This window comes from Periophthalmus magnuspinnatus, chromosome 8, assembly GCF_009829125.3.
Source record: "Periophthalmus magnuspinnatus isolate fPerMag1 chromosome 8, fPerMag1.2.pri, whole genome shotgun sequence".
NCBI classification, from domain to species: Eukaryota; Metazoa; Chordata; class Actinopteri; order Gobiiformes; family Gobiidae; genus Periophthalmus; species Periophthalmus magnuspinnatus.
In genome coordinates this window covers 18,468,009-18,612,187 of record NC_047133.1, presented here as the reverse complement: position 1 = coordinate 18,612,187, position 144,179 = coordinate 18,468,009, and the positions used below count along the sequence as shown (strand labels likewise).

The 144,179-nt window shown below is 40.3% G+C and overlaps 2 protein-coding genes across 4 annotated transcripts; one reads left to right on the top strand and one right to left on the bottom strand.

Moving 5' to 3' along the window:
* Nucleotides 1-69,630: 69,630 nt before the first annotated feature.
* Nucleotides 69,631-106,689, bottom strand: kcnj19a (potassium inwardly rectifying channel subfamily J member 19a). Its single transcript, XM_033970938.2, has 3 exons — nucleotides 106,021-106,689; nucleotides 81,903-82,119; nucleotides 69,631-70,518 (listed from the first exon to the last, which is right to left on the bottom strand). Exons 1-3 carry the CDS (start codon nucleotides 106,687-106,689, stop codon nucleotides 69,854-69,856), a joined length of 1,551 nt encoding a protein of 516 aa, XP_033826829.1. The 3' UTR covers nucleotides 69,631-69,853.
* Nucleotides 106,690-122,615: 15,926 nt separating this feature from the next.
* Nucleotides 122,616-141,113, top strand: znf281a (zinc finger protein 281a). 3 transcript variants are annotated; one of them, XM_055223905.1, is made up of 8 exons: nucleotides 122,616-122,771; nucleotides 125,942-126,206; nucleotides 127,502-127,690; nucleotides 135,627-135,725; nucleotides 136,534-136,657; nucleotides 138,192-138,275; nucleotides 138,356-138,474; nucleotides 138,636-141,113. In XM_055223905.1, the coding sequence occupies exons 2-8, from the start codon at nucleotides 125,991-125,993 to the stop codon at nucleotides 140,130-140,132; spliced, it is 2,328 nt and encodes a 775-aa protein (XP_055079880.1). In that variant the 5' UTR covers nucleotides 122,616-122,771; nucleotides 125,942-125,990; the 3' UTR covers nucleotides 140,133-141,113. The 3 variants fall into 3 exon arrangements, with proteins under 3 accessions (XP_055079880.1, XP_033826660.1, XP_033826661.1); XM_033970769.2 differs by having other exon boundaries at nucleotides 122,617-122,771; nucleotides 136,531-136,657; XM_033970770.2 differs by lacking the exon at nucleotides 122,616-122,771 and adding an exon at nucleotides 123,342-123,458 and having other exon boundaries at nucleotides 136,531-136,657.
* The last annotated feature ends 3,066 nt before the right edge of the window (nucleotides 141,114-144,179 follow it).

Genomic DNA, 144,179 nt, shown 5'->3' with positions numbered 1-144,179 from the left:
ATCACCACACTACACCGTCACTACACCATCACTGCACCATCACTACACCATCACTATATCATCACTACACCATCACTACATCATCACTGCACCATCACCACACTATACCATCACTACACCATCACCACACTACACCATCACTGCACCATCACTGCACCATCACTACACCATCACTGCACCATCACTGCACCATCACTACACCATCACTATATCATCACTACATCATCACTACACCATCACTATATCATCACTACACCATCACTACATCATCACTACACCATCACTACACCATCACTGCACCATCACTGCACCATCACTGCACCATCACTACACCATCACTGCACCATCACTGCACCATCACTACACCATCACTGCACCATCACTACACCATCACTATATCATCACTATATCATCACTACATCATCACTACACCATCACTATATCATCACTATATCATCACTACATCATCACTACACCATCACTATATCATCACTATATCATCACTACATCATCACTACACCATCACTATATCATCACTACACCATCACTACACCATCACTACACCATCACTACATCATCACTACACCATTACTACACTACACCATCACTACACCATCACTACACCATCACTACATCATCATGTCATGCTTCTGAGGAAGATAAGAAAATAGCCAAAACTAGTAAACCAGGTAAACAAACACTCCTGCCTGACACGAAGAATCACTAATGCTAAGTAAGTAATATATTTTCAACACTGAATGATATTAGCTATACATAAAAGGCATTTTGTTAGGTAAAAACCATAAGTATTAGGAACAGATGATTTGTGAAGAAGTGGTTGAATAAGAAGCATGTGGAAAGAACGGCCTGTCTGTGACTATCCCAGGGAGTCATTTGTCTGTCTCAACATCAGAGAAGGAACTAAGTGGGCGGGGCTAACAGTTCATTCAAACAAGTTCTTCAAACACTTCAAAATTGGGAGGACAGGGTCTGCAATACAACCCAAATAGTACATACTGACTTTGTGTCCTTGGGCAAGACACTTCCACCAACCAAACTGCCCACTCCAATCACAGTGTATAGCCAATTGCCAGCGTAAAGAAATATGGCAAATCACTGCTTGACTGGTTCACTGTCAACCCTGAGGGGAAAAATGTAATTGAAGCAAGAAAAGGAAAAATGGTATTTCACATAGTAATTTTTTTATTGTTATTTTACGGTAATTCACTGTCTTACTCTTTCACTATATCTCTTTATGATGTACATTCTCTTTGAGCGCGTAATCAAATAGATGGTCCATGTGCTGTTCATGTGTCTATTCTTGGAGCTAGAACAAAGGTTGTGTTTACTTCTTTATATGCAGCCTACATGTATTGACTCTAGCATCCTTGGGGCTTTCTTTTTCCACTGTTTGGTCGGTTTCATGTCGGAAGCAGAAGGTGTAAATGTTTAGCTGTAATGAGCCTTGCAGAGTGCTGGTGCTTAACACTTCAAAGCCTGGCACAGACAGAGACGAGCAGGTGACAGCAGGAAGCTCAGAGCCACTTCAGAAATGTGGGAGCAGCACACTCAAAGCATGAGAACACAAAGAGATGGACCGCTCGAAATTCACAGGTTTTACTGGGTTTTATAGGCACCATCTTCAGGACCTTTGACCATTTTGTTTTGAATTATAACATCTATTGCAACAGGAGTGAGAAGGGTTTGTCCACTGACCCACAGGTTGGTGGTGCAAGTCCACCTCCCACAGACGAATGCTGTCGCTGTGGCCGTGGGCAAGACACTTAGTCCACCTCGCCCCCAGTGTCTGTGTACACTGGTGTATGAATGTGTGAGTGGTTCCTTGACGTAAAGCACTTTGAGTGCCATAAAATGTGACCATAACCATGTCCAAGTCCATAATATGGTAATAGTGGCTGTCACCTGCTTGTTGCCATGGCAAGGTTATTGTTTTGCCTTAAAGACATATTATGTTTTTTCTAATACAGTGGTTACGTTCTAAGAATAACCCACAATAGGCGAAATCCGTGAAGTAGTCAGCTTTATTTTTTACAAATATTCTATATGTTTTGCAGCTGTAAAACCCCTCACCACACACTTTATACACTTTTCTCACTCAGGCATTAACATTTTTCTACATTTCTCTCTTGTTTAAACTCTCTCAAAGCTCAAACCTTCGTAGGCGTCTTTGTCGGTGCTGAACGTTTCATCGACATTGTGCAAACTTGCAAACATACAGCACTTCAGAGTCACACTGCGATCCAACGTTTATGTAAATTTGTCTGAACACATTCTGTACTGTACAGGAGACACGGCACAGAGGAGACTGATGGACAATGGTCTACAGTCCCTCAGCCAATCAGGACGCAGAACACAATGCACGATCATACACTGGAAAAAAACAACAACCCAAAAAAGTTGCACAAAAAAAAAATTATGAAACAGCGAGGCCACGAAAGGTGAACCGCGATATAGTGAGGGACAACTGTATTTTGTTTTAAACACACATGATAGTCCAATAAGATTCATCTGGTTTTCTGATAATTTATTTGAATAGGTTGTTTTTTCAGACCAAGGTTTAGTTTGTTTTCATCCCTGACAGTTTGGACTGCTCACTAGCGTTCTTCCTCAAAGTGGTCACGTGATGTAGCTGTGACGTGTCCAGTCAGCCGATTTAAACACATTATGGACTGGGACGGAGCAAATATTATTGGGACAGAGGACAACAAACAACATCGCTGGTTCAAGGAGCCAGTCAAAATAAGGAAACATGCCCATGGGACTTTAAACCGGGACGAGGGGACCTTTATACTCTCACACACCTGGGATACTGTCCTGAAGAAGATGGACTGCAGATGAGCACCAAAACCTGTTTAAATCAGCTGACCGGACACGTCACAACAACATCACGTGACCACTCTGAGGCGCTAGTGAACATTCCAAACTGTCAAACTAAACCTTGGCCTGAAAAAAGAACATATTAAAGTAAATATATTCCACATGTTGACCTTCATTTTGTTAATTGTAGACCACAGTATTGATCTAAACGGCTTAATGGCACAAACTGGCCCATTGCCTTCCTGTTAATAACTGCAGAAGGTCATAGTTTTATTGTTGAAACATTTCTGTGCGACCTTTCTATTAATCCAAACAAAATACAGGGCGGTGGGTGGAGACAGGGGGTAGGTGAAAACAGCACTCAAGCCTCAAATGCAGGAAAATCTCATGAGTCAATCGAAAAACAACTCGAGCAAACTAATGATGTGGAAAAAGAGCACGTTACAAGTTCATAAGAGTTCATTTTACATGTCCAGTTCCGACATGGTTTGTAATTTAACCCAGTCTAATTAACACATCTGTAATTACCCTTCATATATGTATATTCATGCGTGTCATCTGTTCCCTTTTTCAGATCAGCGTCCATGCTCCTCATACCGCTGCACCCAACCCTCTGACGTGTGAAGGCTTCATAAATCATCATAATAGCAGGTCAGGTTTCCGTTGTTAATTACAGCCCATAACATAAGCCTGCAGTTGAATGTAATTGAGTTAATTAGCTGTTCACATGCCTCCCACTCCAATGGAAAAGGTTGAGAGGTCAGAACTCCTACACTGCCACAGTGCCCTCCCCTGAGAGAGACGCTTAAGAACGCATTTACATACACGTATCTGCACATTAAATGCCATTATCTTCTAATCTGAGGCTGATTCAGTGGCCCCATGTAAAAATTCTAACCTCTTATAGGGCGGTCTATGTGAATTTTAATTGGAAACCAGTTTAGATGTAACGACTATTGAGTAACATTTTATGAGGCTTCTTCTTTATAATCAACCCCCTTTTAACGACACGATTTCTGTGTGTTGCATAAGCTCTATAAAACACGTGTGAAATATGAATATTTTAACGTTGGTCCTCACAGTATTAGCGCTGCACGATTGAGCTTTGGGCAGTAAATGAAAGGATAAGATGGCGGATATGAGTTAAATGAGTTTCCTCTGCAGGATGGCTGGGCGCTCAATTAGAGATAGGAGCTCAGTCACACAGGAGAAGCTCGGAGTAGAGACGCTGTTCCTCCACGTGGAGAGGAGCCAGTTGAGGTGACTCGGGCATCTGTTCCTGGACGTCTCCCTGGGGAGGTGTTCCGGGCATGTCTCACCGGGAGGAGGCCCCAGGAAGACCCAGGACACGCCAGGGGGACTATGGCTCTCAGCTGGCCTTGGGGTCCCAATGGAAGAGCTGGATTAATTATGTGTGGGTCTCCCTGCTCAGACTGCCGCCTCCACAACACGACCCCTGATGAAGTGCAAGAAAATGGATAGCTGGATGGATTTTGAAAAAAAAAAGAAAAAGAATTGAATTGAGATTAGATTTGCAGTTAAAAAAATTGAATTCTGTTCAGCGTCGTCACCATAAAGTGCCCCAGGAGATTTAATATTTGAGAACAGACTGAAATATGAGCTGATAAACTGATACAAGAATCAAAGGCATTCCAAAACACATTTGTATAGGTCTCAACTACAAGTTCAAGATTTTTTTTACAAAAAGGATATTTTGTTTTCTACAGAGGATCAAAATAAGTGTGATTCAAAGGCGACATATTGCACAGGCCTAGTGTATCTTTATTATCTTCCTGAAGATGTGAGACAGGCCTCCACTTTGACGATGTTTAAATCCAGGCTCCAAACACTGTAAAAACCTGCACATAATTGATTTTTTAAAGTGATATGGACTGTGGGAAACATAATGTACTGGACATGAGGACATTTTTTGTATTTTACTGCTAGTGACAATGATGAACTGTTAGTTTTATAATATAATTGTATTGAAATGTGTGTTTTAATGTGTGTTCACTGCTCAGGGACTGCACATGGAAAGCAGCAGTAGCTAAATCTGGTACAAATCATCATTTCCTTAGTAAGATTAATGGCCCCTGACAAATAAAGAATAAATAAATAAATAAATAAATAAAACTGTTCTCATTAGCTGAGACTGAAAAGGTTTTGTTCTGCATTCTTCTCCTTTTATGTCCATTTTATGATGATTATTTATGATTATTTATATTTTAATTTCTTTGTATAGTGATTTGAATGTCTTTCTTATTCTGTAAAGCACTTTGAATTACTTTTTGTACCAACTATACTGTACAAATAAACTTGCTGTGCCAATCCCTCCCCTGCTGTTCATGTCCAAATCAACTCAGTCCTCTGTGACCTTTTCTCCTACTTTTTAAAAAACAATGTACCTATACAACGTAATGATCTTATAAATCCAAATGCGTGTGATGCTATGGCATATTCATAAGGTGTAACATGTAATTTTTCTGAAGGATGTGCCACCTGTTTGTCCATAGATATCAATGCTTTGTCTGGAAAGGCTCTACAATCTGGCATTAAACTTATTTATGTTGTTTTATTTGTGTTATTACTAGTGTTTTTATTTCTCAAAAATACACATGCATTCTTCCTGCGAGTGGGTTCACCTCTCCACAGATCTGAACTTTGGAACATTCTTGGCAAAGCAATAAAATCTCCATGGAAATTAGCAGGAAGCGGGAAGCGGGAAGCAGTCTCTCCACAATAAAAGTGGCTTAGTGCACCTTTAACTTGATATTTCATTCTGAGACAAAGTTAATAACAGTTCTATACCTTATACCTTTCCCATTACACTTGTGAGCTGTTCCCTTCCCAGCTCACTGTCTCCTCTCCCAGGACCCGCCGCGCTCCCGGATTAGATTAGCCATCATTTATAGTGGGCCTGCGAGGCTGTGAGGAGCAGACTCAATCAGATGGAGAGATAATGGTGCTTTATGATAGGCCCTAGCTAATGAAATGCCACTGTCTGTAATGAGATCAGTGAAAAGTGAGCTTTTGACCTGCTGCAGAGGGCAGGCAGCGTGGCAGGCAGGCGGCATGGCGGGCAGGCGGCAGGGGACTTTCCGATGACATCCTCCGACCCCAATCTGCAAAAAGTTAAAGGTAGAAATGAAGTGCTTCAAATGTCATTTTAAAGTTCATTTTATTCTCAATATTTTAACAAGATATCAGGTATTGAAAGAGAGAAAGTGAACCTCTGAAAAGCGTTTTATAAGAGTGTTTGGAAATACGTTTTTACTGCTAACTGTATTGACAAAATGATGCTAACAGATACATGCTTTGTGGTGGAGGCTGTATAAGCTAATATCATGTGTTTAAATTGATGATTTTTGTTGCACTGTAGAAAAAGTCTCAATATGTGAACTTCATGCATTATTATTGGGACACTGCATTAGGTCGATCCTTAAACTTACCTCTAAAGAAACTGTGTGTCTCAAGTGAAAGATGAAAACCTCCAGAATTCACTCGGGGGGCTGCATTAGCACTGATTCATGATTGTCTGCAGGTGCTGGAGTTTAGGTAGTGATGATTCAGTTCAGAGAGAGTCATCTTAGGCTTAAACCAAGTAGAATTGTTATCAGTAAAAGTTATATTTCACCTAAACATGTATCGTTTCTGGGGACACAGATAGATCAAGTTTATGAGAAATGGTCATGTTTTTATATAGCACTTTTCCACCATTCACAGACCAGAGTACGCACACATTGGGGGCGAAGTGTCTTGGCCAAGGACACAACGACAGTATTCGTCTGTGGGAGCTGGAATCGCACCGCCAACCTGTGGGTCAGTGGATCTAGGACCCTGCTCCAGATCTGTTCATCGTCAGGGCCTGTATTTGCTGGATAAGCCTCTGTGAGCATGTTTAGGTCGTTAGGGGGTGACCTCAAACACAGAATTATACCCTTTGTTTACCTCGCACGCAGCATTCCAGCCTCGAATCCGGTCCAATTCCTGGATATTGAATCTAATTGAGATATTCCCTGGCCACACACTCGACCTGAAGCGCTGTACAAATCTCAAATTCAAACAAGCGCAAACAGAGGAAATGCCAAAATGCTAATGCTAACATTTACCGGCGGCGATGAGGTGAGGCCGCTCAAACAACGGGAGGGGTGAAAGGTCAACAACTGGATTAGTCATTCAGCTCTAGCTCTACCACTGTGTGAAAACCACAATTCAACCAGGAAATAGTCCAAACCACATGGCTCTTATGTAATACTGCTAAAGAGAGAAACAAAAAAAAACAAGATCCCGCCCAGTTTGAGGGTCAGACCTGCAGGGATCTCTGGCTAAAATAATTCTCAAATATGCCACAAAGATTAATCCTATTTCTTTTCAAATTTTGTTGAAAGGTGCAAAGTAGAGATCGCATTTGGTTTGACACAAAATAAGCAAAAGTTTCTCAGTCGTTTTGACAACCTCCATATTTCCAAAATGTATACAAATATTAAAGCTAACATTTCTAGTAAGTTAAGTATTTTCTGTACAGACTGCAGCTTTTTCGCATTTTGAAATACCTGACATTGAAATAATAGTTGCATAATTGAAGTAGTCATGAAAAACAAACGGGTCTCCAGACTGCGGCCATTTTGTGCCCTAATTGCAGATCATAAAATCTGCACGAAATACTTTTGCCTTTTACTCTTTAAGTACATTTTTAAACAGGAGATAGATGAGGAGGAGGTAGAGGTAGATTTTTTCTTGTGACACTTTTACATTTGAGTATTTTGTTGCTCCGGTATTTTGTTAAGTAACAAAATTGCATTCTTCTTCGACCATGGCGATATGATGCTTGTGATGGTCTTGGCCTGTCTGACAATGAAATAATGGCTGCATAATTCTTTGCATTGAAGTCGTCATGGATAACAAACAGGGCTCTAGCCTCCAAGGTCCTGGCGTCTGCATGTGGGTGACACATTTTGGGTTGTCTAGGCCACAATACAATTTTTTTTTCTCTACAAGGTCCCGGTGTCCACATATGAGGTCAATAACTGTCCATTAAAGGTGACAGAAGAGTTTAACACATTATAGTTTAGATTCAAAAGGTTTTTGTTAAAGGCATGTGTCTTCCTGCACCTGTCAACAGCACTTCAAATGAGCCACATTGTAACAAGAGGCACAATTGTTTCTCATTTTGTTTTTATACTCAGGAAAAATATTGCCGTGTTCAGGCATTTAATAAATATTTTTTGAAAATCATTATTCAAATCTGGTCTTATTTTGTTCTATCAAAATCATTAAAATGTAGAATGAATGTCTTCACACGTGGACATAATTTTTCTCATAATGTAAAAAGATAATTCTTTGTTTTTACACTCATCAAATCCCAATCAGCCCAAATAACAAAGATAAATTAATAATGCATGCCATGCAAGAGCTTGGGTCTTAGGAGGCTAGAGTGGGGCCATTTTGGGAGCGCCTGTGTGTAAAGTTTTGCCACATGTGACAAAAAATTTTCCTTGGGCGCCTTGGTGAATCTGCCAGATCTTCATCACATCCTCCTCCTGTCTGTGTAATCCCTCAGTCGTCCAGGTCTGATCCATAGTAAAAAAAAACAACAACAACAACAAAAATAGAATCTTTAACTGGACAAAAAATTGTAGGAGTGAAGATGTTTCGCTGCTCATCTGAGCCGCTTCTTCAATTCTGGTGCTAGCCAGTATGCTAATAACTGTGAGCTCACCCACTAAGGGCCTGAACGATTACACAAAATATGACTCATTAGACCTCATCTACAAATAGCAACTATAAACAAATGGATGTGTTAGCTTCAGTGTAGATAGCTCCTCCCTTCAGACAGATATAAGGCAGTGTCCAGAACTGAAGAAGTGGCTTGGACAAGCAGCCAAACATCTTCACTCCTACAACTTTTAGTCCATTTGACAGATTTGAATGTTTCTTTTCTATCCTTCTCCTGTATCCTCTCTGTGCATCATAAGCACAGATTAAATCATACAGTATAGCACACATTTAAATGATTGTTTTAACTGACAACTAAAAGAAAAAACGTGTTTCATTCCCTGGCTCTGCCCTCACCTCTGACCAGACGCTGAAGTTAAAGCCCGTCTGAGCGGCTGAAGCCAATGTGCCGAGGTCAAGCTCTGCTGCACACAGCTTAATGCAGTTTGGCTTTTTCATCTATTTGTGAGACACTGTTTACGTTTAAAGAACAGCTTCCAGCCTGCAGATCCTCCACACTGTGTTTGGTCACTGAAACGAGGCTGCCGACACGCCAGGTGAAAAACAAAATAAAACTAGACGGCAAAGATTAACTATTGAAATTGAAAGAGTTCTCACTCTGCACTTACCAAAGTGAACTGTAACGATCCTTAAAAACACACACGTCTCACTCTGAATAGTTTTTATGCCAATATTTATTTAATAGCTTATTATTTATTTTAACTTAAAGGTGCACTGTGTAACTTTTCTGGAGGAGGGTGCGCCAGCTGTTTGTCTCCACAGTGATGTTATTGCTTATGCCTGGATGTTCCACAGTATGACATTAAACAAATATATCTTGTATTTATTCAGTTAAGGTACAGGTGTTTTTATTTTGCAAAACCACCACAAAACATGTGGTATAACTGTGAGCGGGTTCACTTCTCCACAGATCTGACCTGTAACTTGGCCCGGTGATGTGGCCTGCTTGTCTCCAGATAGTTACATTCTATTACTATTACTACTGCTGCTACTTCTATTTCTACTGCTATAACGCCACTACTACTACAACTACTACTACTATTTCTTTTTTACTGCTACTACTGTTACTACAACTAACACCACTACTACTACAACTACTACTGCTACTACCGCTGCTACTGCTACTGCTACTAGAACTACTGCAACTTCTACTGCTACTACCGCTGCTACTGCTACTATTACTACTGCTACTAGAACTACTGCAACTACTACTACAACTACTACCACTACAACTACTACTAGAACTACAACTACAACTACAACTACTACTGCTACTACTACTACTACTACTACTCCTATAGTTAAATTCTGTAAAATATACTGTAAAAAATTCCAGGAAAAAACAACATGGACCAAAGCAGGTGGTGGACCCCCTACCAGAAAAGTTACACAGTGCACCTTTAAGGAAATTCAATTGTTTGTATTATTCAATCATATAAACTTAAAAAAATAATAATAAAGTCACGTTCTGGTTTAGCAAAATTCTTCAACATACAACTGCATTCAGCTCAGCCCATCTTCCCCCGGAGACGGGAAGGTACGTCAGGGCCTGTATTGTATTTTTAACACCGCCTATAGACTCCGCCCCCCCATCCTCCAACTTGTTAACGCACAGGAAGCCGCTCTCCTGTCACCGGCGCGTTCTCGTTCCTTTGATTGCCTCCTCTCATGACGCATTTTCCCCTCCCCATGAGCCAAAGACAGTTCTTCATCTCCCCCGCTCATTAAGGCTCTGAAGAGGGGTCAAAGGTCAAGCGAAGTCATCTATAGTTAAGGGAGAAGCCCACTTGTTTTTGATGGACAACTTTCCATTTACACCTGTCTGGTCGGTTCTCCGCGGCTCAGGTTTGAGATTCTCAGAGCGTCTCGGGGGAGTAGCGAGAAGCTTCTGACAGTATGTGCTTTTCATCTCCCCTGGACACAATAGGTGTGATGAGTATTGTGTGAATTAACCAGGAGCTGTGTGTCCCCTGTGGCTATTACAATCTGTCACTGTTATACTTCTGTTATGGAAAAGCGGCGGCGGTGTCTCATATGGACAGGTACAGCACGAAGGAAAAGGCAAAGGTAAAAGTACGCTGTGTGTGAGGTACTAAAGACGTGGTATTATAAGTGAAAGGATCCGAAATATTTTATACAAATGATTGAATACTACTGCTGCTGCTGCTACTACTACAACTGCTACTACTACTGCTGCTACTGCTACCGCTACAACAACAACTACTACTACTGCTACAACAACTAATACTACTACCGCTACAACAACAACAACTACTACTACTGCTACAACAACTACTACAACAACAATTACAACTACAACTACTACTACTTCTACTACCGCTACAATGACGACGACTATGACTACGACTACTACTACTACACCTGCTACTACTACTACTACTACTACACCTGTTACTACTACTACTACTACACCTGCTCCTACTACTAGTACTACTACGTCAGATTTATATAATTCTTTACACAGCATTATTCATTCACTCAATACTCTGTGGTGAAGTTACTATTGTAGCCACAGCTGCCCTGGGACAGACTGACAGAAGTGAGGCTGGCAATTTGCACCATCAGCCCCTCTGACCACCACCGAGACTCACACACACACACATCACTTTCATACGAGGCAATGTGGGTGAAGTGTCTTGCCTAAGGACACAACATCAGCTTTTTCCTCTGGCGCCCCCCTGTGGCACCTGGTGTTCCCAGCGGTCTCCCAGCCAAGCACTAGATCAGGCTTTGACGTGCTTCTATGGCCAAATGTGAAACTGAAATAAAAAACTCTGTGTCAACTTGAATACTAGCTAATTATTCATGAACAAACAAAACACCTCCAGGTCTGTTTGTGATGAGAACCTCGATTTTTTTGCATCACATAAACTTTTATATGTTGATTATAATAATGACAGTACAGAGCTTTTCTGATTGGTGTTTTCTGACGTGGCTGTAGCTGAGCTGGAGGAGGGGTCTTGAGTGTTGCTTAGCGATCAGTGACAGGTTTCCTTTGCAGCTTTAAAATATCTCTATGGAAACAATCAGGCCAGCGGGAATAACTCAATACTACTGACTCTGCTCGCCTGTTTCGACTTACTCTGCTGCAAAAACTGAATATATTGATACTTTGCAGCTGCGTCATCGACATTCCGACATTGGGCGTCTGATGCTAACTGTAGGGACTGCTCTGTCTGAAGCTGTGGTAGTCAAGTTAAGCTTTAATCTGAGCTTTATGTAAACAGAATCTGACCAGACAGAACTGATTTAGCTAGAGCTACAACAGGTGAGCTGATTTGTGTTGTTAAACATGTTAATTTTAGAGGCACGAGCTGGCTACCATTAGCCGTCAGTTTTTCCGTTAGCAGCTCTCATTTTTTTGTTGAAAATCAAACTCCAAACAGGACCATGGACATTCGGATTGATCACAGGCTCATGAAAATGTGTTTAAGTCAAATTTTTGTGTGCATTGTGTCACCATGGTAACTGCTGAATATTCCACCTTCTGCATTCATGTACAACACTCCTGCAAAGTAATTGCCTTGGTTAAACTGACTAGAATTTAAAATATTAATCAGGACTTTGAGTAGTTTTGGATTGGATTTTACTTATCCTAAAAAATAAAGCAAACATTTCAGATTTTTTCCTAGCGATGAGCTCAAGGAGTGACGAGCCTAACATCTGGTCTGAAAATAGGTAAATAACATGTGATACATACAGAAAAAATAGTTGAATAATATTGGTTCATCAAGTAAATAAAGCTTTGTCAATACTACTGAAATGAAGTACGAAGTTTGTTTGTTTTTTTACTCCAAATTAGTTAATCCTTTTACACCAACTTTTTTTTTTTTTACAGTGTATGAACGCACATTGTGTTCTGTGTCCTGATTGGCTGAGGGACTGTAGACCATTGTCCATCAGTCTCCTCTGTGCCGTTTCTCCTGTACAGTACAGAATGTGTCGAGACAAATTTACATAAATGTTGGATCGCAGTGTGACTCTGAAGTGCTGTATGTTTGCAAGTTTTCTCCCCGACAAAACCCACAATGTCGATGAAACGTTCTGCACCGACAAAGGCGCCTACGAAGGTTTGAACTTTGAGAGAGTTTAAACAAGAGAGAAATGTGAGAAAATGTTAATGTCTGTGTGAGAAAAGTGTATAAAGTGTGTGGTGAGGAGTTTTACAGCTGCAAAACATATAGAATAATTGTAAAAAATAAAGCTGACTACTTAGCCGATTTCACCTATTGCGGGTTATTTTTAGAACGTAACCCCCATGATAAACGAGGGACCATTGTACTCAACCAGCAGAGGGCAGTCGCGCGTGTAACTCAGTTTGAGAAACATTGGTCTAGTCTAGAAAATATTTATTTTGCACTAAGAAAGAGGCACACTAAATCAAAACAGGATTATAATATGGGCTCGAAACACAGTGATTGGTAGAAATGGGACGAGACAGGAGATTGGATCATGAGAACAAAATGACAAAATGCGATTTTTACATCATTTTTTAAACATAAATAGTGTGGTTTCGTTCCAAAAGTTGGCTTCAGAATTTGTATTTACTTAATTTCATAGTTTTGTTTTCACTCCATCGTTGCTTTTTGGAACTACAGCTTCTCAAATGATGCAACTCACCAGCACTTAACGCGTTTTTGTCCAAACCAAATGGAGAAAAAAATCTCAAAAGATCATTTTTCTTATGTTCGCACAATCTCGTAGCACTTTTGTCTCGCGAGATCTTGCGGAACGAGATCTTGTCCCATCCCTGTGGTCGGTGATGGTGACTCAACGAAAGGAAATTGATTGTGTGTCTTTCGTGCTTCCTCTGCCTGCAGCTTTTGGCTCAGACCTGATGGAGCTGGGCCATGTCAGCAGCATCCTGGAGACTCCACAGTGTTTTGCATTTTCTTATCTGCGAAACCGGACGGTCCCGCCGCTTTGAAGACCACATGAAACAAGAAACACTGATAAGGATTGTGAAATTGGCAGTTTTGCTTTTTAGTTTGTTTTTGCTGGAAAAAAAATCACTCTTTCAAATGTCAAGAAGGAGCTGACATTTGCTGGTTCGGTAACGGGTTTGTCACGGGCAGTGCTGGGAAGTAACTGAATATATAAATGTACCGGGAATACGTGTTTGGAGTAACTGTAATCTGGTACAGTTGCTTTTTCAGTTGGTGGTATTCAGGATACAGTTACTTTACTAAAATCGGAAGAATACGTTGATTTAGTCTTCAAACTGAGCAGAAACAATGAGAAAAATGTTGCGTTTATTGGTGGTTTTTAGATTCTACAATATAATGATGACATTCTGCCAGATGGGGGCACAAGAGCCAGATTTCCACCTTGATTACATTATAGAAAATGCACAAATGTTGAACCTGATCATTTCGAGTTGTGACTAGACCAAGAAATGAGAATTTTAACACTTTTGTTTTTAATCTACCTCAAGCTGTTCTCAGTCCTATGTTGCATCTTTACACTATATTTAAATACAACTCTGTGTGAAAGTATTTAAAGTATTAGAAAACAGTACTCTGATTGGACCAGTTACCAGAAAATGCTCCATTTGAATGCATGTATTCAGTATTCTGCAGCTAAATACTCTTTCAAAGTGTTCTTCCCATCACTGGTCATGGCTGAAAATCCTCCCAAGAGCTTGAAACGGCTGATTTGATTTGGAATGGGGAAATGGACCAGTGGTGTGGAGGTTTGTGCAATGAATTAGACACAACGTTATGAGTGAATTACATTATCATCAAGGAAATATGGTGGGCTGGGTTACTGGATACAGAGGCAGTTAACATTTCGTCTTCAAAGCCGATGAGCAGGAAAAAGTCGCAAAACTCACTGGAAGAGGTCAAGTTTTTCCACAGATTGTAACGCCAAACAACTGGGTCATACATAAGTACCCGCACGGTGCAGTTCTCGTGTGGCATTTCCCTTCTGCAGTGACAAACCAATAGTAAATAGTTACACATGATTTAAAGCTGCAGTGTGTAACGTTTTCGCTTGACTCCATGGAATTTGCTTTGAATGTTCCATAAATTTGCATCAAACTTGTCTAGTTTGCATTTTTCAATTACATGAATAGCATGAATTTCTGCATGAATAATTTTAATTCTACACTGCGGAACATTCCAGGCAAAGTGATAAAATTTGCTCATCTGTTCCTGTTTCATTGTTGCTTAAATCAGTTATGGTTTTCAGCCCTAAGAGGCGACTGCTGTTGTGATTTTGGGCTTTATGAAACAAAATTAAATTGAATTGAATAAAATCTCCATGGAAACAAGCAGTTGGCAGATCCACCATGAAAAAGGTTACATAGTATAGTGTACCGGGCTTTGCAGTTCTCAAAAAACAAAACAAAAGAGAAATATGAAATTATATTATTATTCAGGGTGACAGTGGTCCAGTAGGTAGAACGTTTGTCCACTGATCCGAAGATTGGCGGTTCAAATCTCTCTCTAGAGATAAACATCATTGGTAGAGTGGTCAGATCCGTTGACCCACAGGTGCGATTCCAGCTCCCACAGATTAAAGCTGTTGTGTCCTTGGGCAAGACACTTCACCCACCTCTGCCCCAGTGTCTGTGTACACTGGTGTATGAATGTGTGTGTGAATGAGTGAGTGGATCCTTGACGCAAAGAGCTTAGAGTGTCTTGAAGATGGAAAAGCTGTGTATAAAAATGTGACCGTTTACTGTATTATTTATTTTTGTGGAGATTAAACCAACTTCCTTTTGTAAATTTGCTGTTTGTTGTTTGAAGTATGACTTGGCATAACAGTTCTTTCCATCTATTTGTTTTGGGACTCAAACCAAGAGCCTGTGGCTGGAGTCATTTTAATGTCAGTGTGTTGGCTCACTCTTCTCAACCTTTAAGCCTGAGTCTAACAGCCCGTTTAACACCTTCGGAAACGCATAACATGGTATTTAACTCTTCCAATTTCATGCTCCCTCCAGCTGTGTTCTCTCTGTGGCTTTGCTCCACCTGTGCATTTTAGCTTTATAAATCCAGAATATTGCTTTATAGTACAAATTAGTTGTGTAATTTCACTAAAACACGGTTAATGTTGTAGTGATGTGAAGTGCTGCAGTGAGTCCGAGTTCCTGAGGGGTTGTGGGAGTGAGTTCCAGAGGGCGGGGGCGGCGGCAGTAAAGGCTCATTTTCCAAGGTTCAGTGCTTTGTCCTGATGAGGGGAGTGAGGAGGTTGGTGTCTGCTGATCTGAGGCGTTGAGTGGGATGGTGCTGATGGGGGAGGTGAGACAGGGAGGAAGATGAAGAGGGAGATTGTCTGAGCAGAGGGGAGGAGAGCTTTGGGTCCAGTGATAAGGAGTTGAGTTTGAAGAACAAAGACATTGTGGTCCATCCAGGCTTTAATGTCAGGCCGTTTGTGACGGTGGAAAGAATGACTGGGGTGATGGATTCGGCGGAGGTGAGTATCGTCTGCGGAGTAGTGAAAATTAAGTCCATGGTGACGGACGATGTGGCTGAAGGAAAGCATCTAGATGAAGAAGAAAAGGGGGCCGAGCACTGAACCTTGGGGAACACCACTTGTAACAAGAGAGGTATGCGATTTGGAGTTATTTATGAACACATAGTGGTGATCATCGGAGATCGAGATGCGCAGGTTGACTTCTGACCTGCGGGTAACACCTGCATTGGGTTGGAGCGGGCTGGAAAAAAAATTATTTATTGTAGAACAGGTCGGAGCGGGTAATTTTTTTTACAGTTGTTGCACCTGTCGCCCAGTCAAGTGTGCAGAGTCTACGCAGAAACAAGTAAAAATTTTTTCACAGAAGAAAAATATGTAGTCTATTATTAGTCTATAAAAAATGTAGAACAAACTAATATTCATCTGTATTGGCCTATGTTTGATAATAAAGTTAACGTAAGCACGTAACCGCCACAATTAACCTATAAGCTGACGCCTTTGTGAGTCACTATGCGCCACATCATTTTTTTTTCACAGTGTATTCAATGATTATGGGTGCGGGTCGGGGAGGTTATATAAAATTATTCAGCTCAGGCCATGGTGGGCCTGGGCGGGACATACATTATCAGAAATGCAGGGCCCACGGGACAGAAAAAAGCCTGACTCGCACATGTATAGTCAGAGAGGCAGGACCAGGATAGTGACGTGACGGAGATGCCAATGAACTGCAGACGGTGGACGAAGATGGTGTAGTCTATGGTGTTTGTTATTATTATTAGATTAGATTAGATTTTACAAAAATTGTGCCAAGTTTTTATAATTAACTCCATAGCTGTTACCTAGCAACCATAGAGTTAACAAGGCCCAAAACATGTCTAAATTGAACAATGGTTATGATTAGACAAAAACATTATGAGAAGACCTTTATTTTGTTAAATGAGGGTTTAAACTGCCAGGAAATTGCCTTCCCCGTGCATGTGTTATATATAGAGCCTGTATTTTCCATAGAATTATCTGTTGATGACGTAGATAGAGGTATTCCCTTTTACAAGTCATCATTACAATTTTTTTTCTTCACAAACTATCACTTAACTGATGTAAAACTATGATAAATATTTATGACAAATATTATGACACTAAACCACTTAGCAATTACAAAAAAAATGAATAAAAACCTGTCATAATCAGTCTAAATTTCGACTCTTTCCAGATCACTGGTGTGGGGGTGCAGACTTGGACAGTGGATGGTGGCTTGGCTGTCTTTGCTGGCAGAAGTATCGTGCTGGTGAAATCCTTGGCAGCAGGCGCCTGGGGTCCGGCTGACAGGGCTAAAATGTTCCGCGTTGACCTTTAGCTTCTCGTTAATGAGTGTTTGGTGTGGACAGATGTGGCGCCCAGGGTCGATGTGTTACCGCGGAGACAGCTCTGTTCTAAAGCCGTAGTACAGTGTATTTAACTGTAGACATGCTTCGAACTGGAGTTTCAACTGCTTATTTTTTATGTGTGGATTGCAAATTTTGTTTTTATCTTTTCCAAAGTTTGAAAATGCCACACTATAATGCAGAATTATGCAGAAAGAAAAACAAACCAACCACAGCTCAAGATCAGTTCTTTAAAAACTGAGATTTGCTGCTGGAGAGCTGTAACTACCATGGCATCAGAAAGTCAAAGATATAAATAAAATTTGCTATTCTTTTTGTCAGACAGGGGCATTTGTTTACATGTTTCAGTTACTTCCTGCATCTTCCTCAGAAGCGTCATGTGATGGTGTAGTGCTGTGTTTTACTTAGTTTTGTCAGACAGTAGGGGAAGCTTACGCCCCCTACTGTCTGACGTCTTCTCCAGGACTGCCTCCCTTGTGTGTGATAAGGTGTATGCTCCCTTGTCACGATTCATGCTTCTTGGACCTCATTTGTGGACCTTGATGGCCTCTCTTGACTCTGGCATTGTTCTAGTCCATGATGTGTTTTGTCTCTTGCAGGGGTCGTTTGGCTGATTTTAGATTTACCTGTTCTGCTTCTTCTTTTAATACTCATTTTGTGTGTTGGCTGTTTCTTTTTGATGTTCTTTTTTCCTTGTTTCCAGTGCTCTTCCTGTTCTACATATGTTTGTTGCACGATAGACATGGTATCACATGGTGAGTTTTGTGTGAGGTTCGGCTGATGTATTGATGTTGTGTTTCCTCATGGCTCTCATGTGCATTTTGTAAACCTAAGTCTAAAACTGAAGACAGAATGAACCTTTACCAGAGATTGTCAAAAAAAATAAAAAAAATAAAAAAAAAATGAAAGAGCTATGGAACACACCCATTATTGAAGAAGACATATGAAGAGTTAATTTGCAAAAACAGGTAAGTGACATTTTAAAAAGAGATCAGAGGCTTGCAGTCTACTTTTCATATGTCTGTGTAATCCCTCCGTCATCCAGGTCTGATCCATAATAAAAGCCAAAGTTAAATCTGTCAACTGTACAAAATGTTGTAGGAGTGAAGACGTTTCGCTGCTAAATGGCTTGGATGAGCAGCAAAATGTCTTCACTCCTATAACAATTTAACTTTGGCTTTTACTACTCTTCATATATAAATGTTTTCAAAAGCCAAATGTATTTTACTGCAATCTAAGTGTTACTCCACCTCTTGATAAAATCCATTTCACATTTTTATATATTGCCATTTATAATATCTGTAGAACATGATCACAAAAAGAAAAAACACTTTTTCGCAATTTTTCAATACTGTCATGATGCCTGCATTTCCTGTCCTCCTGTGCTCTCTCCCCCTCCCCTACCTGTCTGCCTGGAGCTGGGCGGAGTTCCTGACTCCTCCCGCACGCACCTGGAGCGCATCAGCACAATTACCTCCACCTGCTGCCGAGTATATGAGGGCTCGGCAGAAGACACTCAGAGCCAGACCGTCCGGGTGTCAACGTGAATGCGCCAGCTTAGTTTTTGCATCTTTGTTGCCTGTCTGCCTGTTACTCATTGGACTTTTTTGCCACCTTCCAGATTCCTGCTCTCGCTCGTTCCTGCTCCTGCCTCTGCGCTCCAGCTCCGATACAGTCACCCCTCTGCCTTGCCTCCTGTTCCGTCTTGGTCTCCAGCTTGCTTCTCGCCTCCTGCCCTGGCTTCCGCTCTCTGGACTACTCCGGCTTGGCCTGCCCCAGTCTCGTCCCGATCCTGTCCTCGCTCTGGTCCCGGCTTTCCCGTCCCCGCTCTGCACTACGCCCGTCTGGTCTGCCTCCCGCTCCCTGGCTCCCCTTGTGTGTTAAATGAACTATTAAAAAACTGAAATTCACCATTTTGTAAATAAACACTGTCAACTTGCCCCGAGTCTGCACTCCTTGGTCCGCACCCGCACTAGCCGTTACAACAAAAATGGAAATATCTGTATTTGCAGTTGACCTCTTCATATTGCACTTTCATCTGTTATAACCTTAATAAAAGAAACAAGAATGCTGACTTCAAGGTTGGAAAATAGTCGGGCCCAATGGGAACCAACGTCACTGTTATCATTAGCACAACAAAGTACACCTCTGCCGGACCATGCTCTGCAGATCACGCAGCGAGCAGAGAAAATGACTGTGCCGCTCTGCTAAATCCTATATGTGCATGGTGTTTACGAGAGCGGGATTCAAACTGCCAACTTTCGGATCAGGGGACAAATTCTCTATGAAATGTGCTAGTGCTATATGAATAAACTTGAATTATTATTATTATTATTTTATTTTTTTTATTTCTCATTGAGGCACGTTGACAGGTTTTTTAATTTGTGCCAAAAATACTGTGGCACTCCGCTAACTCCTGTGCATGAATAACTCTAAATACTATAAGTGGATGAATGAGAAAGGAAAACAATTCAAAGCTCTGGTAGATTTTGCATAATAGGCCTCTTTTATTTTTTTATTTTATTTATGAAAAAAAAAAAACAGTACAGTACAAAACATAACAGGACTTGACAAGAGATTGAAACATGCAAAGGAGACAAAGAAACAGATAAGAAAATGATAAATCTGGTACAAAGCAAAGGACAAGAAACAGAAATAAAAGAATGATCAGAGCCTGGGGTGGGTGGACGGAGTGGGCTGGGGGCTGGGGGCTTACAGTGACATAATATTTTATTATTGAGCAGGTAAAATGAATGAATGAGTGAGTATAGTTATGAAATTAAAACTAGTTTTGACACTCAGTTTCAGGGGTGTCTTTTATTTATTTTTTCCTTTTCCCTTCTTCCCTTTTTTCCTTTCTTTCCTTTTTTCCCCCTTTTAACGGGAAATAGACCTCTTTTAACTGCTGCATAATTTCTGGTCAATGAGCATGAATGTCATTGTTCCCTTGAGCAAGACACTTAACCCACCTCACCCCAGTGCCTGTGTGCACTGGTGTATGAATGTGTGTGTGAATGTGTAAGTGGTTCTTTAATGTAAAGTGCTTAGTGAATTGAAGGTGAAAATTTTGACCATTTAAATACAGTTTGGTCTTAGAGATAAGATAAGAATACTCAATTAAAGGCACAGCCCAAAAATATTACAAGTTTTTAATGCAACTCATGCCCGCTGCTGTATGAAGCTGTAACAAAACCATTGCCATGTTGGAGGGTGGGTAAGTACAGGTCCTCAGGCTTCAGTCCGTCCTTGGGGCTCAGATAAGAGGACATGTGCTGATATAGTCCCATTGATTACAGACAGGTTTGCACTCAGGGTCACTCTGAACAGCCTGCGTTTGTCTGAGTCGTGAATTGAAAAGTAAAACCATTTCTCGCCTGACGCCACACTATGTCTGTCACAAGTGTCCAGGGGAGATGATGCCTGCAAGGTGGGATAAAAGTAATAATACAAAAACTAATCCTATGTTGACTTAAGGGAAGACACTGCAGGTGAATAATGAGATTTTATCCTTGTTTTTATTTAGAGGCTGTGTACCTGGATTTTACAGTCTGAAAAAACAAACAAAACCTATTTCATATTAAACCGTTTGCAGAGGTCCAAAGTTATTCCTTACATACTAATGATTGTCACATTTTTATATAGCGCTTTTCCACCTTCAAGACACCCAAAGCGCTTTACATCCCATTCACACACACATTCATACACCAGTGTATGCAACTCCCACAGTATTCATCTGTGGGAGCTGGAATCACACCACCAACCTGTGCATCACTGGATCTGACCCCTCAGCCAATGATTTTGACGTCAAAAGCGAGATTTAGTTTGCTTTAGTCCTGGTTGGGTCCTGGTTTAGTCCTGGTTCAGTCCTGGTTCAGTCCTGGTTCAGTCCTGGTTTAGTCCTGGTTTAGACCTTGTTTAGTCCTGATTTAGACCTTGTTTAGTCCTGATTTAGTCCTAGTTTAGTCTTGGTTTAGTCCTGGTTCAGTCCTCGTTCAGTCCTGGTTTAGTCCTGATTTAGTCCTGGTTTAGACCTTATTTAGTCCTGATTTAGTCCTAGTTTAGTCTTGATTTAGTCTTGGTTTAGTCCTGGTTTAGACCTGGTTAAGTCCTGGTTTTGACTTGCTTTAGTCCTGCTTGTAGTCCTGGCTTAATCCTGGCTTAATCCTGGTTTAGGCCATGTTTAGTCCTGGTTTAGTCCTGGTTTAGACCTGGTTGAGTCCTGACTCTGGGCACCAGCAGGAGGTGGGTCCCTGAAGTCAAAGTGTGAGATGGTTCATATGGCACTAACATGTCAGTATGTGCTATATAAATATAAACTTGAATTTTATTGATTTTTTTTTTTTTTTTTTTTTTTGCAAGTATATTTTATAAACAACTTAATAACGTGTTTTTTTTAATTTTTTTATTTCTCACTGAGGCACACTGACAACTCTGAATTCATTTTTGGCACCAAGGCCACTGAATGTCACCCCTCCACTAACAGAGTAAAAATACCATGTGACCCGGGGTGTGTGTGCTGTGACTGTGATTAGTCAAAGCTTCTTATCATATTGTGTTGCTCTGTTCGTTGGCTCTCCAAAAGGTGTCGGGGGAGATATTGCATTGAAGTGTCCGGACATGTTTTACAAAACTGTGAGCTGCAGAGTGAACAGATGATGGCTCAGCGTGTGATGTGAAGGACACCAGAGGAGGCATCAGAGGCAGGGGCGTCCTGGGGGTTATTAATGTTACTAATCTGAGAAAAATAAACCAAGGCTTATTCCCTACAGGGGGCACTATTTAGGGGTCATGTCGTTTTTAGTGCTGTGACCCTTAACCTCACCTGCTTGTTTATCATTGATACTGGAACATTTAATACCAGATCACATGACTGCATGAGGCTAAGGACGAGCTGCACCAAAATTGAGATGAAAAAGAGGGATTTTAACTGTTTTGCTTCACAAAAATGGAACACACTCCAGGGAAAAGCAAAACTGGATATTTTGGTGACACAATCGCAATTTAATAATCTTGAAATTAACTTTTATACCCACACCTGCTCCTGTTTTTAATGTTTTATATGAACTTGTATACTTGTTTTTCTGTTTGTATTGTATTTTACAAGGTGCCTATAAAAAAGAGAGTCTCAAGTGCACTCATTAGGTTCATCCATATAAATAAAGAGAAAGAAGAAAGAAATACTGAATGTCCATCAGTGAAAAAGTACTGCAAAATTTTCCACATTGCACCTTGAAAAGTAGTGGGCATCTGTGGTCACTAGATCGATCAATATAGACCACAATGCATTGCGAGGGTCGGAAAAACAACAGCACCAACACCAACACAACATGACTGTATGAAGCAGGTTGCAGGCTGGTTTATCTCACTGTTGATCCTGATTATGAATAAAACACTCAAATATACCGTTTCTGTGTAAAATTGCTAATGTTAGCTGCTTACATTAGCTTGAGCTGTTAAAGGAGCGATCATTTCCATATCTCAGACAAAAAAGAAAAAAAAATCTAGTCAGTTTACGTGAAATCCAGTTTGACAAAAACTTGTATGATTATAGTTGTTCCATAAAGACTTGAGCCAGTCCAGTCAGATCAGTATTTATGACAGAAATCAACTTTTTATCAGAGTTTAGCCTTTAGATTTTTTAAAATGAATCACTATAGCGTCCACTAAAGAGTGCAGGGCTGTGGAATGAGGGGTCAGGGGTTGGGGAGACATTCGGTCACAGCTCAAGTGTCAAACTGAAGATGATTAAAGCCATAGTGAGTACATTTGTTTCCCAAAAATAAAATTAAAAAGCGTTTTGAGTTCATTTTGGTTGCATTTATTGCACTAGAAAACATGTGTCCTCACTCTGAGCAGGTTTGCATCTCCACACACCTGACTTATTTTACAAAGCAGAATGGATTCCTCATACTTGTATCCATGGAAATGTTCCTTTGGCTAGAATATTCCACAATAGACATGAAAAACATCTATCTCCATGGAGAACGTTCCGAAGTTCCGAAGTATGGGTTTAACTATCTACTTCCATGGAATTGTATAGTTGATATCACATCCCACCTCCATGCTTTCTGTGATTAGTTGTAGATTAAATGAGTTTTCACATTGGCATCTGCCATATGAATACATTTTTTTGAAAGACTCTTTGAAATGAACCGATAAAACCAGATAAAAAGTCAAAACAAAACACCCTATAGACATAGCTCACCAAACTTGTAGCTGGACCAAAGTTACCTTAAAACTTAAAATAGCAGTGCCTTACTCATAGGTGCTCTCTGTATACATAAATTTTCCCTTTGGAGTGCACCTGTCGACCATCTGCCTGTTTGGACTGTTATCACTGTAATCCTTTTAGGCTCAAGTTCAGGCAGAAAATCCCCATAGCCCAGGATCCTGTTACCAAAGCTGTCTATATCTGTCTATACATCATAATGAACACACGAGTAACTAAAGGAAGTTATACTGTACGTGCTGCCAGCAACACACCACTCCACTGTTTACCATATGGCATTATAGCAAGAGTATGTAAAATGTTTAAATGTTTAAATCAAATGCTTTAACTTTAAGCAAAGAAGGGGCCCCAAGGCTCAATTTTTGGCCCGTTACTTTTTACATATTTATTAATTCTCTTGGTCAATTTAAGACCAATTTAAGGTCATCTTCACATACATTTATGCAAGTGCTCCTCCTGCTGATCAGGCAATTTTAAAACTGCAGCATGATTTTAATGAAATCTAAAATTCCCTCAAAAATCTTAAATGCAAAAAAGTAGCTTGCTATCTCTAACTGTCAGAAAAGAACAACACTGTATAAAATGTATTTATAAGAGATTCCTTGATAGACTGCTTGAATAACTCACTTGTTTGTTGAACTTTGATACGGGAACTTTTTATACAAGACGTTATGATTGCCTACGTCTAAAAACTTGCCGTACTGGAACTGAAATGGGAAAAAAGCTTTTGATTATTTTGCTTCAAAAAAACTAAATACATTTCAAGGACATGCAAAACTGGATAGATCTGTGCCACTAATGCACTTTAATGATCTGGTGATAAACATTTATACTCACACCTGATCCTGTTTTTAATGTTTTAAATGGACCTATGCAGTTATGTGTTTTGTTTGTTTTGTTTGTTTTTATTGTTCTGTATTCTAACACTCTGGTACTCTCCCTGCATAAAAATCCTGGCCCTTTGAATATAAGTCTGTGAAAATGATAGGCCCAAAGGTTTTGGATCCATACAATACTAATTTCAGGGAGCAATCATTTTTGGTGTAATTATGCCCCATTTTATTAAGAAGATCTAATTACCTAATTGGATTGATTGCTCTTGGGTAATATGGCATACAGTTAGAAGAGCTATGATAATACAGCTACTTCAAAGTAAGATACTCAAGTTGGAAAAGTACAGTTATTTCTAAATATTTTTGACAGAAACATTTTTTTAAATTCCAAAAGTTTATTATAAATTCGATCATTTGCAACATTTCATCATCATAAAACCCATTGATATGCCTTATTTCACATATGCAAACTATACCCCCCCCCCCCCCCCCCCCCCCACACACACACATATATATATATATATATATATATATATATATATATATATATATATATATATATATATATATATATATATATATATATATCACTCAGGAATGTCTTTGAAAGCTCATATTCAGGGACAAATACCTAATCACCGGTGTAGCTTGTGATTCCACTCACTCAACAATACAATCTGTATGTCAGTGCATCAGCTGCTTTTGTTACAGCGCCGTGTCACCTGCCCCTGTCTGCTCCTGTCTGCCCTTTAGGTCTCACCCATGGGTGCTCTCCTCTTCACTATAGCTGAAGGGGATGGGCGCTCTGGTATTATTAGCGCACAGGTCAGCGGGGGGCAGTGTTGCGGATGGATAGGACGGTTTGTACCAGATGGCTGTCTGTAAGTCTGACAGGAAGTGTGAAGGAGAGACTGAGACAAAGACCAGGGTGTTAATGGCATATGTCCAAGAACTGACCAAGCAAAAACTAACTAACCAAAAACTGACCGACTGAGAACTACCCAACTGAGAACTGACCAAGAACTGACCAACTGAGAACTACCCAACTGAAAAATGACCAAGAACTGACTGACCAAGAACTAACCACCAAGAACTAATCACCAAGAACTGACCAACCAAGAACTGACCAAGAACTAACCACCAAGAACTAACCAACCAGGAACTGATCGAACATGAACTGACCAGACCGACCACGAACTGACGACCAAGAATTGCCCAGTGCATTTAAAGACACTAAAGAATGTCACTCCCTGTATTTATTTATAGTCATTTTAATTCATTTGAGCACCTGTCTTTTACCATTTCAGCTAAAGATCCTGTGTTTGTTTGAGTTACCACATAGATCTCCTGAACCTAACACTGTTTTAATCCAAGAATGTTCTGAACTTTTGTCCCAGTGCCTGGCCCTGCACAACATGGGTTTAACTGTAGGTGATATTAATATTCATGCATGCTTCATCCTCAAACCTCATCCTCTATCTTCCAATTGTTTTGTATTCTGCAAATCGATAGCGGTTTCCTTCTCATTTACCCTCTGAAGTTGTTTCTGTACTGATTTGTGCATGTTTGCGTAATCTTTATAGTCCTGTATTTAAGATGTCATTGCTCCAATTGCATTTATTAATCGATGATACTCAAAGGATTTAGCAGTGTAGTGTAGTCATTTTGATGCAAGTGGAAAAAAAAATCTCGTTAGTGTGCTATGCAGCTAGCCATAGGAGGAGCCGATAACTCTGCGGTTTGTTGTTGTGATGACATCTACGCCAACATCAGCTCCTGTTGGGCAAAGCAGTTTTCTGACATGAACGTCTGCGGAATTGTTCTTTTTTAGATGAATAATGTAATTTTAAAATATCTAAAATATAACATAATGATCCACAGGTGTCACCCCTTTGATGATAGTGAGGTTCAGAGCTTAGCCAGAGAAAAGAAATGGTTTGAGAGGGGAGTTAAAGAAAAGTTTTTGTTAGGAAAGACAATCCTTCCTTGAACAGGAAACGGGGCCTGAGACATATCTGACAAATCTCCATCCATCCTCAGACCAAAAGCAAACAAAAGAAACAAAAGAGAACAATAGGAAGGCCATTAAAGGTTGAATAGGGCCATTAAAGGCTGAAACCGGAGACAATAGCCGTTTACAGTTTCAGTGTAGTTAGCTCCTCTCTTCAGACAGATATAAGGCAGTGTCCACCAGTAATCTGACCAGAACTGAAGAAGCAGCTTGGAAATATCAGCGGAAAATCTTCACTCCTCCAACGATTTGTCCAGTTGACAAATTTAAACTTTGTCTTTTGCTATCTGATGTCTTAGATTATAACTACACAAGCACAATGTGTCTCCTTTTTTTGCAGTGTATATAGTAAATATCATGACGATGTTCAGGTCAACTCACTCGCTTTAACAAAAATGTGCACATTTGTTGCAACTTTGTCTTATGTTTTTTTCATGAACAAACCTTAAAATGCAGAAAACATACCTTTGTTTCTTTATACTGATAGAGAAAACATTGAGCTGTCCGGTTTTGGTTTTCATCTGCATAGGTCAGCAATTAGAGATATTAATCATAAACCAGGGAAAAAATGTGTGCAATCTGACAGGTACTCTGCAGATTCCAATTGAGAATCCTCACCTGTCTCCAGCTCAAGTCATATTTGTACAAGTCGATGTAGAGACGCTCAACTTTTCAAAACATCAACACTAATCCAACCGTGCAGTCCAGGCGCAGACCACAAGTTCCCCATCTCCATTTTGTTTTTGTTCATGTTTTGATCGACGGCACGCAGAGATGGGTTTGGACACAGCGTACCTCCACTCGTCTCCGGGGCCTTTCTTCTTCTTGAATCTGCTGCCTTACTCACCTCGGCACGTAGCAAACGGCGCCTCCACAGACAAAATGACAAGTATTACACACATAGGACTGTCCCAATTGCATTTTTATCACATTGTCGCAGTCTGGCAGTGACATTCGAAATAAGATTCTCTGACACCTTCCTGTTTACGGCTTCACTCAGATATTCACTGGAGAATTCACACTCTCATAGTCTCCCCGTCTCTCCCGGTCTGTTGAGTCCCATACAGCTGTTAATAAAGAGTACAGGTTTAATGTGTTGTGGGGATAACGTGCTGCAGAAACTGTACTTTTGCGACTTTTGTTTCATCAAGAAAAAAAGAAAACCTGATGTATTGTCTTTAATTAGGAAAGTGTTTGGGGACCAGAATTTCATCGTTCCAAGACCCGGACAGAGGTGTGTGTTCTTCAAGTGCCTCCATCACTCGAAATAAAATTAAATCAATATAAAACAAAACTGTGCTGTTTTCAATCAGATACTATTGTTTTGCGTGGAATGTTCCGCAGTATGGCATTAAACTTTCTCTAAGCACGTCTCAGTACCAGGCCATGTTACAGATCAGTGGAGTCGAGCCCAGGTCACGATATGAAGGCATGTTTTTTGAGGTATTTTTTGTAGGAATTAAAATATCTCTCTTGCTTATACTCGATTATAGGCAAGTTTAATGCCATTCTGTGGAATATTTGCAATGCAGATGGTGAACACCGAATCAGAAACTTGCACCATTACATTATGTCACCTTTTACCATGAGATAAATATATTCATTTAATGCATTTGAAGTTACTAAGATACAGATATTGTTATGGATGGACACGTCATAATTAATGGAAAAAGATTAGCTTGTTTTGACCCAACTCAGCCAGGGTTAAGTAACAAAAAATATGATGTTAAAGTTGCATAAATAAAGAAGTATTTTAATGAACAGTATTGTAAAAGGTAAAGTAACAAAAGTTGTCTAAAATATTTACGTAAATGCATAGACAAAAGAACCTAAAATTAAGAAACCAAAAAGAGCAGAGTCAACACATCGCAAGTTTTGTGCCTCGAAAAAACTGGTCATTTAGGCCTATTAAAAATAAATGACAAAATAACAGACATAACACAATATCAGACCACAAGTGTCTCAAAACAAACACGAGTCACATAAATCTGCAAACAGAAGTGAGGGACAAAACAACAAGAGACACAAAATCAGAACTAAACTAGTGTCACTCAGACAAACAAGTGGCAAACAACTAAATGAAACACAGACAAAATGGCATAGGGGATAGGGGAGGCGGCTGCAGGTGAGATACAGGATTGGCCAGGCGGGAAAACAGTCCTCCAGTCGCCAGCGAGCCAGGATTTCATGGGTGAAAAGGGACAAATTCAATCACACACTAAACATAACAGATACTAACAAATGAAAAACCTTAAGGCCTGGGGCTGCAGATGATACACAACTGTACGACTCACGAACAACTGAAAATACTACTGCCCAACTCCTCCAAAGCACTGCAGATGTTAAGCTGGGAGTCCTAAAATGTCTTCAAGTAAATGAAAACGAAACAGAAATCTTTCAAATTCCCCCCATCCCCCGTCACAGCGGCAGTTAGGAGGCCTGGATACAATAAAGGGATCTGCATGAAACCCGGGAGAGATCCTGGACTCAGAGCTCTCCTTTCAGGTTACTCCATCTTGTTTTCCCCATAAGGCTGGTGACAAAATGAAACCGTTTCTCTACAAACTGATGTAGAAAACATTATGCACTGTTTCATTTCCTCAAGGATGGATTATGGCAATGGTGTTTACTCAGGGATCTACTCAAAATACATTTATCGCTTTCAGTTCATTCACATACAAATCCTAACAAACACAACAAGATTTCAGTCCATCACTCCAGTACTGGCCTCAGTACTTGAGTGTTTTAAATATGCTTTTTATACAACACATTTAAACCAACTTCTGCTGCTAAAAGTGCTTTACATAAAATTAAACAAAACAAATATACAGATAAGATGATACATAGGAAAAGAACATTAAAAGACAAAGACATCCTGTGTAACTAGTGTTAAATACCAGGGAGAAGAGGTGGGTTTTCAGTCCAGTCTTAAACCGCGTTAAAGACTGAAAGGATCTGACAGGCAGAGGGCAGTTCCATAGTCAGAAAACGCTCTGTTTAATGATGATTATTGTAATTGTTAATGTCTTTTTATTGCTTCTTGGTCGGTTTAAAAATTTACATTATTATTATTTTTATTTTTATTTTTTTGCAAGATTTGAAAAGTGCTATACAAATAAATGTATTATTATTGTTATTATTTATTTATTTATTTACTAGGCTCAGTGGTTAAAAAGTAGTATCAGCATTTGTTTGTATATATTTTTACATTTATTTTGTTCTTTACTCAAGGGGTCTCTTAATATTCTGAGCCTTACCCCGGACTCTATATTAACAACAGGCTCATTTATTCAGCTTGATTTGTTTGGGCTGTGTCTGTCTCTCCTGAAGTGTGGGCGGTGTTCTATTGTATTCTACATTATTATGCATAACTTACCCTGTGTTTACACTGCAGCAGTTACAACGCCACAAGAACACTTCCACATGGCTTCAAGTATAGGGAACATTACATGCGTCAGTCTCTTATGTGTGAGAGGTGAAAGCTGAGTGTGGAATTATGCAAAGACACATGGCACAATATGGATGTTCCTTATTCAATTTGAGCCGTGCTGGAAGAAGTACTCAGTTTAGTTAAGTAAAAGTGCAGATACGGAACAAAAAAAAAACCTTAGGTAGAAGTAAAAGAATCACATGGGGAAATCTGTACCCGTTTAAAAAAGTCCTGAAAGGGTAAAAAGTAAAAGTATTTTGCTGTTTTTGGTCACATTTTTATATAGCACTTTTCCACCTTCAAAGCACTGCATCAAGGAACCACCCACCCATTCACACACACATTCACACACCAGTGTACGCAGACAGTGGGAGGGAGGCGAGTTGAGTTTCTTGCCCAAGGATACAACAATAGCATTCATCTGTGGGAGCTAGCATCGCACTGCCAACCTGTGAGTAAACTGATCTGACTGCTCTACCAATGAGGTTTATGTCGAGAACAAGATTTGAACTGTCAAACTTTGGATCAGTGGGCAAACACTCTACCAACTGAGCCACTGTCCCATCTTTTATTTGTATATTTTTGTTTGTTCCAACTATGAACGTGTTAAGATAAACCCTCAGCTTTTTCAGCAGGTCTCAGACAATAATAAAAAATACTTTTACTTTTCCGTCCTATTCATAAATGTAGTGGAGTAGAAAGTACAGATTCTGCTCTAAAAAAATATTCACTAAAATGTATACTTAAGTAAAGTAATAGATTTGACACAGTGAAACTCCATACTGCAAATATAACCTAAAGTGAACCCTTTCTCAACCCTATAGCCTTTCTCTTTGCCTTAGACCACGTCAGTCAAGGTAAAAAAACATCTCATATTGTCTGAGGATAAAAAGCAAAGTAACTCTTTCTCTGTCTGGCATTTGTCCGTCTGGCAGCACTCAGCTCAGCATTCATCTGCATTCGCTTGTCTTTATGGAGATGTTATTCTTTGCTTGGGATGCTTCACATTATGGCATTAAACATATCCAGTGAAACACATGCATTCTTACTGCGGGTGGGTTTGCCTTTACTTAGATCTGACCCATAAGCCTAGCGTCATCACCTGCTCAGTCAAACAGGGTATACCAGTGAGATTTCTCTACTTTGTCTGAGTAAAGGGTTGGTAGTGTCTTGCCTAAGGACACAACGACAGTATGCATGCTAGTTGTTGTTAGCTTTATCATCACCGCACAGCAAAACCATTTAAAATGTACTAGTTCTGTTTGCCACATGTATAAGACTTGAATCTGCCAGTGGAGAGAGGTCAACACAGGAGAACTATACTCTAATGTCTGTGATCCCTCAGTCGTCCAGGTCTGATCCATAGAAAAGCCAAAAGTAAAATCTGTCAACTGGACAAAAAGTTGTAGGAGTGAGAACGTTTGGCTGCTCATCCAAGCTGCTTCTTCAGTTCTGTTCAGATTATTGCTGGACACTGACTTATATCTGTCTGAAGGGAGGAGCTAACAGCTTTTGTTTACAGTTACTGTGTTTACAGATAGTGAGGTCCAGATCTTAGCCAGAGAAAAGAAATGGTTTGAGAGGGGAGTTAAAGACGCAATTCTTGTTAGGAAAGACAATCCTTCCTTGAGCAGGAATGCGGGCCTTAGACTTCATCTCTCCCCATCTATAACTCCATCTTGAGACCCAAAGCAAACAAAGGAAACAAAGAGAACAAACGAGTCAGGATGCCAATAGGTGTGAAAGCATCCATTAAGAGTTGAATCAATATGCTATGTCTCAGAAACAGTGCACACACAGGCTAGCTCAATAGACCTAGCCTACAAACAGAAACTGAAAACAATAGGTGTTTTTAGTTTCAGTGTGGTTAACTCCTCTCTTTAGACAGATATAAGGCAGTGTCCAGCAGTAATCTGACCAGAACTGAAGAAGCGGCTTGGATGAGCAGCCAGACGTCTTCACTGCGACAGCTTTTTGTCCAGTTGACGGATTTTATTTTTGGCTTTTGTTATACATATGCAATATAATATAATGCAACTCAGTGCATAAGTATTCCAAGTACTCTGATTGGCCCATGTATTGGAATACTTTTAATTTGGGTATTCAGTATTCTATAACTAAATACATTTTCAAAGTTTTCTTGCCTTCCCTGCTGGTATCGTGTAGTGTTTTGTGAGTTGCCTTTCTGTAATAAGTGTGCTTATTGCCGTGTTCTCGTGGCAGAGAGCTGAGGCACTATCAGGATCTGTCTCCACTTCAAACACACAAAATGACACAGGGCTGAACCCGCGGCGGCCCCCGTGCAGCGGCTTTGATCTGGGGCCGTAACACGTCTATCGCCGTGACAACGCTCTGATTGGATCCGCGCGTCGTACCTCATGACATCTTCACAGAGCTTTCATCTGACACGCCTGCCTCGAGCTTGTGGGAGGGGAAGGTGAAGGTGTCTCTTTGGAACCTCTTTGGTTTGGTTTAGTTTTTTCTTATTTTTTTCATTCATTTTATTAATATTTTATTGAATTTTCAAGAGTCAACATTTCTATTGCCATTGTCATTAAAACAACAGAATTACGTTTAGAGCAGGGGTGTGGAGTTTTCGCCTCGATGGGCCAAAATGAATGTGCATTATTAAAACCTAATGACGGTTTGCACATTAAAATTGAAGATTAAATTGACATAAAATATTAAGAAATAGACAGGATTTGCCTCCTTTCCATCCCTTGACAGTCTTTTCAATAAAAAACTGAATCAAAATAGATTTTTCTCAAAATCTCAGAGCCTCGTCATGGACCAAATTTGATCCGCCGGAGGGTCAAGATTAGTACGGGGGCCCCACTTTGGGCACTTCTTATTTAGAGCAGCAAAGACATTAATATTAAATAGTGAGCAAACCACATGTAAACCTGCTGTAGTGTGCAGAATAAAGATACTATTAGACTAATTTCCCCTCTGTCCGCCCACAGTAGTATGTTCTGAAGCTAATGATCTGTGGACTCTCATCTGGAGCTGTCAGACCTAATGGATGTGACCATGAATGTTTCATGATGAACAGAAACCTGCACGGTACTTTTCACATTTGAAGAAATCCTGATTAATTACACATCATTACTGAAATGTCTCTGTAGACCACTATTATGAAGGATTCCAAGTAGCTCCTCCTCCACATTCCAACTGACTTGTTAAAGCTCCACAGCGTAACTTTTTTAGGGGGATGTTTGCCACATGCTTGTTTCATGGGGATGATAATGCTTTGCCTGTCAGACTCCAGGCGACAGTACGGTATTGTTGTTACCGGCCTTGAATTTATTCAATTTTTATTGCTCAAAAACACTATTAAAACATAAATTCCTACTGTCAGCTGGTAGCCTCTCCACAGATATGTCCTGTAACTTGAACTGCATAGAGGTGGCATATCTGCATAGAGGTGTCAGACTCTCCGCCCAGAAAATTACATATTGCAACATTAAAATAACAAACATTTGATTATAATACTGTCCACTGTCAATTACACCATCTTCCTTATGTTTGTGTAGAATTGACAATTTACTCATGACAAAGAAAGGCTAGACAAGAACTAAAAAAGAAAATAAAGCAGGATTAAACTGGACTGTGAGAGTGGACGAAGGGGTCTGTTGTCCCGAGGTTTAGGGGCCAATGGTGCATGTTTTGACTTTAGTTTTGTACCACAGTAAGTTCTTTGACGCGTAGAAGTTACTAAACAATTGACAGAACACATTACATAAACATATTTAACTCCAGAGAGCGTTGGTATTTCATCATTTTAATTGCTCTTTGCTGTGTACAGTACTCACGCTGACAAAGTAAACAAACATGTATTGTTACCCAGCGGGGGGAGGTGTCCGGACCCCCTGAGCTCATACCTCTGATGGAGCGAGACCACCATAGACCACAGCTGTCAACAACACTTTGAAAAACACTTGTTTCCTTTGGGACCCTTTGTCAGACCCTCAAATGCTGCATTAGACTATGGATCCCAAAGGAAGTATTCTGCAAATAACATCTCCCCTGGACTATAGGTAAGGCAGGTTTATTTGTACAGCACAATTCATACACAAAGTAATCCAAAGTAATCTACAGAATAAGAAAGACATTAAAATCACATTACAAAAAAACCTAAACATAAATAATCATCATAAAATTTACATTAAAAGAGAAGAGTGCAGAATAAAACCTTTCAGTCATGCACAGCTAAACAGAACCGTTTTAAAATGCCGACTCTGGCACCAGCAGGAGGCCGGTCCCTGAGGTCCTCAGAGTACGAGATGATTCATATGTCACTAACATGTCAGAGATGTTTTTGTCAGGACCCGAGCAGCAGTGTTCTGGATGTACTGCAGCTAAGGCTCATTTGGAAAGGCCAGTGAGCAGGACGTTACAGTAGTCTTACCTACTGGAGACAAATGCATGGGTAAGTCTAGCATTAACTGGCCTAATGGCAACATGTAGAGATTGAACAAAAGGGGTCCCAGGATTGACCCCTAGGGTATCCTACAGGTCAGGGCCATGGGATTGGAGACACAGTATTCACTTTCAACAAAGTACACAATGTCTTCTAGATAGGACTTGAACCTGTTCAGTGCAGTACCAATGATGTTTGGATTTTTCATAATAAAACTACTAAAATCTTCAAATATGACATTTATAATTTGGTTTTGACTAAAGTTTTTTTCAAACTGCCTGTTCATATGACTCAGTGTTGTTAAGGAAACAAATACATTCTTACACTAATGTACGCAGACACTGGGGGCAAGCTGGATTCGAACTGCCAATCGTCAGATCAGTGGACAAACTCTCTACCAAGTGAGCCCTGTCAGGTGGTTTATTGTCTATGTGTCTATAATCTTATAACATTATGTCACTGTATCCATGTATCTAACGTAAACGTGTTAATATGATGTTTTGGGAATGAACATTGTAATATAGTTGATAATTAGCTTGACTACCTGCAGACTTATGCAGAGTCGTGGCTGCTGAAGATAGACCAGGAAATGCATTACGTGACGGCCCTCAGACCGGGGACATGTGCTCCAATCAGCCGTGAGGGTCCTCCAAAAGCCCCCTCAGCTCACCTCCCTCACCCCCTGTAAACACATAGCTCCAGTGGGACGTGATGAGGAGAGCTACAATCACCACTGAATGTAAAAATATACTCTGAACATAATGATGATTTGAAACGTTTTTATTTGCATAGCATTTGGATAATTTTGGCTTGTGTCCATTTTAGAGCAGCGCGATTCAAATTCATCCTCATAACTGCGGTAGAACGCTTGCTTCTCACAGAAAGAAGGTTGCGATTTAAATTCCCGGACTGTGTGGACCTTGCTTCTCCTTGATATTCTCAAGATATTGGCTCAGGATTTGGGGTTTTGTCAAAGAGCATATTTCCCATTGGTGACAGTAATGTTTTTTGGAATCCAGAACACATACTTCAGTACTTTACAAAGATGTGAGTCCCCGTTTTCAAATGGACATGATTGACAGATGGATTATCCAATCAGCGAAAGGCATGGTCCATCGATATTGGAAAAAATAAAGGAAAAAAAAGATCATAGGGGGCGGAAAAATACGGCAAATTTCTGCAAAATCAATGAACAAAGCAATGAACTGTTAATCTGAGGTGAGAGTAATGTGATTTTATTTGTAAATCATAGGTGACCAATGAGCTCCTTTGTTTTACTGAAAAATGGATCTGATTGTACGATCACGTTTGATGAAACAGAGGATGAGGAGACCAGACTGATATCAGTCTGTATAAAAAATAGAGAGAGATCAGTCTGGATTTACCAGGTAAGCAATGTCTACCTTTAAAGGTGCAAAATTCTCTTGCATGAGCCTTAAATCATGTTATATTGGCTCTCCCTCATCATTCGTTCACTCAGTTTTATTTAAATTGATCCATGCGTATTTGAGTAATGCTGTATTGTCCTGCATTTGACACTTGAGTGCTAAAAACACTATACCCCTATCCCGCCCACTGCTCAGTACTTGCGATTATCTGCAAAAACTTCAACTTCAAATTTTAAGCTCTAAAACTGCTCCCAGCATAGCACAAATCTCTTTTTGATTATGATGTTTTGCTAATGATGACTTAATATTAAATAAGAAGGCAAATTGTTAGTTAGAATTAAGCTGGAATGGATCCAGATTTACTTTGGTTATGTAAAAACAATACCTGGTTTACGCTACGTGTATCCGTTTCCAGTACACATCCGCTGCATTAGCTATTATTTAGAACAGCGGAGCCCAAACATTTCACATCAAGCACCGTCAAACAAAAGATTTAGCTTTCCGAGTGCAACCAGAGCTAAACCAGGTCTATTATCCAAAGGAGGACAAATATTCAGTGTTGGGGTTGGCGTACTTGCATTTTCCCCCTCTGTATTTAGACATAAGTTAATGCATGGCAAACAGGCCGACAGAAATACACCGTTTGTAATACTCACCGTCTTGCACTGACCCACTCTACTGCTCTAGGCAAGGCAAGTTTATTTGTACAGCACAATTCATACACAAAGTAATTCAAAGTGCTTTACAGAATAAGAAAGACATTAAAATAACAATACAACAAATCAAAACATGAATAACCATCATAAAAAGAACATTAAAAGAGAAAAGTGCAGAATAAAACCCTTTCAGTCATATGCACAGATAACCAGAACCGTTGGAGTCTGGATTTAAACATTGTCAAAGTAGAGGCCTGTCTCACATCTTCAGGAAGACTGTTCCAGGTTTTAACTGCACAAAACTCAAACACTGATTCTCCGGTTTAGTCCTGGTTTAGTCCTAGGTTAGGCCTTTTTTACTCCAAGTTTAGTTATGGTTTAGTCCTGGTTTAGTCCTGGTTCAGTCCTGGTTCAGTCCTGGTTCAGTCCTGGTTCAGTCCTAGTTTAGTCCTGGTTTAGTCCTGGTTTAGTCCTGGTTTAGTCCTGGTTTAGTCCTGGTTTAGTCCTGGTTTAGTCCTGGTTTAGTCCTAGTTTAGTCCTAGTTTAGTTCTGGTTTAGTCCTGGTTCAGTCCTGGTTCAGTCCTGGTTTAGTCCTAGTTTAGTTATGATTTAGTCCTGGTTCAGTCATAATTTAGTCCTGGTTTAGTCCTGGTTCAGTCCTGGTTTAGTCCTGGTTTAGTTATGATTTAGTCCTGGTTTAGTCCTGGTTCAGTCCTGGTTCAGTCATGATTTAGTCCTGGTTTAGTCCTGGTTCAGTCATAATTTAGTCCTGGTTTAGTCCTGGTTTAGTCCTGGTTTAGTCCTCAGAGTGTGAGATGGTTCTTGTGGCTCTAACATGTGGGAGATGTTCTTTGGTGCTGGTCCATGGAGAGACTTGTCTCAAGCAGAGCTGCTTTAAAGTCTATTCTCTGAGCCACAGGAGCCAGAGACCTGAGCACAGGACACATGTGTGAAGTACTTCCTGGTTCTAGTCAGGACCCGAGCAGCAGTGTTCTGGATGTACTGCAGCTGTCTTAAGGCTCCTTTGGAGAGGCCAGTGAGCAGGACGTTACAGTAGTTTAACCTACTGGAGACAAATGCATGGATAAGTATCTCCAAGTCTGGTTTTGACAGTATAACTTTGTTTTTTACAATGTTTTTTTAGATGGTAAAAAGCTGCAGATGTAGCCTCAGCTCTAAATGTCATATAGTTGTTATTTGTGACAATGATAATAAATCCTTAAACCTGAATCTGAACCTAGAACCATAAAAAGTGATTATAAATTAAATAAAACATTAATTCCGTTCAGTAAAACCATGCAGAAGTCTGGTGCTAAACCTGCAAAGGGCTTTAAAATGCTGGTTCCAAACCAACCTGGCATCAAAATGCGAAACAAATCATTTTGACAAGGCCAGTTTTTAATTTTTTTTTCTATACCAGAGACCTTTTTTCAATATCACATTTTTATTTAACATTACTTCACTATATTTCACCAAAGCCAATCAAACACTGAAACATTTCTTCTTCCAAAATGGCTGTTATCCATCGCATACTTAAACAGGACCATGTGATCAAACCAAACATCATGTGACTATATTAACATAAATCACCAGCCTATTTTGTTTTGGGGGATTTTCGGCTAATTGCTCACCTAATTGTCCATTGATTTCCTCCTTCTGCTAAGCTGCACCACTTATGCAAAAACGGCTTCTGTTTGTCTACCATCTCGTTGGCTTTCCACGACTAATCCCGCTACTTCGTCTTTTAAGATGAGCCAAGATGTGTTAGAAGGAAACAGAGCATATGTTCAGTAATACAATACCAAATGCAAAGTCTTCCAAGTGGAAATTAGTCATAGATTATAATTGCTACTTTTAATAACCATATGCTGTTATCCATCTTCAAACCGTGTGGATTACCGTTTGAATCCAGAACAAGATAAGAAACCACACTGGTAGAATGTTTAATGACATCCAGGGCATCTGACAAATGAAGGATCTCTAGTCTTATTGCAGTGCTGTTGGTTGGCGCTTTGTAAAAGTCCTATTCCATCTCTACAAATTCTCCAGAAAGCCAACAGTGCTTCATAAGACTAAGACTAAAAGTGTCTTCAAATCACACCAAAACAAAAATGTAGTGGTTAAAATGTTGTGTTTCTTTTTCTTCTTTTGTTTTTATAATTACAGTGATGTTGCAGTCTTAAATCAAACCTGTTCTGCAAAGTCAACTTTTCAGAGCTTTTAACCATGTTAGAGTTGTTTCCTTTCAGCATTTACTCATCTGAAGTTGTTTTTGGAGTGATTCAGTTTATTCAGGTGTCAGCTGACCTCATTCTTTGAGCACATCCTGTTGCTGAACCGAGACCTGACTCGTACCTATAGGCTCGTACCTATTTACTTAGTTACATCCAGGCGGTGACTTTTTTTTGGCGAGGTAGTGTATATAGCAGATATAAGCGCAATAGGTCTTCTGTAAAGGTACACTATGTAACTTTTCTGGTGGTGGGTCCACAGCTTGCATGCATGGCACTATGGCATTAAATTAGTCTTGCATTCATTTATCTCTAACAAAATACCTTGAAAAAAACCAACATGCATTAACTGTGAATGGGCCGTCTTCACAGATCTGACCTGTAACGTTGCCTGGTGAATTGGTGAAGTTTAATACCATACTGTGGAATATTCCAGCCAATATAATCACATCATTTATGGAGACAAGCAGTTGGAGCAAAGTGAGTGTGCCTTGTACGCTGTGGTAATGCTGGTTTTAATTGTGTATTACCTTTTGTGATTTCAGCATCAAAACAGATTCCACTTCCAGATTGGAACAGTGGCTGGGGTCATTATTATTATTATCTTTTTAAAAATATATTTATTATGGAAAATTGAATCTCATGAGGTTTAAGCCATGTTAGGATTGTACATGGAGTTGTGTTTTGTTTGATTCACACATGTTTGAGTAACACTTTATTATTAGTTACATCTCCAAATCTCAAAATGCTCCATTTCACATTGTGATGTCATGAAGTGGTAGTTTTTAAGTTAACAGCAACTCTTTAATTTCAGTTCACTAGAGATGGGCAATTCCAGGACTGTGTGAATGAAACAAAGCACAACTCCAGGTCTCTTCTAACATAGATCAGAAAACAGCGTAATATGGGCCCTTTGATATGCTAAACAGCTAAATCATCTCATTTCTTTCTGATCATGGTCCCTCCGATGACTCACATCAGGTTCTGTTGTTTGCATCATCTTACAAATCAGATAATAATCAGATTTGGATGTGCACGTAGACGCAGCCGCTGATAAAGACAGACCCGCCCCTCTGTGTTTACTCCCAAGTCAGTTTGGATCTGATTTGTTCAAGCGTAGACGAAGTTGGTTTTGTTAAGGTGCAACTTTCCAATCTCCAAAAACGTCAAATGAAATGGGACGGAATGCGTGAGGAGGTGTTTTCGACAACTGAAACGTTTTCTGTTAGATCTCATTCAAGCTCTGCATCAGTTTAGAGAAAGTATTTACCCTGTTCCCAAAGCAGTTTCACAAATGACCCTAAATCCATCTGGTCTGTTGATACACAAACAGCAGGAGGCTCTGGCACACTGCAGGGACACTGGTATTATTCATAGATTTTTATATACAGTTCTAATATGTACTCTTTGTGTGTCTCACTGTGGCATTTTCTCTTATTGGTGAACAGTGGGAGAGTCTGGCATTTAAATAATACAATTACAATGAATTAAAGATCATTACTTTCGATTGTTTCTACTAATATGAATTCATTTAAACAGGATTTCCCACAGATTGTGTAAAGACGTGGACTAAGTAAGTGTGACATCACCCACAGAGTTCGGCTCCGGTCAAATTAATCTCATCGAGGCTAGAGCAGTTACAGTGAATTTGGAGCCGCGTTCTGACCGCAAGTATCATAGCAACCAAAGAGCCAATCTGGAATCAGACTGTTCAAACACCACTTCCTGTTCACACCACTGGTTTAGCAGTGAGCGGGCACTTAGCAAAGCTGTCAATTAAAACTGTCGCTAACCCCTAACAGGAGTGACCTCGGGGGAAAGGGCACCTGATTTGTCTGTTATTAATGTTCATATCTTGACTTATGGAGACAATTGTTAAAACCGAGCTCGTATAGAGTCAGGAAAGTAACAAAAAAACACAATGGAAAAATGGTAAAGTAATTAGTAATTTAATGAACAAGGCTGTAAAAGGGTAAACTACACTCACAGAGTCACTTCCACATGAAGTGACATGACAAAACAGACACATACAAAAACGTCAGACTGGCCACCAAGACCAGCAGCACAGGACACAGCACACAGCCAGGATTTCAAGTAGAAAGGGGACAGATTCAATCACACACACGAAACGTAATAGAAAAACACTAACAATAAAAATAAGACACTAGGATCACATAGAGTGGGTTAATACAGGCATTTCAAGACCAAAATGACAAGCCTGACAGCAGCAGTTACAGAGAGAGAGGTCACAGTTATTCAACAGAAAGTGACTTGGAGCTAGAGTCCATGGAGTGGGAAGTGCGCCCATGCTCACTTCCTTCCCAGTTAGCCATACCTATTTCTATATACGGTCTATGTTGAGTCGTTACATTGTGATTTCAGATAGCCTACAAAATATGTGTAGTTGTAGTTTGCTTTTAAAAATTTTTAGATTCAGATTAATTTATTTATCCCCAAGAACTTTTCAATACCTCCACCGCCGTCCGTCCAGTCTTCAGAGTGGTCATGACCGTGGTGTGGTTTAGGTGGAGGTGTGGTTGTTTTTCTGGCTGCTGAGCCGTGGGGCAGTCTGGCACACAGCAGTGATTCAGCTGCATCTCCATCTGTCCATCCACAGGAACAAGTATTACCCAGCAGCCACACAGCCATGGGAAGAATACCTCAAAATTTACTTACAGAATACTGAACACATGCATTAAAGTGTATCTTGGAAAGTGTTCCGATCAGAGTACTGCATTCTGAATACTTGGGATACTTTTACGTCAAGTTGCATTTAATTATAGTGTAAAGACGCAACATAGGATTAAAAAGCTGCTCCAAACACGGGAAAGAGGAATTTTTGTTGTTTTGCTTCACAAAAATGGAATACACTCCAAGGAAAAACAAAACTGCATACTATGGTAACACAATCACAATTTAATAATCTGGTAAACACACACCTGCTCCTGTTTTTAATGCTTTATATGGACTTATATACTTTACTTTACGTTTTTTCTGGTTGTATTGTATTTTAAACAGGGCACCCATGAAATAGAGAAGCCAAGTGCTCTCATTGGGTTCCTCTGTGTAATTACAGAGAAAGAAAGATGTTTGTTTCGTTGTTTGTTCTGCTTTTCCTGTCACTCATTGGAGAAGTAAACCACCACTATTTTTCTCTCTGATTTGGTGCAGTTTGACGCCTAAATTACATGATCAAATCCCACAATTCGTTTGATTTTAATGCTCAGAGCACTGAAGCAAAGTGTTGTTTCTAATTTGCCTTTTTTGTTAGCCAAATCAAAAAAGCTAACTGTTAATTTAGTAAAGCAATGCTGTCATGACGTTATTATAACAGAGCAACAGCAACGCTACCTTATGTTCAGCTGTTGTTAATATTTTTAAGATTTTTAATGTAAACTAAAATAGCCCTATGTTTAATAATCATGAGTCTTAAGCTATAGTGTTCGCAAAATTCGATGAGGGAGCACGATTTGACAGAACACCAGAATACAGTTACTCAAAACTAGTATTCCGAATATGTATTGCTGTGGAAAAATTACAATTCTAGGTGAAAAGTAATCCATTTGCGAAGCCCAGTGAGTTTTGAAATACAAAAAAGGTTTATTCATTGTTATAGCAGATACAGACAGGACAGGGCCCAGGAAAAATCTCTTCCCCTGGTTCTTAGTCCCCTGAGCATCTGAGCTCTGAGTGTTTATACCAGAATGACAAAGCTACATACATTTCAAAGCAGAGTGACTTTAGTTTCACATCCATGAGATAATGAACTTTTACACCTGAGGACAGATAAGACAGTAAAGGTTTTCTTGGAGGATGGAGACAGAGCCTTCACATGTGTTAATGTCTGGTCTGGGTCTGACACAGATCAAATGCTTTTAAAGACATGATGAAAATATTTTCTTCACAACATGAATATAGTTACATTTCTATCACAGTATTCTTGGTACATGTATTCAGTTACTTCTCAACACTGCAACCGTGACATCACACATTCAAAAAAACCCTTCTCTCTTTGATAATAGGTTGCGTTCACGTGGCATCACAACATTTTTGAGTCTATAGTTTAAACTGAGCTGGAGGACAGGTCAGGACTCTATGGTGTTCATGTTTCCCACCTCTTATCACTGGGCAAAGTTCAGCGTCTTCTCTGTCAGAGCAAATAAACAAAAGTGAAATCATTTTTTTTCTCAATATCTTCAGAGAGTGTATCACCATAGACGTGTTTGTACCAAAACCAATGGAAAAAGACTTTTTGTACTTAAAACAAGAAACAAAAAACGTATTTCAGAATTTTATTTCTCAAGTCAAATATTCTTAAAGGGCCCACGTTACGTTGTTTTCTGATCTATGTTATAATGTGTGAATGAAGCAAAACACAACTCCAGGTCTGTTTGTGATGAGGAAACAGCATGTTTAATTCTGTTCCACCTTGTGATGTCATGTCGTTAAACAGGAAGTGCTCCACTGTGTTTTTAAACTTCATATGTCTTCACCTTTCACCTAAGTCATTTGGATCATTTCAGCCCTGGAGCTGCCAATCTCTACAGAACTAAAGGTAAAGGAAGCTGTTAACTTGAAAATGATCACTTCATGACATCACAAGCTGGAACAGAGCATTTTGAGCTTTAGAGATGTTACTCAAGAGTTACTCAAACATGTGTGAATGAAACAAAACACAACTACTGGTATGTTTTTGATGAGCTAACAGCATTATAACATGGCTTAAAGCTCACAAAAGTCTAACTGAAGCTATTTAATGCACTTTTTGCTGTGTAGAACGCATCTGAACACAACCTATTCTTTTCCATTTGGCTTTGTAGCTTTTGGCATCATAATTCAATCAAAGTTTTTTTTTTTTTCAATTAGGACACTGCCGTATTTACTTCCTCATTTAAATCATACACCACCAGGAACCTCTGCACTTCCTTCTAATCCTTATTTACACTGGAGGTAGATTTCATTTTCGCCCGATGATTAATCTCCTCAGATTTATGCATCTCATGAATTAAACAAAAAGCAAAACATGTCATTTGGAAAAAAGGATCAAATATTGGCTTGGATGGCTTGTTTCTATCCCGATTGAAATGTGAGGTAACAGTGCTATTGAAAAATCTGACTGGGAACCGAACAGTGACATTTATTTTATTGTATCGTGACGTTAATGCCAGCAGCTTCGCCATTTTTTCTGTATCCACCACTGGGACCTACCATCCCCATGGAACGCCGACTGGGGTCCGGCAGCAGAGTCTCCACCGTGGTGCCGATTCTTCACCACCACTAGTCCTTTCATCCCTCTAACCATGTCTAACATTTATGACTCTGTTGCTACTTCTACTGGTCATTGGGGACCTCTGGGGAAAAAAACATCGCTGCTGTACCTGCCCAGAAGACGTATCATCAACCTAGGTGACTCCCGGAGGCTTTGCATGTGCTGCGTATTCACAATTGAAAACCTGCCCGAATGCATAGGAACTAGGAACCAGCTCAAAAAAACAAAAAAAAAAAAAAAAAAAAAAGCCGAGAAAGAGAGGCAGATGAGGGGGTGTCAGGCAAAGACTACGGAGTTGAGACAACGGACCACCTCTTCCTTCAATTATCTTAAGTAATGTAAGATCACTGCACTGTAAAATTAATGATCTTAGACTACACAGGAAATTCTGACACTAATACAGGGAGTCGAGTTCATAGCCTTGACAGAAACATGGCTGTGTCAGGACATCCCAGAGTCCGCCGTACAGTTGGAGGGTTTTTCGACCACTTGTGCAGACAGGAACAAGGCCTCACTAAAAACAACTGGTGTAAACAATTCATTGTTAGGTCACGCCTTCTCTTCATCTCTTTCAGCAATATGTCAGGGCTTCTACTAGAGATAACACCCTAGATGAATGGTTTGTGAACATAAAGAAGGTTTACAGATCTAAAATCCTACCCCCAATCGGCAACTCTAATCATAGAACTGTGAACCTCTTCCGAACATATAAGTCTGCTTTGAAATAACAACAAAGCTTCAGAGACTCTACTTTCTCAGAAGGGTGAGGTTTTTGGTGTGCGGCCAGAGCTCAGAACCATATTTTTTCAATGCAGTTCTAGGCAGCATAATGAGATATGGAATGACATCTTCGTATGGCTCCCTTACAGCCCAGTGCAAAAACCAAACTGCTCAGATTGGTAACTACAGCTCCAAAGTTGACACAGAAACTTGTCCAAAAGCTTCCATAATCCCTATATGACGAGGCTGTGGTCAGTCAGGCCAATAAGATTTTGAGTGACTCATCTCATGTTCTATTTTCAGAATATGAACTGTTACTCTCTGAAAGGAGAGCCAGCAGACGCAAGTGTAATCGCTTCAAACTATCCTTCATTCCCACTTCAATCTGAAACCCCAGTCTGATCCCTTGCCCCTTCACTTCCCTCCCTGCATAGTTTACCCTAGATCAGAGGCCACCCACACAGTGCCCACGGGCACCAGGTTGCCCCCAAGGACCACATGAGGCGCCCGCAGGCAGGTTTTAAAAATAGCACAACTCACTTATGAGCTTAATCTAAAATTAAATTTTATTCTATTGCTATTTTAAATAACCCTTGCATTTATATGGATTTAAAAATGGCTATTTTAAAAAATATGTTCATAATATGTGATGTTTGGATAAGTTAAGGTGAACTCTGACCTACTCTGTTCAAAGGTTAGTATTGTGCGCGTGACAAAACCAGTGCTCAACTCGTGAGTGGTGTGAAGTTCCGCGCTGAATGCAGTTTTACATCTATAAAAGAAACCTGCAAGTGTCTCATTTGCGGAGCGACAGTGGCGATGGCAAAGTGGCACAATGTGGAGGGACACTTCACTATGCATCGCAAAAGCTCCACATGAACTACCAGGGCCAGCCCTAAGCTGAGTTTACTCTAGGAGCCCTCACCACTTCAGTGCCACATATTCATATTTGACAACATTAAGACATCATCACAACCACTTATAAAAAGACTGAACATTCTCACAACAGCAATAATCACAAGTATAACAGTATAAAAACATGTAAGGAAGGCCGTCTGCATAAGACATTTTTAAATCCTGAACATTTTTTTCTTGGTTTCTAGTGCATTTTAATGTGTTCCAGTTGACTAAAGTGGGCTTACATTTATCAGTTCTTTATGTCATTAAATACATAGAGTAGCCAAACAATGTACTTAAGCAAGAGTAGTCTTACTTCAAAATCTACAAAAAGTACAAAGTAACGGTCCAAGAGAAACAGCCTGGACATAACATCTGATTCATAATCATCAGATCATTTGGACTAAACATTAAATAAGAGGATTTTAGGATCACATTATTTTTAGGTTTGTTGTCAGGCTTTGGATGCAGAGATTTCACGTAAATGCAAATATTAATGGGTAGGATACACAGATACTGATACCAGTATCGGATGCCAGTACTTGTACTCGTCAATGAGCTACCAAGAGCCGATACCACTGTAGCTGTGCTGCCTCTTGTTTAACTCTCACAGTTCATCTCTCAGCTGAGCAGAGCATAAAGCTGCACATTCACTGTTCTGTACATTAAACAGCTGTAATCACATGTCACATGAAATATACAAATATTTAGGGCTCTAAAGGTTTTATAGTAGGATACTATATAGTATAGTATATAGTAGAGTTTATCAGCACAGTGCTTGTGTTTACAATAGGAGCATGCTAACATTGCTAAGTGGCGCTGGTGATTATTTGGTTGTGCTGCACTGTTACTTATTATAATTGACAAACATATTTATCGACTGAAGAGAGCAAGTTTGGAGCTTTTAAAAGACATATAACATGCCCATATCGGACAAAGTGTGACATGGTAAAAGTAACACAACAATCACTGTTATGTTAACAGTGGCTGGTTAGCAGTTAGCTCGTTAGCAGTTAGCTCGTAGCTAGCAGTCTGCAAAGAGGACGCGGTAAATATTAAAGCCAGATGCTCATCTAAATAAATTACCACAAAAGAACAAGCCACAACTAAAAACAGCCAGTGTAATAAACAGACTCACTTACTGTCCTGTGTTGCTCTGAGGCGTGTCTTGTTTGTCCTCTGTCCCTCTGACGCGTGTCCTGTCTGTCCTTTGTCCCTCTGAGGAGTGTCCTGTCTGCAGAATTATACTCGTCCAGCTTCACTGTTTTATCTCTAGCTCCACTGGTGTAAAATAGGACATATTTTGAGTCCTCTCTGAAGTCCCTCTTTCCTCAAAACAATCTTCCTCTGGGCTCTTCATACATTGTCCCGAACTTTAGATAAACTGCACTTAACTAACTTTTCGTCTTTTAGTTTGTAAAACACACATTCACATGTCCCTCTGTTGCCTCAGTCCTCCCAGAGTGCACCTGGAGGGGAGGGGTCTTTCACACCGGTGTAAACATGTACCTGTCCACACCACTGCTACTGGAAATAAAACACATCTAATTGTTTAAGAGGGATATTTAGACTAGTATAAACACCTGAGCGAGATTTAATTTTCAGAAAAAACTTTACAATCATTACTTTCAATGTAAATGTATGGGCTCTTGGGGGCCCTCTGGTGGCCTCGGGGCCCTAAGCAGCTGCTTAGTCTGTTTATAGGCTGAGCTGGCCCTGACGACACCAGCGAAAAAGTCACAAAAAGCAACCGAGATTTATTTAAAAATATGTAAGTTGAGTCTTCTTTAACATTACATAATTGATAACTTTTTGAAACATGGTGCAACATAGTTTATGTTTTGTTAAAAAGGTTTGTCAGTGGCTCGTGAAAATGGGAAACTTTTCTTCTGAGATGTAGTGATGTAAGTGATCATTTGAGAATTTAACAATTACTAAGATTAATCAAGTTAAAGTGCTGAATTATCATTAATCATTACTAATAATGTATAACTAAATGCAAACTGAGCAAATTTGTTATTTCAGAAGAGCGTCTCAAACTGGTAGCCCTTCATATGACTCATTGCCCATGAACTAGCTGCTCGCCCCACCCACCCATTCCCCACCCAGCCCCTTCAGACCAACACTCTCCCTATAGTATGCTCCATGTGCATCTGCCCTCACACACAGACCTATCATCGATGCTACTAACTGATTATGAATTCATGAATTTTATGAACAGCTGCAATGCATTAATTTCTATTTTATTCTGTTATCTGTGCTGTATCTGTCTATTTGATGTCTATGCCTTACACTTCATGCCCAAGACAAATTTCCTCTGGTGGGATAGTAAAGCTTATCTTATCTGTTAGTTAAGTTTAACCATCTACAAAGCCATAACATTTCCATGGAGATCAGGAATAGCGCCCCTTTAAAGCAAAACAAACACATTTTGCCTTTGTGCCATTTCAAACTAAGTGGATAAAGATCTGAAAGTGAATGCACAGTAGTGGCCCACCGTTTAGATCCAAACTGAAGTGAAGTCAGACTCATGGCGTGTGTTTACTTGGACAGATAAGATGCTGTGGACATTTTTGCCATGTTTTCTCAGTGCGAGGTTGGCCACAGCTGAGTCATAAATGTGTTCCTGACTGTCAGCTAACATCATAACATAAGAAATGCACTGACACTGTATATATCATCTATCAAACAGCTAAGTGTGATATTCAAATGCAAAGAATCTTATGAAACCTGCCTGTTTTATCAATCATGAAATATCACATTTTGCAGAGGAACCTTAGTATTCATTCTGAAATCTGGGTTAGATTTAACTAAGGAAATATGCAATAATTCCAACTATTTTGACATGGACTTAAACTGACCTACCACCCACTAGAATAGGCTCTGTGCACAACAGCGCCCCCAACCTCACTGTTTGTGTCACTACTTCCTGTCCAGTTGTATCTCTATGAGGTTTTTGGTGAGTCACGCTAAAATGAATTAATATTTAAAGATCAGTCAGTGGACAGAGAGCTGCAGGTGGGTTATGGGTCAGGGGTCAGAGGTTAGGGTCAGACAGTGGACAGGGAGCTGCAGGTGGATGTCACTGACAACGTGTTAAAAAAGGAAACTACTGTGTTTAGAAAAAGATATGGTTGTGTCTCAGTGTTAACGCTAATGCTAATTTTGAGGCAGAATAAATATTAAAACAGCACCACAAACTGAACAATTCTACATATAAAATAATTGGGTAGTATTCATTTTAATTAATTTGAATTTTAATAGGTTGTTTATTCTATCTCATCTGATTTTCATAAAAGTAAAAAATGTATAAAATAGGAGATGGGTCCCTGGCCAGTCCTGATAAGCTGTCCCACTGAAGGATGGGTCAAATGCAGACTACAGGTTTTTCCTACAGGGACATTAACGCACACCTTAGTCTGCATTACTAGGCTTGTAATTAGATGCAGACAGGTCTCATTTTGACACTAAAAGCTGATTTTACAGTATAGGCCTATCTGCACTGGCAATATCCATTTTACTTTACTCCATCAGTTACAGCTCCTTTAAAAATACACTGCTACACTTAATTCCTCCACTTTATCAAGTCAGACAGGACAATGCAGTATTATTTTCATTGAAGAAACTCACAAAATATAGCCTGACCTTTCCTTGTATAATATGCATAATGGGCTATTCATATAACTGGCTGATTTTATAGTTTTTATATTGTATGATAAAAACTCCTTTGTATTTGTAATGACGGTGCAGATCTCCACTGTTGCATTCTTAGTGGTGAGGAGCAGATGTTGGGCTGGTTTTTATGGTGTGAGGGCAGACAATAGAAGTGGGCCATTTTACATTTCAAAGCCTGTGGCCCGAGCGCCGGGAAACAGGAAGTCACTGGGTTTGTTTACATAGTGATAAAAGAGCAGACTGAGAGGACAGATGTATTGAACGAGTGATAATTGAGACACTTTATCTCCAAGATCCAAAGGCCCAAGGGGGACCCATAGACCCAAAGAGGCACATGGGATCTGCTGACCATCATCTAAAACCTGTTACTAGCTGCCCTATATTTAATTTAACCTCTATTACATATTTTGTATTTGTCAATTCAAATGGGCATTATATCAGAATTATGGTAAATGGCACATGTTTTGCCTTTACATAAAGCTGAGACAACTATAGTTTCCGGCTAAATAATGTTGTTTTGCAAAAGTTTTTGAAAAATTTAGCATTTATTTAAATTGTAAGTTGATTTGCTCCAGTTTGAAGTCTTATCAATTGGGTTTCAGAAAAGGGCTCAGTACTGTCACTGCAACCACAAAAGTGTTAAATAAGATTTTCACAGTCCTTGATAACAAACAAGATTGTGTAGCCCTGTTTGTTGATTTAACTAAAGCTTCTGATTCAGTGCATCACAGAGTCCTCGTGAAGCGTCTGAAGCAGATTGGATTTGACAATACTACATGCAATTGGTTCCAAAATTATCTTTCAAACAGAACCCAGACAGTAGTACCGATGGGTCTAAATAAAATGTTTAAAACGTTAAGCAAAGGAGTGCCTCAAGGGTCAGTTTTAGGCCCACTACTTTTTACTAAAGCCTCATACATAGAAGATGCTGTTTTGTATGCAAATGCTCCCTCTGCTGATCAGCTACTTTTAAAGTGCAGTAAGACTTTAATGAATATGTTTTAACATGGCACCCATGAAAAGGAGATATACCAAGTATTACAAATGTTTCCAGAGGTTTTTCAGAAAGGCTTTTAGGAAATTATGAAGGTAAATCTGCAGTGCCCCATTTTCAACCCATGTAATTTAGAACTGTCTAACTTGGTCCTATCTCTCACAAACCCTTTTGCATGCACACATTTTCATGCATGCATCACCATGTGCACAGCTGTGAGTTGCATTTTCCATAACATGAAGAGGAGCAGGGATGGACCACCAGAACACAGCCAATCCTGGTGCTGCTTATGACTCTTTCTTCCAGGTTTGAAATAGATCAGATACTTAGTAGATGCAGACTACTACTCAAGTGACTACTATTAATACTACTACTACAGTGACTACTACTGCTACTAATGATACTACTATATCCTGATTTGACCGCATGCGCTTTTCTGTTAAGGCTCAGGGCAAGGATCAACTGGATTCCGTTTGTTTGTTCTGTTCTTGTGATTAGAGCTATAGAGAAACGGTCTTCAGAAGACAAACACTGGCACAAATGGCATTTCTTTTCAGTGAATTTGATCTGTCCCTGGTTCAGCACAGAGAGCTTTGAGGAGGAGAAGGAGGAGAAGCAGGTTAGAGCTGCTGTGGATACAGAGCCTACACGGAGATTATAATTTCACTCATGTTTTCATTTGAATTTCATGAGCAGTTTGGGTTACAAACAGCCACAGGCACATGTAGTCTGTGCTGTAATGAAGATGTGATTCATAGAAATATTATCCCAGCCACCAAGCCTGAATAAAATCTGTTTGATTGTTAAATATGCACTATGTAACATTTCTGTTGGGGATTGGTTTCCTGTCTGTCCTCATGAAGATATTATTACTTTGTCTGTAAAGAGTATTGCATTAAAGTGTCCTCAGCTGCTGTCTCCATCTCATTAGAAAGCATTTTATTGACCAATAATCTGTTGTTGTTGTCATTAGCTTTACGTGATGAAAACTCTGCACTGGTCTCTGAAAGTTCTGAATGCATTTATAAATTCATTGCCCTGAATATTATGTATAATTAGTTTGGAATGCATAAGATAATCAGTCTAAAAAGACCTAGTTCTGCTTTTCATGTTTTTAAGATGATAAAAAACAGGTACAGTGATTTTAAATGCATCTCTTTAATTTATGCAATTACAAAATACTTTTAAAATACATTGAAAAACTCTATAGGGTTTTATAATAATGAGTTTTCATGTTTTGTTTCTATTTTATCCATAGACTGTGTCACAGTTCTGCCTGTTTTCTTTTTTTATCCCCAGTCCAGTTTCTTTTCCCAGCCTGTTCCGGTCCTTTGTTTGCTGCCTCCCGGTTTTTCCCTGCACCTGCTGTTCATTTACTAATCAGGGGGGTAGCCTGTATGTTCTGGCTCTGTTCAGTTTATGTTGCTGGATTGTCATTTGTTCATTTGTTTATCTAGCAAGACACGCAGGCTCTGTATTTCCAATAAACCTGTTGTATTCACTGAGACAAGGAGTTTGGCTGTGTTCAGTTTAACACCAGCGTGACAGACAGTCTATCTAAATCGACAACAGCTAACCTGCTAGCCACCGCGTTACAAACAAGAAGTGATCATGAGGGTGCTTCCGACTCCATTGACTCTGGCTTCAATTCACTTTACATTGAAAAACTGTGCTGTCGTCTCTCTGTAACTGCTGCTGTCAGACTCATCATTTTGGTCTAAAAATTTTCATATTTACTCGCTCTGCATGATCCTGGTGTTTTTATTTCCCTATTGTGTCTGTAAATGAAGATACGCCAACTCAAGCACATTTCTTAAAGGTCGCTCCCGCTAGCATTAGCAACAGGTTTGAAGCAAATAGGGCCAAGCCTCCTGCAGTTGGTCAGGTCTAGGTTCAGCAACAGTCTGTGCTCAAAAAATGAGGTCAGCTGACACCTGAATATACTGAATGACCAAGTTATTCCATCAATGGGTTTTTTCTTCCCCGATGGCACAGGCATATTCTAAGATGACAATGCCAGGATTCATTAGGGTCAAATTGTGACAGAGTGGTTCAGGAGCATGAGACATCATTTTCACACATGGATTGTCCACCACAGAGTCCAGACCTTAACCCCATTGAGAATCTTTGGGATGTGCTGGAGAAGCTTTGTTCAGCGTCAGACTCGACCATCATCAATGCAACATTTTGGTGAAAAATGTATGCAACACTGGATGGAAATAAATCTTATGACACTGCAGAAGCTTATCAAAACAGTGCCACAGTGAATGTGTGCCATAATCAAAGCTAAAGGCGGTCCAACAAAATATTAGAGTGTGTGACCTTTTTTTGGTGGCGACTTGGTAATGTTTGAGGTTTGACACCACAAGTCTATTACCTGAACAAGCAAGAAAAAAACGCATTCATTGGACATGGCAGAAGACAGAGACTTTGGGCTTGACTAATATTTGCTAAAAATAAATGAAAATCCAATTGCTTCCTTATGACAGCCCCTTTTGTGCGGTCAGTCATGTTTATCATGTAATCCCTCCTCGTACCTGCAGCGAACGGCCTGCCCCCAGCTCATTTTCAGACAAATCAAACCAATCCATCAGATTTATTGATTCATTATTTTCCTTCATTTTTCTAATTTCTATAATAGATTTTTCCACCATTGTATTGCTGTTTCAAAGCCCAATTACCAACACAAAACAAATATCACAGGGGCTGTTAGTGTTGATGAGTAATGCCTCATTTGTCTCAGATCTGAAAGCATATTGCTTTCTGGTTAGCATTTGGTTCAAGCTATTCTAAGTCCAAATGAGATATTACTTGTTTTTTGTTTTTGTTTTTTTCTTAACTTAAATTTAAGTTAATACTGATTAGCCATAGCTTTATAACCACTATAAACATATACACCCAAGTAGCCTTTGTTTCCTACCTGAATTCTTGCCTTTTTTACTTGCCTTTTCCTATCAGCTAATTGTATAACTTTAATTGCTTTGTCTTGTGTTAGTAAAATGGTAAAATGGAGCTATTGTGCTTGTGTCTGCTATGTGGTTATAATCTGTAACACCTGTGGATCATGAAGTTATAATTTGCATATTTTTAAAAAATTGCTAAATTCACGCATGTCTTCCAAAGTACCAAAAAGAGTCCAGCGATTAGTAGTTAAAATTAATTTATTTGGCTCCAAGTTGCCACACTAACGCAGTGGAACATCTATAGACATAGTCAAAAATCATAAGCCCCTGCACCTTCTAACACCTGGTGCCAGTTACCTGCCCCCTTCATACCTGGGGTTTCCACTCCAAACATCTAAACCACAGCGCCCCCTAGAGGCTGGAGGTGTACACATGAAAGGCAGTCAAAATGGCTCCTACAACTTCACCACATTTCAAGTTATTATGCAAATTAGGTAATTTTTTTTTGTTTTCCAGTGAAACTCATTGATGATATTGTGTCTCTTTGGGTCTGTGAAATCAGTCTCAGATGCTTGTGCCAATTAGTTTGCCAGGTAAATCCAATTAAGGGAAAAACTACATAAGAAGGACGTTCCACATTATTAAGCAGACCACCATTTTCAAGCAATATGGGAAAGAAAAAGGATCTGTCTAGTGTTGAAAAGTGTGAAATAGTTGTTTCTTCATAATACCTTCATAATCATAATTTCATATTTTTGAAGGTTGATGACCTGAAAATTATGATGATTGTCATTTATACTGACAATTTGGCAAAATCAGAGAAAAATAGTATTTGCATAATAATTTGGAACTCAGTGTACGATACAGTGGTCTCTCATTTTTCATGGGGGTTTACGTCCTAAAAATAACCCACAAAAGAAACAAAATCTACGAAGTATTCAGCTTTATTTTTCACAATTATTCTATATGTTTTGCAGCTGTAAAACCCCTCACCACACACTTTATACACTTTTCTCACACAGGCATTAACATTTTCTCACATTTTTCTCTTGTTTAAACACTCAAAGTTCAAACCTTCGTAGGTGAACACATTCTGTACTGTACAGGAGACACGGCACGGAGGAGACTGATGGACAATGGTCTACAGTCCCTCAGCCAATCAGGACGCAGAACACAATGCACGCTCATACGCTGTAAAAAAAACAAACAAAAAAAACATGAAAATTGCACTAAAACAATCTGTGAACCAGCAAGGCCACATGTAACATGGTAAAAGCTTTGAAAAGTCAATTTCACAGAATAGATCTGCATAACTATAAATGAACTCTCTCTCCTCTCCAACATTTTGTGTTTTTTGCTACATGCCACAACTGCTATCTCAACGTAGCAGCAAAACTATCTGCCACTTCAACCTCTCAATCTCTTCCTTTTCGTTGCTACCCATGTTTAGCCTGAACTGAAATATTTTTTGTCTTTTTTGAAACATGCAGTTTACCCCCACAGAGGACTACACACAAAATCCACCTCACACATTTGTTTGTTGGCAAATCTCTCACAGTTGAAATTGGGCAAACAGATGGGTTCTTCAGCGTGGAACCTGTCAGTTGGTAGAAAACATTTTTAGGCATCCTGCGAAAATGATCATCAAAGTTAAAATGAAACATAGTGAAGGTTGCAGTCTAACAAGTTATACCTCAAGCTGCTAAAGACGTGCAAGAAGACACATTATTAGTAGCTCAGTTGGTAGGGCGTTTGTTGACTGATCTGGAGGTTGGTGATGCGACTCCAGCTCCCACAGATGAATACTGTCATTGTGTTCTTGGGCAAGACACTAAAGCCACCTTGCCCCCAGTGTCTGTGTACACTGGTGTATGAATGTGTGTGTGAATGGGTGAGTGTTTTTTTGATGTAAAGTGCTTTAAGTGACTTGAAGGTGGAAAAGTGCTGTATAAAAACATGACAACAATGATTTACCATGTAGATCATTACTTTTGTTAATTACTGACCACAATATTAATCTAAATTGACTTCCTGTCTATAAGCTGCCGATTTTTCATCATTTCATTTTTTCCTGTAAGTTACATATTAAAACTTTTTGGTATTATTGAGAGTGTGTAAAATGTAAAAAAAAAATCACAAGAACAGAGCAGCATTTTTTTTGGATAACCAACGCCTCAAATGCAGGACAATACAGGATACGTCAAACATGCATGCATCAATCTAAATACAACTCTGAGTTAGTGATTCATGAAGGAGAAACATTATTAGCTCATAAAGGCTGATGTCTCCTCTTAAAGCTACCGTCTGTAAGTTGATCTGATTTTTTTCACCAGTAGATGGCAGATGTGAAAAAGCTAATCCGGAGCAAGCCTGTTGAAGGTAACGTCCCTTCCCCACCGCTGCTTTGGCAGGGCGCGAAACCAAACTAATTGCAGATGGTAACTTTAATGTTGCTATTGAACTGTCAAAATCCCCTCTGTAGACGCTGCTGCACACTCGATTAAGCCTAATTTATACACACAAATTTCAATATAACTATAACAGACTGCTTTTCATAATACCTGATTTGTTTAAACGGCTCATTATGTTTTATTCCAGCGCTACCAGCACAACTTTAATCATTTTACTCATGCTATGTTCCAAGGCAGCGTGATTCGTCTTTGCTTCCAATTACCAGTGGGATTGTCTGCATAAATTCTTCACTTATTTTAATTTAAGTGATTTAGCAGAGACTGAAGGTGTCACCCAAAACCATTCATGACAATTCAAATAACTGATAGCTCATTTAGAACTTTTAATATGTTTCTCCCTCCACTTGGAAATTGGCCTCATGGTATATGTTTGCGACACCTATCTGCGCAAAATTAATGCTATTTTTCTCAGCAGCGCAGCGTGGTTATGGGGCATTGTCCACTTATGTTTGACAACTGGAATAATGATTCTCTACTGACGCTGTGCGAGGAGAGCGAGGGATTTGGAGAGGGAGGAACAAATGCAATTTAGGTGAAGAGAAATTCTTCCTTGAAAACCCAATTACGCCAGTGCAGAGAGGGTCATTTTTGTCCTGTTCGATGTAGCGACTCAAAGGGGGAAAGAGTAATGAAGGATCTCTTTATATTCCAATGGCTTTGTCGCACTGCCCACTGTCACACCATCCCGGACAGCAAGGAAAAATGATTAAAGAGATTGTCCAAAAAGTGAATGACAAGAAAGTCTGGCCTGGAGATTGAAAAAGTGGATTCATTTTTAAATTTAGGCTCCTTTATTAATTATGTACAAGCCCGAGCAGTGAGATAAAAGCAATATGTTCACCTATGGCCAAAAACACAACCCCGTATGCAACAAATCTAGATGCAAATTGTGTTCGCTAGCACTTTATTTATAGATAAGATACTTAAACCTTCAACGTCAGCTTCATTTTCCTCCTTATATCAAGACATTTACAAGGCAAAATATTCACTAGTTTTTTATTGACTAAGGGCGACAGCAGCTCAGTTGGTAGAGTGTTGGTCCACTGATCTGAAGGTTGGCGGTGCAAATTACAACATTATAAGCTGCGGAGAGGGAGATTGCCTACACTCTGCAAGATTGCTTTAAATCAGACCTATTCTGTAAAATCTTTATTTGATCTTTGATATAGTTGTTTTCTTCTCAAAGTTGTTTTGAAGTGAGTGTTTAATCGCTTATTTTCAAGACGCATTTTTGATGATCAACCCGTGTTTTCATCGCCGCTGCTTTGTATTTACTTCGTTCTTCAATTTGCTGCTTGCTACTGTGATGTGCAGCTATCCATAGGGGGCGCTGACAGCTCCATGGCTCTTTGTTGTGATGACGTTTACAGCGACATCAGCTCAGATTGGGAAAAAATCTACTGGACAACTACAACTTTTTCTCCAGTTGACAAATTTTTATTTTTTTCTTTTACGATCCTTTTAGATAAATATTTCGATTTAAATGTGCAAATTATGACATAATGATCCACAGGTGTCGTAGATTAGAACTACAGAGCAGACCACGCACAATAGGTTTTCTTTGAAAAAAAGTTTCTAATCTTTTCCTGTTGAAGTTTGTCCCTGAACAGTTTGATACAATGCAGCTCTTGTTTGTGCCATATTACGCCCATATTTCGTCTGCTCTAGATCTTCCCGGCGAAAGACAATTCGACCAAAACTGCTGAACAAGCAGAATGCTGCAGTTACAGAGCCAGGACGTGATACAAAAGAATGTACCAAGAATATAGGACCATGCGACGAAATAAGGCAAAGCAAGTGTATTTGTATAGAATAATTGGTACACAAAGTAATTCAAAGTGCTTTACAGAATAAGAAAGACATTAAAATCACAATACAACAAATCAAAACAAAAATTATCACAAATAAACATAATAAAGAAGAGATTTTGCAGAATAAAACCCTTTCAGTCATATTAACAGATAAACAGAACCATTTGGAGCCTGGATTTAAACATAGTCAATGTAGAGGCCTGTCTCACATCTTCAGGAAGACTGTTCCAGGTTTTAGCTGCCGAAAACTGAAACACTGATTCCCCATGTTTAGTCCTGCCTCAGTCCTGGTTTAGTCCTGGTTTAGTCCTGATTTAGTCCTGGTTCAGTCATGATTTAGTCCTGGTTCAGTTCTGGTTTAGTCCTGATTTAGTCCTGGTTCAGTCATGATTTAGTCCTGGTTTATTCCTAGTTTAGTCCTGGTTTAGTTATGATTTAGTCCTGGTTTAGTCCTGGTTCAGTCCTGGTTCAGTCATGATTTAGTCCTGGTTCAGTTCTGGTTTAGTCCTGGTTCAGTCATGATTTAGTCCTGGTTCAGTCCTGGTTTAGTCCTGGTTTAGTCCTGGTTCAGTCATGATTTAGTCCTGGTTCAGTTCTGGTTTAGTCCTGGTTTAGTCCTGGTTCAGTCATGATTTAGTCCTGGTTCAGTTCTGGTTTAGTCCTGGTTTAGTCCTGGTTCAGTCCTGGTTTAGTCCTGGTTTAGTCCTGGTTTAGTCTTCAGAGTGTGAGATGGTTCTTGTGGCTCTAACATGTGGGAGATGTTCTTTGGTGCTGGTCCATGGAGAGACTTGTCTCAAGCAGAGCTGCTTTAAAGTCTATTCTCTGAGCCACAGGAGCCAGAGACCTGAGCACAGGACACATGTGTGAAGTACTTCCTGGTTCTAGTCATAACTCTAAATAAAAGCATTTGGTCCATGTATGCCAAGAAATGAGAAATTCCATTGTGTTCATGGTGGAGCAGAGTGTTGCTTTGCCACCAGTTACAGTGTTGACGCTTTGACGAATGAACACCAGATATTGGCCCATATGCATCACACTCCCTCCTGTTAACGCAGTAATTGCTTTAGTTCCCTTGAGACACAATTCTAAGCAACCTCTTTTAAAATAAATGACTGAAGAGGTTGGCCACACAAGCAGGTTTAAAATACTGACAACTGCTGTGCTTAATTTAATGTTACAAAAGAATTATAATAGTTTTCAGACTGTGTTCCCTTTGTTGCTCATGTCTTAAACTAAATGTGATTAATTCAATGTCTTTATGTTGCTGTCTGTTTAGTCTGGATGTGAATGCTAGTAAGTGTTTACACGGTCCTCAAAAGCCATTCAGAAGTTTAAAGCTGTTCTATAAAACTGTCACTGGTGCGAAAACATGTTTATCTAACTTTTAGGAATATTACAATAGTTAATACATTTTTAAACAGAAAACATGAATCTCTTCGGGCGACAGTAGCTCAGTTGGTAGAGTGTTTGTCCAGTGATCTGAAAGTCAATGGTTCAAATACTGCAAATGGTTGAGAGGTCAGATCCATTGACTCACAGGTTGGCAGTGCGATTCCAGGTCCCACAGACGAATACTGTCATTGTGTCCTTGGGCAAAACACTTAACCCCCCTCGCCCCCAGTGTCTGTGTACACTGGTGTATGAATGTTTGTGTGAATGGGTGAGTGGTTCCTTAATGTAAATAGCTTTGAGAGCCTAGAAAGTGGAAAAAAGCAATGTTTGTATGACATTAAGACCAAAACACACCAATGCCTTAGTTGGGGTTCAAGTATTGCAAAAAAAAATGGAGAATGAAAACAAAATGTACCACAAAAGAGCAGAAATAACACTTACATATTTTCAATCAATTATTTTTGCAGCCTTTTACAGCAGTTTCATTAAGGACGATATACCACAATCACTCTATTAATTTTGTATACCTCTATTTGCATATAAACCTTTGCAGTACCAACTATTTGTCTACAACTCTCCAGCCTCTACACAGAAACAAAATGCAACAACGTTAAGCTGATATTTTGGTCTCTAAACTTCCCCATTTCATCGTTTGTGACAGGTTAAAGAATCCCATTATAAACAGGTCCATTCCCATGTGTTGTCCCGTGTACCTCTGACCACAGCCTCCCTTGGCGTCTGCTCGTGTGTGTAAAGTGTTTAGCCGTAGAATGATGCGTGTGGATGTGTCTGCGCTGATGAATAGCAGTATTGATTACTTTCGCGGTTACGCCGGGTCACTCCTCGTCTGTGAAGTCCTGAATCTAATGGGCTGCTTCTCCATCTAATGTAATACCCCAAAGACCCTATGGAGCTCGGCGATTAACCCCTACCGCCCCATGCACACACCCCTCCACCCCACCAGACGGGCGGCTATTGATTGATGCTTTCGATCTTGTAGCGTTGTTGTGATGCAATGAAAGAGATGCCCTCCGGGGAATCTTTCTATGTGTCCATGTAAAGAGTATGGACTGCTCACTCCAGCAACATCCAGGGAGTAAATGCGAGACCTTTGACCACGCAGTCTGCAGTACTACACAGTATTATGGTAATGTATGCTACTCGGAGAAGCAGTGCACCTATATCCATTCACTTATTCAACGTAGCAGAGGTTGGTTCATTGGAAAGCATGGAGAGGAGTACATTCACAAAGACTCTATGTTCTCTTTAGCTTCTTTATGTCTGAAAAAATAAGTAAAAAGAGTTACAGGGATAAGGATGGATGACAAAAATGAATCTCTCTGGGCAACAGAAGTTCAGTTTGTAGAGTATTCATCCTCCCACAGACGAATACTGTGGTTGTGTCCTTGGGCAAGACACTCAACCCATGTCACCCTCAGGAATACATTTAAAAAGACGCCATGCTCTCTTCTCTAAGTTCTTTATGTCTGAAAAAATAACTAAAATGGGATACAGAAATAAGGGTGAGTGACAAAAATGAATTTCTTTGAGTGACAGTAGCTCAGTTTGTTGAGTGTTGTTCCCCTCATCTTAAGGTTGGCGGTTCAAATCCTGCTCTTGAGATAAACATCATTGGTAGAGCGGTCAAATCAACTGATCTACAGGTTGGCGGTGTGATTCCAGCTACCACAGATGAATACTGTAGTTGTGTCCTTGGAAAAGACATTTAATCTGTCTCACTTCAGGAATACATTCAGAAAGACCTCTTCTCTAACTTCTTTATGCCTGAAAAATAAGTAAAAAGAGTTACAGAAATAAGAGTTGGTGACAAAAATGAATCTCTCTGGCCGACAGTAGCTCAGGTTGTATAGTATTCGTCCTCCCAGAGATCAGTACTGTTGTTGTGTCCTTGGGCAAGACGCATCCACCTTGTCCTTGGGAATACATTCACAAAGACCCTATGTTCTCTTCTCTAGCTTCTTTATGTCAGAACAAATAAGTAAAATGGGTTACAGAAATGAGGATGGGTGAAAAAAATCTGTTTCTTTGGTCGACAGTAGCTGAGTTGCAAAAAATGACATCCATCCAAATAATGGAACGTATAAAGGGAGAGTGTTGCAGCGGTTTAACTTTGAGAAGATTGATGTGGTGTTAATGCTCAGTGATTAATTAATTTAAACGCAATTCATTTACCAAATCAATGTTAAGTTTATTGTGATCATTAGAGCCAAGAAAACTGAATAGAAGGTGTTAGAAGTGAGATTGATTGAAGTAAAGAGCAGGTGGCCACGTCAATATGGACCGTCATGAATCACTATGACGTCTTTCAGATGGGCAAACGTGACAAATAAGATGAAGATACTATTTTGTTGTAGACTATAGTCACTGAAGGACAAGGGGAAGCAGAGGCAGACCAGACAGCTAAAAGAAAGGCTTCGAGGAATGTAAAAAATAAATTAAGCTCTGGGCCAACAGCCTTTTTCGTGCAGCTGATAGATTTTCACTCATCCATCCATTATCTATCCTTCTGCTTATCAGTGGCAGCAGTCTAAGCAGGGACTCTCAGTCTTCCTTCACCCTAGACATGTCCTCCAGCTCCTCCAATGGGACCCCAAGGTGTTCCCAGGTCATCCGAGAAACATAGTCCCTCCAGGTACATTTATCAGTCAATCTAAATACATTTGTTACCACTCGAATTTGTCAGCACTCAGATTTCTCCCATGTTTTTTGATAATCTGTAACTTTTCGTGGACACTTTTCGAGGCCAAAGCGGTGGACTGCTTTCTCAAAAATGTGAAAGAATCTCGAGTACCGACAAAGTGGGTCTCGAAGAGTAAAATATATTCTACTTATATGTTGAATTCTGTGTCCTCCCTCGATGGAGAGCCATGTTTTTACCAAAGAAAGCAGACTGACGCTCTTGGCCCACTGCCTATATTCAGGTCTGAAATGTGATCATTTACTCTTTTATGGACTACTTCGTGCTTTCATTCAGCTCACTACTTTGTCCTTGCTGCAGGTCACATTACTCAAAGTCCAGAAAAAAGTAAGTAAGCTAAACTGGTAAAAACTGATTTCTATAAATATGGATCAAATCTGTCTGGGGGTTTATTCATAACCACAAGTCAACAGCACTTTTATCTGCCGTCATGTGTTGTGTGCAGGCTTGTGATACTTTATGGTCTATATTGACTAGTCTAGTGGCCATTGCTGTTTACTACATTTTTATATAGAGCTTTTCCACCTTCACGGCACTCAAAGACTTTAAACACAAAGGCTTTACGCACACATTCATACAAGGACACAATGATAGACCTAGAATTACACTGTTGAGAGTTGGAGTCAAATCAACAATCTTTGGATCAATGGACAAGCACTAACACTCCAACCAACTGAGCTACTGTCACCCTCTTGTTTTATGGTGCAATGTGGGATTTTGGAGTGCACTATTTTTCCCCTCTTGGACTTTTATACAGCATCACAAAATGGCGTTCCCTATGTAGACAACAGTGAGGACAGTCTATCTGTATGCTCTCTGTGTCTGCAGCAGCTTTACTCCTGTCCAGAGCGCTGATTGGAATAATTTTTACAACTACAACAGGGATATTCACCTGATACCTTTGTTGCCATGGGGATGATGCTAACAGGAAGTGGCGTGCGCTCGACGTTCGCTCCTCTGTTTGTTGATTCTTTGTGTTAATGCTGCTGCAGGTGTGTGTGCAGATTTCCTTTCAGGCGTTTCAAGAGTGAAGAGCCTAATTACCCATTCAGCTGCTGCTGGGGACAGGATTACAAAGCAACACGTCACCTAAATAAACACAGTATACACGGGGCCCCGTGTACCGCCACAGAGAGGAGCAGGACCCTCGAGATTTGTCAGTTAATGTGGACATTTATCCTTTACCTGTGAACATATTGAAAAAAGGGCATACACACTTGGGAAAAATGTATATTTCTTCAAATCAAAGATGTGGTGTGCAGTACCGACATGTTAGTGCCACATGAAGCATCTTACACCCTGAGGACTTAGGGACCTGCCTCTTGCTGGTGCCCAGAGTCTGGGCTAAAGCAGGACTAAAGCAGCACTAAAGCAGGACTAAAGCAGGACAAAAGCAGGACTAAAGCAGGACTAAAGCAGGACTGAAGATGTGAGACAGGCCTCTACTTTGACAATGTTTAAATCCAGGCTCCAAAGGGTTCTGTTTAGCTGTGCATATGACTGAAAGGTTTTTATTCTACACAATTCTCTTTTACTGTTCATTTTATGGTGGGTATTTGTGATTATTTATGTTTTGATTTGATGTATTGTGATTTTAATGTCTTTCTCATTCTGTAAAGCTCTTTGAATTACTTTGTGTACCAATTGTGATGTACAAATAAACTTGCCTTGTCTTGCCAGTCTACACTCCTATTTTTTTAAGGTGTTATAGCTAGTCGGTTGAGTGCACTTACCTGCTTTCTTTGGTCAAAACATGGCTCTCCATCGAGGCAGGACACAGAATTCAACATATGAGTAGAATATATTTCACTCAACCAGACTCACCTTGTCGCCACTCGAGATTCTTGCACATTCTCAAAAACTTCACACTTTTATCTTATACATTTTTAAGATGAACATCACAGTCGTGAGGCACAATTACGCCATCGTTTTTGACCTCGAACCAATCAGTGAACAGCACTGCACAGCTGTTCACCACCAACACAAACAAACATCGGCTGGAGATGGGTTCTATATGAGAATAATGCAGACATCAAAGATTTTCTGAAACAAAAATATTACAACATCCATCAACTCACAAATGAATCATTATTCTGTCTTTGTGGGTGTCTTTAGTATCAGTTATTATGTTCATAAAGTTGCTGTAAAAGACAGTGTAGAGGATTTGTAATAGATTCATGATATGAGTCTCAAAACACTACTAAAATATATATTATTTTGTTATTGGCTGATAGCAGAGGATATGTCATGCATTGCGATCTTTGAGTTACTTTGAGTATGAATTGTGCTGTACAAATAAACTTGCCTTGCCACCCTGATAAATGTAGATCATGTCAGAAAACAGAGTCCTCTGACAGTGAAGAGCTGTCAACTGCACGAAAAAGACTGTTTCCTCAGAGCTTACTACAATCTATCCTGCAGTGTAACAAACAGCCAAGTTTGTTACTAGATTAATAGCACCTTTCACTACATGCACTTTAAATTGCACATACACTAATAGCACACAGCACTTTAAGCATTATTTGCACTGTAAAAAAATGAATTGCACAAAAGGATTTAAAAATGTTTATTTAATTTGTCTGATTTTACCCAGTTTTAGATCTGGTGGCACAGAGGCATTTTAATTGAAGCTGCGTGTCCTGGAGGGGAAAGAGGACAAAATTAACAGCTAATTAATACATTGGATATGTGCAATATTAGTGCAATGTTTGTTGAGAATGTTTTGAAGTGTTGGTGTGTTCTGTAATTTGTAGTGTTTTTAGTGAAAGTGTTTTAAAATGTTTTAACTTACCACCTCCTTGTCCTTGTGTCCAGGTGTCAAAGAGATCCCCAGGGAAACAAGCTCCCTTAAAAAGGTTCCGGGGCAGGACCAAGGTGGGGGGAGGTGTAGGGGAGACATGTTGGGCATTTTTAAATGGTTTATGGGTTTTAAGTACATTTGGTGTTTGGTTTTAGGGTTTATGTATTTTAATATGTATAATGTTGATTTGGGTTATGAGTTTATTGGGTTTTATGGAGGTTTGAGTTTTAAAGAGCTAAGGCTAGTTTTTAAATACCCCTAGTAATTAGTAGTAGTATAGTCCAGTTAGAGGAACAGGATAAAAGGCGCCTGCAACCATCAAACCATGTTCTGCTGCTGGAGATGATGCTGCTCCTCTGACCTCCATTTGCACAATGCACCTGGCACTTTAATAATTGATGGGAGAAAGAAATAAAAAAATTGTGGACCACACCCGTGCTGCTGTCTTCTGTCACACCTCCTACCGCTAACGGCCAGCCTACGTTACATGCAGATAGAGAACTTGTGAAAGCTCAGAACCTCCAGAATTCACTCACTGAGCTGCAGAGGCCGCACTAGCACTGATTCATGATTGGCTGCAAGTGCTGGGGTTTACGGAGTGACCATTCAGATCAGAAAGAGTCATTTTAGGTTTAAACGAACTGGATTTTAGCATTGAAACTGGCAACCCAAATGATCAGAGGCTCATTCTGATTTCTGACTGGATAATCATCTTGAGAACCAAAACACCCAATTATATCATTACCTTGAGTATGGGGACGCATAAACAACATGACCGTGCACATGGGGACACGTACCAAGTTTATGAAATTTAAAATCCAAATCTTTCAGCAAGTCTCTTTCCTAAACTGATCCCACTCTTCATATCCACTGGTGAATGTGAACATCATAATATCATTTAGTTTCAGTCATTAGAGCTTTGAGCCTTTTGAATAACATGCAGTTTATGATCTCCTAATGTGTTAATTATCTTGTTTATTGTTGGTAAATTATACACCGCAAGGGACCACCAAATACAGAAAACACTCCCAGCATCCATGACTGAACAGGGATGAATAAACCAGAACTAAACCAGAACTAAACCAGGAACAAACCAAAACAGTGCCTGACTTAAAATGGCAGTAAAATAGGATTAAATCAAAACTAAACCAGGAAAATGTGAAACTGAAGTGAGAGAAGGTCTGGACAAAGAAGGATTGCGTTTGGACAACTTTTTACAATTATTACTATTGTGATTAGGTAACAATTTATTTTCAAATCAAACCATGGTGTTTGCAGGAGCACAAACATTTGGGAAAATACAAGATCCACATGTGTTTCTGAGCATGTTCAGGTCTTAAGGAGCAGTAGCTTGAAAATTTTGTAGTAATCGGCTCCTTTTTGGGATCTGAATCTTTTGGCCCCGTTCATGTTAAAGAGCCGTTTAAAAGACTGGCCTTTTTTTCTGATTCTTGTGTTGGTTTAGCCCGGATTAGTAAAAAATGCATGAAGATTAGAAAGAAAAAGATTTGGTTCTTTTAAAAAAATTAAAACCGGATCCAACCATTCACATAAAGGAATCGTTCAAAAGAGACGACTCGTTCATGAACATCACATCACTAATATTTTGTTGTTGTTGTTTTTAGGGCATTTTATTACCTTAAAGCAGGGTAAAACTGTTTTACAAATAGAGCTGCTAACTTGGGTAGTACCTGGACGACTTTAGTGGAGAGTGAGGGAGGACGAGGGGCGTGGTCTGGAGGTCTATAGGGGAGGGGGAGGGAGGACGAGGGGCGTGGTCTGGAGGTCTAAAGGGGAGGGGGAGGTAGGACGAGGGACATGGTCTGGAGGTCTAAAGGGGAGAATGAGGGCGGACGAGGGACGTGGTCTGGACAAATGAGGAACAGTGTGATTGGTCAAATGGGTATCCACACTTCAAACTCCATCTTGGAAGACAGAAATGAGGGCAGTCCTGTGTGATGTCATGTAGTACTACAGCAAGCACTCATTTTTTTTAGTTTTTGACCACAAAGTCTACTAAAACGACTCAAAAAAGACTAAGAACAGTAGACGATTGTATTAAACCACCCTATATGCAATTTAGTAGCAAAAAAGTGAATGTTTTAGTGTTTAGTTTCACTTTAATAATTGTTGTGATTTGCTAACTGCTTCTAAGCTTCTGTTGAGTTGAGTTTAGTTCTGGAGCCGTAGCCTACACCATTATACACCTTATCAGAGGAGCGCTGTCTTGGCCCTTCTCTGCAGTGGTGTTTTTTGCCTTCACCTCAATAAAACGGGGGCAGGTCATTCCCTCTGTGCAGATGGAGCAGGGAAAATCCCCTTGTACTTATTGATTTAGCTGTCTTTGTGCTGCTGCGCTGGTGAAATGAAGGCTTGGGTGTTCAGGAAAGTGCAGGCCTGACACAGAGGAGAGGCAGAGAAAGAATGCTCTGGACAATGTATGCTGAGATGAGCTATAAGTCTTTGTGAGAGCTTGGCAGTGTAATGTGTGTTAGACCATTCTTCTGTTGAATAGGACAGGGACTCAAATAGACATCAAGAAATGACTGAAATTTCAATTCTCTCAAAGCGTGAATGAAAACTAAATTTGAGGTGAAAGTAGTTAATGAGCAGTCACATAAGCAGCTTTCCCATTGGCTGTTGGCTCTAGAGTTTTCAGTTTGATCGTTGCAAACATAGACTGTATAAAAAAGTGAACAAAGTGAGTGTGATATAGTGTTCGGCTCCAGTCAAATCAAACTTATCAGGGTTAGCAGTTATAGCGTCGATTTTGGAGCCGAGTTTGAATTCCGACGGCAGGTATCATAGCAACCAAAGAGCCAATCCAGAGCGAAGCTGTTGAAGGTAACGCCCCGTCTCACCTGCATCTTTTTTTTTTTGATAGTGAGCAGGTGCTTAGCAACACTGTCAATCAAACCTGTTGCTAACACTAGCTGAAATGAAGGAACTTGATTTGTCTGTTATTAATGTTCATGTCTTAAGTTATGAACACAATAACGGAATAAAAAATACCAGAATCATATAGAGCGGGTTAATACAAACATTTTAAGACCAAAATGACGAGTCTGACAGCAGCAGTTACTGAGAGAGCATCAGTTTTCCAATGTAAAGTGAATTGGACTTAAGAGTCGAGGGACCCTGAAGTGCGCGCATGCTCACTTCTTGTTTGGAACGTGGTGGCTAGCAGGTTAGCCCTGTCCATTTATATACACAGTCTAGGATTGCAAACCAGGAGCATAACACAAATACGCAGAATTGCAAATGCCCTGGAATCCTCAACATTTCAACTCTCAGAACAAATTTTTTATTTGTTGCATTATATATTCTACTTACTCACCTTCTACCATGAAAAGATATTAGTCTGATGTAGGGGCGATGTAAGGCCAGTGACCTTTCTGTTTGCCTGATCAGCAGTTTTGAATAGCAATACTACTATCGCACACTTTTCGATGATATAAGCACTCCTTGAGCCGTATCCTGTACCTCATTATTGTGTTTTTCCATACTTATGAAGAGAATTATAGCAGTGCTCCAGCTGATAATACGTCGCCTGCCAAGAGGGACAAAATCAGGGCATTAACTACAGCCTATTAAAACAGCATTACACAGTTTAATGGCTTATTGACATCTGGCAAGCTGCAGTGTAGCCACATTCACAAAAACACAATTAACCACACGCTGGGAAAATAGCAAACAGCGTTTATTATTAACTTAATATAATTTAGATTTGATAAACTAACTACAGAACCCTAGTTACAGAAAGGTTGGGACAGTGGATATTGTCACAGATAGAACAACGCATTGCTTAAAACCATCATTATCTACAATATGATATTCATGCTAGAGATCGACTGATGAGGTTTTCCATGGTCGATGCCGATACCGATCGTTTAGAATCCAGAGAAGCTGATTTTTTTTATTTTTTTTTGGGGAGGGGGGGCAATATGTGAGGTCAATTTTCATATATTTGCCCAAATATTGTATTTTAAATTTACTGCAAACTCCCCCCAAGCCTTTTTTCAACACTGAGAGCTGCGTAATCATATTTTTTGCAGTTATTTCTTTGCAATAAAGTGTTCAAATTGAGTTTTATATGTATTCTTGAGGCAGCAGATTGGCCAGAAACAAGTATCAGCCTCTGCTTGAGATTTAAGGCCAATCGGCGATGTTGAAAAGAGCAAATATTACCCTGATATATCGGCCAGCCAATGTACAGTATCCATCTATCTCTAATTCATGGGTTCAGCTTCCTGCTCATGCAACATTTTAAGTACCTTTTCCCCCTCATTAAAAATATTTCGTTTCACTATGGCAACAGTTCTAATGTTTAATCATCATCTGAATCACATGGATAACCAAAGATAAACAGCTTCATGTAAAGATTTTGGGAGTGGGACAAAATGTCATGTCACAAGACTACACAAATGAAGAAAATCATCGTTAGTTTTTTCCCCATTGTTTTTAAGAATTGGAATTAACAAAAAAGGGGTTACCTGTTAGTGAGTTAAATCTGTTTTATTTTCATAAACCTCTTGCAACAAAAATATTACATCAAATGAACTGCAAGGCCAAAATTGGAAACAAGAAACTGGAAACTTATAGGAGTTATTTTAAAATCCCAATCTCGTATCTTGTGTTTCGTCTCATGGAAATTGTGTCTTGTCCCAAACCTAAAATACCCCCCCCCCCAAAAAAAAAAAAAAAAAAATTCCCAAAAAAATCCCCCAAATCCCATAACATAATGCCGAATTTTGTTAATGAAATACTCCACAACATTTTCTTTTCGCATCTCAGTAAAACGGAAATTTTGGGAATAAAAATCTTGCACGTTTTTATTCCCATTCCAACTTCAGTTCATGTGAGGTACAGCCTAGTATTCCCACTTTCTACACTAAATACGTTGTTTACACTTGGTTTAAAACTGTATCTAATGTAGGGCCGGGCACCATGGCAACAAATACATATCACAATTTCCTTGGAGCCAGATCATTTCAATTCTATCACACGTTTCATGTACAACTTGTATTTTTCTATTGCTTTTAAAATGTAAATAAAATTATCTTCACTGTGATTGGTTAATCCAACTGTCACTCAGATGGTGGCCAATAGGAGAAGTGGGTAGAGATGCATTAAAGGGCCCATATTACACTATTCTCTGATCTATGTTATAATGTTTCCTCATCACAAACAGACCTGGAGTTGTGTTTTTGAGAAGGTAACAACATTCTAACATGGCTCAAAGCTCACAAGAGTCCATTTTGCGTAATATAGGACCTTTAAACAGACAAATAGTGAATCAGGGTTTGAAAAAACAGCTCATCGACTCAGGGATGATTCAGTTTGTATCACCATAACCGTCAGTCAGTGTCCCAACCTTTCGTAACTGGGTTTGCGTCAGGTGTTCGGGTGCATACAGTAAAGTATGGTTCTACATGCACATTAGTGGGCTGCAAACAATATAAAAGCATCAAGTCTCTGCCAGGCAAATTTATGTGAGAAACGAAGCGATCAAACTCAGATAAACCACCGTGAATCTTGGTATTTCTCATCAAATCAGCAGCGTCTGTAAAAATAATCATCTCCCTAGCAAGGCCCAAGTACAGCACAGTCAACGATCGGCGGCCATTTTACGCAGCTTTGGTGGCAGTTTATCCTCTGGCCTCCCCCCTGATAGCAGCTGACTATGCGCTGGCACCGGAGATGGGCAGAGAGTCGGTTGTAGGCTCTGCTGGTAGAGATCCCCCGTGGATTGGGTCATTGGTTCGAATCCCACTTTGAGTGACTTTAGCTGTAGCCTGTTTTCTGTATCGTTTACAGTGGATGAACTTAGACGCTGCAGTTTTAAAGGCAAGTCCCCAGTGCTGCAGGCTTTTTCTGTGTTATGCGAACTCAGTAGCAGTACTTTTCTTTGCAGGTCCTCCTTACCCGACGAGCTTATGCGTTGTAGTTTGCTTGGAAGTCTTCTGCTGCCTCCTCCGTGTCGGTTTTGGTCTTCTACGGCATTGATACAGTCCACGGAAAAAACACGGTCACGTCTGGTTCCATGGGCCTCGCTGGTGAGGGCAGAAGTGGGCGTGGAGAGGGGGGAGGGGAGGGAGTTTTTCTCTTCGAACTCTTTCATGCTGTAGGGAGGGGTGGGGACCTCGAAGGTGCTGTGGAACTGAGAGTAGTCCACCCGGAAAAAGCCTTCTTCCAACGACATCACCGGCAGGAAGCGGTGCCCCCAAAGAACCTCGTCTTCGGTGTAGGACGTCCTCGCCTGGCAGGTCATACCTTTGGGGAAAGAGAAAAAGATGGGTTTATTAGTGTTGTCGCTATACTTCAGATTCAGAGTTGATTTTGATACTAAGAATGGAGGAAAATACTTGATATTTGAAACCAATATGATACCACAGTGATAATAATAACAATAATAATCCCGTTCTTGACATAAAAAACATTGTTGGTTGAGCGGTGCGATTCCAGCTCCCTCAGATGAATACTGTTGTTGTGTCCTTGGGCAAGACACTTAACCCACCTCGCCCAGTGTTTGTGTAGTCTGGTGTGTGAATGTGTGTGTGAATAGGTGAGTGGTTCCTTGATGTAAAGCGCTTTGACTGTCTTGAAGGTGGTAAAGTGCTATAAAAAATGTGACTATTTACCAAATTTCAACTCAATATAATCAAATAATAGTAGTTTCTCTGGTGAAGATTACTATTATTCTAAATCTATTCAGAAAAGGAATGTTTTTTTTAGTATTGATGTTTCAGGTGAATATCTAGTTCCAATACTAATTTGATTTTATTTTTTGTGGCAACCTTAACTAGCATATATATAAAAGCTATTATATTTAAGGTAGGTATATCCAATTATATATTTAAAGCACATACAAAAAGACTGAAAAAGAAAGATTTGAAGAATGTGTTTTTAGTGCAAAAACAGAAGTTGTATAAATTACTAGCAAATAAAACATACATAATATAGACAATATAACAGTTGGGTTGTTGGGTCAGAGTCTCATTGGTCAAACACAGAAGACGGAGTTCCACATAGGGACAATTTTCCTGATAAATCCAGACTGATCTCTCTATGTTTTATACAGATTTATATCAGTCTGGTCCCCATGTCCTCTGTTGCATCTCAAGCCCCGTCAAACGTGATCGTCCAATCTGTTTTCTTCAGTAACACATGTGAAACGAAGGAACTCATTGGTCACCTACGATTTCCAAAAATAAAATCACATTTCTCTCACTTCAGATTTTCAGAGTTTAGGGTTCACTCATTGATTCTGAAGAAATCTGCCATGTTTTTCAGGCCAATGTGATATTTTTTTCTTTATTTTTTCCGATATAGATGTCCCTGATTGGGAGGGAGAACATCTTCGTAAAGTATTAAAGAAGTGTGTGTTCTGGATCCCAGGGAAGGAGACAATGGCTTAATTTAATATTGTTGAAAGTTGTAAAAATGGTAACACTTGAGTCATTGTGTATTCACTGGTTCTGGTTTCTGAAAAATCTCAAATGTATAAAAGTAATAAAATGGATCTATTCAAAGTAAAAAAAAAAAAAACAATACTGTCTGAAGATAAAGGTGTTTTATTTTGCTGTAGTTTGATTTGGTGCATATCTGCTTGAAATTGGACTACCCCACCTAAAATATTGTTTAGTTTGGGGACAGCAAAATTACACAATCTATAAATACAGCACAGTAATCAAAGCAAATTCAAGCCAAGATAACATTAGCAATGTAAATTTCAACTAGGGTAAATGAACCAGGTTTCCCAGAGCAACAGAGTCCAAACACAATCAGTCCGACGTCTCGTATTCAATTATCACATCTTTCTTCAGAGATTCCAGCGTTTAACGAGGCCCGGGTCAAGGGAGCACTTGTTTTCTACATGCCCTGTGCCCTGACATCTCTGCCACTTCCAATCTTATCCATGTAATTAGCAGTCAGTCAGCCAAACACACATCAATACATCAATGATAAGAGCGCTGCCTTCACCCGTCTCAACAAGCCCCATGGTACACATAATGGACCAGTCACAACCTCTGCCCCTACAAGTGCCATTTCTACAAAGGCAATGTATTTTCATTAAATCAGACCTATTGTGCTTGTATCTGCTCTATAGTTATAATCTCTGACACCCGTGGATCATTAGGTTATAATTTACATATTTCAAATCACAATATTAATCTAAAACGACTTAATAAAAGAAACAAATCCGCTGATTTCTGTGTAAGAAAACTGCGGAGTCCAATGGGAGCTGACGTCCGGACGAGGGTTGATCAGCAAAATGGCGTCTTGAAAATAAGCGATTCAAGATTACTCAAACATAAATCACTTCCAGTACAACTTCAGAGGGTAAATGAGAAGGAAACAACTAAAACATAATTAAAAGCTTTGAAACGTCCATTTTGCAGAGTAGGTCTGTTTTAAAGGTGCACTATGTAACTTTTCTATTGTTCTGGTCTCTGTTGGTTTACATTGAGATGCCTTGTCTTTGCCTGGGATGTTCCACACTGTTGTATTTGTGGCTTTCAGCTTCCGGTTTATAGGCGACATTTTGAGGACATTTCACTATTAAAAAAACATGATATTTTGTTTGGAATTGGTGATCACTATGGCAACGGTGCAAATTTCAAATCAGTCTGAAACCCATTGGATTGGTCCATTGGACTGGTGTTTTTATTGCTGTAAAACATGCACTCTTATTGTGAGGGAGGTCACGTCTTCACAGATCTGACTTGTTACTTTGCCTGGTGGTTTGTTGCATGGAGATAGATACATTTAATGCCATACTGTGGAGCATCCCTGGCAAAGCAATAACCTCTCAATGGAAACAAACTGATGCCCTACTCTTTAATGGTAACATAATGTATTTTAATAAAAACATGTCGGTAACACTGATCAAGAAACATTAAAATGTAGTTGTCTTAAGATTTCAAAAGTGGGAAAATGCCCTTTGTACTGTTCATTCATTTTCAGCCCATAACCTCGTCTCTTTTGGGTTTTTTCTCTGTGACATTTAGATGTTTGCGCTCAGATGCTCAAATCAATAAGCACTTAGCCGATGTTTATCTGAAGGCTCTGTCTGGGCACACAGTGAAAGACCTCTGCCCCGTCCAGCCCTTACACATTTATACTATAGTGCTTCTGTGAATGAATCTTGCATGTTATTTATACATTTCTCAGTATGTCTGTGATCCTTGAGAGTCAGGACAAAACAAAAACGGTCCTCTCTAAAACACAGCAATTTTCTCCATCCTTCTTTCACTCGTGAACCAGACCCCGAGAAACTTGAACTCCTCCACTTGAGGCAAGGGACTCTCCACCCGCCCAGAGACGGTAAGCCACCTTTTCCAATCGAGAACCATGGCCTTGGATTTGGAGGAGCTGATTCTCAAAATAGAGAAGCTGAGTCGTGTCGGTTTATGTTCTGCTGCATGAAGAACAGACGCAAAAGCACGGGAATCGTTCTGTAGACCTTTATTGCTGGTTACAGCAATAAAGGTCAAAATTCAAAGCACAGTCTAAAGCGGAGTGAGTCGTGTCTAAAGCAGAGTCTAACAAGATGAGACTGCACCAGTGTTTTATAACCCTCCCTTTGTGGGGGTCACACATTCCTGTATGAAAGGAGGCTACAGATAAGAAATGTGGCCTTAACCAAAATGACCAGAACGTAGCTGCCTATCCTCCCTCAGTGTGATATATGGCCACTGCTGCATGAGAAACAGAACATTTTCCACCTTTGTAAGAAAGTGAGCAATGTGTTACAGTTGTATTGTCCACAGTCGAAAGGCAAAGCTCTCAATTTACCGGTCATCTACATCAAGCATGCCCAAACTGTGGCCCAGGGGTCAAATGCCGCCCTCAGAACAATTTTTCTTGGCCCTCAAGCTTCCAGGTGAATTGGCCCATGTTACCTTAAACAGTACTTTTTACTGTACATTTCTGAAAATCCACTTACTGCCCATCTCAAATATTTAATGTGTCCCATTGAGGATGTGAGCATGAATAAAGGTCTAGTGGTGCAGTCTAACTTGTAATAATAACAGATTTGAAGTATTCACTGTATTGACGACCAGTCTATGGTGCTCAATCGGCTTTCAGCTTTGTCTGTGTTTTTATATGTGGCCCTTATTCAAAAAAGTTTGGACACCCCTGATCTATATTCTTACCCTCACCTGGATACAAGCGGTCAAAATGAGTTTCCTCCGGAGGGTGGCTTGGCACTTCCTTAGAAACAGGCTTCACGTGGAGAGGAGCCAGCTGATGGGGAGGTGTTCCGAGAATGTACCACCAGGAGGAGACCTTGGGAGAGACCCAGGACACTCTGGAGGGACTATGTCTCTTGGCTGGCCTGGGAACGCCTTGGGGTCCCATTGGAGGAGCGGCAGAGTGTCTGGGGTTAGGGAAGTCTGGGAGTCCCTCCTTAGACTGATGCCTCTGTGACCCAGCCCCGGATAAGAGGAAGAAAATGTCTAAAGTAAATTTTTGAAAAATTCAGCTTGTCAAAGTAGTGTCCCATCTTTTTGTCAACTCCGTCATCAAAAACCTCATTACATCAGGCAGTAATATTATGATCTAAATCTATGAGGGGGTCCTCATAGATTTCATTCATTTGTTACTCTTACTCTACTGAACACAGAACTACCACAACAGCCCATCACTTTTACACTTTTTTATATTTAAGACCATCAATGCTGCTTATCCTGCTGTCACAGCTGGAAATCCATCAGCTCCTTATAACAGATTTATTTAAACAGTACTGGACTGAGTCTGGGCCCTGAGGGACGACATCATCACAGCTCACAAATGGAACATTAATCTTATCTATTCAATAACAGGTGTTATAACTGCCAAAACATACCTTAAAAACTGTGCTGCAAGTCAGCTCACCTATCCACAGACCTGACCTGTAACTTGACCTAGTAGCGCCATCTGCTTGTCATTGAGATAGATGAGTTTTAAGCCATACTGTGGAACATGGTACAGAAATAACAACCCCACGGAGACCAAAATATCAAACACTCCACCAAAAAAGTTACATAACGCTTGTTTAATATTTAAATAAAACATTATAATAAAGTCATATTTACTGCTGTCTTACACAAATGTGAGTTCAGTTTGTATTATTTTTCAGTCTAAATACCCAACTGTATTTAACATCCCACAGTGTCAGACAAGTGTTCCGTCTCATTATTCCCACGTCTTAAAGACTCGGCTCCAGCTGCTTAATGCGCTACACGCTGATCTAAAACCAAAGGACTTTAGCAGAGGCTGTTGGCAGACTCGGGGCAGGCAGTGGGCTGTGGTAGGCTGTGGCGTCTCCAAGGGGTGTTTTTGGCATTAGCTTCACTGGCACTGTTTCCTATTGCATTATTAAGCCTTTTAACCAACAGCTCTATTTACCGACCTCTCCAATGTTAAAATATACAGTTTAGGGGGAAGAGTAGAGCATCATGGGAGAGATTCTGCATCTGTTTAGCCCACATTATGTAACCTAGAGTCACGTCTTAACGGAGCTTACTGTAGTTGTATAATATATCTAAAGTAGGCCAAATACTTTGGTTTGAATCCCGCTCTCGACGTAAACTTCATTGTTTGAGTGGTCAGATCCAGTGACCCACAGGTTGGCGGTGCAATTTCAGCTCCCATAGACGAACACTGTTGCTGTGTCCTTGGGCAAGGCACTTAACCCAACTCACCCCCAGTGTCTGTGTACACTGGTGTATGAATGTGTGTGTGAATATTTGAGTGGTTCCTTGATGTAAAAGTGCTTTGAGTGACTTGAAGGTGGCAAAATGTTTCATGTCGATGAAACGTTCTGCACCGACAAAAGCGCCTACGAAGGTTTGAACTTTGAGAGTGTTTAAACAAGAGAGAAATGTGAGAAAATGTTAATGTCTGTGTGAGAAAAGTGTATAAAGTGTGTGGTGAGGGGTTTTACAGCTGCAAAACATATAGAATAACTGTAAAAACTTTGCGGATTCCACCTATTGCGGGTTATTTTTAGAACGTAACCCCCGCCATAAATGAGGGACCACTGTACAAAAATGTGACCTTTTACCATAACTACCACTTAATGACATCACAAGGTGGAGCAGAGCATTTTGAGCTTTGGGGAAGTAGACTCAAACATGTGTGAATGAAACAAAACACAACTCCAGGTCTGTTTTTGATGAAGTAACAACAGTGTAACATGAATTAAAGCTCACAAGAGTCAATTTCATCCAATTCAATCTAGATTACTGTGACCTAGTTTCTGTACTTTATAACTTTTCATAAATTAATAACACAATCGTTGTCTTTAACCAACCCAAGAATTGAACCTCCTTGCAACAGTGGCTAATAGGCTAACCACTCTGCTACTCTCTATGTATTGTTCCTTACTACGATTTGTATTTCCTTCAAGATCTTTTTCTGAATGTTTTGTTCAGACATTTTTGGCCACAGTGGGATATGTCAGTTCACAAGTCGGATTACACCTCCATCCCACTGGTTTACTGCTGAAAATCATCTAATAATATTTTAAACTGTCAAATTAGGAGTTTAATACAAAATAAATCCTACACCAGATCCACTAACTCCACACAAAATGTCCATAGTTCATGAATGCTTCTGCAGAATCAATATTTCTGCTTAGCTGTGAATCTCAACTCCACTGGCAGGAATAATGGAAATGCAATAGAAATAAATGCGAACCCAGCACTTTCAGCATCATCTGGATCTGAGACATAATTTTTATTTTATGTGTGACGCCAAACCAGATACAGCCCTGAATATGTAGATATGTCTATAAATCAGACCTATTCCGCCAAATTGACTTTTCAGAGCTTTTGACCATGTTATAGTTGTTTCCTTCTCATTTACCATCTTGAACTTGTCTTTGTGTGCAATCTTTAATCTTTCACTTTCAAGACGCCATTTTGCCGATCAATTCCCATTTTCACCTCCACTGTAACGTACGCACTTCGTACTTCAATTTTATTTTCTTAATTGGTGATACTCGTAGGATTTGACAGCATTGCATAGTCGTTTTGGTACAAATGATCGCACATTGGACACTGCAGTTTTCTTTCATGGAAGTCAGCAGATTTATTTCTTTTATTAAGTCATTTCACATGAATATTGGGATTTATGATGTGCAAATTATAACACAATGATCCACTGTGTCATAGATTAACTAGAGCAAAACTAGAGCAGACACAAGCACAATAGGTCTTCTTTAAAGCACCAAAAATGTTCAATTTGAAAAGGGGTATTTTCCCCCATCCATCAACTTCCACTTTAACCATTCAAGACCAGTAACCCTGATCTATCTTACTCTAATGTGAAGGTTTAGGTGAATGCTAGAAACCACCCAAACAGCTGGAGAACATGCAAAAAAAAAATAATCTGGAAACTGAACCAAGTATCTTTTTGGTTGGGAGGTGAGACTGTGAACCAAAATGCCATCATTGCATCAATTACCAAAAGTTAGCACAGATCTACACTCATTCTTTTTTCCAGACCGAGGTTTTGTTTGTTTCATCCCTGACAGTTTGGACTGCTCACTTGCGCTTCAGAGTGGTCACGTGATGTTGTTGTGACGTGTCCGATGAGCTGATTTAAACAGGTTTTGGCGTTGTCTTCCTACTGGTGGAGGCAGGACGACAGCGCCATCTGCAGTCCGACTTCTTTGGGACAGTATTCCAGGTGTGTGAGAGTATAAAGGCCCCCTCGTCTTGGGTTAAAGTCCTGTGGGCACGTTTATGTATTTCTTTTGCCTCCTTAATCCAGCGACGATGTTTGTTGTTCGCTCTGTCCCAGTCCATAACGTGGTTCTCTCTTTTACAGTGATCCAAATGGCCGATTTGTGTTGCTCCTGTTCTCCTTTGTATCTTGTTGCTCGTGTGCACACCTTCCCCATTTCCTTCTTACATTCTGCCCTATGTTCTTTTTCCCATGTACTGAAGAAGCTGGACTGCAGATGGCGCTGTCGTATTGCCTCCACCGTTAGCAACGCAGCATGACCACTCTGGGGAAGAGCGCTAGGTATGAAAACAAACTAAACCCAGGATTGAAAGAAAAAACTGGACCAGATGAACCTCATTGGACTAGATGTACACTCACTCTCCATGTACTATTTTTTTTGCAATATCTTTAAGAATAACTGACAAATAAAAGGTGTTGTACTGCTGTATACCAATATATACAGTATTCATTAAGGTTCACGTTATAACTATGGTGATGGTTGCATTAAAGTTGCATTATTCATCATTCCGTGTAGGAATCTGCTACTGGCTTCACTCCCTGAAGTCCCCTGTTATTGCTTTCCTCTACAATATGGCAATAAACATGTCCATCTTGCTTGTATTTAATTTGAAGTGTTATGGATAAAAATACATTGAAAACATTTACATTCTTATAGCGGCGGTGGGGGGTGTGGTCGCTTTTCCACAGATCTGACCTTTAACTTGTATTTTTCCTCATCAAAAACATACCTGGAGTTGTGTTTTGTTTCATAAAGCCTACAAATTAGGCCGTGGAATTGCCAACACTGTGTTCCACCTTGTGATGTCATGCGGTGATACAGGAAGTGCGCTACTGTGAAAACATTTATAGTGAGTGGGGTCGCCTCTCCACAGATCTGACCTTTAACTCAGCCTGATGGCGTCGAGTGCTTGTCTCCATGGATATAGTTAAGTTACTGACGTGCTGTGGAACCTTCCTGGCACAAGTTGTACAATGCACCTTTAAACAAATAGAAATATTTTATTATAAATCGAGAACCCGATTACGGAGTGATTTACTTTGTCCAGAGGAAATTTTTAAAGTCGCGAATAAGAGCTCTCAGTGACTGCCTCTGCTGCCTCTGCAACGCCAAACTCATGTGATTTAATGTTATTATCAACAGTGTGCAGGCCTCCCCACTGATCCCGCCTCCGCCATAAGCCTATTCAACCCTGCACCGCCTCTGTCACAGCCGAAGAGAGGAAGAGAGATGGAGAGAAAGAGAAAGAAAGGAAGAGGGGAAGACCAGGAAAACTATAGAGATATACAGGCTTATCGTTACTTTGAGCTTTAGGGAAGAGTGTTGAATATGCTCCCAAGTGTCTTCTCTTTGCTCCATCAATCCCACCACAACAAACATCCTTTTTATTTCAGATGGGTGTAAAGTCAAATATCGAATAGGCTGTTTTTAAGACTTTCCACCCCCATTGCATCACTACTGTTCTCTTTGACACTTCCATCCAGATACCTTACACTTTTTGGAGTTTACAGTTATTTTGTAGGGATCCAGCTTTTTCAGTTCTGATACGGATATCAATACTTTGAGTTTGAGTATTTGCTGATACCCAATTTTAACCAATGCCCGTGTAGGGATAGCAAATGGCTTATTTACTCAAAACATACTTGACTTATAACAGGAGAGATCTAATTGCGTTATCCTGCAAATCATTACAGAACAGCTTTGTATGAATAAAAGTTCAAACATTATGAGACGTTCTAGGTCAAAATCTGTCTGTAAATCGTCTTATTACATCAAATTAATAACGCAATAAGGATAAAGAGTTAGCTGATATCACAGAACTGATACCTAATCCGGCTATTTCTTCAGTATCAGAGCCGTAGACTGTATAAAGTCAAGTGAAGCGCAAATTCCAACCTTAAGTATCATAGTAACCAAAGAGCCAATCCGGTGTGAGGCTGGTGAAGGTAACATCCCTTCCTGCCTACAGCGCTGGTTTAGCAGGGAGCGGGTGCTTAGCAACGCTGTCAATCAAACCTGTTGCTAACACTAGCGGAAACGACCTCGGGGAAAGAAGATGCTTGATTTGTCTGTTATTAATGTTCATATCTTGATTTATGGACATAATAGTGATAAATGAATAAAGTAAATTCAGAGCCAATAAAGCCGGAAGCACACACATACTCACGTTCTGTTTGGAACACGGCGGCTAGCAGGTTAGCTATGTCCATTTATATATACAGTCAGTATATAAAGGTTCATGGGTGCATCCCTAATTATTTGTACAATACATGTGACTGCAGCATTAATATAACCCCCCTGGTACTCCGATTCCCCCATAAAATAAACCTTAAATTTCTTGGAATGTTCCACAATATGGCATTAGATTATCTCTTTTACAAAACACGCATGCTACCGTGATGGACGTTGCCTCTCCACAGATCTGGCATGTAAACCTTGGCCTAGTTGCATTACCTTGTGGACAGATGAGTTTAATGGCATACTGTGGGACATTCCAGACCAAACAATAACATCTCTATGTAGACAGGCAGGTGGTGAACTCTTCAAACTGTACTACGCTGAATCCTATGGCTTGTTTAGTCATTTTGTTTTCATTGATTGATTATTGTCGTCATCATTTAGCAGCAGATAGAATAACTCATTGTCATATCTCTGTCCGGTGTCTTGCAGCTGTAGAAATCTCCGCCCTGAGCTCGCATCTGAAAAATGGTTTGTAACTTGTCCCCAAAGCTCTGCTCATTCATCACTGTGACATCCACGACCAGCAGCCTGTATACAGCACAGAGCGCCTCCGAACCCAAGTGTGAGGGAAATGTGTCTTTTATAAATCAGCCCTACTGTCTCTCACGCCCCGGCCTCATGTGCTTGAATTATATCACATATTATTTCTATCGGTGGAACAACAGCAGAGAAAAGGGAGTCAGTGATTCTTACATTTCTAAAGCTATGTCTATTTATATTGACAAATGTACATATAGATAAAGTCAAAGAAATCTGTTTGCTTTGTGATGGTTCAGTGGTGACTATAGACTTGATAAAGAAGTGGACTAAGTGAGTGTGACGTCACCCACAGCGTTTGACTCCAGTCAAATGAAACTCATCGAGGCTAGAGCAGTTATGGACACAATAGGGAAATAAAAACATCAGGATCATATAGAGCGAGTTAATATAAAAATTTTAAGACCAAAGTGATGAGTCTGACATTAGCAGTTACAGAGAGAGTGGCCACAGTTTTCTAATGTAAAATAAACGGGAGCCAGTGTCGATGGAGCCGGAAGCACACATGATCACTTCCAGTTTGGAACGCAGCAGCTAGCAGGTTACCTAAGTCTATTTATATCAGAGGTGCCCAAACTTTTTTTATTGAGGGTCACATCTCGAAACATATTTGAAGCGGAGGGCCATAGACCAGTGATCAATGCAGTGCAGTACTTTAAACACATCTTTGACAGAGCCGCTGTGTATTAATAAGGCTTAAAACAAATTTATTTTAGGTCTGTATCGCATACTGGTCCACATTATGTCATTAAAATTATCTAGCTTTTTTTTTTTTTCAATTCTAGCTGTTTTTGTCTCGTCTTGTCTTACCAGAAACTTAGGCAGTTTAATGTCATTCTGTGAAACATTCTAGAAAAAGTAATACCGTCTCCATGGACACAAGTAGATGGCAGACCCTCCACCAGAAAAGTTACATAGTATACCTTTAAAAGTACAGATATATTGTATAAGCAGAGATCAGTCTGCTACGTGCTGTCTGCGTCTAAATATGACGCATTTTATTGTCCGATAATCAGGAAGTATGTGGTTAGCATGCCAGTTGTTATTTACCGTGATTGCAAACTCTTCTCTGGCCTCAAAAGTTGTGAAAAGTGCTTATAAACTCATCACGGTGAATGATTAGGAATAACTTTGCACTCACCGGTAGTCTCCACGATGCCCTCGAGGATGACCACGATCTCAAACTGCTCGTTCATGAGGGAGCGCTGCGACAGGTCGAAGAAGGGGCTCTTGGTGTTGATCTCGTGGCAGATGGTCAGAGGAGACACCAGGAAGAGCTGGTCTGCTCCCGTCCCGAAGCCCACATCCAACTCACACTGGTCCAGAGGCAGGAACTCGCCCTCTGGGGTCTGCCGCGACTAAACAACAACATGGACTTAGATTACAGTGGGAATCGGAACAGGAATATATTTACAGTAGTTGTGTTTATGGACATTATGTACATTTAAAGCTGATGTGTGACCAGGAAGGTGTTTTTTACATTTTTATTTTAAAGGAACTGTCGGCCTGTGTCGTCGGCTCCTACTGAAACAATCACAACTGTGTTACCAATATCTGCAGAAAGATATTTAAGAAATAGGCAACGAAAAAACAACCCATAAACCTTCTCTACACAAAATAAAGAATGAAAACAGGACGTCTGGACTCACCAGGTTAAACAAAAGAAGCTCAGCTGACTAAAGGTACACATCCGGAATGGAGACACCAGCATTTAAAGGTTCTGGGGCACAAAACCAAAATGAACGGGAGCAAAACGATGAAAAATATACTTACAAAAAATAGGCAAGAATTCTCAACTAACTACTAATTAACTTGAACTAACAAAAATATACAAGAAAAAATAGGAATAACTTCTCATGAATTAAAACTGGGAAAACGTAGAGAATTAAGAAACGCAGGGGGAAATAAATACGTGCCAGAACCACCAACAGTTAGTTTATGTACAGGTCTCTTGTGAAAGCTCAAAACCTCCAGAATTCACTCAATGAGCCACCTGCTTGTTATGGAGATATTATTCTATTGCCTGAAATGTCCCACAGTAATCAGATTATACATTAAACGCATATATCTCCATAGAGACAGGAGATGCCAGGACAGATTTACAGATCACATCTATGGAGTGGTGACCTCGCTCCCCGTAAGAATGCATGTTTTTCAAGCTATTTTTGCGCTTTAAAAACATCTGTGTCCACTGGGGCAGAAGACTTTAATTGCATGAATAAGCACGATGGCCCTCGTTGGGTCTTTCGGTCTGTTCTGTAACTGTCGTGTTCTTGCCTTTAATCCAGTCCTTATTTTAAAATGAGATATTTTGTGTTTTCATGACAGTTCAATGCTCAATGGTTGTTACGGTAACACAATGATAAACAAAAGCATCATTATTTTGGTCCTGAAGGCAGAGCCGCCCGAGCTTCTCATAATGTGAAGGTTTCTGAGGTCTAACAAACTCCTAATGTGTTTGAACTGAAGGTTACACAAGTCTCGTCTGGACAAAGAAGGAAACTTTAAATCAAACGTAACAATCTGCACAAACAACTTCAGCCGTTAATATGGGCTACAGTGGCCCAGTTAGTATCGTGTTTGCCCACTGATCTGAAGTTTGGCGGTTCCAATCACCATCGACGTAAACATCGTTAGTTGAGTGGTCAAATCCACTGACCCACAGGTTGAACAAAATTGACAAAATTATAAAAAGTGACTTATATTGTCAAAATATAACGCAAATTCCTGAACACTCTCACAGAAGATTGGCGTATTTTCCGGACTATAAGTAGCGCTTTTTTTCATCGTTTGTTCAGGGGTGCGACTTATTCTCAGATGCGACTTATATGTGAAATTATTAAAATATATAATTTCACATCTTCATTATTGTCAGACTGTCAACTGTACGAGGACACTCTAGGCTTGAGTGCCATTTCCCCTTATGCATTTCCCCTTCATTTATAAGACCATAAAGGTGATAATTTTTCATTTGGAACAATATTGTAAAGGTTTAGTTTATCATAAGTCTAGTTAAAGATTAAGAACCCGACAGAGCACTATTTAAGAAACAATTGAGAAGTAAAATATAAAGTTTTCAGTTCAATGATTTATTTCCTAGCAGGCCAAAGTGGTATGTATATTTTCCATGTGTTCATGTGTAGGTTCGTGTGTATATGTGATATGAGCCAGAGCTTTTGTTATATTTGATGTGTTTGTTAGATGAAGAAGTAAGACCACAGTAAGTAAACATCAGAGAAAAGAACTCTCGTGTTTGTGGACAAGTGTAACTGTTAATATCTTATGTAAACCTACCAGACAGTTCGTTGTCTAGCATGCTCTTCTGCTATTCAGCCTGTTGTTCTCTATTTTATTGTTACTATTAGAACTTGCATTTAAAGTTAAAATGTCTGTTCTTGGTCTCAGATTTTGTCAAATAAATTTCCCCTAAAAATGCGACTTATAGTCCAGTTCGACTTATAAATGTTTTTTCTTCATTATTATGCATTTTCACTAGTGCAACTTATACTCTGGAGCAACGTATAGTCTAGAAAATACGTTAATTGCTTTGTCAACTCAAGAAGGAAAAGCCATAAGAAAACTTCATATCCAACCTTTGCACTCAAACGGCGAAATATTATCACAAAAATAAACATTTGATCAAACCTAACTGCAGATATGAGTAAAAATAAACTTCATCTACCCCAAAAATAATTATATTTACAGAAGTTTAACCTCCAACCAATCGCCTGGATGTGTCGGCCCCGTCCACCCACAGCCCGCCCACCCGCGCACTTCCACAGCATTATAAGGTCCCACACACGACCCCTTCTCAATAACCCAACTGCAATCTCTTTGTTGTAGTGTGAGTCCCAAAATAAAAACAAACAAAAGCCTTCGTATTTTTCCCTGTTGTGTTTTTCAGAATAGCAAGGCTCTGTGTGGCTATTGTGTAACTTCAGCTGCTTTTTGCTCCTTAATTAGTCCGACTGGGATGACTGACAGTGTGTTAAGACAAGTGTAACAGCGCCTTTTGTGTTGCAATGTAATTACGGTATCTTTAATGGGCGCCTTGGTAGTTTTTGTGTCTTATATAATAACGCACATGGTGAGGAACAATAGAAGATCTTGTAAGGGAGAACAAGTTCACTTTTTTTTTCAAACAGACACAAAAAAGAACAAGTTATGCCTTTACAGGGCCCATGTTACGCTGTTTTCTGATCTGTTCTATTGTTGTTTCCTCATCACAAACAGACCTGGAGTTGTTTTGTTTCATTCACACGTTTATTTTATTTTTATTTATTTTATTTATTTATTTATTTGAAGGACAGTGTGCAGATACATTAAAAAGATGGCTGCACCAGATTTAGCAAAATGCTAATTTCCATCTGTAGTCCTTAAAAACGTTTAACACATAAACCCTGTATATTTAGGCTGAGTTCTTCTTTCAAACTGAAAACACTCTGTTCCACCTTGTGATGTCATGTGGCAATACAGGAAGTGCTCCATTGTGTTTTTAAACTCCATACACCTTCATCAGAATCATTCGGTTAATTTCAGCTCTGGATTTGCCGGTCTCTACTGAACTGAAGGTAAAAGGAGATGTTAATTTGAAAACTACCACTTCATGACATCACAAGGTGGAACAGAGCATTTTGAGCTTTGGAGATGTAGACAAATTAATAATAAAATGTTACTCAAACATGTGTGAATGAAACAAAACACAACTCCAGGTCTGTTTTTCAGGAAGTAATGACATTACAACATGACTTAAACCTTGCAAGAGTCCATTTTGTGTAATATAAGACCTTTAAAGAGAAAACTGACAACTGAAAATTGTTTATTTTAGCTTTCCCCCATGTTATAATGTTGTTTCCTCATCAAAAACATGTCTGAACAGGTTTTAGATGTCTTCTATGCAGGTTTGGTTAATTTACCTCTCCCAGGCCCTATTTGAACCCTCATTACGGTTAGCTGCAAGGCTCTGCCCACAAGCCTATGTCACCCATGCTCCCACACGACAGTTCTCCATAAATGTACAAAAACATGAGCCAAAACTGTACACTACAGCAGCACAAACCTGATGTGATGTGCAGTTGTTTCATTAGCGGGATGCACGCCGATTGTGTTGTGACAGAGCTCTGAAGGGGGGTGACTTAACACAAAGAGCAAAGGGAGGGGAGCCTCAGAGCTCTATATAAAATCTGTGATCTACATAAATAAACCCGTCTGGGGCAGCGCCTAAGGACCCTTCACCAGATCTTAGTAAACTCAAGGACTCAAGGACTAATATGTAAATGGAAAGAAATAATGACCCAATTTAAATATATAATGTATATATAATGTTAACTTTTTCCATGTACTGTATTTTCTGGACTATAAGTCGCACTTTTTTTCATAGTTTGGCCGGGGGTGTGGCTTATAATCAGATGCAATTTATATGTGAAATCCTGTCACTTTCCACTCTTTATTTTACTGACACTGAAGGGCAGTAGTCAAGCGATTTTGTTTTCTGTTTATTTTATTTAGACTTTTTTAAAATGCATTACATCAACCAAATACAGGCTGAAACATGAACACTGAATTTTTCTAGAGAATATGTGCGTAAGTGGGTTTACTGATTAAAAAAACCAAGACTTGTTCATTTTGACATTTTGACTTAATCTTGCAGCTGTCTTTGTTATAAAAAGGTCAGCGTGAAGACGTTTCGCTGCTCATCTAAGCCGCTTCTTCAGTTCTGGTCAGATTACTGCTGGACACTGCCTTATATCTGTCTGAAGGGAGGAGCTAACTACACTGAAGCTAACACACCTGTTTGTTTACAGTGTCTGTTTGTTGAGTGGGTCTATTGAACTCTTTGTGCAGTTGACAGAATTGAACAGGGACACTCATGGTCCGTACATATTGAAAAAAATTAAAGAAAAAAATATATGTCACAGGGGGAAAAACGTGGCGGATTTCTGTAGAGTCAATGAACAAAGCTTAAACTCTAATTTGATTTTATTTGTAAAAAAATAATAAATCAGAGGTGACCAATGAGCTCCTTTGTTTCACATATGTCACTGAAGAAAAAAATGGATCTGATTGGACAATCACAGGCTTGAGATGCAGCTGAGGACGTGGGGAGAGATATCATTCTGGATTTGCTACGCTAAAAAGTACGATTTCTTTAAAAAAAAAAAACTCTGGAAAGCCCATGTTTGAGCCCATCACCTCCTGACCTCACCATGACAGTGCACAGTCTCCCACTGAGAAACACAAACTCTGAATGAATGCGTACCTTTAGCATAGCCTGAAAACCCATCTATTTTTATCTTCTGTGCATATCAAAGAGACCCTAGCTGTTGTTCCTGGATTGGAGCAGTGTTTCATGTGTCGGGGCCATTGTTCTCCTTGTCAGGGGAGGTTGAATACCGTTTGACATCAGCTCCTCCACGCAGCGGGGTTAGCTCGCTCTGCGGCTTAAGGAAACGCTGCTTCTCCTGGTCTGTCAGTGGTGCTTAAGAAGAAAAAAGATGGATGACTATAAAACTGTTGACAGAGAAATATTCTTACGCAGACAGGACCCTCCGGCACGTTTATGCTTCCAATTCAAAATGTCTTTGTTTCATTGATAATTTTCTCACAAAGATTGAAAGTACTAACAAAGAGTGTTCTAAATGATTATTTACTGAACAAATCCCAGTATGCAGTATTGAAGGTACTCTGGCCTAGCTGTCTAACCATTATAACTATATTGCCAAGGTGGAATGTAAGTAATTACAAATACTTTAATGTTAAACCCGCCACACACAACAGGATTTTTCAGTTTTAAACAATTTTTAAAACACGCAACAAACAGTGCAGACCACAGACACAAGAAGAATTGTATGAGATTTGAAATCTTATGATTCTCTGAACGCAAAGACTGCAGCAGAATATGGCAGCGAAGAGGCCGCACACCACAAGCTAAAAGATGTGAGCGCACCTCCATCAGCTGTTTCCTGTCTACAGTAAAAAGACTCTCTCTGAGAATCTAAAGTGTTTCAAAGATCAGAGCATTGCACTTCTGCTTTAGATACAAGTCCAAACTGCGTATTATTATTAGTGAATGTGTTTGTTTGTATAAAACACTGATCTAAAAAAAGAACTAAAATTGCATAAAAAGTAATGAGTTTGAGTAGTATTTTAGATGTGTACTATATATTTAGGTTCAAATTTGGCAGGAATATATTTTATCCATGTTACTATATTATTACTCAAGTACAAATTTTCAGTGCTTTCCCCACCACAGTCTTGTAAATATTCACTTTTTGCTCAATAGCAATAATGAAAAGTTACTGTTTCAGACAAATCAGGCGCCTTCTTTCTCCAAGGTCACTCCCGCTAGCGTTAGCAACAGGCTTGACTGACAGTGTTGCTAAGCGTCCACTCCTTGCTAAATCAGCGGTGCGTGACCTTCAACAGCCTCACTCCGGATTGGCTCTTTGGTTGCTATGATACTCGCAATCGGAGTTGCAAATATGAAATTCAGCTCTAAATTGGCCTCTATAACTGCTCTAGCCTCGATTAGCTTCATTTGACTGGAGCTGAACACGCCGTCACACTCACAGTTCACTTCTTTATACAGTCTATGTTGACACCTAAATCAGCCTGTTTTTGTTTTCACTAGCCCCTCATCATTAGAACCCAATGCAATCGTCAAAGCTACATTACACCAACCCGGAACAATCCAAGCACCGATTGACTTGTCTCGATGAAAATGCCACAGATGTTGTTAAATATTGGCTATTACTGTCTTCCTTTATCTGAAAACCATTTATTGTAAACAACAGCTCAGATCCTGTTCTAGTGTGGGCTGTTATGAGGAAATGGGGAATTTGATGAGTACAGAACAATCTCAAGCACAGAGCCATGTTTCTGAGAGCAGCACATTGCCTCAAGCAGGATCAAAGATGGACGCTGTTATTTTCAATGGATTCTTGGCACAAACGCTACGAGATGCTCAGCTCCGGGGTCTGAGTCTTTGTAGCTCACAAGGACCAAAAAATTGCGTAACACACGACTCCACAAAACTAGAATTATGGTCCTGTATAGGCCTGTTATACTGGATTACTACAAATACATAGTGGCAGATTGACTTTTATCCATGTAATAATAATTAGGTCTGGTCTGGTTGGCAAATGGTAAATGGTCACGTTTTTATACAGCGCTTTTCCACCTTTAAGGCACTTTACATCAAGGAATTACACACACATTCATACACCAGTGTGCACAGACACTGGGGCAGCGGGGGGTTAAGTGTCTTGCCCAAGGACACAATGACAGCGTTCATCTGTGGGAGCTGGAATCGCATCACCAACCTGTGGGTCAATGGATCTGACCGCTCAACCAATGATGTTTATAGAGCGGGATTCAAACCTGCAACCTTCGCATCAGTTGGCAAACACTCAATGAGCAACTGTGGTCTGAGCTTCTGCAGTCTGTAGACCTTTCGATTAAAAAAAAAAAATCAGATTCAATGAACAGACCCATTACAAATAAATTCAGTTGTAACTATATGGTAATGAATGTATTGCATGTAGTTTTCTTGTGTTCAGTAGACGACTTGTTTAGGCCATTTCCTATGTTAATCATTGATCTATTTAATGGTACAGTACTTAAATTTTGAAATTCTTCCCTGTGAGAAAATTTCCAAACATAATAACACAACAAGACCAATTCACCCATTACTGCATTTTAATTAAAAATTGCCAAAAAAAAAAATATCATAATGACTTTATTTATATAGCACTTTTTTATATAGCACCCAGATCTGCAGTCTCTCTAATAGAGTCTTATCATCGACCGTATCAGAGGCTGAGCTAAGATCAAGCAAGACTAAAGGTGCTATCCGTGCTAAAGCGGTGTAGATTTGTCCAGCACAAGTGTAAACGAACCATGGCCAGGCACAGCATATTTCTTTGTCCCGGTTTGAGGAGGTGGGCGCGCGCACAATTTATGTTTATGAGCCTTGTGTTGCGCGTGGAGAGGATCGAGGACAAGAGGAAAAAGTGAACAAACTCTGCTCCAAAACTCCCATCGAAACTGAGCCACCTGAGTTGGACTGTGACAGACAGATGTTCTGAAGCCTCGCCTCCTGTTGTCCACACTCCTCCACACTGTTGTTTAATCGATAAACTCACAGGAAGATCACAGCAGGACTCATACCTGCCTCACTGTTTAATAGATATTTCACGGCCCTGATCTTATTTTCTTCACTAAAGCGTTAGCATCGACGATAGCAGTGACATGTGCACAAACAATGACATCACCAGCCGTGGCTCGGTTTGTGCAGGTGTGAGTCTGGGTCATAGAACTCTACACGATCGTGGAGCACGGCACGATACAAAAGTCCCAGTGTGAGTGCGACCTAAGATAGAACTTGCCCCGCTGATCATTTTTTACTTTAAAAAGTGCTTTTTCTGTACTATGGTTGCTACGGAAACCAGGTTGAGATTATTCATTCATTATTCATGTGGGCAATTAGTTGAGAGGCAACAGATTTTTCTAGTACTTTTGAGATGTGGTCAAGTTTTGGCTTTGTACTACTGCAAGTTTGAGAGAGGCAGAAGTGATCAGTGGATACGGAGTGACTCACAATCGACAAGTGAAGACCAATTGTATGGAAAACGCGTTTGGAGGTATGACGTCCGACAGTTAGAGGAGCTCATACGACTAATGAGTTTTAATGTAGTAACTTGGTCAACACTTGTTTATATCACGCGTCAAGATTCCAGTGCTGCGAGTCTGGCAGATCTCACAGGTCTATGGCATTATAAAGAGAAGCTTAGATTAATAATAAAGACATATGAGTCACCAAAAAGCCGTCGCCGCGGTGACGAGGAGGGCAGTTTGTCATCTTTTCGTGATACATTACAAAGAACTGAGGTTTCAAGATCACCGAGTTCAACGTCTTCTGTCTGCACAAAGAAACGAAACAGAGATAATGTTTTTAATAGCTACAGAAAGTGGTGCCATTATTGAGCCCGAAAGACGTGATCGTTGTCAATAGAAAGAACATGACACGCTGCCGAACATGAACATGGCGAGTTTGTGGAGCTGATCCTTCATAAATCATGTAAGGTTTGGATTTCTCTTTTAAAAGCAGTGACTCTCCCATAGAGTTATATAGACCCCTGCCCTCAATATGAACTTATGACATAAATAAATTGTAGAGTTGTGTTATGGCATTCTTTATTCTGTATCTTTACTCGTAGTGTTACGTATTGTTATGGATTTCTTTGACCTAACCAAGACAACTTCTCTGGTGATTTGATATTTTTTTTAAGGTTTTTACTATTAGAAATTCCACAACAGTTATCACGATACGAAAAATTTTAACCTTGATTTCGATATGAAGGAATATATTCTATACTCAACACCAATTCTGATACCTCTTTATATTATCATTTCTATCTTGTGAATGTGGCTATTTTAGTATCGATACCATCTCAAATGACTATCTTGTTTCGATACTAGTTTTAGTATCCATTAATACCAGATTTTTGATACTTTTGACAACCCCAGATTCTACAGCATTGAAGTTAGAAGCTAGTAATTGTACTGCAAAAGTGGAAGACGCCATAGCAGTAGTAGTGGTCAGGCCCGTCAGCAGAAAGTTGGGGGTCTGGGGCAAGAAATCTCACTTGGGCCCCGTAATATAAATGAAGAGGTAGCAGTTCTAATTCTGGGGTGTTAAGACCTTGGGGCCCGGGACAGCAGACCCCTTGGCCCTCTGGTAGTGGTCAGAGTGTTATTTACTCCGCTGACATATTTGAAAAACACATTTAAAACAATTTGCAGCTTTTGTGTTGTAAATAAATGGTTAACATGATTCAACATTTGAGCATTTTCATGTTCGGATATTTTCTTCTGTCATAACACAAACTTTATCTGGTGTAAAACAAGATGAAAACAAATTACTTCTCCGTATTTGTAAGATATAATTGCGTCGTGAATGCTAGCTTTAGCCCATAGCATACTCTCATTTAAAACAGCACATTAGCTCCACTTCTCTGCCCTGTTGGACATCCAGACTTGTACATTTGCAATGGTTTGCAGTTCGGGGCCCTTGCAGATCAGTGACTTGCTGCGTTTGGTGTCACAATGTTCTTGGAGCGGGACGTGTTTAGCGTGTTGTGAGCGCGCGCACTCTGATTGGTGGAAAATCCTCTCACACGGCTCCAAAGTGTAAAGAAGCAGAAGATGTAGAGCTCGTAAAGTCACGCCTCAGCTCTGGGGTTACTGACGCAGCACCAAACACAATACCACACACACGTACATGCACTGATGATGTTGTATGTGGAGGGGAAGAAATGTATTGATCACTAGAGTTTGAAAGATTAAAGCGAGCATGATTGTAAGAGTTTTTTTTTAGTAAACAAAAAATATTAAAGGTTCTATATTACATAAATGAATTCTTGTGAACTTTAGGCCATATTAAAATGCTGTTACCTCCTCAAAAACACCTGGAGTTGTGTTTTGTTTCATTCACATATGTTTATATGTTTGAGTAACACTTTATTATTAGTCTGTCTACATCTCCAAAGCTCAAAATGCTCTGTTCCACCTTGTGATGTTAGTTGTCAAGTTGACAGCCTTTATTTCAGTAGAGATCATCAATTCCAGGTTTGAAATCATCCAAATGATTCTAGTGAAGGTGTATGGAGTTTAAAAACACAGTGGAGCACTTCCTGTATTACCACATGACATCACAAGGTGGAACAGAGGGTTTTCTGTTTGAGAGAAGAACTCTCAAATCTTAAATATGCAGGGTTTGTGTGTTAAACATGTGTGAATGAAACAAATAACAACTCAAGTTATGTTTGTTCAATAGAAATTCTATGGATGCTGCTACTACCACTACTAATACCAAAAGTACAAGGCTACCTGGATTGTTGCAAAGTACATTATTTTCCAAAAAATATGTTTTACTGATATAGAGTCACTGTATTACAGTATAGTTACTTTTTCATTTGGTGGTATTCGGCATATAGATACTTTTTTTTTAAATCTAAGGAATACATCATGGTACTTTCTCAAACTACACGGCATTAGTAAGAAGAGAAGAAAACACTTCTCTGGTGGTGATCATGTGTGATTTTTCCTTCTCTAATCAGTGATAAAACCACATCAGGCAGTGCCATACAACATAAACCTGTCTTCAATCCTATTACACTATAGAATATTACATCTTTATGCCAAAGTACTCTGCAAAATACATTTTAATGCAGGTATTCAGTCAGTATTCTACTACTGCTACTGCTACCATTGTTACTACTACTAGTTCTAATATTACTGCTGGTACTGCTACTATGACTACTACTACTACTACAACTACTAATACTACTACGTCTACTACTACTACTGTTACTATTACTAGTTTTAATTTTACTACTTGTACTGCTACTGCTGCTACTATTAATCCTACTACTACATCTACAACTGCTACTACTACGAGTCTTACTACCGCTAATACTAGTCCTACTACTACTTATACTAGTACTAGTCCTACTACTAGTCCTGCCTTTGGAGAACTGTGTATTTCCAGATGCAGGCAGCAGTCGTGGCAGTATTCACACCTTCACTATAACTCAGTTCATTTAATATTTAAATGCTCCTATTTCCATTCATAGAACAGATCAATAATAACGCTCCTCTGCCCATCACTCACATTCGGCCGATCAATGTTTGATTTATACAGACAGACTCAGACCAGTGTGAGACTGGATGGACTCCACATCTGCTGGAGCCGTTTCTTCTCCCTGTAAAGTGCAGTGCTCTTCATCACCCCCCTCTCCTCTTCCTCCTCTTCCTCCTCTTCCTCCTCTTCCTCCTCTTCCACCCACACCAGAGTCATATTTTCCAGCAGGGCGCCCTCTGTCATGCCCCCCCACCCCCCACGACGCTGCATTTTAGTGGGACCATGTGTGACAGCTCCCGACGGCCTGGAAGTCTGCTCCGCTCAACCTCAGTGAGTACGGCTAATGCACGCTAACGCTAACTCAAATATTCTGCTTTTTATATATAAAGCTGCACTGTAACTCGTCTCCATGGAAATGTTGCTACTTGACCTGGAAGATTCCACAGTATGACGTTATTAAGCTTATCTATCTAACAAGCAGCCACCAGGTCAAGTTACTGGTCAGATCTGTGGAGACTGGAGAGGTAAGTTTTTAGCAATAGAGGCATCAAATTAAATAAATACAAGATACAAAAGTTTAATGCCATATTGGGAAACAAGCAGGTGGCGGACGGAACCCCCCATCAGAAAACTTTCACAGTGTACCTTTAAAGCACTGAAATAAACATGTCTAAATAGCTGGCTCATCCTGTTTACCATCAATCCAATCTGTTGCTAATGCTAGCAGGGGCGACCTCAGGGGAAAGAAGGCGCTTAAATTCTCTGTTATCAACGTTTATATGTTGAATTACAGACACAATAGTGAAATAAAAACACCAGGATCATGTAGAGCGGGTTAATACACACATTTTAAGACCAAAGTGATGAGTCTGACAGCAGCAGTTACAGAGAGAGGGGCCACAGCTTTTCAATAGAAAGTGAATTGGAGCCAGAGTCAATGGAGCAGGAAACGGGACATGACCCTCACAAAGTCTATAATGTAATATGCATTTTTCATAGGACAATATTCAGGGTTGACAGCGTTGCTAAGCTCCCGCTCCCTGCTAAACACGTGGTGCCGGCAGGAAGGGGCATTACCTTCAATAGGCTCTCTCCAGATTGGCTTTTTGGTTGCTATGACACTTGCAGTAGGAATTCCAAATATGGAGCTTGATTCCAAATTGGCCGCTATAACTGCTCTAGCCTCGATGAGCTTCATTTGACTGGAGATAACGCTGTGGGTGACGTCACACTCACTCAGTCCACTTCTTTACACACTCTACACCATGAATGAAGCTCTACTAATATTCTATATAAAATGGCACAGATTATGTAATGTTTCAGTAAATACAAAATACTATCACAATATTTTCCAGTATTTTTCTTCACCAAGCCTCAGCAGGCAACAAGTCTACTCCTCTTCCTCCTCCTCCTCCTCACAGATCCAGCAGAGCACAGCTGTCCAACCACAGAGCTTCATTCTCACCTAATTTTGCTCTTGTCTCGTGGATCAAATTTGCATGTATCTATTCAAATATATTCCATATCCCACTCACATACCCGGACGACTGCACGGCTGAGAGAGGCGAGGCTTTCTCTGCCAATTTCACCTCACCCGGCTGACTCACTCTCTGCACTGCAAGGACCCTTCAAAACGTCTCAAAAAAGGAAACATCCAGAATATTCCAACCTGATATTTGGCTTTTGCTGCAAATGTTAAAACAACTGAAGTCACCACAACCTCGGAGAGTGACCCTTAAGAGCCGCTGAAGAGGAGAGGGAATGGTGCAATTTGGGGGTGGGAATTTTTCAAGAACAGGGATGTCTCAAAAGTCTTGTGTTATATAAAAATATCGGATGAACAAAGTCAAAATTCCAGTTTAATTTGACCAGTTAAAACGGCTCCATTTTTAGTTTTTTTCCTGTATATGTTTGAAGAAGATCTCTGCACACCTGAGTCGCCTATGCACCTGTCACCTACGCACTGTGGTGTGTAGGTGATCGGTGCTTAGGCGACAGGCGTGTAGTAATAGGTGCGTAGGTGACTGGTGAGTAGTTGAGGGGAGCGTAGGTGACAGGTGAGTAGGCAAAAGGTACATAGGTGACTGGTGCATAGGCGACAGGTGAGAAGGAGACCGGTGCGTAGCTGACATGTGTCTAGGTGACAGGTGAGTAGGCAACAGGTGAGTAGGTGATAGGTGAGTAGACGACGGGAGTGTAGGTGATGTGTGTACGTGACAGGTGAGTAGGCGACAGGTGAGTAGGTGACAGGTGAGTAAGTGACAGATGCGTAGGTGACAGGTGAGTAGGCGGCAGATGCATAGGTGACAGGTACATAGGCACGTAGGCAACAGGTGAGTAGGTGACAGGTGAGAAGGCAATAGGTGCGTAGGCGACAGGTGAGTAGACGATGGGTGTATAGGCGACAGGTGCATAGGCACGGAGGCGACAGGTGAGTAGGCGAGAGGTGAGTAGGCGACAGGTGAGTAGGCGAGAGGTGAGTAGGTGACAGGTGAGTAGGCGATAGATGCACAGGCGACAGGTGAGTAGGCGATAGTTGAGTAGGCGAGAGGTGAGTAGGCGATAGATGCGTAGGTGACAGGTGAGATAGGCGATAGATGCGTAGGTGACAGGTGAGTAGGCGATAGATGCGTAGGTGACAGGTGAGATAGGCGATAGATGCGTAGGCGACAGGTGAGTAGGTGAGTAGGCGACAGGTGAGTAGGTGAGTAGGCGACAGGTGAGTAGGCGACAGGTGAGTAGGCGAGAGGTGAGTAGGCGACCAGGTGAGTAGGCGATAGTTGAGTAGGCGAGAGGTGAGTAGGTGACAGGTGAGTAGGCGATAGATGCATAGGCGACAGGTGAGTAGGCGATAGTTGAGTAGGCGAGAGGTGAGTAGGCGATAGATGCGTAGGTGACAGGTGAGTAGGCGACAGGTGAGATAGGCGATAGATGCGTAGGCGACAGGTGAGTAGGCGATAGGTGAGTAGGTGACAGGTGAGTAGGCGACAGATGCATAGGTGGTAGGTACATAGGCATGTAGGCGACAGTTGAGTAGGCGACAGGTGAGTAGGTGACAGGTGAGTAGGCGACAGGTGAGTAGGCGACAGGTGAGTAGGCAATAGGTGCGTAGGCGACAGGTGAGTAAACGATGGGTGTGTAGGTGATATGTGTGTAGGCGACAGGTGCATAGGCACGGAGGCGACAGGTGAGTAGGCGATAGGTGCGTAAGCGACAGGTGAGTAGGCGATAGATGCGTAGGCGACAGGTGAGTAGGCGATAGATGCGTAGGCGACAGGTGAGTAGGCGAGAGGTGAGTAGGCAACAGGTGAGTAGGCGACAGGTGAGTAGGCAAGAGGTGAGTAGGCGACAGGTGAGTAGGCGATAGATGCGTAGTTGACAGGTGAGTAGGCGACAGGTGACTAGGCGAGAGGTGAGTAGGCGACAGGTGAGTAGGCGATAGTTGAGTAGACGAGGGGTGAGTAGGCGACAGGTGAGTAGGCAATAGGTGCATAGGCGACAGGTGAGTAGACGATGGGTGTGTAGGTGATACGTGTGTAGGTGACAGGTGTGTAGGCGACAGGTGAGTAGGCGACAGGTGAGTAGGTGATAGTTGAGTAGGCGATAGATGCGTAGGTGACAGGTGAGTAGGCGATAGATGCGTAGGCGACAGGTGAGTAGGCGAGAGGTGAGTAGGAGATAGGTGCGTAGGTGACAGATGAGTAGACGAGGGGTGTGTAGGCATCAGGTGAGTAGGTGGCAGGTATGTAAGAGAACAGGTACATGTAGGAAAAAGGCTCCCACACGCTGCCTATGTTCACACACAGACACCAAAATCTGATTCTTCTCTGATTTCTGGACCTGAATAATCAGAAGAGCCAAGATCAGAGAAAAAAAATGATGATTTTTCAGTTTACATGTCATTTTAATAATTTTATAAAAAATAAATAAATTAAAAAAAAAATAAAAATAATATATAGCGCTTTTCCAGATGCTCAAAGTCACTTCACAATTTCATGCATCCACACTTGATGGTGGTAAGGTATCACTGTAGCCACAGCTGCCCTGAGACAGACTGACAGAAACAAGGCTGCAAATCTGCACCATCAGCACTCAGACGCACACCACATTCATATTAGGCAATGTGGGTGAAGTGTCTTGCCTAAGGACACACAACAACGTTTTTTGCCATTGGCGCCCCCCTGTGGCAGCTGGAGTTCCAGCAGTTTCCCATCCAAGATCAGGCTTTGACCAGGAGGCGTGGCCAAAATATACTCATCAGATTTAGAGCGAGAGTGTAACAGCAACCAATGTCTAAGTTGTTTTTTTTGTTTGTTTTTTTTTTGGTATTATAAAGTCATTGTTGAATATTGATAATCTGACCTTTTTGCTTTTACTTTTGTAATTGAAATGGATAAACTTCCAATTCCCTTGAGGTACTTTCTTAAACCGCAGATACCACAATATGTTGGTTGTTCATTACTACGAGCTCTGGAGAGACTCAGATGTCAAATTAATTCAAAACTGCAGAATAACTTTGCTAAATCCATCCTCTGCACTTAATTTAAACATTTGGAAAGTATTTATTTCATATTCTTTGCTTCGACCTGTCTCCAGTTCAACAGCACCACCTCTGTTCACACACAGGAACTGCACTGCCAGCTTTACATCTAACACATGCAAGGGAAATAAAAATCAAATGTATATAAAAATACAAAGTGAGACGCTCGTTTTATAGACCAGATCTTGGAGAGAATAACTAGTTTTTTTGTTTTTTTTTTTCTTGTTCAGGCACCGTGACTCATTTTTATAGTTCCCTGGCAAACTCAGTGTTGGTGAGGGAGGCTCTGAAGCGAAAGAATAGGGTTAGAACACACAGCCCTGCAGCACACACACACACACACATACACACACATCCAGAGCTGTTCACGGAGCATCAGGCGTTTGTTGTGCTTTACAGCGGCAAGCGGGAAACCATAGGGGGGTTACCTCAGAGCCGCTTGAGTCCGTAATAGGCTTGTTTTTCACTGGGATGTCTGTGTAATCCCTCAGTCGTCCAGGTATGATCCATAGTAAAACAAAAATTCACTTCTGTCGATTGGGAATCCAAAAATAGATTTATGTCTACACAAGTACTCATGTTTACTGATACTTTAACCTCTAGAAAAACGCACTCGAGGAACACTGTCCATAGAGCACCATTCAGAAGAAATACATAGATACATGCATGAAAAAGTGGAAATACTCACAAAAATAATGGCCAAACTAAAAAATTTTTGGTAAACGATTATCAAAACTTTGCACTAAAGATAGACTAAATATCAGTTGGATGATATATGACCGATATTTGGACTTTTTAATGTATACGGTATCGGCTTTACATTTCCAGGACAGGTCGATTTTTTGTTTTGGTCGATCTGCTGCATAAAAAATACATGCAAAGCTTTATATCAACACTTTAATACAAAAAGAAAGCTGCACAAAATGTGACTTCACAGCTCTCATAGGGGCTTGTGGTAAAAAAGGGCTTAGGGGGAGTTTGTAGCACATTTAAATTAAAAATAAAATGTCTAAAAATAATCAAAATCAGCCTCGAAATATCGGCAGAGCTTATCGATTATCAGTTTCTCTGGATTCTAAACAACTGGTATCGGCATTGGCCATGAAAAAGCCCACATAAGTCGATCTCTACTTTGTACATCACTTCACTGTCTTTTAGGTTCTTTTGCTTTACCTGGAAGATTCCACGGTAGGGCATTTAAGTTTGATGGCATTATTTTGACCTGTAATGTATCTAACTAATGACTCTTTCCTCTGCTGCAACACTGTTATACTTACTGTGAGTGTAACGAGGCTCGTTATTTTACTATGAGTCTCAGATCAGACTCAGCTCTCGTTTCATTCAGAGGAGCTGCAAAGTTTTTTCTTTGTTTTGGGAAGTAAACAAGAAGAGGCGAGAGATTAGAGACAGTGATTGGCTAAAACAGAGACTGAGTGTAAAGACTTTCCTGGCAATTCATTGGTTTTTCATTGGTCTTGTTTAGTCCTGGTTTAGTCCTGGTTTAGTCCTGATTTAGTCCTGGTTCAGTCCTGGTTCAGTCCTGGTTCAGTCCTGGTTCAGTCGTGGTTAAGTCCTGGTTCAGTCCTGGTTTAGTCCTGGTTCAGTCCTGGTTCAGTCCTGGTTTAGTCCTGGTTTAGTCCTGGCTCAGTCCTGGTTTAGTCCTGGTTCAGACCTAGTTTAGTCCTGGTTCAGACCTAGTTTAGTCCTGGTTTAGTCCTGGTTCAGTCCTGGTTCAGTCCTGGTTTAGTCCTGGTTTAGTCCTGGCTCAGTCCTGGTTTAGTCCTGGTTCAGACCTAGTTTAGTCCTGGTTCAGTCCTGGTTTCGTCCTGGTTTAGTCCTGGTTCAGTCCTGGTTTATTTCTGGTTCAATCCTGGTTTACCTCTAGTTTAGTCCTAGTTTAGTTCTGATTTAGTCCTGGTTTAGTCCTGGTTCAGTCCTAGTTTAGTCCTGCTTTAGTCCTGCTTTAGTCCTGCTTCAGTATATACTTACAGTAGAATTTATGTATAACAACACATATAATTTTGTCATGATACTCTGGCACATTTTGGAGTAACATTGTTTCTTCCAGCACATTTCCAGCTCTACTTCCTCTCCATAGTACTGCCATAGTACTTCCATAGCACTACAGTGTCTTCTTCTCTTGTGCCAAACGGTGCAGAGGGTTGCTGGGTGTATTCCGGCTGGCGCATACGTCATTAGGCTGGTCTCTGTGAGTGTGGTGCAGAGTACGACATAAACACGCTCCCGGCTCCTCGCTAATGCTGTTTGTCTTTGTTATGGCCCGTGTCACGCCCGACGCCAACGGCCCAAACACAGGAGCAAATTAAAAGAGGAAACCGGTCCACCTTGTACTCCGCTCCTGATGATGTTCTGATGATGTTCTGTTCTGGTAGTAGTGGGTTTTTCAAAAGGAAGAAGAAGCAGAAGTACTCGACTTTGAAAGATACTGCAGCAAAAATATTAAAGTATCATCACAAACAGACCTGGAGTTGCATTTTGTTTCATTCACACATGTTTAACACACAAACCCTGTACATTTAGGCTGAGTTCTTCTCTCAAACAGAAAACACTCTGTTCCACTTTGTGATGTCATGTGGTAATACAGGAAGTACTCCACTGTGTTTTTAAACTCCACACACCTTCACTAGAATCATTTGGATGATTTCAAACCTGGAATTGCCAATCTCTACTGAACTAAAGGTAAAAAAGTAGCTGTTAACTTGAAAACTACCACTTCATGACATCACAAGGTGGAACAGAGCGTTTTGAGCTTTGGAGATGTAGACAGACTAATAATAAACAGTTAATCAAACATGTGTAAATGAAACAAAAAACAACTCCAGGTTTGTTTTTGATGAGGTAACAACATTATAACACTACTTAAAGCTCACAACAGTCAATTTTGTGTAATATAGGACCTTTAAGTTTTGATGGTGATATAGAATTTTGTCATTTTCAGTTGATCTGGTAAAGCTCGTCTTGAAGTGACTCTCTCTCTGTGAACGTGCGCTATACCCACAGTGCATCGCTCTTAAATGCATGCAACATTTAAAAGTCCCTCAGAGTTTTTTACTGCACACCCATCTCACTCTCAGGGCGGCCCACATCATTACTCTGTCGTTTACAGAGCCGAGCCATTTTGAAATGTAAGTCATTGTCATTTTCTAACACATGCTGATTGTGCTGACATTTACAAAAGTCTAAGGGCAGGAGCATCTGAGAAAAACCCCTCAGATATATCAGCCCGTCATCGTCAATACCATATGGACTTTTCGACAGTGGTGGAAAGGAAGTATAAGTAGTAAAGTACTGGACTAGAGTAGAAATTTTAGGTATCTGGACTTTACTTAATTACATTTTACAGTGGATATTTCCCTTCCCTTCCCTTTCCCTTCACTACATTTGAGAGCAGTATCTGTACTTTCTACTCCACTATACAGTATTTTTGAACAAGTCTGAAATGTAAAAAGTACTTTTCATATAATTTGCGTTTTTTTTTTTGTTTTTTTTTAACATCCTGACTAAAGTTTTCGAGTTCAAGCTTCGGCTTTGAGCAAAACAAAAATAAAAACACAAAATTCATAACAAAAATAAGAAATGGATTCATATTGTGTCATGATGCCTGCATTTTCTGTCTCCCTGTGTGCTCTCCCCCTCCCCTACCTGTCTGAATCCGGAGCTGGGTGGAGTTCCTACTCCTCCCGTGCGCACCTGGAGCGCATTAGCGCAATCATCACCACCTGCTGTCGAGTATATGAGGGCTCGGCAGATGACACTCAGGGCCAGACCGTCCGCGTGTAAACGTGAATTTTCCTGCTCAAGTTTGTAGCTTGTTGCATGCCTACTCATGTCTTACCGGATTTTGCTGTTTCCCAGATTCCTGCTCCCTCGCTCGTTCCTGCTCCTGACCCTGCGCTCCAGCTCCAGTACAGTCCATCCCTTGACTTCGCCTCCTGTCCTGTCTTGGTCTCCGGCTTGCTTCCCGTCTCCTGCCCTGGCTCTCGCTCTCTGGATTACTCCTGCTCGGCCCTCCAGGTCTCGTCTCCGGTCCTGTCCCGCTCCGGTCCTGGTTGTCTCCGTGTCCACTCTGGACTACCTCCGCTTGGCTTGCTCTGGTCCCGTGCCCGATCCTGTCCTTGTCCGGTCCTGGTTTTCCCCGGTCCTGCTCACCACTCCGCCCGCCTGGTTTGCCTCCCATGTGTTTGATGAACTATTGACTCTTGTTATTTCACAAACTGTTAATAAACACTGTAAAATTGCCCCGAGTCTTCATTCCTTGGTCCGCACCTGTACCTGCCGTTACGACATACTGTTACTGACCAGAATATGTCTCATTTTTAATCAGTATAACTACATTTTAACAAATGAACAACACTTGTGTGAATTACTTTTTACTCTCAAAGTACATTTTTAAACGGGTACTTAAGTAGTTTTTTCATGAGATACTTTTACATGAGTAACTTTTTACCTCTGTATCTGTACTTTTTCGTAAGTAGCCACATATTGAGTACTTCATCCATTACTGCTTATCGTTCAGTATATGAAAGGTAGAACTACATATTTTTTGGGGTCAGTATTTATCGTGTGCACTTTTTCTTTGCACTACTGGGAATTTTTGGTCATTTTTTGGGTGTATGATAAGATTTAAGTTGGAAATGGTTGAATAACTTGTATGACTCATTACAGATGCAAACAAAGTATTTAAATGTTTCATTCTGCTGTTTATACGTCTACATTTACTTCAACAATATATCCATCTATCCAATCTTTCTTTTCTTTTTCTTCCTGGTTGCGAGGGCAGCAGTCTAAGCAGAGACTCCCACACTCCCCTCACCCCAGACACTTTCTCCAGCTCCTCTGGTGAGACGCCGAGGCGCTCCCAGGCCAGGAAATGTGCGATTTTGATTTGTTTGTAATTTAGCCCATTTAACCCAACCCATTTCTATTGTATATAAAGCAAATTATCTCCTTCAGTTCAAGTTTATTTCTCTAGTGCATTTAAAACTACTCCAGCTGAACAAAGCACTTCATATAAAAGTCACACAAAGTCACAGAAAACACGACACACGGCCGAAGAACATTATATGCTCTTAGTACCTGTTGCCTTGGTGTCCCTGCCTCTCCACCCGTCTGTCCATGCCTCCCCACCTGTCTGCCCCTGCCTCTCCACCCGTCTGTCCATGCCTCTCCACCTGTCTCTCCACCTGTCTGCCCCTGCCTCTACTTCTATATCTCCACCTGTCTGCCCCTACCTCTACTCCTGTTTCTCCACCTGTCTCTCTACTTGTCTGTCCCTGCCTCTCCACCTGTCTGTCCCTGCCTCCACCTGCAGTTGGGGGTTATGTAAGACTCAGGTTAAGCCCGTTTTTGTTTAACGAGGAGCTGAGAGCAGGTACAGCTAAGCCCTGGTGTTTGATATGCAACTGTGAGCCCATGAGAGGAATACACCACCATCACACTGCTGTACTCTGCAAAACACAGAGACAATTACACGATTAAACTGGAGAATATGTTAAAGACTGTGTTTATTTGTTATATTTTTTTCTTCTTATTGTGCCAAATTCTGGGATATTTTGTGAGTATATGATCCTCACTATAAGTGTTTTTGCAGAGGGCTTCTTTCTTTCTTTCTCTTTATTTCTACAGGAGAACCCAATGAGAGCACTTGGACTCTCTTTTTCATTGGCACCCTGTCTAAAATACAAAACAAACAGAAAAACAAGTATACAAGTCTGAATAAAACATTAAAAACAGGAGCAGGTGTGTGTATAAAATTTCCCAGATTATGAAATTGCGATTGTGGCACCAAAATATCCCGTTTTGGTCCCATTTTTATGAAGCCAAACAGCTAAAATCCCTTTTTTCTCAGTTCTGGTGCAGCTCGTCCTTAGCCTTATGCAGTCATGTGATCTGGTATTCAATGTTCCAGTATCAATGATTAACAAGCAGCAGGTGAGGGATTCTGGCAGTTTTTGAAGTCGTCCCTTATAGATACATTCCATACAGTGATGTTCTCTTCGCTCTCTTCCACTTTTTCATAGAGAACACAACACATATTTGTGATTTGTGTAAAGTTTATTGATACAAACACTATTTTTCCAGATATAGAGTTGCACATATGATATTACTGTTTTGTTATGCCCCTACTTATCTCGTTTTAAATGCCCTAAACGCCTTCTATGTGCAAGTGCTGAAAATGAACATGTTTTGTCATAATTCGTTTGGTTTGTCCATTATAAAAACCATGCCCATATCCAGTGATGGAGCAAATACTTTGAAATGTATTTAGTTACAGGTGCTGAATACATTTAAAAATGTTTTGTAACGTGTTCTGTACTGCATTCTGAATACTTATGATACTTTTACCTCAAGTTGCATTATATTTTAGTGAAAAAATACTACACAGAATTACAAACTGCTGTATTTTTGTCGCCCAGTTAGCGTTGCAGTAATTTCGAGGAGGAGAATTGCACACGTAGACACTAAAAGAGAGTTTTTTTTCTTATTTTCTTCTCATTAATACTGTGCAGTTCAAAGCCAAATTACATGAAGAAGCACCACCAAATCAAAAGTAACTGTACCAGAATACAGTTACGTATGGAAGCCCGTTTCCGCCATGAAAAAAAAAATAAAAGCCCCACAGAAAGTCGAAATTACGAGTTTAAAACTCGTAATTATGAGTTTAAAACTCGTAATTATGAGTTTAAAACTCGTAATTATGAGTTTAAAACTCGTAATTACGAGTTTAAAACTCGTAATTAGGACTTTTAAAACTACTAATTATGAGTTTAAAACTCGTAATTATGAGTTTTAAAACTACTAATTATGAGTTTAAAACTCGTAATTAGAACTTTTAAAGTCTTAATTGAGCTTGTAGCACACTGCAACTGAGTGTACAGAGCAGAGGAGACAGGAGGAGGACTGTTATGTTTATCACCTACATACTTTTAAAAAATGAATAAATTAAGCTCCAGTAAAGTTTCTGGCGTCTTGAACAAATCAGTGGGCCCTGAGTGCTGTTCTGACCACTCATGAGCTGTGCTCTGTGTCTGTGAGCGCTCGTTTTCCTGGTCTGAGCAGAGTGCCAGCTGGTCACAACCCCGCTGGTTTATTGAGGAAATTATTAAAATACCAAATTCATTTAATCAAAATTGATAAGGTTCACTTTTTGTAAATGTTACATTCCCAAAATTACGAGTTATAAACTCATTATTCATACTTTTAAAAGTCCTAATTACGAGTTTTAAACTCATAATTAGTAGTTTTAAAAGTCCTAATTACGAGTTTTAAACTCGTAATTACGAGTTTTAAACTCATAATTACGAGTTTTAAACTCATAATTACGAGTTTTAAACTCATAATTACGAGTTTTAAACTCATAATTACGAGTTTTAAACTCATAATTACGAGTTTAAAACTCATAATTACGAGTTTAAAACTCGTAATTTCGACTTTCTGTGGGGCTTTTATTTTTTTTTTCATGGCGGAAACGGGCTTCCATAGTTACGCTATATTAGCATCCAGAATATGTGTTTTTTGGCACCAGTATTTAGTTACTCGACAACACTGCCCATATCAAAATAATAACTAATGTAATATAGATGAATGTAGGTTGTTTTGTGCCCTAAGGTGTGGTATGCGCAGAGGTGGAGCAGGTCATCTGGATGCGTCTGACCAAAGCACACAGTAAACAGTGACTATGGTCTTTAATGCGTCCTCATTTTGACGCCAGTGCACGTGTGTTAAATAAAGTGCATTAGTCACTTTTCGTTGAAAGTTTTTCTGCCAGTGGTTGATTGACCAATTGGGTTGTCGTTGGAGTGCGCCATTACGCATCCATATACACTATTTACGCATCCATATACACTATTCACGCATCGACATACACTATTTACGCATCCATATACACTATTTAAAGACACGGCAGTTCTGTGTGGACCAACTCATCTGGATAAAATTGCTTAGAACAAAGTAATAATGAGATTTTTGTATTTGTTTATTTTGGACATCTTCTTCTTCCTCTGATCCCCACTTCATATTTTGGCATAATTACGCACGGCTGCAGTAGGGACTTACCTTGATGAGTTTGCAGCGGATCTGCGCAGACACCATGTGGCTGTTCCTGAGGTTGCCCACCCGGAACATCAGGCACAGTTTCCCGTCTCTCTGCGAAATCACCGCGTCCTGGCTGAACATGAGCGTCTCTGCGCGCTTCTTTGGTTGGGACATTTTAATAAACATGCAGCCGATGAGAAACGCGTCCACTATGGAGCCCAGCAAAGATTGGAACAAAAATAAAATGATCCCTTCTGGACATTTCTCTGTGATGTAGCGGTGTCCGTAGCCTATGGTAGCTTCAGTCTCGATAAAGAAGAGAAAAGCAGAGGGGAAGTTGTAAACATTGGCCACGCATGGAGTGTACGAGGGGTCGCGTCCGTGGTTCAAGTCTCCTCTTATGTACGCTATGATCCACCACATTGAAGCCATAACCAGCCAGGCTATCGTGTACGTCAGGATGAAAATGAGCAGATTCCAACGCCACTTTAAGTCAACCAAAGTAGTGAACAGGTCCGATAAGTATCTACTAGTCTCGCCTCCGAGGTTTCCGTGTTGGACATTACAGCGTCCGTTTTTCTCCACAAAGCGCTGGCGTTTCTTCTTGACCGGCGCGGAGAGCGTGGGCGCGCGGTTTGTAGTGTTGACCACCTGGTAGTCCTCTCCAAATTTCCTCCGAAGTGCCGCCATTTCGCCCTGTTCCTTGCGCAAAAAGAAGCAAAGACTTTACGCGCGTTTATTCCATGTTTTACGCATGTTACCTGTGGTGCGTAAAAGTCGCCAAAGCCATAACCATTTTGCGCGCGGCTATTTATCCCCTCAAAACAAATAAATTCCCTTACTAACAATCCTTCACTTGGAAATATTTATGTTCTGAGCTGCTATCCACTCCTCGTGCGCAGTTTGGTGCCTTAACCTGAACGTGCCATCTGGTTGGACACTCGGGTGGCCGCGCGCTCTGCTCCCTGGCACTTGCTTCACTGAAATATGAAGCTAGGACTACTGACCATTCACAGCTTCCAGTGCACTGTAAAAACGCTGGGTGGATGCGTGTATGTGCGCGTGTGATGTGGGAGGAGAGGGGGCTGGGAAAGAGGAGGGCAGAGTTACACAAGACTGCATGTGTGCGCGTGGAGATGGAGAGACAGAGCCGTGTTCAATTTATGATTCTTCAATGACCCGGTAAATTACAGCAGCGTTTAGTTTTCTAATGAATTAACGACTTGAGGGACTGCGCTGGCTCGTCTCTAATGCGCGCGCACATTGCTCTTGCAGCTGACCTTTCCTTTGATTAACACAATCAGGAGACACGCAGGAGAGCCGGTGATGAGGTCCCGCTGGCTTTCGTGTCTGAGTGCGCCATCTACTGGTTACATACGGCCAGGGACACGCGCAAATGCCAGCTCTAGTTCTTGTTCTCGTCTCTTTATCTTTTGAATGTGAAAAAGTACTCAAAATGTTGCATATAACAGGGAGCTGAAACCAACAAATACTAGATACTACTTGATATGTGCCGAATGTTTTCATGTTCTTTCTGTTTTGTCACATTGTGTAACTTTTTAGCAAAAAATGTTTCCTTGATATTTTTTTTCCTCATTTTGGTAGTTTATTATGCCGAAAAACATGTGTATTGTGAGTGGGTTTACATCCCCTCAAACTTGATTCTTATTTTGCTTGAAAGAGAGCCACTTCCTGTTTCAAATGTTGTTCCTTAGGTTTGAAGCTATTTATGGAAGATTACAACCAGTCTATATGTACAGAGAATGTTCTAAACCAGACTGTGAGAGACTTATTCATGCATCTCCAAACGATTAATGTTTAATTTATGATGATTATTTATGTTTTGATTTGTTGTATTGTGATTTTAATGTCTTTCTTACTCTATAAAGCACTTTGTGTATGAATTGTGCTAAACAAATAAACTTGCCTTGTGTGAAGTATATTTTAACTTTCTATTTCCAAGTAATTATGCAACTGACGTCCCACCTGCAGAAACTTACAAACTGGATGAAATGACACAGAATAGGGCCGGGTCAACTACTTCAAGTAGACGGGACAAACGAGGACATGGCCCCTCACTTCAGACGCCTGAAATAATTCCACTTAACAGAGGCGTTTATGCTTGGACTCCTTTGAAACTCAAACACACCTCAGTCAGTTTGGTCTGCACCTGAGCCTGGAATAAATCACATAATATCAATAACCACTGGTAGAATGTAACAAAGTAAAAGTAGTACTGTACTTGAGTAAAACTTTAGGTATCTTTACTTAAGTAGATTTTAAAGTGGATACTTTTACTTTTACTTCACATTTGAGAGCAGTATCTGTACTTTACTACATTTTTGAACTGGACTGAAAAGTAAAAGTGTTTGAGACCAGTTTGAGATCTGCTGAAGAGGCTGAGGGTTTATTTTTAACCTGTTCATAAAAATAAAATCACTGCATTTGAAGCTTTAAAAGAGCTCGAAATCCGCAAGGAAATACTTTTTACTCTTTAAGTACATTTTTAAACAAATAGTTTAATACTTTTACTTGAGTAGATTTTTTCATGTTATACTTTTACTTGAGTATTTCTTTGCTCAGGTATCTGTACTTTTATTCAAGTAACAAAATGGAGTACTTCTTCCACCTCTGTCAATGACCAAGATCAAGCCATAGCAAATAACTTACTGTCTCCTTGGAAAAAAAAAAACAAAACAAAAAAAAACAGAATAAATAAATAAATACATGTAAAATAAAGCAAATAATAAAATAAAAATAGAACATGAAAAATATTTTTAAAATGTAAAATAAATGAATTAATTCAACAACAAAAAAATTAAAAACAACCTACATCTCTACTAAGTTACTGTTGGTAAGATATTCTCCATGTGCTGTTTGTGACTTTAAATACACTACAGTCCCTAAGTGACGCTATTTAAATCATGCCCTTGAATCTGTACTCCTCTTCTCCTCTCTTCTCCTCTTCTCTTTGTGTCCTCTTCGCTTCTTCTCCTCTTGTCTTCTCATTTTCTATTCTCCTCTTCTTCTATTCTCCTCCTCTCCTCTTCTCCTCTCCTCTCTTCTCCTTTTCTCTTCTCCTCTTCTCTTTTCTTCTCCTCTCTCCCCCTCTTCTCTTCTCCTCTCTACCCCTCTTCTCTTCTCTCCTCTTCTCCTCTCTCCTCTTCTCCTCTCTTCTCCTCTCTCCCCCTCTTCTCTTCTCTTCTCTTCTCTTCTTTTCCCTTCTCCTCTCTCCCCCTCATCTCTTCTCCTCTTCTCTTCTCTTCTCTTCTCTTCTCCTCTCTCCCCCTCTTCTCTTCTCATCTTCTCCTCTCCTCTTCTCTTCTCTTCTCCTCTTCTCTTCTCCCCTTCTCTTCTCTTCTCCCCTCCTCTTCTCCTCTCTTCTTCTCCTCTCTTCTTCTCTTTTCCTCTTCTCTTCTCCTCTCTTCTTCTGTCCATCCTTCACATTGCTTTAACATAGTGTTTCTTGCAGTAGAGTATTTCCTGGAGTAGAGCGCCCCCGGTGGACAGCTGTGTGAAGTGTCCTGTTCATTTTCAGGTTAGTCACAGTTCTTCTTTCACAGCACAGACGCTTCAGCCTCAGTCCTGTCTGCGTCTGAACTCCAGGAAACATCCATGAGACTATTTTTAGTTCTGCAAACGCTCATTACATCATTTATTGATTCAGAAGCGCTTCAGATATTCTGAAAGATGATCTGAGAGCGTTAGGTCAATAATAAATGTGATGAAGTCATGTCTGAGGTGAGACAGTGGAGCAGTGGAACCTCACCATAAGTCTGTATGTATATTATACACCTATACTGTCTTATTTTACATAATCCTCCAAAGAATTTTTATTTACACGACCAGGAAAAAGTTTGGACACTCCCTCTTATTCAATGTTTTTTTTTCTTCTCTTTTTCTACATTTTATACAAACAGAAGACATCAAATATATGAAGCAAGATATATGAGCTAAACAACTGGTAAATATCTTTTCCACAAAGCAAAAGGGGGGGCTGCTTTAAGGATTTGGATATGAAAATTAGTCATTTACTTTTTTTTCTCTACTACTTAATTCCTGATATCTTACGTCATATAAAATTATATAAGCTCTATATAAATATCTTGGGTTTTGGCTTGACGAAAATATCTCTGAATGATATAACAGTTTAAAATTAAAATGATCATTTTATTATAGAAACAAATGTTGTATCGCATTGAATTAGTAGGCTGGTCGTGGGGACAGCAGTCTAAGTAGGGACTCCCAGACTTGCCTCACCCCAGACGCTTCCTCCAGCTCCTCTGGTGGGACCCCAAGGCTTGTTTTTTTGGTCATTACCCAAAGCTCATGACCATAGGTGAGGGCAGGAACGTAGATTGAGTGGTACTTTGAGGATTTAAGAGTTATTTCCCTTTTTCTTTACTACATAATTCCATATATGTGGCTTCATATATTTGATGTCTTCTGTGTGTATAAAAAATGTAGAAAGTTGTAAAAATAAAGAAAAAAGCATTGAACGAGAGGATGTGACCAAACGTTTGACTGGAGTGTATATTATGTGCTCACATATGTCCCAATGGTCCCTGCACCCCTGCTTGGGAAACACTGATGGACTCTGCATTTACTGAAACTTTGCTGGGTGTGTATTCATTTTTATTTTGTTTATTTCGTAAGAATTCAAATGGGATCGTTACTGTTTGTGCATTTCATCTCAAAGTGAACGCAGCTTCATAAACATTAATTAGACAGAATCCATTTGCCCCCGTCATAAATATCATTATTTATTTAAACTGTTTACGAAGCAGCTTTGAATCATTTCAGGTGCCTGTTCATCACACGAAGGGCCAATTTGCCTGACAAGACGCCATTTTTCAAACATATTAAGCAGATGAAGCTTCAGGGAGGAGAGGAAGAGGGTGAAATGGGGTAAAGCAGCGTTTGTTGAGCCGAGCGATGAGGTCAGAACAGTTTGAACAGATCATATCAGGACATTGTGTTTAGCTGTAATTTTTAATAAAAACACAGAGACGGTCGCTGGGTTTCAGATGACATCACTACAGTTTATAGATCTATGATGGTTAATACAGATGAGGGCAGATAAAATTAATATTGTTAAAATGCAGGTTTTTGTTGTAATGCAAGAAGTGAATGGCTCTAGTCGCTCATAAAAAAGATCAGGTTCAACATCTGTGAATTCACCATTTGGACATTTCACAGCAAAATACAATGTAATAAAAAGGGAAAATTTGGCAAATCCATAGACAGTATATATAAATGGACATAGCTAATCTGCTAGCCACTGCGTTCCAAATAGGAAATGATCATGGGCGCGCTTCGTTGACTCTGACTCCAATTCACTTTCTATTGAAAAACTGTGGCCCCTCTCTCTGTAACTGCTGCTGTCAGACTCGTCATTTTGGTCTTAAAATGTTCGTATTAACCCGCTCTACATAATCCTGGTGTTTTTATTTCACTACTATGTCCAAAAATCAAGATGTGAATATTAATAACGTGTGTTCTTTCCCTGAGGTCGCTCCCACTAGCGTTAGAAACAGGTTTGATTGACAGCGTTGCTAAGCGCCCACTCACGGCTAAACCAGTGGAAAGGGCCGTGAAGGTCATCAGCCTCGCTCCAGATTGGCTCTATGGTTGCTATGATACTCACAGTCGGAATTCCAACTATGAAACTCGACTCCAAATTCGCCACTGAAACTGTTAGCCTCGATGAGCTTCATTTGACTGGGGCCGAACGCTGTGGGTGACGTCACACTCACTTAGTTCACTTCTTTTGTATTTTTAAACGTCATGCACCTTCACTAGAATCATTTGAGTAATTTCAGAGTTGGAATTATCAATCTCTACTGAACTTAAGGTAATAAGAGGTGTTAACTTAAAAACTACTACGAGATGACATCATAAAGTGCAACGGAGCATTTTGAGCTTTGGAGATGTAGATAGTCTAATAATAAAGTGTTACTCAAACATGTGTGAATGAAACAAAACACAACTCCAGGTATGTTTTTGAGGAGGGAACAACATTATAACATGACTTAAAGCTCACTAGTGTCACTTTTGCACCTTTAACACATGCTCTGGATTGTAAATGGAGGCTCTGGTTGTCCGTCTGACAGGTTTCATGAAGAGGTTTGTGAGCTGCATAACTCTGTTCTTCCCCAAACCATTTATCAGTGTCAGCTGCTCCGTCGAGTCAGACCTGTTTAGTGTTCGGATGTGACCCTTTGTGAAGTCACACAGCTGACACAACCTCACCTGTTTCACTGAGGGGTGGACAAAACTGACACAAATGCAAATGTATTTAAGAGGAAATGGAGAAACGACTGGCACATTCATTCACAACCGCTCTAGTGTTGAAGTAGGACCTTTCTGTATTTTAGTTGCCTGGTAAATCCAGACTGATCTCTCTTTATGTTTTATACAGATTGATATCAGTCTGGTGTCCTTCCTCTGTTGCGTCTCAAGTCCGGTCAAACGAGATCATCCAATCAGACTCAGAATCAGTTTTCTTCAGTGACACATGTGAAATGAAGGAGCTCATTGGTCACCTCTGATTCACAAATAAAATCACATTTCTCTCAGCTCAGATTTTAGGTTTCACTCACTAATTCATGCATAAATCCACCATGTTTTTCAGCCCAATGTGATATTTTTTTCCTTTATTTTTTCTGATACCTGATTGGCTGATCCACCTGTCAATCACACCCATCTGAAAACAGGGAGAGAGTGACTAAACTCAAATCTTCGTAATGTATTGAAAAAGTGTGCGTTCTGAATTCCAGGCAAGTATTTTAGGCTTTAAAAACTTTAAATATAAACTTAAATACAATATTTTCACCAAGTATTCACCATCAGTTAAGTTTTAAGAGCATAGACTGTATAAAGAAGTGGACTGAGTGAGTGTGACGTAAAACACAATGTTCAGCTCCAGTGAAATGAAGCTCAGCAAGGCTAGAAGTTATAGGGGCCAATTTGGAGCCGAGTTTCATATTTGGAATTCCAACTGTGAGTATCATAGCAACAAAAGAGCCAATCAGGAGCAAGGCTGGAGCGGGCACTTAGCAACGCTGTCAATCAAACCTGTTGCTAACGCTAACCGGAGTGACCTCGGGGAAAGAAGGTGCCAGATTTGTTTGTTATTAATGTTCATATCTTGATTTACAGACACAATAGTGAAATAAAAACCCTAGTTTGAATGGATCATACCAGGGCATCAGGTTTAAAATTATGTATTTATAGTAGAATTATCTTTATATCATGAAACCATCAGCCAGTGCTACTCACAAGCCCATATTATCTCTGGATTTCAGGGACTGTAGCTTTGATCTGCTTTTAACGCTAAATATTTGCATTTGGTCAGACTTAGTTTCAGCTCCCAGCTCCACATTACGTTGGGTCAAACCTCAAACTGGAGGCTTCCCAGTTCAGCCTCGCTTAAAGTGCTTACTGATGTTTTACAGCAAGCCTCGTCAACCAGATTCCACATTCCAGTCATGTAGCTGGTTGCAACAGGAAGGGCATCTGACTCACCAAGTCAACACGCGACTGGTTCTCTGTTATGACCCCGCATACCTGTAAGACTGCAAGGCTGTAGTTTTCCATCTGAAGCTAAAAGTTCACCATGCAGCTGTTTAAAGATCTGTCACCTGCTCGTCTCCATGGAGATGCTATTGCTTTGCCTAAAATATTCCGCAGTATGGCACTAAACTAGTCTGTTTCCATGGAGACAAGCCGGTGCCAAGTTGAAAGTCGCAGATACAGTTGAAACCAGAAGTTTACATGCGCTATATATTTATTTCTCATTGTCTGACATGAAATCAGACTTAACTATTCCTGTTTTAGGCCAATTCGAATGGAAAAAAAAGTCATAATAAATTGTCTTTAAAAATCCTTCTCTCATTATTCTGACATTTAGCAAATAGAAATAATTTTATGAATCCTAATTGACCTAAAACAGTTAAAGTTTAGTCTGATTTCATGTCAGACAATGAGAAAATAAAAGCGTATATGCCTTTTTATATTGTGTATGTAAAGTTCTGGCTTCAGTTGTAGATTTGGTGTTTTATTTTATTTTGTTTACTATTTATTCACAGGTAAGTGAATAAATGCATGGTAAAGCATTTTAAAAACACACTGCGGAACATCATCGAAAACATTTCCAAGGTGACGGACCCCCCACCCCCACAAAGGTCACATAGTACAGCATCGGGAAGTATATATACATGTTCGCGAGAGCAGCAGTCTAACCACGGACTAAAATAAAGCTGTTTGTGATTATAGTCATGTTTTTACACTTTAATATAATGCAACTCAGTGTAAAAGTATTAAAGTAAATGGTCATGTTTTATATAGTGCTTTTCCACCTTCTCAAACTCAAAGCAGACATTGACAGCATTCATCTGTGGGAGCTGGAATCGCACCACCAACCTCAACCAATGATGTTTATGTCGAGAGAGTGGGATTGGAACCACCAACCTTCAGATCACTGGACCAACGCTCTACCAACTGGGCTACTGTCGTTCCAGTGTTCAGAACACAGTACTCTGGTAATGGAATATACAAAATACATTTTAATTTGGGTATTCAGCATCTGTAACTAAGTACATTTTTCCCATTTACTGTTCTAAAGTGAAAACTGAATCCACAGGCAGATAATCCTGCTTGAAATGTTATATATTAGTGTGAAATACAAACAGAAGTAATACAATTAGAGATAATAATAATAATAATAATAATAATAATAATAATAATAATAATAATAATAATAATAATAATAATAATAATAATAATAATAATAATAATAATACAATAGAAACACATACTAAAATTAAAACTTAAATAAAAATAATAATTAGACCTAATAATAATAATAATAATATGATCATAATCATAAAATTGAAAAAAATAAAATAAAATTGAAAAAAATTATACTTTAAAACTAAAATAAAAATAATAATAATCAGACCTAGATAATATTTTTTTGGACACTCAAAGATGCTGTACAGAGCAATATTCTATTCATTCAAAGACTTTCTCATTAAACCAAGTCAACAAAAAAAGATTGATTTTCTGATTTCCATTTCCAGATTTGAGCCAGCCTCTTCCAGTGTGTGTGTGTTTCTCCTCGTAGCGTGGCTTAAGTCCAGACGTGGGGCTGTCTACTGCAGGGATCCTTCACTATAATGGGGATTAGAGGTTAGTGTCGGGTTCACCATCTGCTCTGTGGAGGAACGACAACTTCACAGAACAAGCACAGTCTCACACGTCTCACAACATCCATTTAAATATTTATTTTAAGTACACTTTTGGTGAGTAAATCGAACTGGGTGAAAAAGAAAGAAAGAATTTGTTTGACATATGCTACCAGTTAAAGGTTAGGACACGCTTCTCATTCATTTTTTTTTTTTTTTTTTTACTACTTGCTACATTTGATACTAACAGAAGACATCAGATATATGAAGAAAGATATATGGATTTTTTTTAGTAAAGACAAAAGTGAAATAACTCTACTTAATATTTTTAAAATATATTTTTTATTCAAATCCTCAAAGTATCCACCCTTTGCTTTGTCAAAAAATATTAGTATTTAGTATTAATATATTAGTTTTTTTTTAATGCTTTTTCTTTACTACATAATTCCATGTATCTTACTTTATATATTTGATGTCTTCTGTATGTATATAAAACAAAAAATTAATACAAAAACAGTCAAAAGTTTGGACATATAACTAGAACTTTAATCAGGGGCGACAGTGGCTCAGTTGGTAGAGTTTGTCCCCTGACCCAAAGGCTGATGGTTCAAATCCTGCTCTTGACATAAATGTTATTGTTTGAACAGTCAGATCCGCTAACCCACAAGTTGCCGGTGCTATTCTAGCCCCTTCAAGACACTTAACTCACCTTGCCCCCAGTGTTAGGGTGTATAAATATGTGTGTGAGTGTTTCCTTGCTATAAATCACTTGAATGAATCACTTGAGTGCCTTGAAGGTGGAAAAGCGCTGTATAAAAACATGCTCATGTACTATTTGCTTGTGTTTTTAACGTTACATTGTCGATTTATGCGAAAACAAGTCAAATGCACGAACAAAGGCGTATGCTACAAACTGAATTATTAATGAGGAGGCTGACTTGATAACCATCCTGGTCAAATATTTATATACAGACTGTGAGGAATCTGATCTTTACTTCTGTTCTGTGCTTTTGTATTTTATGATTTACATTATAATCATGAAATGTATAGTCTGAAAAAATGTGTGGTTTCTTTTTCACATCTAATACAGCGCAAATGAGTTTTGATTAAAAATACACATTTCATTACAATTACATTATAAAACTAACAGTTAATCATTGACATTTGCAGGAAAATACAATAAAATGTCCCCATGTCCAATACAGTATGTTTCCTACAGTCCGAACGCATATAAAAATCATAATGTGCAGGTTTTTACAGTGAGACAGAACAGAACAAATGAACCAGACTGATGTGGACACATTTGATTATCTCAAATGTACTTTTTTGAGTAACATAATTCAAATCTACAGACTATCTGATTGTTTGAAAAGAAATGGCGACTAAGCAAAGGCCGAGGAGCTTATTGGAACTATGTAGTTTCAGTTCACAGAAATCGAGTAGATCGGGCAGTTTTTCCGTAATAAGTTCCAGATCATTCCAAAGTTTCGGGGGTTTGATGGAGAAGGTCTTATCTCCTTTGGTTTGGAGACAGGATGGAGGAATGCTCAGTAAGTGTAAGTGCTGTGAGGTTGATCTGAAGCCTGAGAGACTGAATAAGAAACCAGGAGGTCAGACAGGTAACCCAGGGAAGCAGCATTAAGAGCTGTAAAAACAAAGTCCAAAATTTTGGAGTTGAGCTAAAACTGGACTGATATCTCTTTTTTTAGTACCTGGCTCCCATATTTTGGACAAACTGTAATCTGCTGATGCTGGTGTTTTGAGACCCACATATTCACCTCATTCCAGAAGTTGCCGTGGGCGCCGCCATCGTCTTTTGGGTTTTATTATTTTGTCTGGAACTGCCCATCTTGACAGTAAATAAGTTCTATAGGGACCACAGAGCTGTTTTGAAGCTTCCCAGAGAGTCGGTGCAGTGTTGACTTGTCGTTGCACATAAACATTGAACATTTGACACAAACCAACCTACTTTATATAATATTTTAGCGCCGAATCTTTTCCCAAATTCTCCATTTAAAGGATTTCCACTTAACCGGAAGTGCTACTACAAAGACAACGTGGTTTAGTTGCATTTACAGAAAAAGAGGGAGGGGCGGAATAAGGTTAATACGTAGCTGCAGTAGTCCAGCCTGGTGGTTATAATGTACATGTTCTGTTTATGTTTTATTACAGGTTAATTTTAAATGAGGATATTACAAAAAAAAATTTGTAATTTCTCCCTCTTTTTATTTATTTATTTTTTATTTTTTTGCATGAGATCCTGGCACAGCCCTGTCTACATTCAGACTTCTTGCACTGCCTTTCTATTATCCTCTTTTTAGTTCAGATTTCATGAATACAGTGGGACGTAGGCTATTTAACTTAAGACTTAGAGCGTGCATATTTAAACAGCATGAGACCAGGCGCATTTCAAAGTGTCAGTTCTGGTCTCGTCATCGTGGACATATCAAAGCTGAGCTCAGGGCGTTTACACCGCTCTCTACCTTTGATTACAGCCGCTCACTGAATTAAGCGGTTCATTAGTGGAGCTTATTACGAGCTGAGCCGCTGGAGTTACTTGGACTGTGATTTTGACCATAGACTGTATATATAAATGGATGTAGCTCACCTGCTAGCCGCTTTATTCTCAATAGGAAGTGTTCATGGGTGCCAGGGCCGGTCCTAGTTTTCAGGGGGCCTTAAGCTGAATTTATCTCTGGGACCCCCTGCAGCAGATGTATCTTGGCTCAGCTATTGGTGATTCACATTTGACACATTATGACTCTGCTCTCATCAGCTTGAACAGTTGTATTTGTGTTTATATGACCAACATCAGACTGAAAACATCCAGAATGTCACAACAACCACAGTCACAAGAACAGTTCACAAACATATAAGGGGGGTCAGGATGTTTTTAAATTCTAGACATTTTTTCTTTGTTTCTAGTGGATTTTAATGTGTTCCAGTTGGTGACAGTGGGTTTACATTTACATTATAAAAGGTCCTTGCACCGGTGTAAACACATAGCTGCCCTCACCTCTGCCCGACTCAAAAACAAATGTAGCAGCAGCAGATACTTTGCTACTATAGATATGAAACAAATGTAATTGTTTTAGAGGGATATTTAGGCTGCTGTAAACATACAATAAAACTTGATATATTATATTATTTTCAGGGCCCTCTGGTGGTCTCGGGGCCCTAAGCAGCTGCTTCGTCTGCTTATAGGCTGGGTGGACTTCTGGCTCCATTGACTCTGGCTCCAATTCACTTTACATTAAAAAACTGTGGCCCCTCTCTCTGTAACTGCTGCTGTAAGACTCGTTATTTTGATCTTAAAATGTTCGTATTAACCCGCTCTACATGATCCTGGTGTTTTTATTTCACTGTTGTGTCCGTAAATCAAGATATAAGCATTAATAACAGACGAATTAGCACCTTCTTTCCCTCTGATAGCATTAGCAACTGGTTTGATCGACAGCGTTGCTAGTTGCCCACTCTGTGCTAAAGAGGAAGGGGCGTTACCTTCATCAGCCTCGCTCTGGATTGGGTCTTTGGTTGCTATGATACTTCTGGTCGGAATTCCAAAAATGAAACTCGACTCCAACTTCGCTGCTATAACTGCTCTAGCCTCGATGAGCTTCATTTGGGTGATGTCATGCTCCCTTAGTCCACTTCTTTACACAGTCTATAGTTTTGACGCACACATCCATCCACAGTAGATCTAAGAGCATCACTTTTACATACAGCTGTCGTATGGATGAATTGGTCTTTTGTTCGGTGCAGGAGAAAATAGTCACCTCTGGCATCCAAGGTGAAAGCTGTGGTTCAAAATACTCAGCATCTGTTTTAAATAATGGGACTTATAGTGTGGGATTATGGCGTGTTCTGTGTTTGCTTGTAAAACTGACATTAAAAGGGCAGAAGAGGCTGGGAAGCTGAATCTCTTAGTCTGATGTGTTAATATTGGCTGTCCCGTGTTCATGTTTTGCCTGATAAACAAGCTGCTAATGCAAACACAGAAACCACCATGACCAAATACAGGCAGCAGGAAGTTGGTTTACAAGAAAAAACTGAACTGAACCGGGGTCAGGTCTGAGTCATGCTTTATATAAAAAAAAAGCCAGCTACTTACATGACCCACATGACAGATTAAACATGGTTATTCCAATAAAGGATTTTAATAAAAGAAAAAAAAAAAAAGTTGTATTATATTTATATGTTGACCTGTCATGTCCCACAATGGTTAAAAGTAACGGTCCGTTTCTGCATAAACCTAAAAGATTTGGTGCACTGTAACGGGATGCCTCCACACACTGCTGAACCTTACGCACAGAAAAGTAGTCCCACTGAAAAAATTAAGTCTAGACTGGAAATATCACTTAAGCTACGTAATGTAGTGCTAATTTATTTCTGGGTCAGGCTGTATATGTTTTGATATACAGCCTGACCCACCCTGTCCCTCTCTGTCTCTCTCTCTGTCTGTGTGTCTCGCTCTCTCTCTCTGTATGTGTCTCTCTCTGTCTGTGTGTGTCTCTCTCTCTGTATGTGTCTCCCTCTGTGTGTGTGGGTCTCTCTCTGTCTCTCTCTTCATCTCCCTCGCTCTCTCCCCATCTCTCTCTCTCTCTCTCTGTCTGTCTCTTTGTCTCGCTCTCCTTGTCTCAATCTGTCTTTTTTCTGTCTCTCTCTTTGTCTCGCTCTTTGTCTCTCTCCTTTTCTCTATTTTCTCTGTCTCTCTCTCTTTGTCTCGCTCTCTTTTTCTCTCTCTTTCTGTCTTTCTCTCTCTGCCACCCTCTGTCACCCTCTCTCTACCCCCCCCCCCCCCTCTCTGTCTCTCTCTTTCTCTTTTTCTCTGTCTCTCACCATGTGTCCTTACATGACAGCAGCAGGGCAGTGAGCAGAGGCACACACACACTCACACACACACTCACACACACTCACGCACACACACACAGTCATCAGTCTCCTGTGTTCAGCACGTCTCTATAATAAGAACTTCCTACAAACACAGAGGGAAAAGTGAAAGAGGAAAATCCCTCTCTGCTTATGGATATCCAAAATGGCCTTTTTCTTCAGTTTTAAGGAAGCCAAAAAACAAGACAAACAATCCAAACCGAGGAGAAAAGGTGTAACTATTCCTTAAACAGATGGTCTGAAAAGCTTCAGAGGATTTTCAGTCAGCAGGAAATCTCACTCTATTTCAAACCTATAAACACTTTAAGACAGAAACGGTTTCACCCAAAGGACAAAACCCTGAGCCATAAACAAAGTAATGTGGTCTACACCATTCAGTGTAGTGAAGAGTGCAGTGAGCGTTACACTGGAGAATCACTATTGTAGAGAAATTATGTATGTTGGTTTGTGAACTTGAAAACTTGAGTCGCTCTGATTATCATTTTCCACATTTTACCAACTGCAATCCACAGATCATCTGTCATCAAATTTTTAGGCCTATTTTTTCTCCATCCATCCATTTTCTTCCGCTTATCCGGGGCTGGGTCACAGAGGCAGCAGTCTAAGCAGGGACTCCCAGACTTCCCTCACCCCAGACACGTCCTCCAGCTCCTCTGGTGGGACCCCAAGGCGTTTCCAGGCCAGTCGAGAGACATAGTCCCTCCAGCGTGTCCTGGGTCTTCCCTGGAGCCTCCTCCCAGTGGGGCATACCTCCCCAAGGAGGCGTCCAGGGGGCATCCGGAATGGACGCCTGAGCCATCTCAGCTGACTCCAGTCGACGTGGAGGAGCAGCAGCTCAACTGTGAGCTCCTCCTGTGTGACCAAGCTACTCACCCTATCTTTAAAGGAGCACCCAGCCATCCTGCGGAGAAAACCCATTTTGGCCGCTTGTATCCGCAATTTTATCCTTTTGGTCATCTCCCAAAGCTCATGACCATAGGTGAGGGTAAGAACGTAACGTAGACTCAGTTTCTTCTTTACCACAACTGTCAAATACAGCAACCGCATCATTGCAGACGCTGTACTGATCCACCTGTCAATCTCACGCTCCATCCGTCCCTCACTTGTGAACAAAATCCCAAGATACTTGAACTCCTCCACTTGAAGCAGAGACTCACCACCCACCCGGAGAGAGCAAACCACCTTTTTCCGGTCGAGAACCATGGCCTCGGATTTGGAGGAGCTGATTCTCATCCCAGCCGCTTCACACTCGGCTGCAAACCGCCCCAGTGCCTGCTGCAGGTCCTGGCTCGAAGAAGCCATCAGGACAACATCATCTGCAAACAGCAGAGATGAAATCCTGTGGTTCCCAAACCAGGCCCCCTCTGGCCCCTGACTGCGCCAAGAAATTCTGTCCATAAATATAATGAACAGAACCGGTGACAAAGGGCAGCCCTGGCGGAGTCCAACATGCACCGGGAACAGGTCTGACTTACTGCCGGCAATGCGAACACAGCTCCTGCTCCGGTCATACAGGGACCGGACAGCCCTTAGCAAAGAGCCCCGGACCCCATACTCCCAGAGCACCCCCCCAAAGGACACCACGAGGGACACGGTCGAATGCCTTCTCCAGATCCACAAAACACATGTGGACTGTTTGGGCAAACTCCCATGAACCCTCGAGAACCCGATGGAGAGTATAGAGCTGGTCCAGTGTTCCACGACCAGGACGAAAACCACACTGCTCCTCCTGAATCCAAGGTTCAACTATCGGTCGGATTCTCCTCTCCAGTGTCCTGGAATAGACCTTACCGGGAAGGCTGAGGAGTGTGATTCCCCTGTAATTGGAACACACCCTCCAGTTCCCCTTCGTATACAGAGGGACCACCACCCCGGCCTGCCAGTTCAGATGTACTGCCCCCGACGTGTCAGCCAATACAGCCCCACAACATCCAGAGACTTGAGTTACTTGGGATGGATCTCGCCCCCAGATGGCTCAGATCACCCACAGAGCCTTGCCACCGAGGAGCTTGCCAACCACCTCGGTGACTTCAGCCAGGGTGATGGACGAGTCCGCCTCCAGGTCCCCACTCTCTGCTTCCTCTTCAGAAGTGATGGTGGGCCTATTTTTTCTTATTTATTTTATGTTATCTTGTATAATTATTATTATCTTTTGTATTTTATTGTATTTTTTTAATTTCATTGTTATTTTTTATGTATTAATTTATTTTTCTTTTTTCTTTGTTTTTCTACACAAGTAGCACAATTATATAAACGTGTTACATATGCACTGATGGCACATGCATGCACCGCTGTGTGTGTGTGTATGTGCATGTCTGATAGTAGTAGTAGCAGAATAGTATCCCGCTGGTAGTGTGGGGCAGTAGGGCAGTAGTATGTGTGTGTGTATGTGTGTGTGGGTGTGTGTGTATGTGTGTGCGTGGGGGGGGGGGGGGGGGGGGGGTGTGTAGGGGTGTGTGTGTGTGTGTGAGTGATAGTAGTAGTAGCAGAGTAGTATCCCGCTGGTAGTAGTGTAGTGGGGTAGTAGGGCAGTAGTTCCACTCTCCTTCCTGCAGGACCCAGAATCCCCTGCGCGGAGTCAACATGGACGAGCCCAGCTGCTGCGGGAGAACAATGTTTTGGCTCTAGACACTCGAACGCACCGCTAAAGGTGGGACTGCGGTGGCCAGAACAGTGGCTCGTTGTCATGCACCGGTAAGTGTCGGCTAAAATACTGGATTTAGGGGCAGATTGTGTCGGAATAGCGCTTTAAAGTCCATGTATGGGACGCACGACAAAGCCCGCACCGCTTCTACACTGCAAACGGGACACTCTGAAGTCCAGGCATTTCGACCGGGTGGGCGTGGTTTACCAACGTGCGGGCTAATTTTGACAATCAAACACCAGTTTTTTTTAAATAAAACCTGATAAATGCTGGGGTTATAATTCGACACAGAACTTAGGTTACGTTAAGAAAAGGGGTACATGTTCAATGTAGGATTGAAGAAGCTTTTTCGTTGCTTTATTTCGTATTAATTGCACAAGTAGCGTCAATAGCATCAAAGTTGTATCATTTTCCTCTATATGCTTCGCTAATCACACTCAAATACGTCAAATCCGTTGTACTACAACAAATAAGCTGCTTTAAATACCGTTTTATGAAGATTATATCAAGCTAGCAGTAAAATTAGCCCGTGAAGTAGGGCGCTAGACTCCGCCTCTGAGCGAAATGCCTTTAATTTTAGCCGCGCTAGTTAGCATGCTATGCTAACACTCGGCTAACAGTCGGAGCATCATTGTTCGCCAGAGTTGTATGGGCCGTTTGTTATGGGTCATGCCTAGTGTTGTCGCTCCATCACTTACAGCTGCTTCAATGTCAGAAATCCAAGCCAGAAACTTAAGGTAAACCCACACAGTTATCTTATTAGTACTTTACGTTATCCTGCGTTTGTTTTAGGGCAATCCACGCACCATTTGTGTTCCATTTGTGCGCTTTTCCAGGTCGCAGATTTTGTTTAGGTTGGAGAACGAAAGCCTGCTTGTGCATATGTATCACCTTCCTTTAATTCATTCAGAAAAAATACAAAACTGTGAATTTCCTCCTCGTTTAAGCACTTTTAAACGCATATTGGGCGAGTTTTAGCCTCAGATTTGACGCGTTAGCTTGGTGAGCCCTGATCCGCGGTTGTTATTGCATGGCCATATTAATTATTGGCTGATCCTACATCACAAAGAAGACGAGGGCCCCGTGTGAGTGCTTAGCCGTGTGCTAGATACTGTTACTCCAGCGAAAATCCCAAAACACCACACGAACCTGTTATTACTTGGTGCATTTTCGAGATGGAAGCGATAGATGTGGCTCTGGTGTTGCCGTGTTCGCGTTTTGGAAAAGTTGGCTTTGTGTGCGCGGCGTATGGTAATTCGGCTAGCGTGCCATCAAGGCATCTGGCAACAGTCTGCTAGCATTGATTAGCCTCTTGAGTCGTTACTATACTACTGATCAGCTAATCTATACCTTTTTACTTTTAATAGACCGCGATGCGAGTGGAAAATGCGCGTTTGTTTACAGAATCCCGTGCGTAAAACCAAACTTGGCGTTTGAGAATCTAATTACGCAGCGCCAGACGAAATGTATTATGTCTTTACTCTGGATAAAAATCAGTTTAGCTTTCTTCCCTTCCTTCCTTCATTCCTTCCTTTATTCTTCATTTGTCACGGACCATGTACAAATTCATTAATCTTACAAAAGATAAGATGATTTGTATCAGATTTAGCTACTGCTGCTTTCCATGTGCAGTCCCTGGACAGGTGAACACACATTAAAAATACATTTCATTACAATTACATTATAAGACAGTTCAGTTCATCATTAACATTAGCAGTTAAATACAATAAATGCCCCCATGTTGATTCCTACAGTCTTGAGCCTGACCCATGCTGCAGACACAATTACAACAGTCTAGCTAATGCAGACTACGGGCACTCTCATTGGTAAGATAAGCACATGCAAATAGGATGACTGGGATAGGCATGGAGCCATCAAACAGATTAACGCACGACTGAAATCCTCTCGTTCCTCGTCCCATGTTGTGTCTAGGATTGTGGCAACATTGACCCTTTTTGCCCTGTAAAACGCAGCCTTTAGCAGGGGTAATTGGAGCTCTCTGCACACTGTTTTTTGCTTGTTTCACATTTTTCCCAAAGCAAAAACTGCAGCATTTTGTTGACCTACAAAATATTTGGATTAATCCGCTCGTGAGACAATTTACAATCCGAGGGAATGGCACCAATTTCACATAACCAAGCTCAACTGACCTCAAAATACAGTAGATGCAAGTTAATCTGTTTTGTGATACAATTGTAAAGGCAACAGATCTGGTTTTAGGCTGACGTTTAGTCCATACAAAGTGTTACTAGAATGAATGCACCTCACACAATATGTACAAGGTCAAACTTTGTTTTTAGCGCTGCCAAAAAACTCAATACCCAGACATTTGAAGCCTTGTTTGAAATAGATGAACTATAGCACAGATTAAATGGCATTTTAATAGCTGTAAAATACAGTAGATCATAATAATGCTACTATGTTCTCAAGGGGTTGTTGGGAGGCTGACCAGATGTTCAAAACAGATTTCATTCTGATTTTTGATTCTGATTGTGATTCAGTATAATGTGAGTGTACGTTTTTGTGTTCTGGTCATTTTCACACATGGTATTTTTGTTAAACTAATACCAGTATATTGGCAATTTGTATACAATTTAATTCAGTGTGCTTTACAGAATAAGAAAGACATTAAAATTGCAGTACAACAAACCTAAATATAAATAATCGTCATACAATGAACATTAAAGGAGAAGAGGCAGAATAAAACCCTTTCAGTCATATGCACAGCTAATCAGAACTGTTTGGAGCCTGGATTTAAACATTGTCAAAGTAGAGGCCTGTCTCACCTTCTGGAAGACTATTCCATGCTTTAGCTGCAGAAATCGGAAATGCTGATTACCAATGTTTAGTCCTGGTTTAGTCCTGGTTTAGTCCTGGTTTAGTCCTGGTTTAGTCCTGGTTTAGTCCTGGTTTAGTCCTGGTTTAGTCCTGACCCTTTCTACTGTTGGCGGGTATCAAATTGGTCAAAAATAGGGGCGCCTGGGACATCGTGAAACACAAAACTAGGACAAATCAGCGGTTTTGGATACATTTACTGGGACAGGGGACACGGGGCTCAAAACTGGGACTGTCCCGGGTAAATAGGGACATCTGGTCACCCCAGTACATGGCTATATAAAGTTTAGCATACTATTACATATCATACAGGAGAATTTGTAGCGTGTGGTATGGCTGCAGTTGTTCTAGCACTTATGTAATGTTTTTGTTTCTTTACTTGCAGAATGACACTACCTTGTGGCCCATAGTTTTCCTGCCCATCACCTTTCACCATGAGCCTCATTCAAGACAAACTTGGAAACGAGTTCCTGCGCTCCAACGGCAGCATGGACTCCAACTTCGGCCCTGGGATGATCATGTTCAGCCACCTACCTCCGGTCACCAGCTTCACTCGGCTCGCCGCCCAAACCGTGATGCAAGACTTGCCTCCAGCAGAGATGATCTTAAAGAAGGAGCGCGACTCTCCAGACTGCAGCATGGGCCTACAGGTACTAATGTCTGCTTCAGGCATTTTACATTTATTTAATACATTTTTAATTGTTTATGTGACAGGGACAGATCCAACAAATATAGACTGACATGCAATTAAGTAACATGCATTTATAGAACCCCTTTTACAGAGATCAGCTCACAAGGTGCTTCACAGATAAATGGTAAAAGGTCACATTTTTTCCAGCTTCAAGGCACTCAAAGCACTTTACATCAAAGAACCACTCATCCATTCACACACAGTCATACAATGGTGTATGCAGACAGTGGGGGCAAGGCAGGTTAAACGTCTTGCCCAAGGACACAACGACCGCTCTGCCAATGATGTTTATGCCAAGAGCGGGATTTCAAACCGCTGACCTTCGGATCAGAGGACAAACACTCTACCAACTGAGATCATTTTACAAATATTCGCATTAATAGAAAAGATCAAATGCAGCGGAAACATTCTAAACTACAATACAGTTAGAAAAACACCAAAATTTAGAAAACAGTGATTAAAACAGGTCAGCAACAAAAGGCAAAGTCTATACAGGTGAGTCTTTAAATTAGTTTTAAATGAGTCAATGGCTCTCGCTGTTCTGATATCAACAGGGGAGTGTATTTCATAATTTAGGTGCAAAAGATTCGAACGCTTCTCGCTCAGCCTTTGTGTTGATGTCGTAATCTGATGTAGGTGTCACAGTGGTAATGTATGTGGTTTATGGTGGTGTATGGTTGTTAATTATGAAAGTATGGCTTCTTTGTGTTTGTGATATCAATATAGTAATTTGCAAGGTACAGTTTGAGGTAGTTAAGCTGATTACATAATCTATAGGCCTAGCTAATAGGTTTTACATTGGCTTTTCATGGTGTTGTAGCATTCTGGTGTAAGGAAACACTCCCAAGTTGTTTATTTTCTGAACACAAGGGCTTCTGTCGCCGTAACCCACCCCAAACAAAAGCAAAACAACAGCTGTCTCAACCCACTAGAGCCAGTCTCCAAAACTGACCAGTAACTGACCAATAGAGTCTTCACATCAACTTGTCAGCAACCAAGTGTCACATAGAAAAACAGTCACATTAACCACAACACAAACAGCTACCAGAACAACTCCGAGCTAAACACAAAATATAAGATCATTACAATATTAATAAAAGTGATGCATTGTTAGCGCTTTTCTTGCTACATAATATGCAAATGTGATAGGACACACGAAACATGACCAAATCCATCTGTTTAAATGGTAATAATCTTTTCTGTTATTGTAAATTACAGTACTAAAACAGTACAATGGGACTTCTCTTCCTACAGAACAGCACCATGAACTGTTCCGGGGCTGGCGACTACGTTCACTCCATGGGCATCAAGCAGGAGAAGATGTCGGAGCACGATTACCGGTTGCCCTTGTACCCCGGAGCCCTGGGCAAGAGCGCCGACCTGCTGGAGGTGACTGTGGGCAGCAGCCAGAGCCTCATGGTGCACGACCTCAACATGGGCAGTGTAAGTGCAACTGGGGTTTGTGTTGCATTAGATTGAGACGTGGGCGAGGTTAATCGTACTCAAAATCGAGATTTGAATGGTTGCAAAGTCTGCGTTTATTTAGGTTATTAAGATTGTACAAAATGTAAACCCTGTAGTTTGGACCTTTTTATAAACATGTTCTGAAATATCTGTCAAGAAGATTACAATATTAAATATGTCCAAAATGGTTCTGCCCTAGACAATGTTGGCACAAAACATACTATTTAATACAAAATTTAAGGTGAAAATGCCACTTATTTGTTGAGATGGGCCATATTAACAAAACAAATATCTGGATATGTTGTGGAGATAACAGTAATCGTTATCATATTTGTGTACTCAGCAGAAATGGGTTAAAATATGTTTGTTGAGGTTAAAGTATCACACAGTTGTGAATACACTGTAAAATTAAACCGTGTAGATATATCGACTCAATAGGCCGGTCACCATCACAGATTTTGAATCATGATATCTTATTAAAGAGATGTACTGCAATAAGTTGTAATATTAAAACTACTTTACGCCTCTTGACACAATAACAATAAAGATAATAAGATAATCCCAGTAAATCCATTTTAAATAGACGGTGTCGTTATAAGGCCTGAACTGCATCAAATAAACAGCAGAATGAACCAATAACTCACCATAGAACTTAGCACTTTTTCAACCATTTACAGCTCAAATGTTAATGTCCCATTGTGTTACAACATAACTAAAGAGTAACACACTCCAAAGGAAAAGCAAACCTGGATACGTTGGTGACGCAATTTCATAATCTGTTATCGTTTATACACACACCTGCTCCTGTTTTTAATGTTTTATATGGACTTGTTAGTTTTGTTTTTCTGCTTGTATTGTATTTTAAACAGAGCGCCCATGAAAAAGAGAGTCCAAGTGCTCTCATTGGGTTCCACTGTATAAATAAAGAGAGAAATACTCAAAATTTCCCCAGTTTTACAAATAAATTGTATAAAAAAGGTATAAATATTGCGCCCCATATATTAAATAGTAAGTCAATGTACTATTTAGTGTGACAGGCCTGCAACTCGATACCAACCACTTTTCAAAGATCACGCCTTATGCTTATTTTTGTTTTATCAGATCATATTGCAGCTCTTTAGTGATGTACTTATTATAGACATTTCCATATGATATTTTAGACCCGTGCCAGAGCTCCGGGTCCTCTGCGGCCATTCTGATTCCTTCATTTAGAGTCCATTTATCCACGTGTTTGTCCTACTCTGGGAAAGTTCTTGTTTAGAAATTTTGTAGCAATGGTGTTGTCCTATTTATTGTTTGTAAAGCATCTCTTTGAGTTAAAGTGCTATATAAGTGAGATTTAGTAGTGGTAGTGGTGGTGGTAGTAGTAGCAGTAGTAGCATTTTTAACCTGGTATAGTCGTACTCTAGACCTGATTAGGATCTGGTGCTACTCAGTTGGATTTTTCCCTAGTTGGTACTTGTTGTGAAAGAAGTACCACCGTTTCAGATCACATATTACCCACATCTACTTATTGTTACTATTTACTCTTTAATAAGTACTATGATTACAATTTCATTTAAAAATATGCATCTATCCTGTTTGTACCATTGTATTTGTTTTACTATCGTGTCTTTACTGGAGACAAATGAGAGAAAACAGAACTGTGGGGGACCACCAGAGTCTTTCAATTATTGTGAATCACCCACAGACTTTACAGCTCTCCATTTGCATAAGAGAGGGCTTTATTGGACCCACACTGGGAATTAACTCATTTTAGCACTTGACACAAAAGCGAAAGTGAAAGCAAAACAAAGACCACGGTTTACAGCCTCAGACAGCGCAGTGCAGCAGGATATGGTGTTTTTAAGTGCATTATGTAATATATCAGAGGAAACGTAAACTTATTCTTGGTTTCATATGTTTCTATTGATGTGTGAACTAATATAGGATTGATTTAGACGACACCATGCACATCTTTGTAGTTTTTATACAGAAATTATAACAAAAAAAAAAAAAAATCACACCAACCTTGAGCAACCAAACAAATACACAGAGCATCACACCATAAATAAGACAGTAAAATAAAAATAAATACATAAAAAATAACAAGAATAAATAATAAAAAATGATAATGAACATACATATAAAATAACATAAATAAACACAGTAAAAATAATACAATAAATTATAACAAATATATAGATTTAGGGGTTGGCTTGGAAGTCAATAAATGGTTACCACTTCCTTTTCTACCATTCCCTTCTTGGAGTACCTAATCGTCTGTACAGAACCTGTGATATAAGACTTCAAACATTTCAGTCAAAGTATGGAATGTGTTCATGTTTTATTTCACACTTAATCCACTCAATGGTCTCTATTGATTTCTAGTCTCGGCGCAGATGGCGACACTCACTCGCAGAGGCATAGTTATATTAACATATGTCTTTCCTGCCTGAGGTTTTACTATTAGACAAATTAAATTATCCACAAAAATACAAAAATATCACCTTATAGCCTGTTGGGACTAGAGACAGATCAATATTTCAGGATGATATTTTCTCTTTTTAGTGAATCAGTTATCGGCCTTAAATCTCCAGCACAGACCAATATTTAGTTTTGGCCAATTTACAGCATAAAAACACACATGAAGCTTTATTTGAACACTTTAGTGCAAAGAAATTAACTGCAAAAGGGTGACTACACAGCTCTCTTATAGGATTGTGGTAAAACAGAGCTGTGAGTGTAGTGGTTTCTAGTAATTTTCCATCCATCCCTCCATTTTCTTCTGCTTATCCGGGGCCGGGGTCACGGGGGCAGCAGTCTAAACAGGAGCTCCCAGACTTCCCTCCCTCCAGACACTTCGAGCTGGAGGACATGTCTGGAGTGACACTTGGAAAAAAACATATCTGTCAATCTCTGGTTTACACCATTACAACAGTTTACACATTGCTTCACTTTTATTTTTAAATGGCTCTTTTTGCAGCAAGTTCAAAGAAAGATCACAATATTATTTCTAATTTGATACTCTAACCTCTCATTTCAACTGTGTATTTATTGAACAAATCCACCATAATATCTGTACTTATTTTATGAAATTAAAATTGGACCTTTCAAGTAGGGTTGAGTGGCATTTTGAGTTACCATTTTGGATGGTTATGAAATCGTTATGGCTGTAGTTGTTTAGACAAATGAACGCAATATCCCTCCATCCATCCATCCATCCATCCATCCATTTTTAGCCTCTTATCCAGGGCTGGGTTGCGAGGGCAGCAGTTTAATGAGGAGCTACTAGACTTCCCCCACCCCAGACACTTTCTCCAGCAAATATCCAATTTTTTAATAGAAAAATCTTGTAGTTAACGTCTTGACAAACGTGCTAATATTTCCGTTCTGTTTATTTTATTTATTTTGCATATTCATATAACAATAACGGGACACTGTTTATAAAAAGCAGGTTCAAGAAGAGGCAAAAAAATCCACAAGGACTCGCATGAAAGACTCCACCTTGTGAATACCTCACATTGAACATAGCCGTGCATTGCTTAAAAATTGACATTTACGCATCTTTAAAACATGGATAAAATTTCTGTGAAACATCCAATTTAATGGTTCAAATGTTAATGTCCCTTGAGATGTTTACATTGTGCACTCTGAGCAGAATCCTACTTTTAAAACTAAAATGATCGACACATCATTGCGAAAAATCCCAAACCTCGCAGCTGTATCTCGTAATTTTCCGTCTGATAAACCCAGTCATTCATGCCAGCAGTCTTATGTAAATGTCCCTAATGTTGAATAAAACATGAGCTCCCATATCAGTCTTTCCCAAACACGCCTTGTCCTGCCGTAGCCTTAGTGGGAGGGGCTTAATTCGGGAGACGTCTGCACTGGGAGGAGTCAGCGCCGCCCGTGACATAAATCTGCTAGATGCAAAATAATAAATGAGAACCAATCCAAACCCCCTCCCTCCCTCTCCCGTCTCTCCCTTACCCCCCGCGTTCCCCTCTGTCGCGCTGGACGGTGATGTCATCAGCGAGGACCTGAAAGAAAACGCCTTTCCAAGGACACAGCTGTCTTGTTTAGGCCTGCACTTGGTTTCAGACGGGCTTTGTGCGAGCTCAAATACTAATACACACAGCCACACCGGTCCAACAAAGGGAGGAGGCAAAGGTCATCTGCCTGAAGATGCTCTGATATTCACACAGCACAAAGACCTGGAGCCATCGAGGGTCTGTTCATTAATAATTTGAACATTTTCAACACGAGAGCCCCACACAAAAACAAGTCAAAAGTGTCTCTCTTTACTGACAAAAACAATTGTTATAAATGAATGGGGATGTTTTATAAAGGCTGCATTTAAAACATGAAAGATTTGGTGGCGTTAAACGAACAAAATGGGCAAATAACATAAAAAAATATCAGATACTAAAACAGTGAAACTAAACCTGTCATGTGTGAGATGGGAACAAGAGAAGAAGTCTGTTTGCTAAAGTGTCGATTGCAAAAGTCATTGGAGGGTTGCGGTTTACTCTTTAGTGTAGTAATATTTAATGGAGCTGAGTTTATCAGATTCACCTTTGTCCTGCTCCTTTTGTATGTGCACATAATGCCTTGAACATGCAGATATTTATAGAATTGTTTATTTTTATTTATTTATTTATTTTTTAACTCTTTAAATTGTTGCCAACCAAATGAAATGCCATGAGCAATGAATAAATAAATATGTATTTATGTATGAATATTTCCAAAAACCAAATGTATTTTACTGCTTTCAAAATATGATTCTATCCCTTCTTGATAAAATCCACTTATTATTCTTGTTGATGATATCTCCTTAGATTTTGACAAAAATAAAAACTTTTTGTCAATTTTTCCAAACTGAGATCTGTTTTTGCAATAGAACCCTTCAAATACAGTGGTCCCTCGTTTACTGCGGGGTTTCCGTTCTAAAAATAACCCACAATAGGTGAAATCCGAGAAGCAGTCAGCTTTATTTTTTACAATTATATATGTTTTAACCCCTCACCATACACACTTTTCTCACACAGGCATTAACATTTTCTCACATTTCTTTCTTGTTTAATTAATTAGTAGTGACTTGTGCGTATTTCACAGTTCCTCTGACTGTGCCTCTTTGTCCTGGCGTCGCTCCACTGTAGTGTCGACTGAACATTTATATAAATTTGGCTGAACACATTCTGTACTGTACAGTAGACACGGCACAGAGGAGACTATGGGACTGTAGACCATTGTCAATCAATCAGGACGCAGAACACAATGCACGTTCATACTTAAGTCAATGAAATATAAAACCAATATTGCAGTATTTTGACAATATCTTCTATTAAATTTGCTATATTAATAAAGTGGATAAAACTGAATATCTGAGTACAGTAGCTCAGTTGGTAGAGCGTTTGCCCACTGATCCTAAGGTTGGTGGTTCGAATACCAGTACGATTCCAACTCCCATGGATGAATACTGTCGTTGTGGCCGTGGGCAAGGTTCCTTGGTGGTTCCTTGAGGTAAAGGGCTTTGAGCTTTGAGCTTTGAAGGTGGAAAAGCACTATATAAAATGTGACTATTTACCACATACAATTAATGCTTCATATTTCAGAGGATCAGAATGGAAAAAGACAAAAAAAATTAACTAATTTGGGCTTAACTTTGAATTGGGAAATTGGGCATATCACATCCCATGTCGTGTGTGCTGGGTGTCTGAGGAATATTGTAATGAACCTCCATTATAATGACATTTGTTTATTCAAGATAAAAACATGTTGATACTAGTTGTCTCATTTTCTTATTTTTTCTTATTTTTATTTATTTGTAAAGGAATAGCACATATTAATGAACATTAAAAAAAAAAGTAAATATGTAAAGATTATAGCCAACGTGGCTAATTTCCATCTTCAGTCTCTCAGCAGGCTGATGTTAAACTGAACCTTCCTGAAAAGGAACTACCATATTCAACATTATGTACTTTTTCCATTTAATCTCAGTTAGTACTGCTGACATTTGCTTTGAAATACAGTGATTACCTCCGCTGGGCTTTCCCATTATGAGCTTGTTGATTTGGGCTGATTTAGTGGCGAGCAGGTGCACTCCCATTGACCCTGTGAGAGTCCATATGGCACAGAAGGGTTTGGCCTGCTCCCTCAATGAGCCGGGAAAGGCCGTGTAAAGGCACAGAGTGGCCGTATGCTTCACCCTCTACAACCTCAGAGCTGCACAGGCCTCTCATGATAATTGTTTGAAGTTTGATATATCCTTGAAGTAAATAAACACAGTAAACGATAATATTGAATCTAATTTATGCCACTGACACAACAACCCAAGAGCAGATTTAAACCACAAAAACTATTCTAAATCTACAATATTGTAAAAAAAAACATGAGCTGTCATAAATAAACAGCAGAATGAAACACTTTAGTACTTCGTTTGCATCTGTAATAATCATGACAGGCCTGGCTCTGGTCAGAATGAACTGAAATACAGAGAATTAAGTGGTACTACGTGTGAACTGTGCTGGTAAGGTGAATGGCAAACTAGAGCCGATTGTGAAATAATTATAAAAAATGAAAAAATGATCACACTTTCACAAACGATTACTTCTATATATCTCCATGTGATCCCTCAGTCATCCAGGTCTGATCCATAGTAAAAGCCAAAAGTAAAATCTGTCCACTGGACAAAAAGTTGTTGGAGTGAAGACGTCTGGCTGCTCATCCAAGCCGCTTCTTCAGTTCTGGTCAGATTACTGCTGAACACTGCCTTATATCTGTCTGAAGAGAGGAGCTGACTACACTGAAACTGAAAACACCTATTGTTTACTGTTTGTATGCTAGGTCTACATTGCTACCTTAAGTGTGCACTGTGCCTGAGTCATACTTAGCAGATTCATTCAACTCTTAATGGGTGCTTTCACACCCATTGGCATCCTGGCTAGCTGGTTATTTTTGTTAGGAAAGACAGTTCTTCCTTGAACAGGAATGAGAGCCTTAGACATCATCTTTTCCCCATCTATAGCTTCATCTTCAGACCCAAAGCAAACAAAGAGAACAATAGAGCTTTTGGCTTTTGCTAAACTTCTATATATCTTGAAAATTACTTGTAAATACTGTATAGATTCATACATTTTACTTGCAGTACTTTGTGACATTTTGTTTTAGTTAGAAGACATATGTAGAGTAGTGAGGCACCAATCCAGCTTGTTCAGATACGATACCGATGCCAAACGATACCATGGCAGAGACTGAACGTATACTTCATTTCCTTTGAACACAACCAGTGCAGAGTAAAAATGACCCAGTGTATTTTGTTACTGTTTCTTCATTTCAAATAACTACAGAACAGCTTTGACTAATACAAGGTGTTTTGGTCCAACGTCTCAAAATGGGACTGGACTGATATTCCATCAAAAATTTTCAATATCAGCGCATCCCTGATGTAGAGTAGAAATCTATGGCTTTGTTCTAAGGTTCAAGTAAAAATGAGTGCGAGCATCATTTTGAACAACATATTTATTTCAAATCATTTTAGCTAAGAGTTAAATGCATTTTGTTTTTAGAGTTTTTAAGGTTGTTTTTTTTGAATGAATGGCTTAAATATTGGATTTTCAGCATAAAGATTTTGCCCACTGAGTAACAAAACAAGTTTACAAATAGCATAAATTATTTTTTTGTCATCGTCTCACTCTGCACATTCGACATTTTCCCTAAATAAATCCAAACTAGTCCAAATCAAATTTTTTTTGCTGCGCAGAAAACTAATTTTTCCTCTCAATAGTTTTGTTTTTGCAATTCACAGTTATGGATTTTTTTTTTTTTTAGTTCGCATGACATTTAGGACTGGCGACCTTTAACCCTTCATCAAGTAATTTCCATGTGATAGCTGCTCTCACGGTCCCGCCCTCTGCCTTTGTCATCCAAACAGCTGCCGAGTCAGTTAGGAAAAGAGCCCAGTGGGAAGAAAGGTCGGAGGTCAAACGGTGATGGACAGGAGGGTAAACCCAGAAAGAAACGCAGTGAAAAGGTGGGTCATAAATCTTTATATTTCACAGAACACTCTTTGAGAAATAAATATGTAAGTCTCCTCAAACAGGTGCTAAGTGCAGGAGGAGTCTTGATGTGTTGTTTAGAGACCGATACAACAAACATAGATTAATGTTTCAGTAATCTGCTCGTATCACATTGTTTATAGACGAGGATGTTTCTCAACCCCAGAACGGCTTTTAAAACTGTTCAGATTTCACTAAGCAGCAGTGGGATTATTTGGAGAAAAAGCCGTAGATACAGTGAATTTGTCGAGAGAATTAATGCCTAAATATTACACACTTCCAAACTCACACACTCACATATCACTCTTTTTCAGCCTCCTCTCCCCTCCCTGCCTTGCGATTCTGTCTATACTTTTGCTCTGTCCCCCCATACTCTCTCTATACTCTCTCCTCCCCTGTCCCCCCATACTCTCTATACTTCTTCTCTCCCCCCTGCCTCCCATACTCTCTCTTCCTGCCCCTGCATACTCCCCCCCTGCATACTCTCTCCCTCTTTCCCCCCTGCATACTCTCTCTCCCTCCTCCCCCTCTATACTCTCTCTCCCTGCCCCTGCCTACTCTCTCCCTCCTCCTCCTGCATACTCTCTCTTCCTCTCTCCCCCTTGCATACTCTTTTTTCCTACCTCTCTCCCCCTTGCTCCTGCATACTCTCTCTGTCCCTCGCATTCTCTCTCTCTACCCCTCTCTCCCCTTCTACCCCCATACTCTCTCACCCTCCTTCTCTACCCCCTGCCTCCCATACATTTCTTTCTTTCATATTTCTGCCATTTTTTTTCGCAGCAGTCGATGATGCTGGATGCAGACGGAGGCAGCCTTTCACCAGGAACCAAGCCTCACATCTGCGAGCACTGCAACGCCGCCTTCAGGAGCTCGTACCATCTGCGCCGCCATGTTCTGATCCACACCGGTACATGCACTACGGAAACACGCCCCCGCTCGGCTATTAGCAACTAGGCTTGTCACGATAATTATAATATCGACTTTTCGTTCAGTATTTGAAAGCTGGAACAATATTTTTGGGGGGGGTCAGCATTTATTGTGAGGACTTTTCCTTTTGCTATTTTTATGTAATAACTGTAGACTGTATAAAGAAGTGGACACAGTGATGGTGACGCCACCCACAGTGTTTGGCTCCAGTCAAATGAAGCTAATCGAGGCTAGCAAATATACGGGCCAATTTGGAGCCGCGAGTATCATAGCAACCAAAGATCCAATCTGGAGCGAAGCTGTTGAAAGTAATGCCCCATACTTACTTCCTGTTGGAACGTGGCGACATAGGTTAGCTATGTCCATTTACATATACAGTCTATGCTAATTACGTAAGATTTGAGCTGTAGAATAAATGAGTGAGGCAAGTTTATTTGTACTGCAGAGTTATTTTATTTATTTATGTAGTTTATTTGACAGGGACAATGTGCATTAATTAACATTTCTGTAAATGCACCAGAATTAGCCAGATAGGCTATTTTTCATCTGTACTTCCTGGACATTTTGTACACAAAGTAATTCAAAGTGCTTTACACAATAAGAGACATTAAAATCACAATACAACAAATCAAAACATAAATAATCATCATAAAATTAACATTAAAAGAGAAGAGTGCAGAATAAAACCCTTTCAGTCATATCCACAGCTAAACAGAACTTTTGAGCCTGGATTTAAATATTGTCAAAGTAGAGGCCTGTCTCACATCTTCAGCAAGACTAAATAACCTTTGTGGCTTTTTACCTGTTCATTCTGCCATTTATGTGTTGCAATTCAGGCTTTTTAATGATTCTGTTTATTTCAGAATTGGTTTACTGAAATGATCTTGGTTTGTGACAGTGGTATAAAGTATATTCAATATTATCGTCTAGCGCAATATTTCTCTGTAGCAATATATCGTGCTTCAAAATGTGTTATCGTGACAGGATAACACATTTGACAGGATCAGCAACGGTATTTACTATGTATTTATGACAAGTAGGGTTGGCAAAAGTGTTGAAAATCAGATACTAATTGAACTGAAGCCTGATGCTCATTTAAGCAAGGGAAAAAACTGGATAAAATTTGACCTTTTGTGAACAGTTTCATCTTGAGTTTTATCAGAACTAGTATAAGGCCACATGGTATAAACAAACGCTATTATTTTGTGTTGAAAATTACAATATTGTCTAAAAAAAGAGAGCTTTTAAAATTCACACTGGAGTAAAGAGGGATACAACGACAGCATTCATATGTGGGAGCTAGAATCACACTGCCATTCATAAAAATCATTTGGGTATCAAAATCTATATATGCTCTTTAGTATCGAAATCAAGTTAGAAGTTTTGAGACCGAATTTGCAACTAATTAGAACATTTTAGAATGACTCAGAATGCTTTTAAGTGTCAAATGTACTTCATGACCTTCTCACATTTCAAATCCTTCACCTTTCTGCCCCGTCTCTTCATCATTTCAGGTGAAAGGCCGTTCAGATGTAATCAGTGCAACATGAGTTTCATTCAGAAATATCTGCTCCAGCGTCATGAGAAAATCCACAGTGGTGAGTTCTTAGATCATCATACTTTATGGGAAAAAGGAGTGTTTCTGTCTCTAAACCTGATCTGACGGCTCTGTTTGTAGGAGAAAAGCCATTCAGCTGTGACCAGTGCAACATGCGCTTCATTCAGAAATATCACATGGAGCGGCACAAGAGGACGCACAGCGGAGAGAAGCCGTACAGATGTGAGACCTGCCAACAGGTGAGTCATTCTTACATCTTATACATGCATGGATATAGATATTATATACATGTATTTTTATGTAGAGATTATATATGTGCACATTTATATAGACATTATATACATATTTATATAAACATTCATAATAAGGTCTCTGTGTAACACGTGTGTTTGTGTGGCAGTATTTCTCTAGGACTGACCGGCTCCTGAAGCACAAACGCACCTGTGGAGAGGCGGTGAAGAAAGGGCTGGACCCCGGGATGATGGACATGGACTGTGTGGACATGGGACATGGCAGCTATGGGATCACTCAGGGAAACAGCGGCAGCACAGGGCGCAAACGAAGGTCCAAAAATAACCCCGAGGGAGGGGAGCGCAGGAAGAAGAAGAGCGACGCAGAGAGGGTCCCTCACATGCAGTTGGCAGTGTCTGGGGACTACAGTATTCACGAGTATACTGTGGAGAATCAGACTGTGTCCTCCACCACAGAGCCGGGGCCCAGCATGCAGCACCACAGCCGTGCCCCAAAAATGGCATTTAAGAAAGCCAACCGCAACAAGGCAGCTCAGGCCAAGCACGCGCCAATGGAGCAGGGCGGAGCTATGGACACCATGATGCAAGAGAACGGCCCCAAAGCTGGGCCCACAAGTAATTATGATGACGCCATGCAGTTCATCAAGAAGAAGCGCTATCTCCATGCAGCTAATAATGCTAATAATGCTAACACCACTGCGCCCGTGGTGTCTGCAGCCACCAGCACTGAGTATGACGTGGGTCACCTGACCTCTCAGGCCGGTATGTCCACAGTGATGGACTCTGACCCTCACCTGAGTCTGGACAGGACGAGCATCCCAGATGAAGTGCTGCAGAGCCTGCTGGAGCACTACAGCCAGAAGAGTGATGGCTCGCACCACGAGGTGTTCGACCTGAGCGAGGCCCACGTGGAGCTGCCAGGGGCGTCTGTGGAGGGCACAGGCCTGGTCCACGGCGACAGTCCCTCTGTGGACAAGAACATCATGATGAACGAGTACTCGCGCTTCCTGCTGCAGGCGCTGGAGCGTACGAGCCACAGTGCCAGTTTCCCGGTGGGTCCCTCCCCTCCAGCGTCCGGCCCGTACACCAGCTCTCACACGGGGACGCCGCTGTATTCGGACAAGAGCATCTACACCAGCTCCGCTCTGGACTGTGGCTTCAGTCAGTCTGTGGCGTCGCCTTCGCTGCCCTCCGCGGTGCCAAAGTCACATTTCACTCTGCTCACCGGCTCGTCTCCTCAGCACAGCTTCCACCTGAGCGGCCTGGAGCCTTCTCACCAGCAGCTCACCCCCTCCCAGGAGCTGACGGAGCAGCTGGACAAAGCCCACTCGTCCACGCCCCCCTCCTCCTACATGGGCCCGTCCGACCTGAGCGTGTCCAAGGAGCAGACTGTGAAGAGTTACCCCCTGGTGCCCTCTCAGGACCTGACGCCTCTGGACTCGGCCAAGCCTTCGTACCAGATCGAGAACTTTGCTCAGGCCTTTGGCTCGCAGTTCAAGTCTGAGGGTCTGTCCTACGGCGCAGAGTCGGGCGAGGTGGACCACCGGACGCCCGTGTCTGAATTCTCAGGGTATAGTTTGTTGTCTGATGTCAATGAGCCAGTAAGTACAGGTTCCAAAACTCCAACAAGCCAAAGTTTCAGATGAGCCTGAGGGAGAGACACTTCTGTGCTTCTATTTTATTAATATTGTTATTTTTTTAAGGGACTTTCTTTTAATTATGATGATGCTCTGTTTTGTGCCCACGTCTCTCCCACAATAAGCCTGCGAGGCTCTGCAAATGCATTTTAAACTCTTATTTTAAGTTAATAATGTATTGACTGTTTACTGTTGTCACGTAGTGCTGTTGGCTCTGCTCATAAGTCATGATTTCACACTCCTGTAGTTAGGCGTAGAGTAGCACCACACGTTTTTGTGCTGTTTGAGCAATCAACTTTACAATTGTAAAATAATAATAGAAGTAACCATGATGGCAGGGATAGCCCAGAACTGAACTAGCAAAAAGGTTTTGCCTGTTACAAGGTTTAAAGTATTACTCAGGAAAAGTGCAAAGGAGAAGCCTCAGGGTGCAGGGGCACCCTCCCAGACGAAGTCTAAAATTTGGGACTTGTTTTGTTACTTGTGGAATGAGTGTGACATAAACAGACTGCTGCCAGCTCACTTGAACACTGAAAACACTTTCTTCTTGGCTTTATAGAGATTATGGTACTTTCGTGTCAATGTGAAACTCATTTTCTTCAATAAGGGCCATATATATATCTATATATATTTATAAGAATATATATATTATGTAAAATAACAGATTTAATCATTCTGGGGATCTGCCAGTTAAAGTGGAGGGGGCGAGGGCAGGCTGTGGGGTAAATGTTGTCCTGGTTATATTTTTGGAGAACAAAGTGATGTTAGGGCTTTTCTTGGGCCAATAGGGGGTGCTGTTGGACAGCTCTAGAATGGCCTTCCCCTTCCTGCACTCCTTGTCTTCCTCAGCGGTCTTATTTCTTTAAAAGAATTCAATTAGCACTTTGAGCCGTTGTAAAACATTGAGTAAAAAAGGCCTCATTCGGATCATTACAGCAGAAGTCACATGACTAACCGTGGCTGTTTGGGCTTATGCAGAAGGGACTGGGAGCTGGGTGGGGTGGGTGATGTTAAAATGGGATGTTTTTTAATACTGAATTCTCTTTCTCCTTAATGTGGGGAGGGGCTAGCTGTGGAAGGGTGGGGTCAACATTAATTGGGTTATTGTAAATGTATGAATCCCCTTAGTTTTAGTTTTTGATTGTTCCCCAATTTAGCATTTTGCTTTTTCCTGTTGAAATTCGTGTTAGTGATTGAATATTGCCTGAGCTGTTACAGCAGCGGCCATGAGCTTAAAGATGGCCGCCCTTTGAACCGCATCGAATCTGATCAGGCCCTTCATGTGTGCTGGCAGTACCAGAACATTTGTCCCCTTTCGCAATTTGGGTGCCTCATCCTGTAAAGTGCAGGTGCAAATATTGTCTTGTAAGCATTAGGTGTACTTGTTGATTTTCTACTTGTATTTATGCTGTACTTTTTGTAAAGGCAACATTAAGTGCGCTGTCTTCCGTAGGTACACAACGCCAATAGTGACCTCTTGTTTTAAAGCAATCATGAAAAATGAGTGAATGCTATGCTGAGATATAAAGCAAACGATAAGATGCCATACAGTGAAGGGGCCATCGGAGCCTCACATATACCTCATATCGCATTGAGCCCACGGGGGGTCGATGTTTGTAGCAGAGATGCTGTTGTATTTAATGCTGTCATCTTTCTGTGTAACTTTCTATTCATTTCTACATGTGGCATTGGCCAGACCCGTTCTCTTGCTTAAGTTTTTTCCCCCCAAATGTCACATACCAGCCAGTGTTCTTGGATTATTTAACAATTCTTGTTTACAAAAATGTACAAAACACTACATATGTCTTTACCTAATTCTTTGCCCTTGTATAAATTGATTTAGTTACTTTATCTTTTTTGAATCACCACCAAATTTTGTAGTCAAAATATCCTTCGTTTTTATGTTTTCTTGTGGATATCAGCACAAGACTGTAATGTCCAATGAGTTGCAAATGAATTCGGGAGAAAATAATAAAATGCTTTTGTATGTGGTAAACCGTGGTATCGTACATCATTGAGACTCTGAAACAGACTGGGACGATGTGCAGGTTTGGATGTGGTTTTGCAGTGTAATCAGCCACATCAAAAATGGAACGGATGCCTCAAGTGGAGAAGTTCACGTATTTCAGGGTCTTGTTCACGAGTCAGAAGAAGGGAGTGTAAGATTACCAGGCAGATCAGTGCAGCGTCTGCAGTGATGCGGTCGCTGTATCGGACTGTTGTAAAGAAGGAGCTAAGTCGAAAGGCAAAGCTCTCGATTTACAGGTCAATCTACATTCCTACTCTCACCTCTGGTCATGAGTTTTGGGTGATGACCGAAAGGACAAGATAGTAGATCTAAGCGGCTCAAATTAGTTTCCTTTGCTCCCTTAGAGATAAGGTGAGGAGCTCGGTCACATGGAAGGAGCTCGAAGTAGAGCCGCAGCTCCTCCACGTGGAGAGGAGCCAACTGAGGTGGCACAGGTGTCTGTTCCAGATTCCTCCTGGATGCGCCTTCCTGGAGAGATGTTTTCCAGAGGACACCCCTGGGAAGACCCAGGACACACTGGAGGATCTATATTTCTTGGCTGTGGTCGCCGGAGGAGCTGGAGGGGAAGTGTCTGGGGTGGGGGAGTTCTGGGAGTCCCTACTTGGACTGCTTCCTCCGTGACCCAGCCCTGGATAAGTGGAACAAAATGGATGGATGGAATGTAATGAAATGCCTCTTGTCTCCCATTTTGAGATTGACGTTACAATCTTTTCTTGATCTTTATTTATTCAGGAAGACCCAATGAGCAGTTAGACTCTAGTCCTATGAGGTTCATCTGGTCTTCCGATAGTTTATTTTAATACTTTTTCCAGACCAAGGTTTAGTTTGTTTTCATCCCTGACAGTTTGGATTGCTCACTAGCACCTCAGAGTGGTCACGTGATGTTACTGTGACATGTCCGGTCAGCTGATTTAAAGGTTTGGCGCTGTCTTACTACCTTACTAGTGGAGAAAGTACAACAGGAGCGGCTCAAATCGGCCGTTTCTGACCACTGCAAAATAGAACCACATTAGAGACTGCAGATGGCGCTGTTGTCCTGCCTCCACCTGATAGAAAACGGCGCTGGACCATGGATCTTTTAAAATAATGGCTGAACCTGTTTAAATATGCCGACCGGACAGTCACAGCAGGTATGAAAACAAACTAAACCTTGGTCTGGAAAAAACCTATTTAAATAAAGCAATTAGACATTGTTTTCATGGACACAAAGTATATAAATTCATAAAAAACATCAAAAACAGGTGCAGTTGTGAGTTGTCCATAACAATGCGTTAACAGATTATTATTATTTTTTTATTTTTAATTTGTATATTTATTTTACCTATTTTATTATTTTTGTATTTATTTTTTATTATTTTTTTAATAATATCATAAATATCACATTTTGCTTTACTTTTGTATAATCTGAAAACCAGTTAATTTGAAGCTTTAAAGTGGCATCCTCAAAAACTACTGAGAGATATTCTGGATTTGCCTGGCAATTAAAATGGTAAATAGTCGCAAATGTCCTCTTATTTGGAAATTGATTCAGTTTTTTTGTAATTATAACAAAGACTAAGAGAAAAAAGATGATATTAGACTTGAAGAAAACCCATAATTCTACATTGAACTAACCAAGAGTCTGGAAAATCTTGATCACTAGATGGAGCCAGTTTTCTCCAGGTGAGGTTCTTACCACGATGTTCTGACCACAGGTTTATTCAAATATTCTCATTTTAAGGTAGGATTTAAGAACAACCATCTTTATTTTTAGATACGTAAACAAGTGGCATAAAAACATAAGCACCCAGAAGACATTGGCGAATCTGATAATTACATTTATGACAACTACATTTATGACAGCCAAAAGATTTATGACTTTTCAACCTTTCCCAAACAAATACCTCCTTGAATTACTGGAAAGGGTCAAATCTTTCCTCAAACCCGTGACTAACCCCATTTAAGTACATCGCAAAGTCACGCTCAGCTCTTACCTTGACCCTCCCTTTGTTTCTATTGTTTCTATTGTTAATAACTCACTCATTTTG

Coding starts and splice junctions, on each gene's coding strand:
- kcnj19a (XM_033970938.2), bottom strand. CDS start 106,689: ATGGCGGCACTTCGGAGGAAATTTGGAGAGGACTACCAGGTGGTCAAC. Junction 82,120..106,020: donor TCCGCTGCAAACTCATCAAG/GTAAGTCCCTAC, acceptor GTTGTTGTTTAG/TCGCGGCAGACCCCAGAGGG. Junction 70,519..81,902: donor GGGCATCGTGGAGACTACCG/GTGAGTGCAAAG, acceptor CTTTCCCCAAAG/GTATGACCTGCCAGGCGAGG.
- znf281a (XM_033970769.2), top strand. CDS start 125,991: ATGAGCCTCATTCAAGACAAACTTGGAAACGAGTTCCTGCGCTCCAAC. Junction 136,658..138,191: donor CCATGTTCTGATCCACACCG/GTACATGCACTA, acceptor TCATCATTTCAG/GTGAAAGGCCGTTCAGATGT. Junction 138,276..138,355: donor TCATGAGAAAATCCACAGTG/GTGAGTTCTTAG, acceptor CTCTGTTTGTAG/GAGAAAAGCCATTCAGCTGT.